Raw genomic sequence first — 144179 nt, forward strand, 5'->3', positions numbered from 1 at the left:
TTCCGTATATATGTGTTAGCATACAGGATTTGTTTTTCTCTTTCTGACTTACTTCACTCTGTATGACAGTCTCTAGGTCCATCCACCTCACTACAAATAACTCAGTTTCGTTCCTTTTTATGGCTGAGTAATATTCCATTGTATATATGTGCCACATCTTCTTTATCCATTCCTCTGTTGATGGACACTTAGGTGGTTTCCATGTCCTGGCTATTGTAAATGGAGCTGCAATGAACATTTTGGTACATGACTCTTTTTGAATTATGGTTTTCTCAGAGTATATGCCCAGTAGTGGGATTGCTGGGTCGTATGGTAGTTCTATTTTTAGTTTTTTAAGGAACCTCCATACTGTTCTCCATAGTGGCTGTATCAATTTACATTCCCACCAACAGTGCAAGAGGGTTCCCTTTTCTCCACACCCTCTCCAGCATTTATTGTTTGTAGATTTTTGGATGATGGCCATTCTGACCTGTGTGAGATGACATCTCATTGTAGTTTTGATTTGCATTTCTCTAATGATTAATGATGTTGAGCATTCTTTCATGTGTTTGTTGGCCATCTGTATATCTTCTTTGGAGAAATGTCTATTAAGGTCTTCTGACCATTTTTGGATTCAGTTGTTTGTTTTTTTGATATTGAGCTGCATGAGTTGCTTGTATGTTTTGGAGATTAATCCTTTGTCAGTTGCTTGGTTTGCAAATATTTTCTCCCATTCTGAGGGTTGGCTTTTCGCCTTGTTTATGGTTTCCTTTGCTGTGCAAAAGCTTTGAAGTTTCATTAGGTCCCATTTGTTTATTTTTGTTTTTATTCCCATTTCTCTAGGAGCTGGGTCAAAAAGGATCTTGCTGTGATTTATGTCATAGAGTGTTCTGCCTATGTTTTCCTCTAACAGTTTTATACTATCTAGCCTTACATTTAGGTCTTTAATCCATTTTGACTTTATCTTTGTGTGTGGTGTTAGGGAGTGTTCTAATTTCATTCTTTTACATGTGGCTGTCCAGTCTTCCCAGCACCACTTATTGAAGAGGCTGTCTTTTCTCCACTGTATATTCTTGCCTTCTTTATCAAAAATAAGGTGACCATATGTGCGTGGGTGTATCTCTGAGCTTTCTATCCTGTTCCATTGATATATATTTCTGTTTGTGTGCCAGTACCATACTGTCTTGATTACTGTAGCTTTGTAGTATAGTCTGAAGTCCGGGAGCCTGATTCCTCCAGCTCCATTTTCCTTTCTCAAGATTGCTTTGGCTATTCGGGGTCTTTTGTGTTTCCATACACATTGTGAATTTTTTTTGTTGTAGTTCTGTGAAAAATGCCATTGGTAGTTTGATAGGGATTACACTGAATCTGTAGATTGCTTTGGGTAGTATAGTCATTTTCACAATATTGATTCTTCCAGTCCAGGAACGTGGTATATCTCTCCATCTATTTTATCATTTTTAATTTCTTTCATCAGTGTCTTACAGTTTTCTGCATACAGGTCTTTAGTCTCCTTAGGTAGGTTTATGCCTAGGTATATTATTCTTTTTGTTGCAATGGTAAATGGGAGTGTTTCCTTAATTTCTCTTTCAGATTTTTCATCATTGGTGCATAGGAATGCAAGAGATTTCTGTGCATTAATTTTGTATCCTGCTACTTTACCAAATTCATTGATTAGTGCTAGTAGTTTTCTGGTAGCATCTTTAGGATTCTCTATGTGTAGTGTCATGTTACCTGCAAACAATGGCAGCTTTACTTCTTCTTTTCCGATTTGGATTCCTTTTATTTCTTTTTCTTCTCTGATTGCTGTGGCTAAAACTTCCAAAACTATGTTGAATAATACTGGTGAGAGTGGGCAACCTTGTCTTGTTCCTGATCTTAGTGGAAGTGGTTTCAGTTTTTCACCATTGAGAACGATGCTGGCTGTGGGTGTGTCATATATGGCTTTTATTATGTTGAGGTAAGTTACCTCTATGCCTACTTTCGGCAGGGTTTTTATCAAAAATTCGTGTTGAATTTGTAGAAAGCTTTTTCTGCATCTATTGAGATGATCATATGGTTTTTCTCCTTCAATTTGTTAATATGGTGTATCACATTGATTGATTTGCATATACTGAAGAACCCTTGCATTCCTGGGATAAAGCCCACTTGATCATGGTGTATTATCCCTTTAATGTGCTGTTAGATTCTGTTTGCTGGTATTCTGTTGAGGATTTTTGCATCTATGTTCATCAGTGATATTGGCCTGTAGTTTTCTTTTTTTGTGACACCTTTGTCTGGTTTTGATATCAGGGTGATGGTGGCCTCGTAGAATGAGTTGGGGAGTGTTCCTCCCTCTGCTATATTTTGGAAGAGTTTGAGAAGGATAGGTGTTAGCGCTTCTGTAAATGTTTGATAGATTTCACCTGTGAAGCCATCTGGTGCTGGGCTTTTTTTTGTTGGAAGACTTTTAGCCACAGTCTCAATTTCAGTGCTTGTCATTGGTCTGTTTATATATCCTATTTCTTCCTGGTTCAGTCTCAGCAGGTTGTGCTTTTCTATGAATTTGTCCATTTTTTCCAGGTTGTCCATTGTAGTGGCATATAGTTGCTTGTAGTAATCGCTCATGATCCTTTGTATTTCTGCAGTGTCAGTTGTTACTTCTCCTTTTCCATTTCTAATTCTATTGATTTCAGTCTTCTCTCTTTTTTTCTTGATGAGTCTGGCTAATGGTTTATCAATTTTGTTTATCTTCTCAAAGAACCAGCTTTTAGTTTTATTGATCTTTGTTATTTTTTCCTTCATTTCTTTGTCATTTATTTCTGATCTGATCTTTATGATTTCTTTCTTTCTGCTAACTTTGGGGATTTTTTTGTTCTTCTTTCTCTAATTGCTTTAGGTGTAAGGTTAGGTTGTTTATTTGAGATGTTTCTTGTTTCTTAAGGTAGGAATGTATTGCTATAAACTTCCCTCTTAGAACTGCTTTTGCTGCATCCCATAGGTTTTGGGTCGTCGTGTCTCCGTTGTCATTTGTTTCTAGGTATTTTTTGATTTCCTCTTTGATTTCTTCTGTGATCTCTTGGTTATTAAGTAGTGTATTGTTTAGCCTCCATGTGTTTGTATTTTTTACAGATTTTTTTCCTGTGATTGATATCTAGTCTTATAACGTTGTGGTCGGAAAAGATACTTGATACGATTTCAATTTTCTTAAATTTACCAAGGCTTGATTTGTGACCCAAGGTGTGATCTATCCTGGAGAATGTTCCATGAGCACTTGAGAAGAAAGTGTATTCTGTTGTTTTTGGATGGAATGTCCTATAAATATCAATTAAGTCCGTCTTGTTTAATGTATCATTTAAAGCTTGTGTTTCCTTATTTATTTTCATTTTGGATGATCTGTCCATTGGTGAAAGTGGGGTGTTAAAGTCTCTTACTATGATTGTGTTACTGTCGATTTCCCATTTTATGGCTGTTAGTTTTTGCCTTATGTATTGAGGTGCTCCTATGTTGGGTGCATAAGTATCTACAGTTGTTATATCTTCTTCTTGAATTGATCCCTTGATCATTATGTAGTGTCCTTCTTTGTCTCTTGTAATAGTCTGTATTTTAAAGTCTATTTTTTCTGATATGAGAATTGCTACTCCAGCTTTCTTTTGATTTCCATTTGCATGGGATATCTCTTTCCATCCCCTCTCAGTCTGTATGTGTCCCTGGGTCTGAAGTGCGTCTCTTGTAGACAGCATATTATGGGTCTTATTTTTGTATCCATTCAGCCAGTCTATGTCTTTTGGCTGGAGTATTTAATCCATTCACATTTAAGGTAGTTTTCGATATGTATGTTTCTATTACCATTTTCTTAATTGTTTTTGGTTTGTTATTGTAGGTCTTTTCTTTCTCTTGTGTTTGCTGCCTAGAGAAGTTCCTTTAGCGTTTGTTGTAAAGCTGGTTTGGTGGTGCTGAATTCTCTAAGCTTTTGCTTGTCTGTAAAGTTTTCAGTTTCTCCGTCGAATCTGAATGAGATCCTTGTTGCTTTAAATGAGATCCCTTTCATCACTTTAAATATGTCCTGCCACTCCCTTCTGGCTTGCAGAGTTTATGCTTAAAGGGCAGCTGTTAACCTTATGGGGATTCCCTTGTATGTTATTTGTTGTTTTTCCCTTGTTGCTTTTAATATTTTTTCTTTGTATTTAATTTTTGACAGTTTGATTAATATGTGTCTTGGCATGTTTCTCCTTGGATTTATCCTGTACAGGACTCTCTGCACTTCCTGGACTTGACTGACTATTTCCTTTTCCATATTAGGGAAGTTTTCAACTATAATCTCTTCAAATATTTTCTCAGTCCCTTTCTTTTTCTCTTCTTCTTCTGGGACCCCTATAATTCGAATGTTGGTGTGCTTAATGTTGTCCCATAGGTCTCTGCAACTGTCCTCAATTCTTTTCATTCTTTTTTCTTTATTCTGCTCTGCGGTAGTTATTTCCACTATTTTATTTTCCAGGTCATTTATCCGTTCTTCTGCCTCAGTTATTCTGCTATTGATTCCTTCTAGAGAATTTTTAATTTCATTTATTGTGTTGTTCATCATTGTTTGTTTGCTCTTTAGTTCTTCTAGTTCCCTGTTAAATGTTTCTCGTATTTTCTCCATTCTATTTCCAAGATTTTGGATCATCTTCACTATCATTACTCTGAATTGTTTTTCAGGTAGACTGCCTATTTCCTCTCCATTTGCTTGGTCTGGTGGGTTTTTACCTTGCTCCTTCATCTGCTGTGTGTTTCTCTGTCTTCTCATTTTGTTTGACTTACTGTGTTTGGGGTCTCCTTTTTGCAGTCTGCAGGTTCATAGTTCCCGTTGTTTTTGCTGTCTGCCCCCAGCGGGTGAGGTTGGTTCAGTGGGTTGTGGAGGCTTCCTGGGATCTTGTCTTTCTGGTGGGCAGGTCCACGTCTGGTGGTGTATTTTGGGGTGTCTGTGGCCTTATTATGATTTTAGGCAGCCTCTCTGCTAATGGATGGGGTTGTGCTCCTGTCTTGCTAGTTGTTTGGCATAGGGTGTCCAGCACTGTAGCTTGCTGGTCGTTGAGTGGAGCTGGGTCTTGGCATTGAGATGGAGATCTCTGGGAGATTTTCGCCGTTTGATATTACGTGGAGCTGGGAAGTCTCTGGTTGACCATTGTCCTGAACTCGGCTCTCCCACCTCAGAGGCCTGACACCCTGCTGGAGCACAAAGACCCTGTCAGCCACGTGGCTCAGAAGAAAAGTGTGAACAAAGAAAGAAAGAAAGAAAAAAATAAAATAAAGTTATTAAAATAAAAAATATAAAAAATTGTTAAAAATTTAAAAATTAAAAATTAATAAAAAAAGAAAGAAAGAATGGAGAGAGCAACCAAACCAAAAAACAAATCCACCAATGGTAACAAGTGCTAAAAACTATACTTAAAAAAAAAAAATGGACAGACAGAACCCTAGGACAAATGGTAAAAGCAAAGCTATACAGACAAAATCACACAAAGAAGCAAACACATACACACTCACAAAAAGAGAAAAAGGAAAAAAAAAAAAAATATATATATATATATATAAAGGAAGAGAGCAACCAAATCAATGAACAAATCTACCAATGATAATAAGCTCTAAATACTAAACTAAAATAAACATAAAACCAGAAACAAAGTAGCTGCAGAAAGCAAGCCCCAAGTCTACAGTTGCTCCCACAGTCCACCGCCTCAATTTGGGGATGATTCGTTGTCTATTCAGGTATTCCACAGATGCAGGTCACATCAAGTTGATGTGGAGATTTAATCTGCTGCTCTTGAGGCTGCTGGGAGAGATTTCCCTTTCTCTTCTTTGTTCGCACAGCTCCCGGGGTTCAGCTTTGGATTTGGACCCACCTCTGCGTGTAGGTCGCCTGAGGGCGTCTGAAAGGACAGGGTTAAAAGAGTGGCTGATTCGGGGCCTCTGGCTCGCTCAGGCCCGGGGGAGGGAGGGGTACAGAATGTGGGGCAAGCCTGTGGCAGCAGAGGCCTGCATGACGTTGTAGCAGCCTGAGGCACGCCATGTGTTCTCCCAGGGAAGTTGTCCCTGGATCACAGGACCCTGGCAGTGGCGGGCTGCACAGGCTCCCAGGAGGGGAGGTGTGGAGAGTGACCTGTGCTCGCACACAGGCTTCTTGGTGGCGGCAGCAGCAGCCTTAGCGTCTCATGCCCGTCTCTGGGGTCCGCGCTGTTAGCTGCGGCTCACACCCATCTCTGGAGCTCCTTTAGGCAGTGCTCTGCATCCCATGTCCTCGTGCACCCTGAAACAATGGTCTCTTGCCTCTTAGGCAGGTCCAGACTTTTTCCCGGACTCCCTCCCGGCTAGCTGTGGTGCACTAGCCCCTTCAGGCTGTGTTCACACAGCCAACCCCAGTCCTCTCCCTGGGATCCGACCGAAGCCGGAGCCTCAGCTCCCACCCGCCCACCCCCGGCCCGGCAGGTGAGCAGACAAGCCTCTCAGGCTGGTGAGTGCTGGTCGGCACCGATCCTCTGTGCGGGAATCTCTCTGCTTTGCCCTCTGCACCCCTGTTGCTGCGCTCTCCTCCGTGGCTCTGAAGCTTCCCCCCTGCCACCCCCGTCTCCGCCAGTGAAGGAGCTTCCTAGTGTGTGGAAACTTTTCCTCCTTCAGAGCTCCCTCCCAGAGGGGCAGGTCCCGTCCCTATCCTTTTGTCTCTGTTTTTTCTTTTTTTTTTTGCCCTACCCAGGTACGTGGGGAGTTTCTCGCCTTTTGGGAGGTCTGAGGTCTTCTGCCGGCGTTCAGTGGGTGTTCTGTAGGAGTTGTTCCACGTGTAGATGTATTTCTGATGTATTTGTGGGGAGGAAGGTGATCTCCACGTCTTACTCCTCCATCATCTTGAAGGTCTCCTGCTGACTTTTACTTAGTACATTTCTCTTTGCACTACACAGTGCATCTCCAACTGGAATATCTACCCCTTGAAGATAAACGAAACCATGAGAACGAAATATGGTGCATCTCCACAACTCCACCATCTCCTAGCCTTACGATCTCAGACAAGTTGCTTAACCTCTCTGTGTCTCAGTCTGTCATTTGTAAAATAGGTTGTTACGAGTTAATAATCCAGGTGAAGTGCTTAAAACAATGCTAGGCATTATTTAAGCACTCATTAAGTATTCGATATTATTACTAGTAACCTCAAAGTATTTTCCTTATTATCATTACTATTAGTCCCAATTATACTTGAAGATTTGAAAGGAAAAAAACTTCAGAAATTTTAAAACAAATATGAGCATATTATTGACTAGGTTGCGAGATTTGTGTGAATTTAGAAGATAAAATATGAGATCTCAAAGCAATATATTATAGTCTGCCCTCTGTGGGGGAATTTGGCTGGGAAGGTTGGAGAAGCTCTGTGTGCTACCCTGCTGTCTCTCATTCCTGTCTGGCCACAAGTCCTCTGACTCCAGACACTGTGTGACTCCTGCTTCACTAGAGGGGCTTCGTGGCTCTGATAAATCTACATTTCCCTTTGGAGCTTCTTAGGGAAAAGCTCTCTGTAACTGTTAAAGTGAGCTGACTGAAAAATTATGACTGTGGTTTTCCAAGAAATTTGCCTAATGAAGGAACTCACATAGAATTTTGCACTTTAACTTAGGAGTGATGCAGAACTATCCCATTCTTCTTCTGGTGCTGGTTTCTTAATTATATACTGCAGGGGACACACAGGGTGAATAGGTAAGGCCCCTTGGGCCCATTATGCCAACACAATGTAGGGAATGAGCTGCCTTGTTACTGCTTGTTCCAAAAGTTCTCATTAATGTGATTAATATAGATAGAGCTGTCAGCTCTCATTTTCACTAAACAATAAAACAAGCCTAACCTTGTACCTAGGAGGCTAACAGCTGAGAGGCAGATGAGACAAATTTGGGATCTCACTAAAATTGAGTATATTATGATTTTCGAAATTAGAAACTCAAAATATATTGCATTAACATGACTAAGTTTGCCATTTGACTAAGTAAGTCACAAATTGATCAGTTTGGGGGAATGTCTAGACATAGCCTTTAAAGATTGGGGCAAATTATTTCCCCAAAATATTTTTTGATATTCTAGGAAGGATGTGAGGGTAGGAAAAATATTAATATTGCAGAAATCTCTAAATGTGAACACTTCCAGAAAACACTTGGATAAAGCAATTAGATAAATTCCTTGTGAGGGGGTGGGTATAAAAGCAAACCAAATGAATGTTTGGGGTTGTAAAAAAGGGCCTGTCACTTTCTGAGAACCCAGGATGCATTAGGTGAAGTGCTAGAAGCTGAGAATGTAGTGCTAAATAGGGAAAATCTTGGTCTTGACAGAGCTCCTATTTAAATGGAGGAGGAGAGAAGAAAGTAAGCAATTCTACAGTTCAGTCTAATAAGTAATAAGATAGAGGCATCCTATGGGAGCATACCAAGGAGGAGCACCTAATGAGGCTTGGGGATAGCAAGGGAAGTCTTCTTGGAGAAGGCATCCCTTGAACTAATTTTAAAGGGGAAATAGTGAGGGAAAGTATAGGCAGATTTACATTGGCGGCAAGAAGACTCCTGGCAAAGGAGGATGGACCTCAAAAATTTGAAAATAGAATATGATCCAGCAATTTCATTTCTGGGTATACATGAAAAGAATTGCAAGCAAGGATTCTAACAGATATTTGTATACCCAGGTTCATAGAAGCATTATTTACAATAGCAAAAATGTTGAAACAATCCAAATATCCATCAATGGATGAATGGATAAGTAAAATGTGGTATATACGTACAATGTAATATTATTCAGCCTTAAGAAGGAAGGAAATTCTGACACATGCTACAACGTGGATGAACCTTGAAGACATAATGCTAAGTGAAAGAAGCCAGACACAAAAAGGCAAATGTTGTTGTATGATTCCACTTGTATGAGGTACCTAGAATAGTCAAATTTATAGAGACGGAAAGTAGAATAGTGGTTACCAGGGTCTAGGAACAAAGGGAAATGGGGAATTGTTTTTTAATGGGTACAGATTTTCAGTTTGGGAAGATGAAAACGTTCTGGAGATGGATAGTAGTGATTGCACTACAGTTGCAGAACAGTGTGAATGTACTTAATGCCTCTGAACTGCACACTTAAAAGTGGTTAAAATGGTAAATATTGTGTTATGTATATTTACCACAAAAAAATAGAAGAAGGGACGGAAATACCAATGTCTTTCCCTTTTGAGATTAAATGCTGTTAGGACATTTTTGATGTTTGAGATGAAATGGTCCCAGCTGAGATCAGTGGGCAGGTACAAAGACCAACAGTCCCTTAAGGAATAATTCATCATGGGGGGAATATGGAGTTTGGACTGGCCATCCAGGCTCAGCATTTGAGCCTACACTCTCCTTTGAGGGAAGAGGCTGCTTGCAGCATAGTATGTTGGGAGGCTGGAAACTGCTCCTGGCCTTGCCTTCCATGTACTGTAAGTATGCTTTTGGATTAATGGCTATATGAGAGTGTATGAGTATAAAACAAAAAGCCCAGACCATGGGTGAAGGTGTTGAAAACCATAGCTGATCATAACTCCAGAGGAGAGAATTTCCTCTTTTATCTTCCTTCTCCCGACCATGGAAGGTTACGGCAGTAGTAGCAGTGAAGCCATCACAGTGATGAATAGGTAAAAAATCGGTGTGTGGGATGGTTTACTTTTAACAGTGTATCTATGTGAGCACATTTGCTGGTTCTGTAAGGTGCTTAAAAGAAGTGGGGTTGGCCTAATGGAAAACATGGTGGTAGTAATGCTGATATTTTGGTGGTCGTAGTGGTGTCAAGTCTCTTTGAAATTCCGGAGTATGGATTTATAGTCCTTTGCATGATGGCATAGTCCAGCAGGGCTTCCCAAAGCAAGAAAGTTCTGGTGTAAGTGGTAGCCTTCTCCAGTGTCAAGGGGGCTACCAGATTTCCAAGTTAAGAGGCCAAGTGGGAGCTACCAGAAATGAGGAGTGGGCTTATCCCAGTAGAGATGACCCTGTGGTGGAGAAAAAAGGGTTCTCATGGTGACAAAATGGGTGCTGAGTAATTAATTTCACTTTTAAAGACAAGTATGTGATCCTAGATTGGTAAAGTAGTGCATAGCTGTTACTAAGAGATGGACGGGGTAAAAAAAAGAAATTCTAAACCAAAAATGCAACATTTATAAAGTCATTTGGTCCTTCAAACAATCTCATGATGTCTGCATTATTATCCCTCATGTGCTGTTGAGGGAACTGAGATTCATCAAGGTTAAGTAACTTCTGAGGGCAAGCATCTAGTGAGTTGGTGGAACAGGAATTCCAGCTCAGATGTTGAATTCCAAGGTCTTTGCTCTCATCACCACAGTGTGTGACTTCCAGATACAATATCTGGCTGATGAACCCAATAAAAAATATATCAACATTTTAATCTTCATCCAGCAATTTTGACACTGTGTAGCCATAAACAAAGGCAAGTTTGCCAAGAATCTGACAGACTTACCGGGGCTGCTAACAAGCTTCCAAGTCCATCCAAATCGGGTGACACCCAGATAGCAAAATGAGTAAAATTTGAGAACCCTTACTTTTCATACAATCTGTAGAAGACACCTGGTAATTTGCAAGTCATCATTAACTATCTTTTTATGTATATAAGGCCTGTTTCAAAAAAAAAACTCCAGAACTCAGTGCCTGGCACGTAAGTGTTATTCAATAAATATTATAGTTAAATTGAATGAAAACAAATCCCTGCCTGCTCCCACTATGTCTATACAAAACAGTATTTTGAATATATTTGCATTTTTAAAAATCCCATATTTAATGAAAAACACCTGGTTCATTGGACTTCAATTTGATGATTTTTTTTCCTTCTTTAGTTGGTGCTTCTATCATTCTGTAAAAACTGCCAAAACTGGTAGGGGGCAGTGGCTAAGTAAATCAAAGAAAGGAGGCTACAGCCAGATGAAATCAAGTTTGCCTATGCAGTTGAGGAGAAAGCTTTCCGTATGCAGCTCGTGTAACGTTTCTAGGTACACTTTATCCAGGACAACTGTCTCTGAGGCTGTCAGGATTTGCCTTTTCCCTTGGACGTTCATCATGGCAAAAAAGATTTTCCTTCCTAAAAATAGAGGACTAAGGTGGCAGCGATGTAATTTAGTATTCTAGCCCAGTGCCAATACCACTTTTGATGAGAAACTGTTTCTACACAGCACTCCACAGACACTTTGGGAGAAATGCAGTGGTGCCTGGGGGGGCTCTGGCATTAACAGGTTCTACCCATCAAACATTCATCCAAATTGTACTTTCTCTATATGAGCACTGGAGGGAGATTTCTGTATACGAGCTTCTGATTGGCTACTTCAGAGTCTATTTTGAAGATTCAAATATCAAACAAATCAGAACCTTTTTCAACTGGAATGGCCAAAAAGAGGTGCTTACTTAGGCCCTGATTAGTTTCAGATCAGTCACTGTTTTCCTTCAGGCAGCCTCTTCTCTCTGGTATACTGGAATGATGTAGATCTGTTTCCGGCATCCTCTTCTAAGGAAGAGCAAAATTAGGTGATAAACTGGCTTAATTTTGAGAAACTTTTTCGGAAAATTCAAGCAAATGCTAAAGTAGAGAAAATAATATAACAAATCCCCATATATTCACTCTTCCCTCTACTGGATTATTTTAAGGCAAATCTTAGACACCAAACCATTTTATCCATAACTACTTTAGTATGTATCTCTAAAAGAAAAGGATTTCTTTTGTAAAACATAATCACAAGACCATTAGCATGCCTAAAAATGTAATGATAATTCTTTCATATCACCAACTAGCCAAGTAGTGTTTATATCTGGATGAATTTGATCAAGATTTTCCTTAACCATAGTTCTTTTTCAAAATTTTAGAATATTTTTTATTGAGGTAACATTGGTTTATAACATTATATAAGTTTCATGTGTACAAAATTATATTTCTGCTTTTGTATACACTACAGTGTGCTCACCACCAAATATTTAGTTTCCATTCGTCACCATACAATTGATGCCCTTTACCATTTCACCCTCTCCCCACCCCTTCCCCTCTGATAACCACTACTCTGTTCTCTGTGTATCAGTGTTTGTTTTTGTTTTAATCTCAGTTCTCTTCCAGGTCCCTCTGGGGATTTTCTCTTACTCCTCTGAGTTCAGTTCCAGTGATGTATATATATACAATATAATGAGGAGAACTTCATTCATCAGAAATTCTCCATGAGGAGAGAGCGAGAGAGGAATTATGCCTCCCAAGCGGCTTTTTGCCTTTGTCTCCACCGTGATCAAGAGCAAACCAGGGGACGTGGAGCCTCCAGGTTCTCTGGATTTCTGTTGGTACAGTGGGGCCAGTGGTGGGAGCACAGCACTGATAGCCATTCTGGGGTACAGGTTAGGGTTTCCATATTTAAAAGTAAAAACATGGGACACCTCATTAAATTTGAGTTTCAGGTAAACAGCAAATAATCTTTTAGTATACATTTGTCCCAAATGTTGCACGGGACATAGTATAACAATAAAAAAGTCATTGTTTATTTGAAATTCCAGTTTAACTCTGTCCTATGTTTTATCTTACAACCCTGAGACAGGTGGTAAAATGGATTTGGCACAGAGGAAAATAACTAGAAGTGCTCATGAGAACTTGGTTTCTTGTAGAGTTGAGAGTGCTTGTAGGAGCTGAAGGGCATAGGAGAAATGGAGGGGACAGGAGCTTTTAAAGGTGTTTTGGGGGTTAATTGTAGCATTTTAAATGTTTTTTGAATTATTTGAGTAAAACTCAGAATTATATTTTTAAATGTAGTTGATTGCTGAGTTATATTTCTTTGAATGTGACACCACTCTGAGACTGAATCACAATTCTGAGTGTGATTTTTTTTGTCTCTCCAGGTGGAATTGGGCTCCCTCACAGTGGTTTCTGGGATAACCTTCTATTTTTGCAGATCCATAATAGGGGGAACGAGAATATTTTGATATTTGCCTAGACACTTTTAAATGCTCTCATTCTTTTCAGTTTGCTCCACATTTCTAGCCCCTGCCACAAAGTTGGAATAGTGTGCATGGTCTATTTATTCAGTGGCAAAAGGAAAACTTTAATCTGATTTCCATTTCTCCTATTCTGAAACTTGAAAAGAGAAAGTAATTAGTATAAAAGCACCAGGCATGACACCTGTATAGTAACTCACTAGCAGAACCTATTACACTAAGTCCCCTACATACCAAAGAGTTCCATTCTGAGAGTGTGTTTGTAAGTCCAATTTGTTTGTAAGTCCAACAAAGCTAGCCCAGTTACCCAGCTAACACAATCGGCTACACTGTACCAGCTACATCACCTCTGCTCTTACACTTGCTTCCGGACATCCAGGGCTTGAAATAAAGATACTGTACTACTGTACTCTATACAGTACTATACAGTAAAGTACACAAAAGCACAACCACTTGTAGAGGATGCACGCACATGACAATGAACGCCAGACAGGTGAACTAACTTATGTGATTGGACATGCAAACCCACGTTCACATCTTTGAAAGTTCACAGCTTGAAGGTTCATATGTAGGGGACTTACTGTACAAGATGAGATCTAGAAGAGCCATTTGGCCAAGATCTGAAATTCACAAATGGCCTCAAATTTAGGCTTTTGACATAGTTTCAAAAGATACATACAGGTATATTGTGTGTATATTAAATTTTTAAAGCACCCCAATTCTTATAAATATGTTTTGGCACTTCTTAATTTTCAGTATACATGGAACCTCAAAAAATAGAAACAGTAAAAAAAAAATGTGTCTCAGGACTCCCTTCATTTCCAATTGGCTCTGCTCATTGGTAATGAAAAAAGATCATATGTGATTTCTAAGTCTTTGCATACACAGTACTCTACAGTTTGCAAAAGTCTTAGGTGTAACTCTTCATTCGTATATTATTCCACAGTTTACAAAGCCTTTTCATATTTGCTTCCATATCTGATTGGGTTCCACAATAGTTCAGTGGAGTAAGCATAACACAGATGTGTAGATTAAGAAGTTAAGCCATTTGCTCTTGGTTATATGGCTAATGGGTGGCAGATTCCATACAAAGACCCAGTCGTTTACTTCCTAGCTGATTTTCCCATTGTACCACACTCTCTTGGGTTCCAGCGTAAGAAAAATAACATATTTCATACACATATTCTGCCTGCTAGCTCTATTTGACAATAGTAGACTTAGATGTTGGATAATTGCATTTTAATTTTTCCCTTATTTTAAAGACTCCCTTTCCCAACAGAGGGCCATGAAAATGAAATACGTCACGAGTAAAGCATTTGCTAGCCATTTACTCTTTGGAATATTTTTAAGACCTTTGCTTCATTATGAAATACCAAGCCAATGCTGAATGCCATTCAAAATGAAAAGTTCATCATTTTTCTGGCCCTGCTATCTTCAGTATAATTGAAAGCAAGAATGATGCAGAAATTGAATAAACTTATCTAGGGAATGCACCTGTTTTTCATATTTTTATGTCACTTATCATGACTTTAGAAAGAGTGAAAGACTTCACCAATGGAATGGGTGTTTTTCTAAAGCAAACTTTTTAGTTTGGGTAAGAGAGGTTTAAGGAAATAAAATAATAAATTAACATAAAATGCTCTTGAAGAAATGATGGAATTTTTCCAAAGAGCTGATTGTGCCTTTAAAATTCTTTTCATATTTGCATTTCAATCTGAATGCCCATTGGAGTGTTAAAAGCTAGTGAGTGACGATTCCAGCTCATGGCAGTGAGTCTCCGGTTCACAGCATTGCAGAACATCATCTGTCACTGCCAGGGAAGAGACAGTTTCTTACACACTAGTACGCAAATACATGATTAGAGCCCTCTGAATCATTATCCACTGAATTAAGGCTTACCTCTCTGGAGAGAGAAAACGAACCCCACTAGTTATTTAGTCCCCAGCCAGTGGGAACAGGGATAGGATGATGAAGAGCTGCCATAGAATTAATAAACACTAATGGTAGTTGATTGGAGTGGGTGAACTGTAGCAGAGGGACACTGTGGAATGTGGGTTGATTATGTTGAGCATGGGACTAACCAACCACTTGATTCCAAATTTGAACTTTAAAATCATGGTGGAGAAGGAGGAAAGAACACTGTTAAATTCCTTTCCTAGCTGTATGGTCAACATCAGTCTTGACTGGTCCTGGTGGTGGATAAATAGGCCTCCATTTCTTAGGGAAGGCATATATGTACTTTAAATGCGTTCCTAGTTTTAAATTTGGCCTCGGTCCTCTATTGAAATATCCACTTAGTCATCAGGATGTTACCAAGGAAGGAAACAAAGTATAATGCTCTTTTCCTCATTACTGAAAGGATAATAGTGATGCCCAATATATCACGGATAGAGGAGGAAATTGGATTCTATTCCTAATCCATTGTTAATGACCTAACTTCACAAAAATACTTAGTCTTCATCATACCTACTTTTGTGTTAATTGTGGAAGCAATGAGGTAACTCTTCCTGTAAGAACCAGTTATCCTACATGACACCTTTGAATTCTGTAATTCATTGATCCTCCTGAAGTTGAGAATTCGAAACCAAGTTTGGCAGTGAGCAGTTAATTATAATGGTCTTAGCTTAATGGCTAGAGTGAAAGCTTGGAAATATTCAAGAATAGAATATGTAATCATCACAACTGGATATAAATGTTTATCTGACTTTAAGGACTAGGCCAACTGATACCTCTGGTTTATATTTCAAATATTTATTGAGCACCTATTATGTGCCTGACACTTGTCTGACTGTATATATACAAGTTTTGTAGTGGGGAGAGGAATGAAAAGCACCTGCTTGAATTGAATTAAATAAACCATGTGAAAGAAGAGCAAGAAGGTTGAATCTTGTCAAAAAGCAAGGTGATTTGCAAACCACCAGTAGTATTCAATCAATCAGTTGTTAACTGGTTATTTCAAAATAACTGAATGCAACCAGTTGACTTAAAATCACAAACACTGTGAAGGTCAACTGGTTGGTATAGAACTACCCTACTTCCATTCTAGTTCTTTATAGCATTCCTTTACATTCCAAATAAAGCAGGAAATGTCTTTTTGACCAGACTACAAGGTATAAAATCAGAGTTTCAAAGTTTCTGGTGATTTTTGGAAAACATATGCAATACATAAATATTCTATCTCAATGGGAAGTATACTTTAAGCTGAAATGCTTCATTACATTTGATTTTGCTTATTATTAAAGTATAATTTTCCTGTTGAAATACTGAAGTTAATGTATGGAAATAAAGATATTTCCCCAAGTGACCTAACAAACACTGATTTAGGGCCTACGATGAGCTCAGCACTCTACTAGGTGCTGCATACTGGAGAGGATAATTTCCCTTATTGGTATTTTACAGTAACCAGTTAAACGAAGTATCTGGGCTGGTATTTATTATTATGTTTTTCAGATAGATAATGGAGAGAGAAATCACCATTCTATTTAATAGAGAAAAGAAGTATAATAACTTTGAAAGTAGTTTTTCCTTTTAACAACTCCTAATTTCTTTCTGAGAAGGAAGAATTAATTTAAGACGCCACAGGTAATAATTCTAACAGATAGCTGTCACATATCTTACTAGGAAGAGCTCATTGGGCTGGACCTTGGAGTTGAGCATCAAAGAGGACCTAGGATATATCCATGCTAGAAAAGAGTACAAAACCTTAGGTCTTGGAAGGGCATTAAAAGCTCATTTTTCTAACATCGTTTCACAGTTCAGGGAAATTGAGGTCCAGGGAGAGGAAGAGACTTGTATGAGATAATGCAGCAAGTTAGTTCACAGGACAGTCGGACTGCAACCTGAACTTCTGCTCCCTAGTCCAGTACTCCTTTAGCCAACGCACAGCACCCACAGTGGTAAAACCCAGATAAATCTGACCAGTGTGCTAAGCTCTTCTGACTTGTTGAAGAAATGAGACCACACATCTGTGACCTATAACATCTGTATATTATTTATTCTTTAAGAACTCTTCAGATAGTCATTTTTACATTTAGAATAACTGGCTCAGTGTGTGCTAGGTCAGGAAGTCGCTGGAATGGGAAAATGCTAGAGAAGAAGGAAAAGGGTACGATCTCAATATTTGAAAGAGAAACCTCTTCTTTTCCTTTGGGTTATGGCATTGGGAATTTATCAACAGGGGAAATACAAACACTTAAGAAATTGTGTTCTCATTCTCTCCTGCCAGACTTGTTCACAAGGAAAATCCAATCTTAAATTTCTAGACATTCCTCTGGATTACCAAAGAACCAGAAACAGCCTTGGTGTTCTTTTCGGTGCCAGGAGAACAAGTCCTTCAACTTTCCAGCCAAAGGTTTCCAGCAATGAAGGGGAAATAAAATAACTCACTCTGATGAACATCAAGTAAGTGCTCCTTCTCTGGGTAATTGGCTTCCTGGAAGGTGAATCAGAGCTCATTTAGCAGTCCAAGGCCCAGTGAGTCCTGGCCAAGGGAAAATGAAATGCAACACATTTAGTGCTAAATTAGAGACAGGATCCACAAGCTGAGAGCCCACACAAATCAGAGACATGAGTCACAAAGTCTGTGTTGTTTAGGGCAAATTGGCCCTGAAGACAAATAAAAAATCAATCATTAATTTTCACGCCCTGCTCTTGATATACTTTTTCATTTGAAGGCAATTACTATTATAATAACAATGACACCTTATAATTTTACTTTGTAAAGTGCTTTCCTGTCTACTCCTCATAGCTTTAATTTCTTTAAGTTCAGAGGTAAAAAGTATGATTTTTCAAAATTGACGCAAAATGACAATTCAAAGAAAATCCAAAGAGATAATAAAGCTTCAATTCTATAGTGCCTAACCTAGAGTGATTATGTTTAAACCAGTATGAATGACATTTATCAGGTAGAATCCAGAAATTTTTATGAGTAATTTGTGGTGATACTGGCTGAGAAAACATAATATGTAGCCTTGTGAATTGTGGTATAAAGGTTAAAAGTAGCTTGTATGTTTGTCAAGGGTACCTCAGTTCAACAGTCAGCAGTAACTGAGTACCTCCTAGTCAGTTGTCACATGTGCTAGATTCTGAAGTTTCAAATTTGAATAAGACATTGCCCATGCCTTTGAGAGAGGAAGGGCATTCTCAGTAGAAAAAAATACCTGATACAGAGGCCCAGACATATGAAACAGCATCCTTTGTCTGATGAAACAAAATAGTGCACTATGGGCAGATCAAAAAAGGGTGGAGAGCATGAAGGAGTAACAAAAGATGAGTCTAGGGGCTTCCCTGGTGGCGCAGTGGTTGAGAATCTGCCTGCTAATGCAGGGGACACGGGTTCGAGCCCTGGTCTGGGAAGATCCCACATGCCACGGAGTAACTAGGCCCGTGAGCCACAACTAGTGAGCCTGCGCGTCTGGAGCCTGTGCTTCGCAACAAAAGAGGCCACAATAGTGAGAGGCCCACGCACCGCGATGAAGAGTGGCCCCCGCTTGCCGCAACTAGAGAAAGCCCTAGCACAGAAACGAAGACCCAACATAGCAACCAATCAATCAATCAATAAAAAAATAAATAAATCTTAAAAGCAGAAACCTACCACTTAAAAAAAAAAAGAAAAAAGAAAAAAAAAAAAAAAAGATGAGTCTAGGGCCAGATCTCGGAGACACTTACGGGTTAGGCTGAGGCATACAGACCTCAAGCCTGAAGGCAAATGGGCATCACTTAGGGGCTTTAAGATGGAGAGTGATATGAGCTGATTTTTCTTTTGCAGAAAGGCCTCTTAGGTGACCTGTGGATGAGGGAAAGGAGGGAGTCCAAGTTTGGACCTTGTGATAATAATCCGGTGGCAAGATGATGAGGACTTGGGCTATGACAGTAGCAAATGGAGATGAACAGGATGTGCTTGGTATGTAAAATCAGAAAATATTGATGATTGAATATAGCAGGGAGGGGTGAAGGAAAGGGAAGTATTGAAGCATTAAGTTAACCCAGTAAGTGCTACCATGTCCAAATATCAACTACCTTAACCCCCGAATCTACTCCCCACCTCAGTCTACCCTGTCTCAGTAAATGACGACTTCATCTTTCCAGTTACTCCACTTCAGACTATGAAATCATCCTGGACTTCTCTCTTCTCATTCCCCACATCCCATGTGGCAGTAAATTTTGTTGGTTCTACCTTCAAAACATACACAGAATGTGACCATTTCTCACCAGCTCCACTGCTTCCACCCTATCCCAAGCCCTCATTATCTCTCACCTGGAGTACTACTATAGCCTCCTGATTAGTTAGTTCCCTTGCCCCTACTCCCACTCCAAAGCATATTCTCCAATAAACCAACCAGAGTGATTAATTTAAATATAAGCCAATCTAATCAAGCCATTATTTCTAATTTCCAGTTTACAAAAATACAGAAGATGAAGGAATAAGTTAAATGGCTCAAAAAAACAATCAGACAAAGCTCTGCAGGATAACTGGCTCAGGCTCTTCAGTAAGTTAATGTGATGGGAAAAAAGTATGGGGGTGGGAGAGCTTTCTACATAAAACGGTATGTAAGAAGCTTAACAATCAAATGCAAATATATGAGCCTTGATTTAATTCTGGTTTAAACAAAACCACTATAATAAATTATGGGGACAATTAGGGAAATATAATTATCAGCTGGGGACTAGAATTGTTAGTTTTGGTAGATATGATAATGCATATAGTGGTTACACAGGAAAATGTTTTTTAAAGAGATTTATAATGAGCATTTTGGGATAAAATGTCATGATATCTATGCTTTAAAATACTTCAACAAATAAAGTATACCCGAAGCAAATATGGCATAATGTTAACATTTGTTAATTCTAGGTAATGGGTATATGAATACTTGTTGTGTTATTCCTTTTTCTTTTCTGTGTATGTATATATATATATTTTTTTCTCCTTCCAGTTTCATTGAAATATAATTGACATACGGCACTATATAAGTTTAAGGTGTACAGCATAATGATTTGACTAATGTACCTCATAAAATAATTACCACAATAAGTTAGGGGAACATTCATCATCTCATACAGATTAAAAAATAAAAGAAATAGAAAAACATATGTTTTCCTTGTGATGAGAACTCCTCTTAGGATTTACTCTCTTAACAACTTTCAGATATAACACACAGCAGTGTTAGTTCTATTTATCATGTTGTATATTGCATCCCTAGTACTTATTTATCTTATAACTGCAAGTTTGTACGTTTTAACTTTTGGCCCCTTTCATCCAATTCCCTCTCCCCTCACCCCCCACCCCCACCTCTGGTAACCACAAATCTGATCTCTTTTTCTACGAGTTTCTTTGTTTTTGAAGTATAATTGATCCACAACACCGTGTTAGTTCCTGGCACACAACATAGTCATTCGATATTTCTATACATTTCAATTATTTTTAATTTTTAATTTTTAAATTAAATGTATATTTAAAAATTTTTGTAAGTCAAGAAAAGTAGGTCATATCTGGTACTCCTTAAAAAGCCTCCAGTGGCTTCCCATCCCACTCAGAGTAAAATTCAACATTTTAACCATGATCTGACCTTTACTATCTCTCTGATCTCATCTTCTACCACTCTTTCCCTCACTGACTCTTTTCCAGGAACACATGTCTCTTTGCTAAGTACAGTCCTGTCTCCTGGCCTATGCATCTGTTTTTCTAGTTGCCTGGATCACTCTTCTCTCAGATGTCCACATGACTCAAAGCTTCTCTTTATTTGGGTTTCTATTTTCCTTAATAGTGAAAACTTCCCATACTACCCTTTAAAAACATCCCTTCCATCAATTTTCCCTGTGCCTGTACCCTGGTTTTATTTTTCTTCTTAATATTCATCACCACCTGACATATAATATGTTTTGTTTGTTTATTGTCTGCCTCTCTCCACTCCACCCTAGCACACACTAGGATGTAAGTTCAATATGAATAATAGTTTGCCTGGTTTTTTCTTATTGCGGTCCTCAATGAATGGACACAGATGGAATAAATATTTGTTGAATCAAATTACAGGTAGGAAAAGCTGGTTTGGTGGAAAGACTAAATTAACTAAGTTTAAGGTGTGTTGACTTTGAGGACCCGTAGCATATTTAAGTGAAAATGTCTTGTTCTCTATTTAGCTTGGAGAAGTTGTAGTTGAGATTTTAGGGTGAGAAGATAAATAATTTTGCATGTGGTAGTTTCCATTTGTTCATAAAAGAAGGAGGTATTGTTATCAATTGAAAACAACACATGGGTGAAAATTAAAATCTTGGAAATTGATGGTCTCTTATTTTGTGTACTTTTCTAAGTGAGGAGAAGTGACAGGAAGAGAGCCAAGTTTAAAGTCTTTGAGAACAGCAATATTTAAGGGGCAGACAGACCAAGAGGAGGCCATGAAAAAAGACCAAAAAGATATGAATAGAGATAAAGGAAAACAACAAGGAAAATCTGGTGTCATGTAAACTAAGGGAAATAAAAGAGTGTTTTTAAGCTTTTCTTTTTTTTAACTGAAGTATAGTTGATGTACAATATTACATAAGTAACAGATGTACAATATAGTGATTCACAATTTTTAATTTATAGTTATTATAGAATATTGGCTATATTCCTTGTGTCGTACAATATATCCTTGTAGCTTATTTTATACATAATAAAATATATTATCTTTATTGGTTTTCTTACTCCCCCTAATCCTATATTGCCCCTCCGCCTTCCCTCTTCCCATTGATAAGCACTAGTTTGTTCTCTATATCTGTGAGTCTGTTTCTGTGTTGTTATATTCACTAGTTTGTTGTATTTTTTAGATTCCATATATGTGATATCATACAGTGTTTGTCTTTCTCTGACTTATTTCGCTCAGCATAATACCCTCCAAGTCCATCCGTGTTGCTGCAAATGGGCACTCGGGTTATTTCCATATCTTGGCAATTGTAAATAATGCTGCTATGCAGCCTAAGTGTTCATCGACAGATGAATAGATAAAGAAGATAAGATAGATATATACATATATATATATATATGTATATATATACAATGGAATATTACTCAGCCATAAAAAGAATGAAATAATGCTATTTGCAGCAATATGGATGGATGTCGAGATTATTATATTAAGTGAAGTAAGTCAGACAAAGATAAATATCATATGATATCACTTATGTGTGGAACCTTAAAAAAATTATACAAGTGAGTTTATTAACAAGACAGAATCAGCCTCACAGACATAGAGAACAGACTTGTGTTTGCCAAGGAGGCGATAGGGGAGGGATGGATTGGGAGTTTGGGATTAGTAGATGCAAACTATTACATACAGAATGGATAAACAACAAGGACCTACTGTGTAGCACAGGGAACAATATTCAATATCCTGTAATAAACCGTAATGGAAAAGAAAAAAATTTGTTTAATTTAAATAGAAGAAGAACTACAACCTGCAGCGTGTGGAATGAAAACCACAATCACAGAAAGATAGACAAAATGAAAAGGCAGAGGACTATGTACCAGATGAAGGAACAAGATAGAACCCCAGAAAAACAACTGAATGAAGTGGAGATAGGCAACCTTCCAGAAAAAGAATTCAGAATAATGATAGTGAAGATGATCCAGGACCTCGGAAAAAGAATGGAGGCAAGGATTGAGAAGATGCAAGAAATGTTTAACAAAGACCTAGAAGAATTAAAGAACAAACAGACAGAGATGAACAATACAATAACTGAAATGAAAACTACACTAGAAGGAATCAATAGCAGAATAACTGAGGCAGAAGAACGGATAAGTGACCTGGAAGACAGAATGGTGGGATTCACTGCCGCAGAACACAATAAAGAAAAAGAATGAAAAGAAATGAAGACAGCCTAAGAGACCTCTGGGACAACATTAAACGCAACAACATTCACATTATAGGGGTCCCAAAAGGAGAAGAGAGAGAGAAAGGACCTGAGAAAATATTTGAAGAGATTACAGTTGAAAACTTCCCTAACATGGGAAAGGAAATAGCCACCCAAGTCCAGGAAGCGCAGAGAGTCCCAGGCAGGATAAATCCAAGGAGAAACATGCCAAGACACATAGTAATCAAATTGACAAAAATTAAAGACAAAGAAAAATTATTGAAAGCAGCAAGGGAAAAACGACAAATAACATACAAGGGAACTCCCATAAGGTTAACAGCTGATTTCTCAGCAGAAACTCTACAAGCCAGAAGCGAGTGGCACGATATATTTAAAGTGATGAAAGGGAAGAACCTACAACCAAGATATACTCTACCTGGCAAGGATTTCATTCAGATTTGACGGAGAAATCAAAAGCTTTACAGACAAGCAAAAGCTAAGAGAATCCAGCACCACCAAACCAGCTCTACAACAAATGCTAAAGGAACTTCTCTAAGTGGGAAACACAAGAGAAGAAAAAGACCTACAAAAACAAATCCATAACAATTGAGAAAATGGTAATAGGAACATACATATCAATAATTACCTTAAACGTAAATGGATTAAATGCTCCAAACAAAAGACACAGGCTCGCTGAATGGATACAAAAACAAGACCCGTATATATGCTGTCTATAAGAGATGCACATCAGACCTAGGGACACATACAGACTGAAAGTGAGGGGATGGAAAAAGATATTCCATGCAAATGGAAATCAAAAGAAAGCTGGAGTAGCAATACGCATACCAGATAAAATAGATTTTAAAATAAAGAATGTTAAAAGAGACAAGGAAGGACACTACATAATGATCAAGGGATAAATCCAAGAAGAAGATGTAACAATTGTAAATACATATGCACCCAACCCAGGAGCACCTCAGTACATAAGGTAAATGCTAACAGCCATAAAAGGGGAAATCGACAGTAACATAATCATAGCAGGGGACTTTAACACCCCACTTTCACCAATGGACATATCATCTAAAATGAAAATAAATAAGGAAACACAAGCTTTAAATGACAGAAGAGACCAGATAGATTTAAATGATATTTATAGGACATTCCATCCCAAAACAGCAGATTACACTTTCTTCTCAAGTACACACAGAACGTTCTCCAGGATAGATCACGTCTTGTATCACAAATCAAGCCTCAGTAAATTTAAGAAAATTGAAATCATATCAAGCATCTTTTCTGACCACAGTGCTATGAGATTAGAAATCAATTACAGGGAAAAAAATGTAAAAATCACAAAGACATGGAGGCTAAACAATACATTACTAAATAACCAAGAGATCACTGAAGAAATCAAAGAGGAAATCACAGAACACCTAGAGACAAATGACAATGAAAACACGACGATCCAAAACCTATGGGATGCAGCAAAAGCAGTTCTAAGAGGGAAGTTTATAGCAATACAATCCTACCTCAAGAAACAAGAAAAATCTCAAACAATCTAACCTTACACCTAGAGGAACTAGAGAAAGATGAACAAACAAAACCCAAAGTTAGTGGAAGGAAAGAAATCATAAAATCAGAGCATAAACAAATGAAATAGAAACAAAGAAGACAATAACAAAGATCAATAAAACTAAAAGCTGGTTCTTTGAGGAGATGATAAACAAAACTGATAAACATTTAGCCAGACTCATCAAGAAAAAGAGGAAGAGGATTCAAATCAATAAAATTAGAAATGAAAAAGGAGAAGTTACAACAGACACAGCAGAAACACAAAGCATCAGAAGAGACTACTACAAGCAACTCTGTGCCAATGAAGTGGACAACCTGGAAGAAATGGATGAATTCTTAGAAAGGTATAACCTTCCAAGACTGAGCCAGGAAGAAATAGAAAGTATGAACAGACCAATCACAAGTAATGAAATTGAAACTATGATTAAAAATCTTCCAACAAACAAAAGTCCAGGACCAGATGGCTTCACAGGTGAATTCTATCAAACATTTAGAGAAGAGCTAACACCCATCCTTCTCAAACTCTTCCAAAAAATTGCAGGGGAAGGAGAACTCCCAGACCCATTCTACAAGGCCACCATCACCCTGATACCAATACCAGACAGAGATACTACAAAAAAAAAAAAAATTACAGACCAATATCACTCATGAATATAGATGCAAAAGTCCTCAACAAAATACTAGCAAACAGAATCCAACAACACATTAAAAGGATCATACACCATGATCAAGTGGGATTTATCCCAGTGAGGCAAGGATTCTTCAATATATGCAAATCAATCAATGTGATACACCATATTAACAAACTGAAGAATAAAAACCATATGATCATCTCAATAGATGCAGAAAAAGCTTTTGACAAAATTCAACACCCATTTATGATAAAAACTCTCCAGAAAGTGAGCAGAGAGGGAACCTACCTCAACATAATAAAGGCCATATACGACAAACCCACAGCAAACACCATTCTCAATGGTGAAAAACTGAAAGCATTTCCACTAAGATCAGGAACAAGACAAGGATGTCCACTCTCACCACTATTATTCAACATAGTTTTGGAAGTCCTAGCCAAGGCAGTCAGAGAAGAAAAAGAAATAAAAGGGATACAAATTGGAAAAGAAGAAGTAAAACTGTCACTGTTTGCAGATAAGATGATACTATACATAGATAATCCTAAAGATGCCACCAGAAAACTACTAGAGCTAATCAATGAATTTGGTAAAGTTGCAGGATACAAAATTAATGCACAGAAATGTCTTGCATTCCTATACACTAACAACAAAAATCAGAAAGAAAAATTAAGGAAACAATCCCATTCACCATTGCAACAAAAAGAATAAAATACCTAGGAATAAACCTACCTAAGGAGGTAAAAGACCTATACTCAGAAAAGTATGAGACACTGATGAATAACATCAAAGTTGACACAAACAGATGGAGAGATATACCGTGTTCTCGGATTAGAAGAATCAACACTGTGAATGACTATACTACCCAAAGTACTCTATAGATTCAGTGCAATCCCTATCAAATTACCAGTGGCATTTTTTACAGAACTAGAACAAAAAATCTTAATATTTGTATGGAAACACAAAAGACCTCGAATAGCCAAAGCAATCTTGAGAAAGAAAAACAGAGCTGGAGCAATCAGACTCCCTGACTTCAGACTATACTACAAAGCTACAGTAATGAAGACAATATGGTACTGGCACAAAAACGGAGATATAGATCAATGGAACAGGATAGAAAGCCCAGAGATAATCCCACGCACCTATGGTCAACTAATCTATGAAAAAAAAGGAGGCAAGGGTATACAATGGAGAAAAGGCAGTCTCTTCAATAAGTGGTGCTGGGAAAACTGGACAGCTATATGTAAAAGAATGAAACTAGAACACTCCCTAACACCATACACAAAAATAAACTCAAAATGGATTAAAGACCTAAATGTAAGGCCAGACACTATAAAACTCTTAGAGGAAAACATAGGCAGAACAGTCTATGACATAAATCACAGCAAGATCTTTTTTTACCCAGCTCCTAGAGTAATGGAAATATAAACAAATGGGACCTAATGAAACTTAAAAGCTTTTGCACAGCAAAAATAAAGTATAAACAAGATGAAAAGGCAACCCTCAGAATGGGAGAAAATATTTGCAAACGAATCAACAAAGGATTAATCTTCAAAATATATAAACAGCTCATGCAGCTTAATATTAAAAAAACAAACAACCGAATCCAAAAATGGGCAGAAGACCTAAATAGACATCTCTCCAAAAAAGACATACAGTTGGCCAAGAGGCACATGAAAAGCTGCTCAACATTACTAAGTATTAGAGAAATGCAAATCAAAACTACAATGCGGTATCACCTCACACCAGTTAGAATGGGCATCATCAGAAAATCTGCAAACAGTAAATGCTGGAGAGGGTGTGCAGAAAAGGGAACCCTCCTGCACTGTTGGTGGGAATGTAGATTGATACAGCCACTATGGAGAACGGTATGGAGGTTCCTTAAAAAACTAAAAATAGAATTACCATATGATCCAGCAATCCCACTCCTGGGCATATACTGAGAGAAAACCATAATTCAAAAAGAGTCATGTACCACAATGTTCATTGCAGCACTATATACAATAGCCAGGTCATGGAAGCAACCTAAATGCCCATCGACAGATGAATGGGTAAAGAAGATGTGGTACATATATACAACGGAATGTTGCTCAGGTATAAAAAGGAACAAAACTGGGTCATTTGTAGAGACGTGGATGGATCTGCAGTCTGTCGTACAGAGTGAGGTAAGTCAGAAAGAGAAAAACAAATATCGTATGTTAACGCATGTATGTGGAACCTAGAAAAATGGTACAGATGAACTGGTTTGCAGGGCAGAAATAGAGACACAGATGTAGAGAACAAATGTATGGACACCAAGGGGGGAAAGCGGCGGGGGGTGGTAAAAAAAAAAATAGTGCTTCAAACAAAATGGCATACATAGAACAAGAGAAACTGCTTGGAACAATTTGACAATAAATTAAATCTCAAAAAATTTTTAAATAAATAAATAAAATAATGCTGCTATGAACATTGGGTGCATGTATCTTTTTGAATTAGTGTTTTTGGTTTTTTCAGATATATACCCAGGAGTGGAATTGCTTGGTCATATGGTAGTTCTATTTTTAGTTTTTTGTGAAACCTCCATACTTTTTCCACAATGGCTGCACCAATTTACATTCCCACAACAGTGTATAAGTGTAGAGAAATAATAATTTTTAACAGAGATAGAGACCAAATGACCTAGCATTGGCCAGGCAAAATAAAGATAGTCTCCTTAAGTATGACATTATGAAGGCAAGTGGAGAAAGGTTAAGTGGAGTGTCAGAGGCTTAATTTCAGGAAGGAATGAGAAATATAGAAATAAATATTGAAAATAGGTTATTCTTTAAAAAAGATTTGCTAAGTAGGGAACCAGTAACTTGGGCAGTGGGACGGGCTACAGCTCAAATTGAGTGACTTTTCTTTAGGATTAGAAGGCATTTAAACATATTTATATGCTGAGGGTGAGTGGATAATAGAGAGAAAGAAATTAAAACTCAAATACTGAGAGAAAACATATGAAGGAGCAAGTCTGAGGAAGAAACAACAGGTGGCACAAGAGGCAGACCTTCAGTAGAAGAGAGACACTCCTGCTCATACAGCAGGGAAGAAGAATGGATGGGTACAGAGAAATATCTGTATGTGGACAGTGGGGAGGATGAAGGATTTCATCCCAGTGGACTCAGTATTGATGATATACGAGTCTCTGAGTGTGAGGGAGTTGGGAATTGGGTAGAAAACTTGAGTAGAGAGGCAAAGAATTGGAATAGTCACTGTGAGAAATAGGAAAAAATTAATAATAGGTAAAGGGATTGATATGTGCTATGAAGGATTCAACTGAGGTGAAAAAGCAGGGATCTGTAGAGGCATTCGTCTGCACAGTTTTCTGAGATTTTCTTTACCAGCCCTCTGGTTCTAAAAATGAGGAAGGAAGATGGTGTAGGGCAGGTACAACAGCATCGGGGAGTATTGTGTTGTGGTTAAAAGTGAAGGTTTTAGTCACAGACATGGCTTTGAGTCCTGCTTCTGCTACTTACTAAGCGTGTGGGCTTGGGCAACCGACTTAATCCTCTCAAAAACTTAAGTTCCTCATCTTTAAAATGGAGGCAATAAAAGTAACTACCTGATAGGGTTGGTAAAATTAGATAGAAGAATCGATGTCAATTGCCTGATACTTAAAAGCCTTCTTTGAATATTAACTAAACACAAAAGGAAACTAAAACAGGAGTGAGAGGGAGTTGAGAGGGCTGATGAAACAGAAATTCATGGTATTGACCATGGGTTCCAGGCGGCATTGGGAAGAAAGTGAGACTCTGAGGGGCTGCTAAACTGGAAGCAAATAAAAGAATCAAGGGAACAGAGTCTTTTAGTAAGTGTGAAGAGCAGTAGTAAACAGAGTGAGAATATATGACAGGTAACTCTGAGACTGGTATTAACATTTGAGATGTAAGAGATGGAACATTTCTTGTTAATTACAAATCCAGGTCGTGGTCTTACACACTCAATATTGATGATATAGGAGTCTTTGAGAGTGAGGGAGTTGGGAATTGGGTAGATATTAAGGGATGCTACCCCTTTTGTGAAAGGTCACCAGGGTCTGATCATTCACCTTTGAGCCTTATTTTTCTGGAATGATGGTGATGATACTCTCATGAAGAAATTATCCAGCTCATGTTACCTAAACGTTCATTAGCCTTTTTGATAAATCACACCTTAAATCTGTTAATTTAGAATGATAAATAAAAGTTACTAGGAATCTGAAAAGTCCCTGTTAGCCAAATAAGCCCTGTCTCCTTCCAGAAGATCACAAGATCTAAAGGAAGCTTTGTGGATATTATCCTGGTTGAGGGAGGATGCAGGAAGGTCATAAGCTCTTCCTGACAAATGAGTGTTCGCTCCACTCCAACTGCCCCAAACCAGGTGCTAAGTGGTCAAGGCACTATCTTCCTGGACATAGCTGGTGACACTGACAAGGGCACCCTCCAATTATCCTTTTTCTGGACTCTGACATGATTGTTCTACAACTGGTACTTGCCATTACATCATCCTTCCCATTTTAATAGATTTGTAGAACCTCTTATCACTTTCAAGTTGATAACTTCTTTTACACTGATTGCATTTAAGGTTGGCTGCTTCCTAGGAAGACACTTTTTAGTCTTATTAGTAATATATCATCCTGCCGAATGGGTAACTTCGGGGAAGGTTTCCAATAGCCAGCTGCTTCCACTCACAGACAAGTTTCAAGAAGAAAAGATTCCTTTTCAGATCGTTTCCTATTTTGCCCCTTTTACTCTTTCACATCCACTTTGGTTCTACAACATCTTAACTATTTTCAACCTCCGGGAGACTGTTCATAAACCAGTCAAATAACTAGAGTGCGTACTGCTTATGATGTGTAGTTTTCCATAAAAGTCATTGTCTGAAAATTTGTTTCAAATGTCAAAACATAAAGCATCCAAGTTGTAAAATGTAAAATAAAGAAGTTTAAATTTTCAGATGAATCTTTACTACACAACTTTCATTGGGAAAGCCTTTCTGCAGATAATATATCAATTAACACCAAATCATCAAATTATTAGAGATAGCCTCAGACAATTTCTTCATTTTATACTTAATGAAACAAATCCACAAAAGTTAACCTCCTTTCTCAAGGTCATACAGCTAGATCAGTTGCAGTTCAGGACAAACAGGAGTGTTCCTATGGCTGTTAAAGTTATATGTGGGGGAACTTGTAACTCTCATCCCCTCCTTCAAATCAGTGCTATCTAACTTTATATGGAAAATCAGTCCTTGATCAATGTTATCTAGTGAACATCCATTTATTAGGAAAAAATCATGCCATTAGTCATCTTGAACATGGTAATTATTGATACCCTCAAACTCACTTTTAAAGGAGTCTAAGAGAAAAGCAGGTGAAAGGGGTAGATGCACTGACATATGTATCACACATGGTTTTGTTGATTTGGAAACACAAGTGTACACATCTCATTATGTCCAAACCAGAAGTCAAGAGAATCTTCACAGGCTACGTGAACTTTTGCACAGATCCAATATTTAGGAATAAAGAGTAAAGATAACACATTGCTCCAGGAGTATATGAAAGAAGCTTTGTTGACATGGATTTTGATTGAATTAGTCATTCAGGCTGTGCCTGATAAATGCCACAATTGCTGGTTTCATCAAAATGTATGAATCAAGACACCATTTAATTTTATCTAACTGAAGAGGAGAAAAGGTTGCCTTTTTAGTATGGTTATTTTCATCCTGTGTACTTCAGTTTAGGTTATCGACTTTAGAAGAGACCAACCCTGCAGCCTTCTTGGGGCCAGCAGAGGGAGCTCAAAGACAAGTTGTGAAGCTGTAGCAACGTGCAGGAAAATGGGGGCTTTGGGGAGGGGGGGGGTGGGAGGATGCTCAAGAATGTATATCACTTGAAAGAAAGACAGCAGCAAAAATAATTGCCAAAAAAGTGCAGAGATGACATAAATGAAGCCAAGTTTGGGAATCTATTAAAAGGGTCATTTTTCAACACCCACATTTACCCCTCCCACTTCCTTCCATCTGCTAATTAAAATGAATTCAACAAGGTAATATTAACATCGTTTTCCAGACATATGGGAGGAGTAGCTAAGCAGTTTTGGAAACTTTCTACTTGACTCTTTTTACCATTGCTCCAAAAAAATCTTAAAATATTTGCTCTGATAAGATCCAATTAATTAATTATAAATTATTTGAAGTTGGTTTTACCACATAGTGATTCTTCATCCATCTTTTAATGTTCACGTACCTTTATTTTAAGAATTTTTTCTTTTCCTGAACATACATTTACTCATAAGCTAGATCTAAATAAATTCTATGCCTATATATACATGGAGTGCTAACTTGAACCATTGTTTTGTAAACTTGATGACTCACATACATTCATGCATTAATTTATCCAACATATATTTATTGAGGACCTATGGTGTTCCAGATACGGTGCTAGGACCTAGGGACCTACCAGGGAATGTGACAGGGAAACTTACTCTCCAGTGGGGTTAACAGGTAATAACCAATCAAACAAGTAAGATAATTCAGAGCAGTTCTGTGAAGAAATTAAGAGGATAATGTGAAAGAGTGACTGGGGTGGGAGAGGGGACATGTCTCTCTGAGGGGGTGACATTAGCACCAAAACCTAAATAAGGAGACAGCCATGCAAAGATCCAGCTGGGTTTGGCAAACTTTTGTTTATAGGGCTTGTGGGTCATATATGATAGCTGTTTCAACTACTCAACTCTGTCATTGTAGCACAAAAGCAGCCGTAGTCAGTAGTAAACGAACAGGCATGGCTGTGTTCTAATAGAACTTTACTTACAGAAACAGACCCATGAAAGGGGAAGAGTCTTCCAGGCAAAGGGAACGGCAGACTCAAAAGTCCTAAATCAGGGATGAATCTGGTGTTTTCTAGGAACAAAATGTCCAGTGTGACTGTTGTATAATGAGCAAGGAAAAAGTGACACCAGCTTAAGTCAGAGAGGTGAACAGTGGTCAGATCACAGAGGGCCTTATAGGGCATAGTAAGACGTTTGAATTTGATTCTAAATATGGGGAGATACTATTGGAGAATTTTAAGCAGGTGAGTAACATAATCTGATGTGCATTAAAAAAAATGAACTCCAGCTTCTGTGTGAAAAGTGGATTGCATGGAGGAAGAGTAGAAGTGGAAGGCGAGTTACTAACTGGTCCAAATGAAAGCTGATGGCAGCTTTGATTAGGGAATAACAGTGGAGAAGGACATCAGTGGATGGATTCAGCGTGTGTTTTGGAGATAGAATCAATAGGAATTGCTGATGGACAAGAAAGAGAAAAGGGGGAATCCAGGGTTTTTAACTTGATCCACTGGGTAGGTGGTGATGTTTTTCACTGAGTTGGGAGAGATTAGGAGAGAAGCAGGATTTGGGGTAGGATAAAAATCATAAGTTTTGTCCTGGACATAAAGTTTTATCTGCCTATCAGACATGCAAAGAGGCAATTGGATATACAAGACTGGAACTAGGAGCACAGGTCAAGTTTTAAGATACAACCTATGGGAGTCATTAGACAATATCAAAGCCATATAGTTGATGAGCTCAGCTAAGGAGAATGTGTCAGATAGAGAAGAAGAGGACTAGTGCCAAGCCCTGAAGCCCTCAATATTTAGATGATGAACACAGGAAGATAAGCAGAAAAGGAAACTAAAAAGGAATGGCCAGTGGGATAAGAGGAAATCCAGGAGAATGGGCACTTCCTGGAAGTTAAATGGAAAAATGTTCCCAGTTGAGAGAGAAGGCAATAGTGGCCACTCAGTTCCAGTTACTGGTCAAGCAGGTAGCAAGCAGGGAAGCTGAAATCAGAGGACAAGGCCTGTTGTGCCTCTTAAGTGGGAAAACATGTATAGGGTATGTTAAGCACCAACTTATCACTGTACTTTTTTAAAAAAATTATCAATTTTAACACTTTGGAGGTTGTGCTGTACACTCAACCTATAATGTTCTATTTTAATCGTCTTAATTGTTTTCACATTTGCCCCCCAGTGACAAGGTAGTGTTCTTAATTAGAGAATGCCTACTGCTGTTTTTTCCTTAAGATTGACTCCATCTTATCCAGCTTCCTTCTCAGCTTTCTGTTACCATCTCTAACCTGGAATGAAATGACACAAAACCTTATTTCAAAACCTAAGTGCTGGAATATCTGAAGCCTCCATCTCTTGAATAAATGAGAAGAGGGGATAGGAGGCCACAGCAGGCGTCAGGGAAATGCCTGGCAGGAAAGCAGCATTATTCTGGGTGCATGAAGAGTATATTCCTTAATTTTAGAATATTTTCGTCACTCCAGTACCCAGAGAAGTCATTTTCAATTCCCCTCTCACCCCATCCCCTGGCTACTGCTATTTGATATGTCTGTGGATTTGCCTATTCTGGACATTTCATACAATGGAATCATATAATATGTCTGACTTCTTTCACTTAGTGTAATGTTTTCAAGGTTTTTCCATGTTGTGGCATGTATTAAAACATTCCTTTTATGATGAAATAATATTCCATTGTATGGATATAGCACATTTCGTTTATCCATTCATCAGTTAATAAACATTTGGCTTGTTTCCATTTGGGAGCTATTAAGAATAAGATTGTTATAAACACTCATGTAGAAGTTCTTGTGTGAACACATGTCTATAGCTCTCTTGGATATGATACTGGGAGTGGGATTGCTGAGTCATATGGTAACTGTACGTTGGACCTTTGAGGAACTGCCAAACTGTTTTGCACAGTGGCTCCACCATTTAACATTCCTACCAGCAATGTATGAGAGTTTTAATTTCTCCACATCTTCACTAACACTTGTTATTTTCCATTTTTAAAAAATTATTTTTATAGCCATCCTAGTGGATGTGAAATGGTATCTCCTTATAGTTTGGATTTGCATTTACATGATGACTAATAATGTTGAGCACCTCTTTATGTGCTTATTGGCCATTTGTCTATCTTCTTTTGAAAAACTATTCAAATCATTTGCATACTTTCATAGGGTTGTTTGTCTTTTTATTGTTGAGTCATAAGAGTTCTTTATGTATTCTGGATACTAGATCTTTGTCAAATGTATTGCAAATATTTTCTCCCACTCTGTGGGTTGACTTTTTACTTTCCTGATAGTATCCTTTGAAGCACTTTAAAGAAAAATTTTGACAAAGTCCAGTTTGCCTATTTTTTCTTTTGTCACTTGTCATTTTGGTGTTGTATCTAAGAAACTGTTGCCACATTTGAGGTCAAAAGATTGACCCATATGTTTCCTTGTAAGAGTTTTATAGTTTTAGCTCTTACATTTAGGTCTTTGGTCCATTTTGAGTTAACTTTGTATATGGTATAAGGTAGGGGTCCAAGTTCATTCTTTTGTATAAGGGGATATCCAGTCGTCCCAGCATCATTGTTGAAAAGACTATTCTTTCCACCATTAAATAGCCTTGGTATCCTTGTCAATAATCAATTGACCATAGATGAATGGGTTTATTTCTGGACTCTAAGTTCTATTCAGTTGATGTATATGTCTATTCTTATGCCAGAATCAGACTGTTTTGATTATTGTAGCTTTGTGGTAATTTTGAAATCAGGAAGATGAATCCTTCAACTTTATTCTTATTTTTTCAAGATTGTTTTATCAGCACCCCTTGTATTTTCACAGGAATTTTAGGACCAGCTTGTCCATTTCTGCAAAAAAAAAAAAAAAAAAAAAAGACACTTGGAATTTTGACAGATATTGTACTGAATACATAGATCAATTTGCAGAGTATTGCAAACTTAACAATACTAACTCTCCTAATCTATGAACATGGGATAGGTCTTCATTTATTTAAGTTTTCTTTAATTTCTTTCAATAATATTTTGTAGTTTTCAAAATATGTTTTGCAATTCTTCTGTAAAACGTATCCCTAAGTATTATATTCTATTTGAAATTAGACGGGAGTTTAGACTTAACTTGGTAAGCAATTAACAGATTATTGTAGGCTCAAATTGTAATATAATGAAAAATGGCATTTTTGGAAGTTATGGAGATATGCTACCTGGATCTCTCTTCAAGAAAGATTTTACCATTCAGCTGTAAGGAATGCATTTATCCAACAGCCTCCACCTATTAGCACATTTAGGTTCTGCCTCAGCCGTGCTCCTCATGGGCATCTCTCTGTCAATGACTGAGTATAGTAAGGGTATTAGGGCTTGGACATCTCTCCTCATTGTGAGATTCCTGTAATGGGAAATTTTTGCTTGAGAGTTCTCCACTGGGTTGGATGCGGCTTTGTGAGATCTGAACCTCAGTCTGAGACTCTCTCTATCTAATCCTACTTCCTGTCCCTTTTCTTTTCACAAGGATCACATCAGCATCACAGTCTGAAATTTTTCCCTACCCACTTCTGCTTAACCCTCCTTTTTCCTTTCACAGGCATTACCCCCAATAAACCTTTGCATTCCTAACTGTTTCAGTATCTGCTTCCCAGAGAGAGCCTAACTCGCACCCAGCTGAAGAAAAGGAAATAATAAAAGGATTTTCAGAAAAAAAAACCTCTTTTAAAAATCTATTCTCTTTGGGGTCTAATACAGTCCCAGTCAGGATGATACTGTTATAGATAATAAAAGTCAATTTAGTTATGCCATAGTTTGAAGAGTGACAGAATGTAAGTATAAACAGGCACTTATCAGTGCCAATTTACTGCCAAATATCAAATGTTGGTCAGATTCCCATATAAATAAATTGTCCAAATTGCTCTAAGAAATATTTCGTAAGCAAATACTTAGCCCTTCATTCAACTGATATTAGCCAATGTGGCTTAGATCCACAAATCCAACACCTACCTGGTACTTAAACATATGGATGAAAAATGGGGAAAAAACCATCCATCAAGATATTTGGTGTAAAGCAGCCAAGCGCAAAGTTAAGTGCAGAATTCAGATGACCATCTGGTTAATTTGGGCCGTAAATGCTATCACCTGAGATACGTAACTAATCGAGTTATTGGGCTTCATGTGGTAGAAAGAACCTAAAGATCATCAAGGAGGATGTCTACTCTCTCACAGAACAGAAGCAGAAACTGAGGCCCAAAGGGAGCAAATGACTTGCCCAAGGTCACACAGCAAGCTAGTAGTTGAGCTAGGATTAGAACCAAAATCCTTGTAATTTGACAGAGCTCCTTCCCTCTCATTTTTGTGGTCACCATACTTGAAGTGTCACTGATTCTGGCATATTCCTGTCACCAGGGAGCTGAATCCAACAAAGTATACTCATCCTCACTTTTTACCCTGCAACCCAACAGAAAATCTTCTTTTTACATCCTCAGGGATGATCTTTGATATGTGGCAAAATAGAAATCCACTAGAGGTTGCACAATTTAGATTATTCAACTCCAAAGCAAAAGAAGCCCTCAAGCAACGCCATCTGATTATACAACTTTGCTGTTATAGAGAATTAATCAAATTCACCCTAGAGGCTCATCTGCTGCATGACACACTTATTCCTTGATATCAAAACTCCCTAACAAATTTTAACATGAGAATTGCTCTTGACTTCTTTTCCTAGTAATTTCTGATTTTATTAAACCCCCTAAGCTCCAGGAGTTGAAAATGTGTTGGTTACTAATCTTCAGTTTTCCAAAATGTTTCATAGTCAGGCTTTCTGGCTCCAAGATGTCAAGAGATAGGTCAAGATAGGTCAGCTCCAGCAAGGACAGCAAATTTATTGTTACCTGTGTAGGAAAAAAAAAAAAAGTGGAGAGCAGGTACAATAGAATCAGATGCAACTGGATGTTTCTCCCAAAACACCAGGTTTGGTGATAATTGTACCTTCTGGTGATTCAGTAGCTGGCACTTTCTCTTAGTCATTATTTAACTCATGTTCCAACAAGATATCAGGGACTACAAGGCTCTATGAAGTACCAAGCTACTGGCCAAGCCTAGCTGCAGAAAATCCTATGACAAATGAAAGGATTTAGCTTGACTCCTCTGTGTCCTCTCTTTCTCACTTTTGATAGTTGTCTCTGAGGATGATCTTGTGGTTTGAGATTGGCACTGCCTTGAACTGGTGAAACTCAGGCAACTTGGCAGAGTGAGACAGGCAGAGGTTGGTAATGGCTACAGCTAATCAGGGCTATAAAAGGCCGTAAAGACCGTAGAGTTTATTTCTCTATCCACCTTGGATGAGTAAATGCCCTTCCTGGGTAGGTGTAGGTTGGTATATGCTTCTATGTCAAATTTTCCTATAGCAGAATCAGGTTTAAATGAATTTCAATGATAGTTTACAAGGCAAAACGGTGTATGTATGCTTGTGGTAGCAAGATATTACAAAGGCAACATTCATTCATTAATGTGTGTGTGTATCAGATACTGGGCCAGACAGTGGGATTATAATGCTAAATAAGACAGAAAAAGTATCTGACCCCAGACAACTTACGATTTAATGGGAAATAGAAACAGATAAATAGATGATTATAATACACTATACAGTGATGGGTCCTATGGGAGTGCCTAGAAAGGACTTGGGGGATAATGAAAGACTTCTTAGAGGAAGCAATATCTAAGTGAAGACCTAAGGAAGGTGAGAAGTGAGGCACAACAGAGTGTGTGCTCAGTAGGGAGAATGGCATGTACAAAGCAGATGAAGAGAGCGAGGAAACGTGGGAGAAAGGCTTGCTAGATGAAGGGACTGAAAGAAGTGATGTATAGATGGAGCGTGACATGTGAAGTAAGGAACGATAAGGCTCTGAGGACTGGTTAATATTCTGAAGAAGAAAGTTAGGACTTTAACATCATAATGTGTATATGTCTACTTCAAGGACACTATCTGTGAGTATTCACCTTATGTGGAACTCTGCATCGGGTGCTCTGGGAGCCAGAGCTCTTAGTAATTTTTATAGCAAAAACTTTTGATCATTTAACTCCATGAATAGGTGCTATAGTTATCCTACCCCCATGTTGCATATGAGAAAACTGTTGAATAAATGAGAGAAAAATATAGAGTTAGACAGTAAGTACCATGGACATTCATGAAAAGAAAATGTCACAGGACTTGAGCAATCAAAGAAGATAGAAGACCTTGAGATGAAAATACAGGACTGTAAGGGAGAGGTCACAGTTGGATTTGTAACGATAGCCTTAGCTAGACCACCTCCCCGAAAGGAGTAACTGTTTCTAGAAACAAGCAGAGGCTGATGATTGAATCTTAGAAGATTCATGGTTTACTAGAGAGTGAAAAAGAGGAACCATCAAATGAGAACAAGCAGGAAATTAACCTACAGTGTCCTGGAGTCTAAAGGTGGGAGGAATTTCAAGGAATGTGTGAATGGGTATGTCCGCTAAAACCAAAGAAGGAGGTTACTGTGTCCTCCAACAGTGCAGTTTTACTTTTTCTTTTCATTCCTCCCCGAAATGTACTATGTAATGAAGTAAATGTTGATAGTTTTCTTACAACATATGAAAACTGAGATGCAGAAACATGATGTGTTGACAGGTATTGAAGACAACTCTTTGATGTAGTCAGATCCTAGAGATGTGTCAGCATTTCCACAGCCAGAAAATTTTTGGGCTCATCACCAGATCATTTCTTTGCAAAAGTATTTGATGTTTCAAAAATAAAATTATTGATTTATTTCATGAGAAGAAAGAAGAATCTTCTGCTCTAATAATCTCTTCTTCCCCCTCCAACAAAAGCCACTTCTCTTTAGTAGAGAAATCTGGCTCAATGGCATAAGCTTAGGATTCACAAAGTGCTTCAGTTAAAGCCATATGTAACTGCTAGTTACGTGTTCCTGCCAGAATTAGAACCCAGGAATGTGAAGTTCTAAATTGTGTGCTTTTTCTTCTGGCGGGGCTCTTAATATAAATCAAATAAAGAAGAAATTAATCCTTAAAATAGCAGCTCTCTTAAATTCATTCCTTCCCAAACAGTTAACATACCATTTGGATTTTTAAGGGGCCATGACATTTTAGTGAACAATTCCTAACTTATCATGAACGAGGCTGCTTGGTCCAGTGATCTTTGACGCCACATACTAAACCACAGAAAAACAGGTTGAGAGTATTACAATCCAAGTTTGCTTCTTTCACTTGATAAGCTACAACTTGTAGCTTGAGAAGCAGTACCTTATGTAAAGACATTTGTAAAATATATGTCAAATTTTCCCCATAACTTTAATGGCTGTGCCCCTACACACGTGCCTATTTGAATCTAGCCAACACTTGCAAGGGTAAAAGGAATGTACACCATTTCAACTAACTAAACTAACGGAACTTTTGTTTTCAGATACTTTATCTTCATGTAGACATGGTCTGATAAACACATTTTCAGGGCAAAAACCAGTTAAAGATGTAGAATAGATAAGAACAAAGGAAGGCTAAAAGAATAAAAGAAAACCAAGAGAAGGTTGAGGCATTCTCTTAGTCTGCCTGACCTTCTACTTAGGTGGCTACCGGAAAAGGTCAAGTCTCTTTCTCTAGACAAAAGTGAATCTGATTTAAATGGAATTATTGGATTTTTCAGATCACTGCAGAATGGCAATCATGCTATTCAAATGATTCATTTCTTTTGTTGACTCCACTTTGTCTTCTAATCTTTATATAACTGAATAGCAAAAGAAAGCTCCTTAAATAATGAAAGGAACTTCAAACGCACAAAGAGGCTATTTGTTTTTCTCTGTCCACCAACTGTAAACTTCACGTTAACCCTAGCTAGCCAGCTCTCAGAAATGCTCTACCAGTTATAAGGATGATTTGTGGGGAAAGGAAGAAAGTCTAGGTCTGCTTTCTAGGTTCCTCTTTCTGTGAGAGTGATGCATAGGGAACATTGTCTACAGAGGGGGCACACAGGGAGGTTGTGTGTAAGAAGGTATAATAGATGCTCGGTGTGTCCTCAGATTCCCACATCAAGATGAGGCATCCTAACTGCAGAGTGTTAGCTGTCTCCAAGCTGAGTTTCTCTCTGAGAATCACCATCATCCAAAGAGAACTGTCTCACCCAAGGTGATTCTCACTCCCCAGAAACAGCCCACATCTGATGCCTGGCAATGTGGATGTACAAATCCAGAACCCCTTATGTTGGTTCAGGACAACTCAAAAGACCCATCCCAGCTCTAGAACTCCCCACAGGATCAGCTGAAGTCTCTGTTGCATCTCAGTAGACCCTCTCTCTGCCAAATCCTGCTTCCTCCACTCCTTTATAGTGCTGTTCTACCCAAAAAAGTGCCTGCACACAGATTTTCATCTCAAGGTCTGTTTATTGGAAAATTTGGCCTAAGAGAGAATGGGAAAGTAGCGATGTTGCTGGCTAGCAAAAGAAGAAGGCCTCTAAGGAGTTGGTGTTCTTCCTTTCTTCTGCCTTAGTGGTAAAATACCATATTCCTTGCCTACTAATTTCAGCCTAGGAGTTTCTGAGACTTTACCAGTACAGAGTGGATTCCTGATCTATTTATACTTTGCTATATCTAGTGTGACTCCATTTGGATGAATGAAATACCTTCTGATATTTCAACTGAATTAACTAATCAATTCAGTTAAGATGGTAGACCCACCCAACTGTGTAGATAACAGTCAAAGAAAAGTGAGTAAAATTGGACTGGGGAATTTAAGAATAATGACTAAAGACTTATGTGACTCATAAATTTGAAACTTCTTTTCTCAGTAGAGTGAGTGATTAAATAAAGGGCTGATGTACAGAGAAAAGGAATGTATTAGTGGAGGTGCTGAGACAGGCATTATTGATTAGTACATAAGCTATTACCCTTGCACTTTCAAGTGATCCAGGCTGACCAATAAGGGACAGGAATGTTTTGTGTCTCAGTTTGATCATCTTTAAAACAAGAGATTTTGACAAGTCCAGTGAGTTACAACTTTCTCACAACCAAAGACTCTTTTAAAAAATCCCTATCCCCACCCCCAATAATACCATGGACTCCATGATTTGAAACATTAAACCCACTACACAAACTGCTTTTTATTAAGTAATAATTTATTTTCTTATATTTAAGTGATTATATATACAGGGATCTTTCAGTAAGACCTTCTGATGAATGTGAGGTAACCACACATTAAACCACATTAAGCTCATAAATCTCCAGCCCAACACAAAGACACTTGATATTCTAGTTAACCTGTGCAGCTTTATTTTGAGAAGCTAGAGTTTCCAATGGAAAATAAACCCAGATATCCCATTATTGGCTTAGAAAACCTTTAGGAACCCCAGGACTTCAGATTGAAACATATTATTTTACCTTGAAAGTCCCTCTCAGGTCTAATGTTCTATGCTTTATGAAATTTCCAAATTATGTTTCATTTTAGCAATTTATTTTTACCCATTTTTGTTCAATAATGAAAAGTCACATCTGATTCTGAGCCTTTATAAATCCAAGAATTAATTGCCTTGTCAATTGATTATACAGAAAATTTTAGTATAATTTTTATAATTGTCTAATTCGAGGTGAGAATCAGAAGTTCATTATAACGACCTACAAGACAGCTGGTATCAACAAAGTCACAATGACCTTCACCTCCTTTTGTAATTCACCATGGTAAATCCATGGGCCCCAGAAATCTGGGATTCATTATTCTAGCAACATAGCCGATACCTTCCAGTGTATGAATCCTGCCCACAAAGCCAATTCTTTGCATATATAGTCACATCTATCATCTGAGTTCTATCTGCAATTCCACCTGATTTCATGGGTTTCTGTGTTTGTAAATGAAAAAGGAACGTCATCTATCATCCATCAGGGTCGACATACATTTTGTACAGACATGGAAAACATTTGGCCCTGGCCTCACGGGAAAGTAATAGGATAGATTATCTGTGCTTATTGGCAGGACTGGTGCAATTTACTGGCATGCCTAAGGAATTCCCAACCAATATGCAAAACCTCTCCATTTATGGACAAGATGGCTTTATCATGCAGTAGCAGGGAGGCTTGACTGAAAGGAAAGCCAAAGCCTCCCTTCGAGCTGCCTAGCTCCACACTACAAATATCAGCCTGAGTGTGAAAATTAAAATCTTATTTGATTCTAGGTAACATTCCACTTTGATGTGAGGAGAGTGGAAACATGTCACATGTTAAATAATGATGACATATTAATTACTCTCTCTTGAAAAAAAAAATGACTGAAGGCACAGAAGGACTACAGAAGAGCTTCTTGGGCTACTTTAAATATACTTCTACAGTGATTAAAAAAAAATATATATGACATTAATAGGGTGCATTTTGGGTTCCTCTGATTCTTGTTTACCTGAACTCATCACATGTTAATGGGCCAGGATTAATCAGTTTAGAAATGCATCCAAAGCCATGTTCAGAGACCAATGCAGTCAGATCACATATGCAGGTTTCTGCCATTTTGGAAGTTACTTGACATCAATGCCTTGATTAATGGTTTTGCTACAATGCAGAGGTGGTACAGAATGCTTTTTGTGACTTTATAAGATCCACCTCTGTTAAATTGCTTCCTGTCTAGGTGCATTAGCTTTCTGGGAGACTATCACTGTCACTTAGACTCTATGAATTTAGTAATCTGGGATTTAGGATGACTTACAGCTAACAGAACCGTGATTCTCTGTGCCTGAAAAACACCCAGGCTTCTTCTTTACTTGTTTATGTGATGCTTGGAGGGCAACCTTCTTTATTCTGTTCTTAGGATTCAGTCAGGTAGCATCTCCGAGGCACTGGGGAACAGGCACCTTTTTTATTCTATCACAGTTTCAGTAGAATGAGGGGTAACAACTGTGGTGTACTGAAAGGCACACTGGAGTGGAAATTGAGAAAGTTGCTTTAGCAGCAGTACTAACTTGCTCTCTGACTGAGGGCAATCACTTCACTCTCTAGGACGTGGTTCCCTGATCCATAAAGGGAGAGGCCCAGGGGCATGGGAAGAGAAGGAGGTTCCCTTTTATTGAGAGTTTTCTATGTATTAGACACTTTGCAAATGCTTCAGTATATTATCTCATCTTGTCTTCACAACTCCCCTAGGAGGTAGACACTAGCATTCTTCCCATTCCCAAAGGAGAAAGATAAGGCTCAGAGAAACTAGAGGTTTCAAATATTGCTCAACAGAACCCTAAGAGTTCATAAAGGTGCCTCTGGAACCCTCAAGTTAGTGAGAAGGTAGATACCTTGACCCTCAATTTCAATCAAATCTACTTTGTTTTCATAGGTTGTATATATTGAGCTTCCATGTAAATTTTTCTTTGTATTCCAGATTCTGCCACAGAAAGACAGTTGAAAATGTTGAGTAATCCCAGAGATGCAGTCTGTCTCCAACATTCTGTGCAATGTCCAGATACCACAAGAAAATACGAAAAGGTAGGCATCTGCTGGGTATTCTCATCAGAGAGCATCAATTTCTCACATGAGTTTGAAATAGTCCATGTTGTTGCTCTTACTACAGAAACAGACATTCCTGAGCTTCATGTGACTCATGGTGTTTTGACTGTACACAGAAAGCCAGGTTGGTCTGGACAGGGCCAGGGTGAAATGCACATGTGGAGTGGCTGAGTAAATTTATGCCTTCGATTCAGTTATCCTGGGCAAAACAAAGCAAAGGGTGATTTCAAAGGGTGAAATCAGGACTGTCCCCAATTTTCTAAGTTACTTGAGGCAGAGGTGAGCTATTAGGCCTGTCCCACTTAGATGAGGCCTGGACAATCTCCAATTCCCTGGCTAATTAGGCAGCCCCTACTGCCCTGTGGAAGTTTCCAATACTGCATACTGTCATAAATATGAGTAAAGCACCCCATCTTGGCTGTGAAATCACTCAAAATTACAGCTCGGTTTCACTTTAACACTCTTTACCATCCATCTCTGTCCAAGTTTATTGCTAACGACAATGTAAAAAAGAAAATCTCATATGAGAATGATATTTAAAGCCACCCAATCAACTTTAAAATGCTTTCCTGATCAATAAGGCATTTTTATTGAAAAGAATAAAAGAATTAGGCAAACAAAACTACCCAATGTTACAAATTAGAGTTTGTACCAAAGCTGGGAATGTGACCTGGAACCACATCAGTGTATTAATTCCTCCAAATAGGCAGTGGATTCTGCCATCAGGAGCGCCATTGTCTTTGTGACCCCCCAACCTGTCAAGGCCCTGGGTTCCTTGGCCTTCTCTCCCTCCCATGGCCCTACACCCTGGGTATAAGTGTAAGGAATAAGAGTCTACCCATCGGGCTTTAGTAATAATCTCTTGCTGTTGGTGTTTTATAGTCTCTAGAGCAGTATGGCAGTCATGTTTTTTCTCTTATTTCTCCAGCAAATATTTCTTTTCGAGAGGGATAGATATGTTCACTATATCTTGATTGTGGTGATGGTTTTGCAGGTGTATACATATCAAAACTATCAGATTGTATAACTGAAATATGGGCAGTTTACTGTATGTCAGTTATGCCTCAATAAATCTGTCAAAAATGTTTATTGGATGCTTCCTCTGTGCCAGGACAGTACTTGATACTGGAAAGACAGAGATAAATAAGACCTCACAATTTGCATCCTGTTTGGTTGAACCATATGAAATTGCTGTTTGTGTATGTGAAAAAATCAACAAATATTGGTAATGTTTCAACCTAAGTTAACAACTACAGTCACCATGAGATAGGCAATGTGGGTATTTTTTTTTCTGAGATATACATTCTAAAGTAATAACTAGAATTATGACTTATAACATTATACAATGTGGGCAATGTGGGTATTAATACCAATTTATAGATGAGGAAATTAGGGCTCACACAGAAAAGGTGACTTACTGGAGAATACTTCCCCTGGAATTTGCATGATTTAGCCACCCCTTGTCTGGGTTGTCTGGCCTGAGTATACTGAGAAGGCTAACCCATACAGGGCTGGACACATGGACGGACCGTTGATCAGAGTTATAGAAGAGTAAACTCTGGGCATGAGATTATTGTGGTTTCTGTGTTCCAAGTGGCCCTCATAAGTGCTACTCCTGAGATTCTGTTCTCTCTGTTGACACTGGGCTCTTTGCTGAGGTAGTCTCTTGTGCTTGGGACTTGCGTGTGGGTCTCAGGAGCTTGCGTCCATTTCTTGCCACCTCACATATTTTTTGGTGCTTTGGTTTCTACTCATCACCTGCTTTTTTACTCTATTTCCAAATGAACTGTCTTAGCCTCTGACTTTCATTTTTCAATGGCCCAACTATAGTTTTCCTGCCCAATAGTGAGTATTACCCTCTAGTTAGAAACAGTGCCTTCAAGATCAGGGGCTAGAGGGTCCTCAAGACATTGCAGTATAATAACTATTTGTTAAATATTTTTTGAGTTCATGAAATGATTCTTTCCATCAGTGGATATTTATTATCTATTCTTATTGAGTTACTTTCCATAAAATGGGGACAACGATAACCCCCTAATTCACGGAGCTGATACAAGCATTAAATAAGACAATCTACGCAGACAACTTAGAACAGTGCCTGGTACATAGTTAAGAGTCAATAACATTAGCTAATATTACTATACACACAGCATTTATATTAAATGGTCAGTCCATGGGTAGGGGTTGGGGTGGAATAGGATTAAGGGCACAACAGAGATGGATAACACAAAGCTACTGCCTGCAAGGAACTTGCAATCTTATCATCTAATTTTAGTATAAAGGTACAATATGATTATTAAAATTTTAAAAAATGTGTAGTAGAGGAAAGGTGAAATTCCGAGTTAGGAATAGGGGATTAGGGACAACCTCATGGAGAGTGTGGCATTTGAAGAGGGCCTGAAGGACAAGACAGCCTTTGACATGAGAGTTGGGTAGGAATGGAGAAGGTATGAAGGGCGAAGGGAACCACATGGGCAAAGGCACAGTGGTAGGAAAGTGTTCCTGGGCATTTGGAGGAAAGACAGAATAGGTATCATAGGAGGTGAAGCTATAGAGGCAAGCTAAGGCCATATTTCCAGTGGATTTTAGTGCGGAGGCACAACAAGTACCTGTCAAGGTCACTTTGTTCATTCTGGGTCCAGTGTTAAGTGCAGCTGGGTGTTTGTTGCAACTAGTGCTGAAACTGATTCAGAAGCTAACCATGATGAGTAGCCCTAAAATTTGCTTGTTTTTGAACCACGTGATAAGATGCTGTGAGAAGAACACAGCATCACTTGTGTGGTATTGCTGCCAAATATGTACAGCTCGAATCTAATAATGAGGAAACATCAGACAAACTCAAACGGAAGGGCACTCTATAAATATAATAACTAGCTGGAAATATTCAAAAGTGACAAGATCTCGAAAGTCAAAGAGATTGAGGGGCTGTATAGGAAGGAGACTAGAAAGGCATAACAACTAAATATAACACATGGTTGTGAACTGGATCCTTTTACTATAAAGGACATTATCGGGACAATTAGTGAAGCTTGGATGGGATCCAAGGATTAGACTATAGTTATGCATCAGTATTAATTTCCCATATTTCCAATATTAATTTTGATGGTCACATTGGAGTTATATAGGAGAATGCCCTTGTTTATAAGAAATAGTAAAGTATTTGATGGAAATGGGGCATCAGGATGGCAATTTGCTTTTAAATGATTCAGGGAAGAAAAACCTCTTGTACTATATTTACTGTATGTAAGACTTTTCTGTAAGTTTGAGATTGCTTCAAAAATATGTATAAAAGTACTAAAATAGATTCCCCAGGGGAAAAATAAGATTAAAATAAAGTTAGCAAGTTATCTTTTAAAAAAATGCTGTTGACTGGCTGCCATGGTTTCCTGAAGAAGGCCCCTTAGATTGCTAGCCATCTGTGTGTAGGATGTGGTCCAGGAGGCCAGCAAGGCGGAGACGGCCGTGCCTTTTGAGGGACCACACAGAGAGAAGCAGTATCTGGGAATGGTCTTCTGCTTTGGACCCTTCAGTCATATATTGTGAGCTTTGGCCCCCTCTCCTTGCTGTATGAAATAGAGGGCAGAGAAAAATTAAAATGTGGCCCAATAAGAATTTGCTAGTTGACACATGGGCTGCTCTTCTTTTTCTTGTAAGAAACATTAGCAGGTGTATTTATGCCCTACCTTATACATTTTGATAAGCCCTATGGGAACCTAGAAAATAATTTATCATGCCTCTCCTCGTTACCCCAGCATAATAAGAAACAAGCTCCGGATCAATAGTTGAAATGCGCAGGGGCCACCTACTTAAAGTGAGGTTTCAGCAGGCTAAATTCCTCTTTGAGCATGGTTAGGGATTGTCCGTGTCTTCAAAACCTGTCACAAAGGAAATAAAGTTTAGAACATTGTCAATCCCCACTTTATACCTCAATCACTACCATAGTCTCTGCCACCACCACTACTACCACAACTACAACCTGCCATCCAAACAGTGGTGGCATCTTTCTCAAAAGCCCAAAACGTGTGCTCCCTTGCCCAGTCCGCTGAAGCACCTCCTGATATCCAGTCTATGTAGTTCCAAGGGCCAATGAGTCAGTCCCTCAGCCAGTTGCCTGTTAAGCACTTTGAATAATTTATGCTAACATTTTTTTTTGTGCTTACTGTATGCCAGGCACCATGCTATGTGCCTTATGTGTATTAGTCCATTTGATTGTCATAAAATCTTATTAGGCGGGTGCTACTTTTATTCTTAATTTTATAGATGAGGATGCTGAGATTTGGAGAAGGAAAGTGACTTGCTCAGTGTCACATACATGCCTCTTAAGTTGTAGAGCTGGGATTTGATCCCAGATTGATTTGACCCCAAAGCCAATCTCTTGGTCACTTTGCTATATTGTCTCTCAGGCCACTTGATCATACCAACTAAATTATGTACAGATCTCAGCACCTCAGTCTAACTCAGATTTTAGAGCCAGACTGTCACCTGCGAGTGAGACCTTGGGCAAGATACTTTAAGTCTTTGTGCCTCAATGTCCTCACCTGAAAAATGGGGATAACATTACCTACCTCATAGGTGGTAGCGAGGATTAAATGAGTTAATGTAGGTAAAGCACATTTAGAACAACACCTGGCACATGGTAAGTACAGAATGGTTAGTATTATTATTTAAATCAGAATGTGCCATGGGGAATACTGTGTCCCCTGAAACAATATCCAGATGATGCTAGCCTAACAAACTATGGTAATCCCAGTAGGCAGAGATTATTTTTTACTCTAACATCAGCATAATATATTTAGGAGTTCTGCTCTAGTCACTGTCTGTCTCCTATAAATAGAGAAACTTTGTTTTTCCTTGTAAATCTTTTAATCCACAAGTATTACGGAGAAACTACTAGCTGTTTTAGCACTGTACTAAGCGTGAGACCATTACAAAAGAAATATGAGATAGGAGCCCTGTCTTCAAAGAACCAACAGTCCAGTGGAAGAGACCAGCGCAGGATAGATAACAATGAGGATGCTGGGCAGTACCAATTAAGTGCTCAATGATATGGTCCTTATTTGAAGAGACATAAGAGTTCAGCAGACAGGAAAGAGGTGAATTGGAATCAATATTCACATCTAAGCCAATTGATGAGAATATTCACTCCTAAAGCATGCCGCAGAGCTGTCTGTTTGCATGTTCACCAAAGCCAGAGTCAGTCTAGCCTAGTGGGCGTTGGGGCAAATGTCACCTAGTCGCCCAGCAATTCCCTATTTACTCTCCGAACTGTTTCCTACCCAGCTACCTTCACTATTTATCTCCTTACCCTGTGTTCTTTTTCTTTTTTAATAGCATTTATTACTATCTGACTGGACCATATATATTTACTCATTTTGTCCTTGTCCGTCTCTCCCACTGGGTTCTCTGCTCCTTGACAGCGGGAACTTTGTTGTCTTCACTGCTCAATCCCCAGGCCCCACGAGAGTGCCTAGCTCACAAAATATTCTTTGGGACAAAGGAATAAACCCTTACCAGACCTGCCGTCTCCAGCTTTCTCCTTTGTTCTAAAGCCAGGCTGTCCCCAGTGCTGCTGCAGATAATTATAGTAGTTACTGTTTATTAAGACTTCCTACGGGCCAGGCTATGTAATGTGTTCCACACAGCCACCCCAGTGAAATCAAGAGTGTTATTCTTTCCAGCTTACCAGTGCAGCAACAAAGGCCTAAAGACATTATGTACCTTGTCCCGGTTCACATACTTACGAAGTGACTGACTTCCAATAAGGGTTGACCTTATGCTCTCTGGCTTTAATCTAGCAGTATTGGGACATGGCCAAAATTTGACTCCTTTTTTTTTTTTTTGGCTGCCCCACGTGGCTTGTGGGATTTTAGTTCCCCAACCAGGGACTGAACCCACGCCCTTGGCAGTGAGAGAGTGGAGTCCTAACCACTGGACCACCAGGGAATTCCTGGACATGCCCAGAATTTGAAGCAGAGAAGTAGAACCCTAAAGAGGCAGGAGTGGTGGAAGGGTGGATGAGAGAGTCAGTGGGCAGGTGTGATGGGTTGAATTATGCCCTGCCCCCCTCCCAAATTCACATGATGACGTCCTAACCTCAGTACTTTAGAATGTGACCTATGTGTAAATAAGGTTGTTGGAAAAGTAATTGCTTCTGATGAGGTTATACTGAGGTGAGGTGGAGCCTAAATCAATATGACTGCTGTCCTGATGAAAAGGGGAAATGTGGACACGCACACTCAAGGAGAATGCCCTGTGAAGATGAAGGCAGAGACTGGAGCGATTGCCAGCAAGCCACCACAGACTAGGAGAGAGGTGTGGAATAGATGTCTTCCCCGCAGTTCTCAGAAAGTACCAACCCTGCCCATACCTTGATCTCAGACACCTAGCCTCCAGAGCTATGAAGCAATAAATCTCTGTTGTTTAAGCCACCCAGCTTGTGACATTTTGTTACGGCAGTCCTAACAAATTCATACAGTGGGAGTAGGCAAGGAGAAGACTGAGAGAGAGAGAGAGGAAAAAAAACTCTCACAGCTCCTGGTGGGCATTCTTGCTCGTATTCCATCCTTGCCTCTTCTACCTTCACCCACAACCCAGTCTGGCATTCTGAAGACATAGCTTCCTTCTGGCAAGACCCTGGCAAGCCTTCTGAAGGAACTAGTGATTTCCTAGGAGATGAAAGCGAGCTTCCTGATTGTCCTTGTTAACTCTGTTAACCAGGCCCACAAAGTGGATCATAGTGCACAGACAGCCACTTAGAAATTTCACTGCCCCTTGCAAAAAAAAGCTACAGAGACTTCACAGGCTCTGTGGCCTCTCCAAGGCCAATGTTGCCCTGAACTATCCCAGATCTTTGTATGAACATAAGCTTTAGAAAATCCCATGAAGATAGCTCCCTCATAATTCATATGTTGGTGGCCCTGCTTGATGGGAAAAGTTGGAAACAGGACACTCAGAAGGAAGATACATCCCTAATATCTGCAGCGTCTACTGCGGGATATTGATTCCATTGTCCTTTAACCCGCTGGCACTGGGTTGATAGTATATTACTGGTAATGAAGAGAGAATCCTGCCAGGAATTGTTAAATGTTTGCAAGTCACTATAATAGATCTTTTCACAGTAAAAATAATGAGGGCTCAAGACTGATTTCAAAAAGAATGGCAAGAAAAAATGTTTCTCTCCATCCCAGGCCCAATACCCATTCCCACAAACCTACTCAGGGAATTTCAGCAACGTGTAGTCTCCTTCCAAGCCCCAGAAATTTCTGTATTGGACAGAACTTCCCTGTCATGACAAAAGGAACCTTTCCTAATGAGTGGGGTAAGTGTTTGATTTCTATAACACAATGGTCAGCAAACTTTTTCTGCAAAGGGTCAGACAGTAAATAATTAAAGGCTTTGAGGGCCGTCACTGTTGCAACTGCTCAGTCGTGCTATTGTTGTGTGAAAGTGGCCATAGATCACACACAAATGAATGGCTCTGGTTATGTGCCAATAAAACTTTATTTAAAAAAATAGGCAGGGGCCAGATTTGGCCTATAGGCCATAGTTTGCTGACCCCTGGTGTATAGCACAAAAAGACTAGAACTTTGCTGCCAGTGGAAACAGTGCGCCTTTTTCCAAAGTTTTGGTGTCCAGCTCTTTCCTGGGAAGTGTCGTCTCAGGGCTCACATTCTTTTGCATCGCTGTCATGAAACAGAAGAGAGAAATGAATGAATCTATCTCATTACTCCTTTTAGGGCTCCATATTGCCAACACTGAACTAAAGTGATGCCAGCCTGTGACCCTTTAATTTCTTCCCCTAGAATTTATCAGCTCATAAATTTTGTGATAAAGGACAAAGAAGAAATTGCCTTGCAGAATGTCTCCTTCAGTGATGAAATGGCATTGATAGAAGAGGATGAGACTTTGTCTAGAGCCCTGGCTTTTTGTCCCTGTCTCTGCCCCTGACAAGCCCAGTGACCCCCTCACAAGTCATTTCATCTTTCTGGTGTGACAACTCCTTCCCTTCCTACTTTATGGGATTGTCACGAGAATAAACTAAAAAGACCACAATAACAGACATGAAAGCATTTTACAAAAACTTAAATTGTCACAGATCTATTTGTCCAAGGAAGCAGGAGGATGAGAGGGGTGCTTTTCTGCATAGATGGAAATGTTACAACTGAAATAGAACACTGGACCCTTGTGATGTAGAGGGACCAGGACAGGAGAGGGCAAAGGGCTGCACATGAAGCTGTGGCAGTTTCAAGCCTTCCCATTAGACTGGCTGGCTGTTGTGTCATTTATATCTAAATTGATTCCTTTCACTTTTGGTTGTTTCCCAGCAAGTCTATTGGAAAGAGTAGGTGCTCATTATTGAATTCCCTTGTTTATTTTCCCCCAAATCTATTAAATCAGTACCAAACACTTAGAATTCTCTGACACTAAAGCAAGTGATTTATTTATCTATAGCTATCTATTGCATCTGGCTTTGATAGGCTTTATTTCTATGTGCTAAAAACACAGAGCCCTTTAAAAGTTTGATTTTATTGCAAAAATGAAAACAGCCGTATAGGGGAACCTGGATGGGAGTAAAGGAGAGCAACTCTCTGACTGACAAGTCTAAATGTCGGTGCTTTTTTCAAGTGCATCAAAACATATAGAATCCAATTGTGGACCAAGAGGCCAGACTTTCATAAATCCTTATAGGGAACTTTGTTTGGGTTTAAGCCTAGGGTGGGAGATTAGGTGTAGAGGAAAGAGCGATGGGATCGGGAACCCTGATTTAAGTCCGGGTTCTGCCACTAACTTGCTGTGTGATTTTAGCTAAGTTACTCAGTCACTCTTGACCAGTGTCTTCTCATTTGTAAAGTGAAGAGATTTTTTTTTTCTAATTTATTTATTTTTGGCTGTGTTGGGTCTTCGTTTCTGTGCGAGGGCTTTTCTCTAGTTGCGGCGAGCAGGGGCCACTCTTCATCGCGGTGCGCGGGCCTCTCACTGTCGCGGCCTCTCTTGTTGCGGAGCACAGGCTCCAGACGCGCAGGCTCCGTAGTTGTGGCTCGCGGGCCCAGTTGCTCCGCGGCATGTGGGATCTTCCCAGACCAGGGCTCGAACCCGTGTCCCCCGCATCAGCAGGCAGATTCTCAACCACTGCGCCACCAGGGAAGCCCAAGTGAAGAGATTTTAATTTTAAGACTCCTTTTCCTACCCACTCTCTAGGAATTAAGGATTCAGTCACCATGATGCATAAACCAATAGTGCCTACTATGGATCTCATCATTCATTTGTTCAGGAAACATTTATTGAGATGCTACCATGAGCTAGGCACAGACAGACTCTGATCCATCCCCTCTTGTATCCCATGGAGTAGAGACGATCTCTCTCCTCCCTCCTTTGAATCAAAGAAGCAGAAGGGCTTTGATACGATCATTGTTCAATTGCTATTTTATTTTATTATCCTTCACATTATTTTATTTTTTAATTTTTATTGGAGTATAGTTGCTTTATAATGTTGTGTTAATTTCTGCTGTACAACAAAGTGAATCAGCTATGTGTATACATATATCAATTATTTTAGCCCATTCTTTTGAATAGCACAAATTTTACCCAAGTCTTAACACAATCTTGACCTGACCTAGAAACAGATTCTGATATGGTAGTGAACACATAGTTTGACTCTGCACGTGGAAGATATTTTTTGACCTAAGGCTTATTGGAGGCTGGTTTCCAGTTTGGGGCAAGAGTTGCCAAGCTTTTAGACCTTGTCTGTTCAGGGACTCTGGTTAGCCCTGTAACCTCACCAGAGGCCTTGAGCCCAAGTGGCTCTACCTGTGGACTGGGCCATGGGGGGCAGGACTGGATAGAGGAAAAAGCAGCTTGAGCAGGCTCTCCAGAGAAAAAGAGAAACCCAGAGCTCCCGAAAGCATAGGATGTGAAAGAAATGGGTAGGATAGCACAGAAGCGTTTAAAAGGGCTGGAATGACTAGGAGGAATAGGTAAGGGACAGGAAGAAGGAAAAGTTGGGCACAGTTTTCTGGGCTCCTAATAGACAAGCAGAGCCTGTCTGGCTGCTGGGGCTACTACATAGCTGTGAAAGTTAAATATTCACCCACTGACATTTATCTGCTGAGTGCCTAATAGGTACTTTGCTAGATTCTGGAGATGCAGAGGTAAATTAGACTTGATCCATGCTCTCAGAGAGCTCATGGTCCATTGAAGGAGGCAAATGAGCACGTGGCCAATTAGAATACAGACCTGAACTAGGTAAGGACAGTGTTCTAGTCTGCTTCATTCACTGCTGTTTCCTTAGCTTAGTATATAAGCTGGGACAAGACTTTGTTGTAGACCAGATGATGGCTCAGAGAAAGAGGGAAGTGGAAGAATCAAAGAGATATTAAGGAGAGAGACTAGACCACATTTGATGATGAATTGGAGTTAAGGGCAGAGGGAAGAATCACGGATGACCTTCAGCCCTCTGACTAGGACAATTAAGTAGACGGTGATGCCATTCCCTGAGAGGTGAACCCGGAAGTTTGAGGCAGGTACAGAGACTGCTGAATAAGGATTGGGAGGCTGGTAAGTCATGACTTACTGTGAAGCTCCAGAGGCAGCCAAAGGAGCTGACTGTGGTACTGACCTTTCTGTTTCTAACTTCGTTTCTGCCCCAGGATGTCTGTTTGTGTGGCATATACTGAGAAAAAACGAATTTGGATCTTTTTGAAGAGTGAGTAGAAAGTGAGCATGGTCTGCAGTCTGACATGATGAGAGTTAAACAGATGTGTGTTCAGTAAATAGTGTCTAGTCCCTCTGTCTTCAGGAATTCCAATGCTTGAGCAACATCCTGAGGTTTCTGAAGGGATAAAAGAGAAAATCTACTTGGGGATATTTCACCTGCTGTCGGTTATGTATCTCAGCTGATAGACGTGGGTATAGGGTTTGCCTTTCATCTACAAAGGACTACGACCTCATCTGTGAGTCCTTGAAACTTTGAGATTATCATTCTCATAAAGGCTCCTTTTTAGCACTAAGTTCAGGCAGAATGGAGCCGCAGCCCCAAATATTACGTGAAAAGCGAGCACGTTACCAGAGAAGAGTGCTTCTGTCTGGAACTTCTTCGTGATGGTTTCCTTGGGGACACAAGTTTGAGAGTTTATTAGTTGCAACTGGCCACAATACAATACTTGGTATGTATTTATGTGTCTGTGGGGCAGGGGACCTGTATTGGCATATTTGACCTAGAAGTTTTAGTAACAGAATTGATTGATTGAGTGATTGATTGAGTTAATTGAAGCATAGTTGATTTACAGCATTGTGTTAGCTTCAGGTGTACAGCAGAGTGATTCAGTCATATATATATATTTTCAGATTACTTTCCGTTATAGGTTATTACAAGATACTGAACATAGTTCCCTGTGTTATACAGTAAATCCTCGTTACTTATCTATTTTATATATAGTAGTTTGTATCTGTTAACTCCATACTCTTAATTTACCCTTCCCCCCTTTCCTTTCCCCTTTGGTAACCATAAGTTTGTTTCCTATGTCTCTGAGTCTGTTTCTGTTTTGTATATAGATTAATTTGCATTATGTTTTAGATTCCGCATATAAGTGATATCATATGATATCTGTCTTTCTCTGCCTGACTTACTTCACTTAGTATGATATGCTCTAGGCCCATCCATGTTGCTGCAAATGGCAATATTTCACTCTTTTTTTATGGCTGTGATATTCCTTTGTATCAAGATGTATATATATACCACATCTTCTCAAACCAGTCATCTGTTGGTGGGCACTTTGGTTGTTTCCACGTCTTGACTATTGTAAATAGTGCTGCTATGACCATTGGGGTGCATGTATCTTTTCAAATTTCATGTTTTCCAGATGTGTTTTCATCTTTTCCGGATATATGCCCAAGAGCGGGGTTGCTCAATCACATGATAGCTCTATTTTTAGTTTTTTGAGGAACCTCCAAACTGTTCTCCATAGTGGCTGCACCAATTTACATTCCCACCAACAGTGTAGGAGGGTTCCCTTTTCTCCACACCCTCACCAACGCTTGTTATTTGTTGTCTTTTTAGAAGTTTTAGCAACAGAATTTAAATTGGGGGTTTTGTACAAAGGCAACCTTCATGAGTGAGTTCAGTGTGGAAGGAGCATTGGACTGGGAGTCAGAAAACCTCTATTCCAGTCTTATCTCTGTTGTTAACTAGCTGCATGACCTTAAGCAAGTCCTTTCCCTTTGATACATCTGTTTCCTCAGCTACAGAGTAAGGGAGTTGGACTTAATGGGCTTAGTCTCTTTCAGCTCCACTGTTCTAGGAAAATGAACTGAGAATAAAACCACTATGACATAACTACTATAAACTACTACGAAATGAACTGAGAGTAAATAACTACTCTGCTCAACAGCTTTGCCGCAGAGTTCGTTGAAAAGGCAGTAACTGGTAGATGAAAAGACCATTAAAACAGCTTGTTATTTTCATTAATCATGCTTTTATCCTAGAGATTATTCTAATGCTTTTATCCCGAAGGAGCTGGCCTAAGGAGCCAAATTACGGTTCTGAGAAGTAAAGAGCTCTATGTTCCTTTGAGAGAACACCAGTTGGCCTTAGTTTAGCCCAAGCGTGCTGGCTTGGGAGGCTCTGCTAATACAGAAGGTGACTACAGACTCGGATAAAGGTAATCAGATGTTTCCATTCTGAGACTTAGGTGAGGGCTATGGAGCGCCCCCTCCACACACACACACACACACACACACACACACACACATGCTATCCCTGAGCGCTCTTCTCCCTCCCCCTGAGTGGAAAGGTGGAGTGCCCCCATAATGCACTGGGGAACTGGGACTGCTTCTCAAACAGCAAACAAACACAGCCTTTACAATTTCATAAAGAAAGAAGCTGAGCTAGCTGACACCTCTGCAGTTTGGCTAGGGAGTGAGGAACTAATCACCTCCACTAGAATTGTGGTGGGAATCCTCATCACCTCTGGACACTGAGTCTCTCTGTCACTGTCAACCCAGAGCCCACGGGATAAACATGACCAAGTCATGTTCTCTTTAAAGGCAGAGGGTGGAAGGTGTGAAGCCAACTGTGTGGGGTGGGAGATGTAAAGTGCTTGACGAGTCTGAACCACTTTGCTGTACAGCAGAAATTAACACAACATTGTAAATCAACTGTACTTCAATAAGATAAATTTAAAAGTTTTTAAAAATAAAAATAAATTAAAAAATAAATAACGTGCTTAACGAGTGGTGCCAGATGTTGGACTCAAGCCCCTGAAGTTTCCCCTTGTCGCTCTAGTTTGGGAATGGACCCATTTCATGACAGTGTTATTCACCGCCTCTGCTGACTATAGCAGTGCAAGAGAAAGAACATGAGTGTTCTCGCCCTGTGAGCCCCGCCAGTGCCTCACCACCCACAGTTCCTTCTCTCACACTTACACAGTCAGCTGAGAGGGTCCCAAGAGATCTTTCCGACCTCCTCCCCCAAATGTGTAGCTGAAGAACCAGGGGTGCAGAGCCTCAGCGGCTGGGCCAGAGACGTGCCTCAGGTCACAGTAAATTAATGGAAAATTAAAACTCAGAATCAAACTTCCTTTGATGAATAATGAACTATAGCTCATTTCCTTACCAGTGATTGTCAGCTGGAGGCAGCACTGGCTCCCGACTACCACCAAGGGACATTTGAAAATTGTGTGCAGACATTTTGGGTTGTCAGAATGATTCAGGGTAAGGGTGCTCCTGGCATTAATACTCAGGGGTCTGCAGTGCATTAGACAATCCCACGTTACAAAATGCCAGCATGTGCCGTTGAGAACCGTTGCAGGCCTACACCAGGCTGTATATCCACTTAGGAAAATACAGAAGAATACAGAGTCACGGCTTCACCTTGTCTCCTTCTTCTCCTCAGCAGAAAGCATGAGGAGGGTGAGACTGGAGACCTCGGTTCTACCTCTAGCTCTGGCATTACATCATTGTGATCATGGGAATCTGGCATTACATCATTCACACAAGCCTTCCTCTCTGGACCTCAGTTACCTCATTTGTAAAATAGTGGTTTTGCCAAGATGGCCCTCAAGAACTCTTCCGAGTCAACATTCTGGGCCTTCTTCTGTCAGAATACGGGCCAGGCAGTGCTTGGGCTGCAGCTTTTTAAGAACCTAGATTTCTGGACCCCGCCATAGGCATGCTAAATCAGAACTGATGAAGGTGGGGCGCTGGGATCTGTATTCACCTCCCCCCACAGTGATTCTGAAGTACAGTAAGTTTGAGAACCACGCTGCTGTGGCCCTGAATGGGAGGTGGGAATGATCTCTGTAAGTGCTCGCTGATCAAGTACAGCTCTGCCATTTAAAACACTAGAAGCCTGGTTCTCAGACTTACTGTGGGCTCCCTGCCGGACTGCTGAGGCCTGTGAGCAGGGGGAGGGAGTCAGCTCAGGGACTGGGGCTGGTGGAGGCAAAAGGTCTCAGAGGGTGCAGTCTGACTGTTTAAGACCGTAGGGTTTACTTCTCTGACAACTGAGAGGAGACAGCCTGCGCCTGTTACAGCTGCCCACCTGGCACCTGCCTTCTCAAGCAGCTACGCTGACGAGGCTGCAAGCTCAGGCTCCATGCTCCGATGGCTGCTAACTGCAGAACTTCTTTATTTGGTCTAAGTAGGGCCTCTGCAGCCTGTCTCCCTCATCCCAGCCCGGGGGGTGGAGCCTGCAGCGAGCATGTTGTGTACAGCCCGCCCAGAGGGAATTGATGGCTTCTTCCCGTTGGCTCTTCCATCCACCAGTCCAAACTTGAAGGCCTTCATCAGTGCTCAAAGCCAAAAGGCTAAGACACAGAGTTCACCTTTGGCTAGTTTGGTGGAAAAAAGGTTGGTTCTTTGAGCTTGGAAATAACGTGTCAAACACACTGCTTTTATTCATCATGCAAAAGATGCGAGAGTTGTGTCCCAAGGAAGCTTTGAAGATTTATTGCCTGGCATTCTCGATGACCTTCAGGCTGACAGGCCATCGGTAATCACCCTACTAAATAATGCAAAACATGTTGGCCACAGTTTCCTCAGGGAGTCTCAGGGATTTCGAGGCCTCTCAAGAGAATGGAGGAAGGGAAGAAGTTAATAGCCAAACATAAGCTAGTGTCCCAATTTAGGATGTACCCTCTCTCCTATAGACAGCAATCTCTCTCAGTTTATTTTGCCTAAAGTCATAAAATATAAGATGGGAGGTTATGAGTGAAAGTTAAAATAGCAAAATTCCAGCATACTTTTCTTATGTATTTCTCAGAAATAAACTGCCCCCCACCCCCAGAGGGAAAAAAAATCACCATTAAAGTAGTGTTTACAGTTCCTGAGCACCAGTTTCTGCTCAGAGAAAAGGCCAAAGAATGCATATGTCCATCATTCAATGGTTGGATGTAAAGATTTCACTACAAATAATTAATTGAGAGTAAAAAAATAAGTCAAAGCAAAGGCCAAAATACGATGCACTGTCAGTGAGGTAGGGCCCACTTTACACCTGTTGGACAGCTTGCTAGTTATTAATCTGCCCTGACAGGAAGAAAGCATTTTTGTACCTGACAGCATTGATAAATGTGGTGAACACTGGCCCTACATTTTAAAATCAATATGGAATGTTTTTCAGAGCAAACCTGGCTCAAGCCAGCATACCAAACATAAACGGCTAACAACCAGCGTGGAGACTAATTATTTAAATGAGTTCCAGGGGACAAACAAAAATCACAAGAGGGAAAGACAGAAGACAAGGCTGATAAAAGGAAAATGGGCTCAGCTTGGTTCAAGGAAACTTTTCTCTAATAAAAAGGATCTTTGGAATGTGAAAGGGACTTGTTATGGCAGAAAGCAGTAAAATGCAGGCAAGAAGTGAGCAGGCATTCATACAATACTTTACAGCTAGTATGCAATTTGGGGCTGAAAGTCTGAACTATGAATCAGAATCATACAAAGCTGTAGTGCAGAAGCCCTAACATAACCTCAGAATCTTCCAGGTTAGAAATATCCAACTGTAGCTTATAATTTGCCTGGATTCATTTATTTCTTCAACAACCATTTAGAAAGAATTCTGGAGAGTCGTTAGTGAATAGAACAGTGTCCCTGCCCTCAAGAGGGTCACAGGAGAGTAAGATAGAGATATAGAAGAAAATTTCCAGCACCATGCAATAGTGCTGTGATTGAAAGAGGCATGGGGACCTGTGAGAGCCCAGAGCAGGGGAACCGAGTCCAACCTGGCAGGAGGAGAATCCAGGCAAACCTTACTAGAGGGAGACTATGGGGTCAGACAGGCCTGAGTTCTTACCCAGGTTCTGCTGCCTTGTAGTTATGTGTGACTTTGAGCATTTACAGATGAAGAATAGGAGGCTCAGAGAGTCTGACTAACTTGTCATGATGGCTAATGTTATGTGTCAGCTTGACTGGGCCACAAAGTGGCCAGATATTTGGACAAATTTTGTCTGGATGTGTCTGCGAAGGTGTTTCTGGGTGAGATAAACGTTTGAATCAGCAGGCAGAGTAGAGCAGATTGCCCTCCCTAATGTGGGTGGGCCTCATCCAATCCATTGAAGGCCTGAAGAGAACAAGATGACTAAGGGACCGTCTCCTGCCAGACTGCCTTCTAGTAGAGATAGAGGGGTTTTTTTCCCCTGCCTTCAGATTCAGACTGAAACATTGGCTTTTGCTTATTGGCTTTTAAACTGGAATAACACCATCGGCTTTCCTGGCTCTCAGGCTTTCCTACTCAGACTGGAGCTACACCCGGGGCTGTCCAGGGTCTCCACCTTGCTGACTGCAGGTCTTGGGGCTTGTCAGCTTCCATAATCACATGAACCAATTCCTTATAATAAAACACACTCATTCCCCCTATTGATTCTGCTTCTCTGGAGAACCCTGACTAATATACTTGCTCAAGTTTACATTGCTGGAAAATGGCAGAGCTGAAATTTCGGATAGGGTCACTCTTACTGCAAAGCCCATGCTCGTGATCACTGCACTGCCAGGAGAGCGCATGCTACCTGAGAGCTACCATCCTACGCCGCCACCCCTTGGTAGGGCATTTCTGTAGGGAGTGCTCGGGGAAAACTTGCTTTCTAGACCCTTTTCTTCTCTGACAAGGAAAGGAAGCACTTGTGCCTGCTTCCGATTCCCGTTACCCATACCTCATTCTAGGGCTAATGTGTTTTTTACACCCAAGACGAATTTAGGATTCTTTCTGTTCTAGATATTTGAAATCATCTTTTTTGCATGAAGCTCTCAGTTGCCTACAGATCAAACAAGAAACACAGGAATCATATGTGTATGTATTCAAGTTGATCGAAATGATATTGGGAGCTTGAGTTATACATAATTTGCCTAAATTATTTTCTCATTAAACAGATAAGCCTTCTAGTTGCTTTAGCCGATTGGGACTATATCACTACTGTTTAAAGGCAAAGAAAAGTAAAACTATCATTTGTTGAACATCTATTATATGCCTGGCTCTGTCACTGTAATGGTTAATTTTATGTGTCAACCTGACGGGGCCACAGGGTACGCACATAATTGATCGAACATTATTCTGGGTGTTTTTGTGATGGTGTTTTCAGATGAAATTGACATTGAAATGTGTGGACTCTAAGTAAGGCAGATTGCCCTCCACCATATGGGTGGGCCTCATCCTTAGCTGAAGGCCTGAATAGGGCAAAAAGATTGCCCCTTCCCCGAGTGGAAGGGAATTCTCTAGCTGACAGCTTCGGACTTTGCACTATCAGCATTCCCGGGTCTCCAGCCGGCCGGCCCACAATGCAGATTTGGACTTGCCAGTCTCCGTAATTACACAAGCCAGTGCCTTATAATAAATCTCTTCAGCTAAATATACACATCCTATTGGTTCTCTTGCTCTGGAGAATCCTGACTAATACAGTGGCGTAGTTTATTTTATTCTTTAAAAAGTTCTGTGAGATTTAAATATTATTATGCACAGTTAACAGACGAAACAGTGAGGCACAGAGAGACTAAGTGCGTGCCTAAGACTACAGAGTTAACCCATGCTTTTCCCCTTCCCCAGGCTGATTCAAGACCCCTGTTTAAACTTGCCATTTGCACAGAGCAAAATGTTACCAGTGGCTTAGAAATGTTACCAGTGATACCAGTGGCACTAGTGGTTCCAGACTATAGTGCATCCAGCCCAAACCGTAATACCCATTGAAGGACATGGCACAGCACACACAGACACACAAATCTATTTGCTCTATGCAAATAGAGCTATCAAGGTGGGAGTGTACTTCAGTATTCACAAAAACTACTTCCTTATCCAATATGCATTTCTCCAATCTGAGAGCCTGCTCTGCACAGCAAAGACAGACCTCCAGCAAATTTAATTTTTCTCCAATGATGAGAATCTCCAAGTTTGGAAAACTCTTTCTCATTTCTTGTCAAGGTGCTGGATGTCCTGGGTTAAGTCCAGCCCCTTATGAAACTACTAAAGGAAAAGGGCATCACAGGACACTGGACAGCAAAGCGGAGTCAGGAAGAACTGGGGAGAGGATCAAGTGGTAGAAAGGGATAGATTTAGTTGAGGAGTGGGCTGGCCTCGGGTTTTCTGGTGAAAGGTTTTTTCATCCAACATTTATTAAGAACCTGTGCTGTGCCAGGCATGGGAAATCCAAACACAAGTTAGACACTGGCTCTGCCTTCAAGGAGTCCATAACCTAGCATATCTCACAAGGTGACAGGGAATTCATTCATCTGTAGAACAAATACTTTAACAACTGCCAACTATGTGCCAAGCCAATGCGCTAAGTGCTGGGCATAGAGTGGTGAGTAAATCATGTATTATATACAGCAGAAAGTAACACAACATTGTAAATCAACTATACTCCAATAAAAATTTTTTAAAAATAAAATAAAAAGGTATAGATGCATAAAAAAAAAAATCATGTATTACAGACTCCTAGCCATAATTAGGCTCAGTCTACTGGGCCATTACACCTGGCTTCAAAATCCCCAGAGTGGGGAGAGGACCCCATAGCTCCTCTCAAATCTCCTTTAGTTGGTCTCTTTTGAAACAATGTGCTGTGTCTCTCTTTGTAGATTCTGAATTCACTCCCTACCTCAGGAACATTACCCTGTGACTGGGGAGAGATTATTGTATTTTCAATCATACAAAGCCTAATGCTTTGGGGAAAAAATAAGACAGACAGACACTATATTCAGACATGCAATCTCCTCAGCCAGGAAGCAAGGCAGCCAGGGGGAGCAGTGACGGCCATCAGTCTTCCCTAGCCCAATCCAAGAACAAACAATCTTCTCTGAATATTAAAGGCCTGGGAACAATTTAGAGAGAAAGTCTGCACTTGCTTTCTCTCCCCTACCATATTCAATGAAATGCAATTCTGATGTTCAGAGAGGCTCCAACTGAGTAGATAATACAGCCACATTTTTCAAAGGGCCTGTCATGGCTTTTTATCCTCCACAGCATCTAATACCTGTCAAACATTTTAGATTAAAATGAGCATGAAAAACACAGCCTCCCTCAGCACTTCCTTTGCTCTGTAGACAAGGGACTGGGATGAAAATCAGCCTTGGGGTTTAAAGTCCATACTGGGATGCCCCCCACCCTGTGTATTAAGCATCTACTATATTCAGAAACAGTATATTAGAGATAGCATTGGCTTTGGAGTTGGGCATGCCACTGACCTGATGCTGACTTTGGGAAGTCACTTCAGCTCTGTGAATTTCAATTTCCTCACTTTGAGACCAGGAATAATAATCCTTATTCCCCTGACCATAGGATTATAATGAGAATCAAATGAGATCGCATACCTAAGAGCTCTGACACATCGTAGGCACTCAACTGATAGCCACCCGTCTCCTTCGTGTCCCTCATCTTGCCCTAAGATTAGCTGGAGAGCAGTCTCCTTCTCGGGGATTATACCCCGGTTTTTGCCTGGGCTTCCTTTCTACTTCTTTATTCCCTTCAAGTAACCAGGAAATACCAGAATTTCTCCTGACCTTCCTTCAGGTTTTTACCGCTTCATTCTGGTCTCCCTTTTGCTGCTAATTAGGAGGTAAGTCATCCACGCAGTATTTGTACAACCCAATCAAATGAGAACGTTCTGTCATCACTGAGAATCTGTATCATTTAGCTGATGCAAATCATCCAATAATGAGAAAGTTTCATGTTCTGTATGAAAACAAATCTCCGGTAATTAGCATCCTCTTGTCATCAGTGTGTTCCGGCAGGTTGGCTGAATGGCCTGGGCCAAGGGATTGGCAGCTCTCCAAAGCCTCAGTCTGTTGGGAGTTCAGGCCTCTCAATAGTCTGAAAGGAAATAACTTAAGAAAGAGGGAGAACGCTCAGCACTTTTCATTTCACACCATAGGAGTGGCCTAACACTCAGCACCCTCTGTGCAGAAAGCCCCCAAACACTCTCCTGTCATTGTCACTTTCCCATTCAACTTTCTTTGGTCTATTGCGAATTCAATGTTTGACTTGGGAAAGTCTCCTTCCTTCTCTTTGTCTCAACCTTTTCTGTTAATTGAGTAATCTAGGGGAGGGCCAGGAGGAACTCTGGATCTACTGGATTTGTATTCTTTGATTGTTTTCACCCCCACCACTACCACCAACACCGAAAAACTCCCCAGGTAACTAAAAGGGGTTCTACACTGAATTCCAATGTGATGAGGGGAGGTTCCCCACACCAGTGAGCATTTCTCAGACACCAGCTGGGCATTCTACGTTTCATCTCAATTCTGAAACTGTCTACCTGGAGACAGCATCAGATTCCACAGGTGAAGGGTTCAGCCCTACAAGGCTGCCCCACCCCCTTCAGACAGCAGTCACAAGCCCAGGTTATCACTTATGCTTCTGACCGACCAGCTATATATTAGAGGTTCCAATGGCTCCCTCCTTGGGTTTGATTAATGTGCTAGAGTGGCTCACAGAACTCAGAGAAGCATTTTATTCACCAGATCACCAGTTTATTATAAACGAATATAACTCAGGAACAGCCAGATGGAAGAGAAGCATAGGGCAAGGTATGTGGGAAGGGGGGCCACCCTCCCAGCACCTCCAAGTGTTCACCAACCTGGAAGCTCTCTAAACCCAGTCCTTTTGGATTTTTATGGAGGATTCATTACATGGGTATGATTGATCAGTTCCTTGGCCATAGATGATTGATTCAACCTCCAGCCCCTCTCTTATCCCCAGAAATCAGGGGGAGTTCCAACTCTCTATTCGTGGTTGGTTCCCCTGACAACGTCCCCCATCCCCAGCTGCTTTCCAAAAGTCACCTCATTAACATAAACCTAGTTATGGTGCAAAGGGGCTTGTTATAAATAAGAAGGCGCTCATTTCACCTTCATGGCTCTGAAGTGATTTCAGGAGCTGAGGACAAGAGACCAAATTTATGACAAAAGATGCTCGCATTGCTCTTATTGTTCATGAAATTCCAAGGGTTTGGGGAGCTATGAGCCAGGAACTGTGGACAAAGAACAAATTTATATGAGAAATACATTTTGGTCCTCTGAATGACCAAATATAAACTTCTTATAAATCACAATATTGCAGTAACTGAAACAACAGCAACAAAGGGCTTTATTGGCAGGATATTGGGAAGCTTGCAGATGCAATGGGAGGCTGGAGACAAGGCTAGGAAACAGAAAGGAACCAGGACAGAAACAATTTGAGCTTAGACTGCTGCTTGCATGGATGACTTTCAATCATGTGTATTTTGTGCTTACATCACTGCTTAAGATTGAAAGTGCTGGGATTTAGAATCTAGTTGTCTCTATTTAGGTCACCTGCTGGCCTCTTGGATTTGGAACAAGGGTAGGGCAGAAGGAGCCTCCAGGAACCCTTTTGACTTCCATTATGGGAAGGCAAGCTTCCTGATCACCTCTACAAATTCAAATAGCATGATCAAACTATTCCGTTTATTGACCCGTTGACAACAAACAAATATCTTAGCTTCCTACTTTTGTAGCCTGAGAAGCTGGAGTCACCCTTCCCTTTTCATCTCCTCACTACCTTCCTCCAGCTTTTACCTGCTTGTTCCTTTATTTTTCCTAGTGCCAAGGTTGATAAAGTGTATGCTTTATTTTGCAACCATGCTTAAGTTTTCCATGCTTTTTTCTATAGATTAATTTTTAAAATAAAGTTTTTTTTAACATCTTTATTGGAGTATAATTGCTTTACAATGGTGTGTTAGTTTCTGCTTTATAACAAAGTGAATCAGTTATACATATACATATGTTCCCATATCTCTTCCCTCTTGCATCTCCCTCCCTCCCACCCTCCCTATCCCACCCCTCTAGGTGGTCACAAAGCACCAAGCTGATCTCCCTGTGCTATGTGGCTGCTTCCCACTAGCTATCTGTTTTACGTTTGGTAGTGTATATATGTCCATGCCACTCTCTTACTTTGTCCCAGCTTACCCTTCCCCCTCCCCATAGCCTCAAGTCCATTGTCTAGTAGGTCTGCGTCTTTATTCCCGTCTTGCCACTAGGTTCTTCATGACCATTTTTTTTTTTTAGATTCCATATATATGGGTTAGTATACGGTATTTGTTTTTCTCTTTCTGACTTACTTCACTCTGTACGACAGACTCTAGGTCCATCCACCTCACTACAAATAACTCAATTTCGTTTCTTTTCATGGCTGAGTAATATTCCATTGTATATATGTGCCACATCTTCTTTATCCATTCATCTGATGATGGACACTTAGGTTGCTTCCATGTCCTGGCTATTGTAAATAGAGCTGCAATGAACATTTTGGTACATGACTCTTTTTGAATTATGGTTAACATTTATTATTTTTATTTATTAACTATTTTGTTTACACGCCAGTCCAGTTGATGTCTCTCTAGTTATTTTGGTTGTCTAAAGCTCATTTTCTAGTAGATTCCTCAGGAAGGACTCATGGGAATAATATCCCCTGATTTCTTACATGTTGACAACAATTTGTGGGCCTTTATTCTTGAAAGTCAGTTTTGCTGGATAAAGAGTCCTTGGCTCCCACTTTTCTTTCCTAGATGTCTTAAATGTAGTATTCCATTTTCTTCTGGCATAAGGTCTGATGATAATCTAATTTTCTTTCCTTTATAAGTAAAATGCTCTTTTTTTTTTCTATATGTCCAAGGGATTTTTCTTTCTCTTTAAAGTCCATTGGCTTTACTAGAATGTGCCTTGGTGTTGTTGGTTTGGGGTCAATATTCCAACACATGCAGTGTATACTTTCAATATGTAATTTCAAAAAATTTTTTTTAACCAAGAAAGGTTTTTCAATTGTATTTATGGCATTCTGTTCCTTTGGCCTTCTTCAGAAATTTTTATTATGTATATATTCACTATCCTTTGCCTATGATCAATATTTATCATTTTTGTCTCTCGAACTCATTTTATCTCCATTTCTAAGTTATTAAAAATATAGTTTTACCTTCTATTTTAAAAGGCTCTATTGTGTTTTTTCACTCCTTTATTCCTTCTAGTTAGTCTTTGTTTTTCAAATGATTCTTCTTTGTTTATAGTTCTTTCCTGAGTTCTGTCACCTACTTTCCGAGTGTTTTAAATTCTGATATATATTGTTCTTTCACATACTGTATCATTTTCATAATATCTTGTAACTTGTTTGAAATCATAAGTTTGACTTTTATCTGTTTTGTGAGCAGATCTTTCTGGCATACTTTCATCATCTGTGGGATGTTATGCTTCTTTCTTTTTTTCTTATAATAACTTTGTGGGAGATTTGGCCTTGATAAACTTTGGTTGTCCATTTTTAAGAGAAATTAATTTTATGTTCTTTGGTGTAGTGTTCACAAACATCGCGTCTGGCTTTCTGAGATTCCCTGGCTTTCTCTTCTCCCCTAATTTATTCTGGACCTTCTCTTTGCTTTGTCTCTGTTGTCCCTCTCCTGATCAATTCTGATTCCATTACCATTCATTTCTCCTCACTCTGGGGCTCAAAGGAAGCCATGGGCCAATCAGTTTTTAGTTTTGACAGTTCATAGGGGCTGGAGTGCTTCAGTCCCTTTAGCAGTTTTTTCAATTTTCAGTCATATGATTTCATCTATGGAGGCCTGAGTTTGTTTGTTTGTGTGTTTGTTTGTGGGGCCTCTTGAGAACACGCCATGTACCCACTCTAATTCAAACTTCAAACTGGTCATGTTTCACAGCCTACAGTGATATCTTAAGAATTTCCTTCAGTACTCTTCTAGGGTAGATCCAATAACTTCTTTTTTAATGATTTATTCTTATTTTGCTGGATTACATCTGTAGGGAATGCTTTAAGAAAAGGAGTTAGGAAGCTGAACTTTCTGAGTCCTTACATGTCTAAAAAAGTCTTTATTCTACTATGAGGTTTGACGAATAGTTTCGGTGAGATAAAATTGGAGTTTTCCTTATAACTTTGTATATACTTCCTGATTGTATTCTAGTTTCCAGTGTTGTTTATGGGAAGTCTGATAGCAGTCTGATTCTTATTCCTTTAGAGGTGACCAATTCTGAACCTCTGGAAATCTTTAGGACTTTCTCTTTCTCTTTGTTGTTCTGAAATTTCTCAGTAATGTATGTGTGTGACAGGGAGAAAACAAGTCATTCTTCATTACTTTTTTTTGAGGACTAGATGGGCCCTTTTCATCTGAAGACTTAGGTCCTTCCACTCTGGAAGAAATCGTCTTCTACTGTTTTCTGGGACAATTTCCTTCCTTCCATTTTATCTGTTCTTTTATTCCGGAATTCTTATCAGTTAGCTGTTGGACCTCTCTGTGTTAGTTTTAAAAAAATCAATCTTATTGAACTATTGTTCATTTACAACAATATGCACTTATTTTGAGTATGCATTTGCCCATGTGACCACCACCACAATCAGGATGTAGCATAGATTCATCATCACAAACATCACAAACAGCTGCAGTCAACTGCTCTGCTTTCTGTCTCTATAGATTACTTTGACCTGTTCTGCAACACCATATAAAAAGGATGATATCAATACCATGTGTATCTGGCTTGTTTGTACATGGCTTCTTTTGCTCAGCCTGATGGTTTTTTTTTTGAAATTTATCCATGTTGTTGTACTTACCGTCATTGTTTCTAAGTAGTATTCCACTGTATGAATGTACCAAATTTATTTACCTGGGTTGATATTTTATATCAGAGTTTAGCAGTTCAGAGTATATGCTCTGTAGTTCATGATCTTTGCCCTCTGGTGTCACACTTGTGGTTATGTTCTGTTACTTAGAAAAAGGGACTTTGAAGTATTACTAAACTGATCTTAAGATAAAAAGAATATTCTGCATTATTTGGTGGGCTCAATGTAATCACATGAGCCCTTAAAATCATCAGAGGGGCTAAGAGTGATGTAGGAGTGGGGAAGTCAGAGAGACTTGAAGCAAGAGAAGGACTACATGTGCCTTTGCTGGCTTTGAAGATGAAGGGGACCATGGGCCAAGGAATGTAGGCAGCCTCTGGAAGGTGAAAATGATCCCAGGCTGACAGTTAACAAGAAAATGGGAACTTCAGTCCTACAACCTCAAGAAACTGGATTCTCTCAATAACCGAATGATCTTGGAAATAAATTATTCCTAGAGCATCCCAGTAATAACCCAGCTGACCAACAACTTGATTTCAGCCTTCTGAGACCCTAAGCAGTGGACCCAGTTAAGCATGCCTGGACTTCTGACCTACAGAACTGTGAGATAATGCATGAGCATTGTGTAAAGCCACTGTCTGTGGTAATTCGTTACGGCATCAATAGAAGGCTAGCATAGAGCCAGACTGTCCGGATTCAAATCCTAACTCCACTGCCTTGTGACTGTGTGACCTCGCTCATGAATTTCAATTCAATACTTTGGATTATTGAGTATGGATGTCTTGCCAGCCCTCAAATTCAGTCAGTCTCAAAGTACACTTGCCTGTGCTTTCAAGTCTGTCTTTTCCCTTGACTTTTTCTTTTGGTGAAATATTCATTTTCCAAGTGCCACTGAGAGAAATTCTGGCATTGGTTTTGCCTCACCCTTTTCTCATTTCCCATATCTAATCATACACCAGACCCTGTTAAGTCTCCCTGCACAGTGATTTTTGAAAATAACCCATTCTTTTATTTTCACCCCTACTGCCTCTGCCTTAGTACAGCCTCTCATATTCTCTCACGTGGATCGTTGCTGCCTCTGCCTCTAATCTCAGCCTCTTTAATTCAACACTCCAGACAGCCATGGGTGCCTTCTTGACTAAATACCACTCTCATCATGCTACTGCCTTATTTAAAACCAACAAACCAACTAACCAACCAGACAACCAAACAAACAACCTAAAAACACCTTCTTTGGTTCCCAAAAGCTTCAGTACAAGTAAAAGTCAACTACTTATCCTGCCAGTCAGAGTCTTCCACAATCTTGTCCCTGTCTTCTTTTCAAACTTTGTATTGTGTTTCTCCCCAAAGGAGCCCTTTCATTCCAGCCATACGGTCCATTTGACATCCCGATACTCATGCTGCTTATATGACCTGCAGTGCAATTCTTTCACTTATTCTTACCTAATATTCTTTCCATCCATTAAAGCCCAACTTGACTCTCACTTGCTCCATCGACCCTTCTTCCACCCAGGAAGGATGCTGGGAATACAATACTAAAATCAATAAGCCTTTTCATTAACCTTTACCGAAAATCATCTATCTCATCTTATAGAATCTTCTAATGCCAACACTGAAAATTATCACTGTTCAGGAAAGTGAGGTCCAATGAGGAGAAATGTCCTGCAATGGTGACACAGTGAGTGGATGACTCAGAGGTGAGCCTAGAATCTAGATTTCTGGCATCTCAAGTCAAAGCATTGACCACTCCCCCTGCTCATTGCATTATAATTTATCCTATGATTCTTATACACTGCTGTCTTAGAATATAGATTTTTCAGTCGGTTCCCATATCCCTCATTAGTACTGAGTTCCAGGAGGGCAGGTGATATTTCTCCTACTTCTCTGAATTCGCCACAGCCCGTAATCCATTGTTCTGGACAGAACAGGCATTAAGCAAATATGTATTGATTGAACAAGATATGATACATCACAACCTGACGTAAAGAATCAATTTTCATTGTCTCATTACCATATTCTATCAATTAAAATTAGTAGTGACCTTGGGTCCCTGAGCAGTTACAATGACAAAGCATGACATTTCAAAATAGTCAGGTAAACTAGAGGGCCTAATGTATATTTCATAAAGTCTTTGAAGGGCAGAGCTGGAATTGCCCTAGAAGGTCATTTGACATAGCAGTCTCCTTTATTCCCCCCCATGTTATTGATGGGAAAATTGAGATTCACGGAAGAACAAACAGGACCTGCCCAATTGTGCACTTTAAATGAATGGCATAGTCAGGACCAGAAACGAAATCTCCAAATTACTGAGCCAAAATTTTCCATAACCCAAGAGAACAGGTTACATACTACAATGGTTGAACTGTTAAGTCCATAGAGTTTGGAGTCTGACTGACCTGGCTCAACCACTTGAGCAAGTCATCTCATCCCAGTGAACCTCAGTTTCTTCATTTTCAGTCATAAGCCTGCTTGGGGAGCTCTGAGGCCAGCCGAGGAGACGGTACTCTCCATAGGTTGTGACACTTCCTGCACTGGATGGAAAAGACCCAACCATCAGCTGAGGTCCAAGGCCATGCAGGCCCCTAAAGACACTAAAGGGAAGCCATGGATAGCCCAGTACATGCACAGATGTGCCCCAGATGTCGTCCATAAGCCTGAGATCAAGCAGTGTGGTCCTGTGCCTGCCTGGAGTGGAGACAAACGTGAGGAGCATTGGGGAGATTAACTAATTACATACTGTGAGGAACCAGGGAGTAGGCACTGAAGTAATAGGACAGCACCCTCAGGAGCTGTCATTCCTCCATGAAGGGCCCATTGTGAAACTGTCAACAATGGCAGTTGAAAGTCAATGAGTGGAGGAGGACATCTTGTCTCCAAGGCACTCAGTTGGAGCTGCTTAGTGCTAGGACAGCCAGAGGGACTTTGAGGTCTCACCAAAGGTTACCAACCAAAGAACCAGAAAATGTAGAGGAGAGTATTTCAAGTGTAAGTGGCACCAGCCCCTTGAGTAATTGTGGCTACAGGGACAGAGATACCAGGGGAGTGCTCTGACCTCCAGGTAGAGTTCATACAGGGCAAGGCTGGGTGTATGGACACCAGGGGCACTTAAGAAAAGTCATGGGAGATGAGGTCTGATCAGAAGCATGGGAGACAAGAGGAAGAAACCCATGACATGGAGTCCAGATTTAATAAGTGTAAAGTGCTCAGATATCCAAATAAGTGGTAGAAGGAAACTGTGGTTTATTGAACAGTTACTGTACATAATAAATTACCACAGACTTAGTGGCTTAAAAACAATATCCATTTATTATCTCACAGTTCTGTGAGTTGAGTATAGAATGGCTTAACTGGAACCTTTGCTCAGGGTCTCGCAGACTACCGTCAGAGTGTCACCAGGGCTGCACTCTCATCTGAGGCTTGGAGTCCTCTTCCAAGCATATAGGTAGTTGTTGGCAGAATTCATTACCTTGCAACTTGTTTCTTCAAGGCCAGCAGGAGAGAGACTTTTATATCTGATCTCCACTGTCTTCTATAAAAGGCTCACCTGAATATCTCAGACCCACCTAGAATAATCTTTCTCTTGATTAAGTCAAAGTCAAACTAAATAGGGATCTCATTACATCCGTAAAGTTCCTTCATCTTTACCATACAACATAATCTAATACAGATGTGACATCCATCATATTCACAGATTCTGCTCACATTCAAGGGAAAGGATTATACACCAGGAGACAGGAATATTGAAGACTATTTTAGAACTTTGCCAACCACTGTCTGTCCTCTGGCCTCCAATGACGCGCATCCCTTCTAAGTGCAAAATACATTCACAATGTTCTCAAGAGTCTCATCTCATTATAGCATCAGCTCAAAATCCAAAATCTCATTTAAATCTCATCAGCTAAAAGATCCAAATCTCATCATCTAAATTATCTCTATCAGGTACAGATGAGGCTTTCTCTCCATCTTTTAAGCTCTTTACATGTATTGTACTATTATACTTAATTCTGAGGACAATCCTGTGCATAAGTTTTCATCATCCCCATTTTAAAAATAAGGAAACTGAGGCATTTAGAAGTTAATTAACTTGCCTAGGGTCATTTAGAGATTAAGTTTCACAGTTAAAACTTAGCCCAGTTATGTGGAAATGTGTTAACTGCACTCAGTGTCTCTAGAGAAGCATGTTCTGAAGCCCTCTTGGCAAGTAGGGGATCTTAAATGATCATCCACATCCCCAGTAGCCACGCTTTGGGGACTGTTAAGATTCTCAGACTGGAGAGTTAAATGTCAGATAGCATCACTAACGTTTTAGTATGGATGAAATTCCCTGCTTATGTTTCCATGGTGGGGGTGAGAATTGGGTTGAGAGAAGAGTATGAATTAATGAGAAGAATAAAACAAATGTTAGTAGCTCCAATTACATGATCTAAGAACCAAGAAAAGGAGGGGGAAATACGTGAGTACTAGCTCCTATCCTGCCATAACTTGATACATGACTTTGGGCAGATAGCTTTTTTCCTCTTTGAGCCTCAGTTTCTTTCTTTGTAAGATGAACATGTTGAATGCCAGATGGTCTCTCTAGGCCATTTTCAAAGGCCTGCAGTGCTAACAAGAGGAGCAACCAACAATGCAGACAAATGTCATGATTTGGCATTTGGTAGAGAAAAGAGACCTGGTTATTTAAATTCCATGACATTGTTCTTAAACAGAAAATGCTTAAGCATATGGACATAGCCTTGACCTCAGAGCATGTGATGGAGCCTTACAAAATGTTGCCAGGGAAGAGCCCAGGACCTTTGAGAAACAAAGGTGATATTTAGGCCATTGATGACCATAATTTTTATAGTCTATAAAAATGTAGACTACTATATTTTTAAAAAGCAGGGTCCTGAGGAGCGTCAAAGTGAACAAAGCCACATTAGAAGTGGATATATCTTGAATGCCCTGGTTGGGGAGGGCCAGAGGACTTGAATGCCTGGATAGAGGAGAAGGAGCTGTGGGCATGGGGGTGCAAGGTTAAACGGGGAGTAAACACCTCCCTCTCATGACTCCACTGATTGACCCAAAGTAACCATTCACATCCTGCAGTTCCCTTCCCTCCATTCGTGAAGCCCTACCAGTTGGTTTCACTCATTCCACAAATGCTGATTGTACAACTACTATGTGCCAGACACTATGGGGGACTATGGCAATGATAAATGATGTATAGTCTAGGACCATCCTACTCACTCTTTATTCATGATGTCTATCCCTTGATCTTCCACAGAGTATCTGAGACAATTATTCATCCTTCAAGTCTCAGGTCCGTGTCTGCTTCTTGCATGAAACTTTCTCCGGTGAATGGTGCTCTTCTCTTTTCTCTTCCCTTCCCTTCCATTCTCAGCTCCTTCTGTGACCTCCTCACATAATACTTGCCACTACCAGTCTTATGCTTCACATACACACGCATAGCCGTGATCTCCCCTGGTAGTCTGCGAGGAACTTGAGAACAGGGAATGCTTTGTTTATCATACAGTAGGTGTTCAGTGCTGCCAATTCTTCCTGGGGCTGCCCTTAGTGGCATGTTTCAGAATCATAATCACTATTATCACTGTTCTAGGGACTGTACTGAACACTTCATATACACCATCTAATTTAATCCTCATTATTCTACGGAGTCAATTGGCTATTAAAATAGTACAGTTCCTACAAGAGCCCAGGTCTGCCTGATTCTCAAACCTGTTAAAATACTATGCTAATCCACCTCCCAGATAATGCACTGTCATCCTTTTATGGCTCCTATAAAGGTAGTTTTAGTTAGAAGCTAGCTCTTTTCAGCTTTGTTTAGTTCAGGTCAATTCTGAAGTGAATTTGCATTTGCCAAGCCCACCCAACTGCAGGTTTGGGTATGGAAGAAGGGGAGCGGAGGAAAGTAGGATGAAAGCAACCCCGAAGCTCACTGAGCCAGGGGAAATGATCCTCCAGGATCCCCAGTGTTACTGGATATGATGAAAAAGAATCTTGAGATAAGAGAAAGAGAGAAACCAGCCAGAGACAAAATGATGACAGGTGGCATAGCCACAGGTTTAGGTTTGCCAAGTGCTTACTTGGAGGTTGTTTTCAGGGAAGAGCAGAAGAGGGAAAAACCCCTACCCGATATATTCAGTTCCTTTGACCACAGAAGGGAACATCGGAGGTGCTCAGCTCCTTGAAGCCACCCCGCACATCCTGCTTACTTTTAGTAGGAGCCAGTGAAGGCCAGTATTGGCTGCTTCAGTGTCACCTTCGTGCCCTCGGCAGTGATAGACTCCACTTGACACTAGAGGCTTTTATCAGGTCCGTGACACATAGATGTATTTTTGGCTGAAAATGTAGAAAATATTAGAAAATAAACTGGCCATTGTTTGTTAACAAAAAGCAAAGAGCAGCTTTTTGAGCAAGCATCACAGTGACCCTTCCATCTGAGCGCTCCTTTTTACCTTTTTACACCAGAAGATGAACACTTCTTTATATATTTACAGTCAGTTGCAGTAAACTCTGGGCTTTACAAAATTCATTTATAAATTGAGTTTTTAATGCTGCATATCAGATACAAATTAGGTCCTCTCCCACTTTACTTAATAGTTTATATTCCAATCACCTTTCTTTGCTCATATTTTTTATTAACAATTTTAAATTTGTCTCTAGGGTGATTTTTAGTAAATCATTTGGTGGTGCTCAGCCTGCATATTCAGCATTCTCTGCGCACACACATTCAGCTGCCCAAGACAGTTGTTCACACCTAAGCACTTGGAAGACTCCAAGGAGCTCCTTCTTCAAATATATTTTATCAGCTGCAGATAGATAAGTCACCGTGTAACGCATTGTTAATATGTAAAAATGTATTTGCACAGACCTGTGCAAGAATATTTTTACATTTATATCTATGCATTTATATATATTTGCTTGCATTTGTCAGAGATGCTGAAAGATTGCAGGTGCTGATGGAGTTTTGCCTTTACCAAGGGCTTTAGAAGTTCACATTCTCCAGGGTGCAAACTAGAGCCCTAATAAGAGGACGAGGTACTGTCCCTTCCAAATGGGGCTGCTGGCTCCCCAGAAGTAAGAGCAAATGGCACTCCTGGAAGGGCAGGAGGAGATGGCATGACAGGAATGAGGATGTCCAGCTGCTACACACTCAAACTTCACTGTTCTGGAAGAAAGCAAGCTTCCTGGAGAAGTAGTCAGACTCACCCCCATTCCGAAGGGAAGCCAGGTACCCAGAAACCAGATACAGCCACTTCTTTGAAGCTGGAACAAAACAGCCCGAGCACATCAAACAGGTTTAGAGTTCAGGGCAGTGCAAGCAGAGGGAAAGCGCCCATCGTGGAAGGGCAGGATGAGGCAGAGATCCAGGGAGGCAGTAAGGTGGAGGTGTTTGTCAGCAGCTTCCAGGTCTCGTCTGAAGCTGGCTTCTCGAATGGGAGACCGTTAAGTGATTAAAAGCACACAGTCCTTGGAGTCATACAGACCTAGGTTTACATCCTGGCCTTGGGACTTAGAGTGCGACTTCGTGCAAGTTACTTGTTACAGCTCTGATTCTCAGTTACATCATCTGTTGAACAGGTGTAATTGCAGCAGTCACCTCCTAGGGTTATGGGGATGACTGGATTTGTTGGTACAAGTTGCTTAGAAAAGTGCATAACCCGGAGTGAGTGCTCATTATTAAAATTAGACTCAAATAAAATAAGACATTTAGACTTTAGAGGAAGGGTAGGTGAGGATGGACCCTTACCCTTACCTGGAGAACCTGGGTGACCAGATCCCAGGTGGACAAGTGTTTGACCATAAAGCTTTAGTTTAAGCTGTGTCGGGGGGCAAAGCCACAGGAAAAACTAAGTTCAGTTGCTAGAATTTTGTCATTGCATTAGAGGATTTTATGATGAGGTCCCTGAAATGTTTAACCAAGACTTCCTAAGTCCCCCTTATTGGTTAGGCATGATTCTCTGGTTCTGCAAGGGGTGGGGGGAGGGTCGGCCGGTCCAGCTATAGAGAAAGAAAGGCTGAAGGGACAGAGCACGAGATACTTCCCCATCTTGCAGCCATAGCCAAGATGTTGACAGGGGCACTCAAAGCCAACTCGTGCTCCTCTCGTTCTCAAAGCGCCTTAATCCAAGGCATCATCAGCTTTGGCCTAGATTATTACAGCAGCTTCCTAACTCCTGTTCCTGCTTCCACCCTTGCTCCCTCTGCCCAAAATCTGTTCTCAAAATGCAGACATAGTAATCCTGCTAAACAGTGATTCTCAGCCCATAATGCACATTAGAATCACCTGAGGAACTTTTGAAAATACCCTATTCCAAAAAGTTAAATCAGAACCTCTGATGTAACATTTTATTTCATTGCTCAAACCTTTTAGTGTCTTCTTTTCTCTCTCAGAGAAAAGACAACTTCTTACCATAGTTTATATGATTAGTTCATATGCCTGTTTTTCTGACTTGATCTCCTACCATTTTCCTCCTTGCTCACTATGTTCCAGACACACTGTTCTCTTTGCTCTTTTTTGAATGTGCCAGGCAAGCTTCTCCCTCACATACTTTTCACTTACTGTTACCTCTGCCCAGAGCACTCTCACCCAGACACATACATGACTCACTCCCTCACTTTCTTTAGGTCTCTGCTTAAATGTCATTTCATCAGAAAGGCCTTCCATGCTGAGTCTATCTGCAGTACCACTCCAGTCACACTCTGTCCCTCCGTCCTGCTTTCTTTTTTTCACACACTATCACTACCTGACTTTATATTTCAGATCAATTTATTTCTATTTTCCCCACTAGAATGTAACATCTATGAAGACAGGGATTTTTTTCTGTCTTGTTCATATCTGTATCCCCAGCTCTTAGAGCTGTGTCTGGCACATAACAAATATTTTGTGGTTCGTTGGCTGAATGAATGAATGAGTGAGTGAGTGAGTGAATCTCTGTTCCATCTTGCTAGGCTCTGAGTGTATGGGAAGAGCCAGAGGAAGCTCCCTGGCTGTAACAGTGCATATTCAGCACATGGGTAGGTAGAACCGGTGTGCAAAGTCTTAGCTCAAAACTACATTAATTAATTGAAAATCTATTAATAATCAATATGTCCAGATGGCTTTTGTTTCAATGGTCATAGGATGGATTTCTAGCCATCCTTAAAAGCTTGTTGGTACATAACTTGATAGGTATCACAACGCCTTGTTTAGAGTCTTGGAGTGGAAAGATTTCTGAGCTTAGCTCTAAAAATGTAGCAGATGGCTATGCAAATGTGGTAACTGATAGTAATACCACATTTGCATAAATACTGTATTTTCAAAGCGATTTATTGCTTTACAAAAAGCTGGACCAGAAATGGTACATTATGTGTTTCCCATTAGCCCTTGAATGTGATTCCAGTTCATATAATAGGCTGGGTGGCTCTGCAGTGCTCAGATGTACCCTGTAAAACCTTGTGAAGCCACCATGTGGATCCAAGCAGATCTCGAAATAGCATGAAGCTTCCCCAAAATGGTTATGCCCTATTTTTCATCACTGAGGGGTGACAGAATTGGCCCTCATTGCTGCCTTTTTGCTTTATTTCCACTTTACCCAGCCCAGCCCAGCTGGACAGTTCACTGTCACAGGAACAGTCCTGCCTTGAGCATTGCCACTTCTACAGCTGTGATTCTGGAATCTTCCCTGCCTAGAAAACTCTCTACTGTATTTTCAGCCTGTTTGAATTCTAGCCCCCCTCCAGGGACACATCAAGTACCCTCTGCCCAGTAAAGTCTTCTCTGACCATCCCAGATCAAACTGATGACCCCTCTGAACTCCGGGGGAAACCACTGCTCATGCCATCGACTGAGCCCTTCAGTAGCTTCATCTCTGGACGTCACACTGTAGTAGCAGAACTAAAATAGTCCTAGACTTAAAACTATTCTAGACCCCACTTAACAAAGTTTCTTACAAAGCCATAAAATGGTCAAGTTGATCCACAAGTAAAATAACTGCCTGCCAAAACAAGTTCTTCATTAAAGGAAGACAATAAAATGTAGACACTCAATAAAGTAATTTTCACAATACCCATCAACCAATCACAAATTAATAGGCCTACAAAGAATCAGGAAAATGTGATGTATAACCAGGGGAAATGTTAATTTAAAAAATAGACCCAGGGCTTCCCTGGTGGTGCAGTGGTTAAGAATCCACCTGCCAAGGCAGGGGACACGGGTTTGAGCCCTGGTCCGGGAAGATCCCACATGCCGCGGAGCAACTAAGCCCGTGTGCCACAACTACTGAGCCTGTGCTCTAGAGTCCGTGAGCCACAACTACTGAGCCCACGTGCCACAACTACCGAAGCCTACGTACCTAGAGCCCGTGCACCGCAACAAAGAGTAGTCCCCGCTCACTGCAACTAGAGAAAGCCCACGTGCAGCAACAAAGACCCAACGCAGCCAAAAATAAATAAAATAAATAAAAATTTATAATAAACAATAAAAAATAGACCCAGAAATAACATAAATGGAATTAGCATGCAAATATTTTAAAACAGCTATTATAAATATGTTAAATAATGTAAAGAAAAACATACATATAATGAGAAGAGATCAAATCTCTAAAAGTGAACTAAACAGAACTTCAAGAGCTGAAAAATACGATACCTGGAATGAAATGTTCACTGGATAGTTGTAGGAGCGTATTAACCACTGCAGAAGAAAATATCATTGAACTTGAAGATGTTGTTGTAGAAACTATATAAACCAAAGCACAGAATAAAATGATTGAAAAGAGCAGAACAGCAATGGTCTGTGGGACAATATCAAGAGATAAAGCAAATGTGTAGTCACATTGCCAGGAGGAGAAGAGAGTGCAGAAAATTATTTTAAGTAATAATGGCCAGGGACTTCCCTGGTGGCGCAGTGGTTAAGAATCTGCCTGCCAATGCAGGGGACACGGGTTTGAGCCCTGGTCCAGGAAGATTCCACATGCCGCGGAGCAACTAGGCCCGTGAGCCACAACTACTGAGCCTGTGCTCTAGAGCCCACGAGCCACAGCTACTGACCCCATGTGCCACAACTGCTGAAGCCCACACGCCTACAGCCCACGCTCCGCAACAAGAGGAGCCACCACAATGAGAAGCCCGCGCACCACAACAAGGAGTAGCTCCCACTCGCCGCAGCTAGAGAAAGCTCGCAGGTAGCAACAAAGACCCAATGCAGCCAAAAATTAAAAAATAATAATAATAAATAAATAAATAAGTAAATTAGAGTGGATTCAAAAAAAAAAAAGAGTGGAGACTATGTATGCCAATATTATCACTGATTCTAATGGGAAGAAAAGGCCTTTAGAAATTCATTATTTGGATCATCATTTGTGAAAATTATTAAAAGCTTTCATGAACCATTCTAAAGTAAAATGGGTTTTAAAAATTGAGGTATAATTTACACAAAATCCCCAGATATTAAGTGTACAGCTTGATGAGTTTTGACAATTGTATACAACCAAGTAACTACTAGCCAATCAAAATATAGAAAATTTCCTTGTACCCCTTCCAAGTCAATTCCCACCACCCAGAAGTAACCATTTTCTGATATCTATCACAACAGATTAGTTGTGTTTGTTATATAATTTCACATACATGGAAATCTACAGTGTTTACTCTTTTGTGTATGACTTCTTCCACTTTTCATAATGGTTTTGAGGGTCATCCACATTGTTGCGTATATTAGTAGTTCATTCCTTTTAATTGCTGAGTAGTGTGTTATTGGATGAATATAACACAAATTGTTTTTCAACCTCCTGCTAATGAATTTTTGAGTTACTGTTGTTTTTTCATATTATGAATAAGGCTCTTGCCCAAGTCTCTTTGTAGACATGTTTTTCATCTCTTGAATAAACACCTAAGAGTGGAATCTCTGGGTCATAGGGAAAATATAGGTCTAACTTTAAAAGAAATTGCCAGTTTTTCAAAGTAGTTGTCAATTTTGACACCTCTACCATTAATGTATGAACGTTCCAGTTGCTCCACATCCTTGCCTCTACCACGTGTGAGATGATATCTCTTTATGGTTTTGTCTCTTGATTATTGATGTTGAGCACCTTTTCGAGTGCTTATTGGCCATTCATGTATTCTTTTGTCAAGTGTCTGTTCAAGTCTTTTGCCCATTTTTTACTGGGTTATTTGTTTTCTTATTACTGAGTTATAGGAGTTCTTTATACATCCTTGGTACAAGTCCTTTATGAGATATATGTATTGCAAATACTTTCTCCATTTTGAGGCTTGTCATTTTCTTAACAGTATCTTTTGATGGGTAAAAATTTTAATTTTGATGAAGTCTACATTGTGAACTTTTTTTCTCTTAAAATGTCCACGTTTTGCATTCAACACTAACATACCATAGTATCCTCCCCCAGAAAAGGTGGTTCCCTCACCCGCCTAACAGCCTGGCTGGCTTACTCCTATGAAGGCATATTGACCCTTGTTACTCAGCATAGCATGAGAACATGTTAAAAATGCGTAATTTCGGGCTACACCCCAAATTGGCTGGATCAAAGTCTACTTTTTAACAAGAACCCAGGTGACTGGTATGCACATTAAAGTTTGAGGAGCACTAATCTGTATGAAAGTCCAACATCTCACAATTAGCCTAAAACCCCATTGTGAGTTTCCTCCATCAATGCCATAAAGAGATTCCACTAAATACACAGTGCTCAAATAAGTTTTTAACCTCTAACCTTTTTAACATTAGGGTAAAATAATTCATCAGCATGTGGACAGGTGGATTTTCATGTTCATTTGTTTTCAGTCATCAATATTTAGTTCAACTCCAGATACTCTACCGCAGCCAGGGAGTCTAAGTAGAACAGCTGGATTCGTTTATATATTTTAGAAAGCCTGTTTCTTGCCTCTCCTGAGAGACCACTGAGTCAAGCAATGCCTTTTTCCCACCATCCGGTTAGCTCCTGTGCTAATTCATTTTGTCGCTGCTCTGAAAAAGCTTCATTTGAAACTCATAATCTGGTTGAGCAATTGCTTTCTTTCCCTCTGTGTTCTTGGTTATTCTCAGAGGGACTTACTGAAAAATACACTTTTTTGCCCATGAATTTGCCCAACCGTCTTTAAGACACGTCAGTGTAGGTGAACAACTAATTTATGCAACGCCCCGTTCTGCATAGAAAAGGACTCTAATTGCGCCATATTAAACCACACTGACATCTGCACTTGAAGACATTCGAATGGATATAGTGCTATGTGAGGCAGTTATTCTACTAGAGCGTTTGTTGATCACTGCATGAGACCCACACTTGCATTCATTTATTCCATTGTGCTTCCCAAATGAAGGTTGATAGAGCCTGAATAACCCTTCAGATCTTGAACAAGGTTGCCATATTTTTTGTGGGCAGTGAAATCAATAACTATAAAGAATGTGCATAGTTGGTCAGGGAAACCTGGGCTGCCAGCCAAGTTCTTTTGCTCACTAACTGTGTGAACTTGGGCAAATTACTTAGACTCTCTGAGTCTCAGTTTCCCTCGGACATGACATGGTGATAAATGAAATGTGAGGCTCAAATTCAATAATGTTAAGAAAACATTTTGACAGTTTTCCTGGCCCATAGTATGCATTCAGTAAATGCACGCTCTAATCATTATTTCATAGAGCACAGCTAGCCTGGTCTGATGCTTCGAATCCTTACCTTTTTTCAGCCTGGGAGTGAGGGTTGCCTTTTGTGTAGTCTGTATGTGTGCATGTATGTATGTAAGCGTGCACGTGTGCACGCATACATGTGTGTACGTGTTTGAATTGGGGGCTACCAAAGAGAGACTTGAAAAGCTATGGATGACTGGTGCGGGTTAGAATAGGCAAATCAAAAGTTTTCAAACTTCTGTCAATCCTTTCTAAAATATCTTCACAAGTTATCTATTGTGTCATGCTTTGTTAGACCCTCATCGCATAGAGCAAGAGCGGCTATATACACTAAAAAACACAGAATTAAATAGATTATATAGGAATTATCATTTTGTAGCCTTACTTACTCATCACACGTTCAATTTTTGTTTTAAGTATTTGAACAGAAACTGTGGGCAGAAGTGCTCTGGGATAGGACAGTTGCTTCGAATGCCCCTGCTCGTTAGGCCAGCTGAGAGACTAAGGATGGATTCAGGACTCGCCATCTCTGCCTACTAAAAGAAAATGTCACATCATTTTTGAATTTGCTGTATCAGAAATCCTGGGAGATTTCTGGACATAGGCTAGAAAGGTGATAATTAAGCATGTGAAGAATTTTCTCCTTGCTGGGAAAAGATTAAAAAAAATGAGAGTGACTGCTGGGTTAGATAGTATTCCACATGAAGAATTGATTGGTAAAAGCGCAGAAAGAGTTTTCATTTTCTGATACCAGCTCTCGGAGCTGGGCTTATTTGTAAGGTTCCTTAAGTTCGGCTGACTCTTGGTAGGGACTGAAGGGCCTGTTGCAGACTGCTTCGTTTGGAATCACGGGCAAGCACATAAACGCAGAAACACAGAAAGGCAATGGACTTCTTACTGCTGTTTATTAGGACAGTGAAAAGTCAGAGACTGAAGTTCTGCATGGTGGGCTTCCTGAGTTAAGAAGGCCGCAGAGCCTCCCTGCCTGTATCCTCCTCCCTCACCCCTCAGCCGGGTTAGGGTGTGTTGAATGAGGTACCTGCCTATTGGGATTTTATGTGAGCATAAATCAGTGAGCTTCTACTGCAAAGGTAACAGCTTGATAGGCAATCAGCTTAATAGCTGAAGGTTACTCTTAAATATTACATTGCACATTTATTTTTATGTCCACCTTGCAAAAGTGCTTACCAAGGAGGTGTAGGCCAGAAAGCACTATTGATTCGAGAGCCCTTTGCTGCACTGTGGTATGTACTCTCATTAGGCCAGCATCTGCGATGTGAAGGACTCTCTTCCTGTGCCAGGAACTATGTGAAAACGGCCAGGAAAATAGTGTGTTGATGACATCACGCTCTCACTCCTGCTTTTCCACTGTTGAGTGCAAACACCCTTGGCCTTTGCTTGTGTTGTTCTTGGGAATTCTGAGGCCATTGGGCATTGCGGGGATGCTTATCAGCCTGAATTCTCTCAGCATTCCGCAGCTACCTTGCCTTCCTCATGCCACGCTCTCCTACTGTCCACAATTGTCTCTTGCTCTCTTACTGATCACTGGGACTCTGGATGGAGGTGCGCATGCTTCAGCGCATTTAAAGCCAGCTGATGCAGTGAAAGAAACTATAAAGGGAGACAGACTTGGGTTTCACTCTGGACTCCGACCCTCACTAGCTGTGTGCCCTTGGGCTAGTGACTTCATGTCTCTGAGCCTCACTTTTCTGATCTACGAAATCAAGACAATAAGAGCTCATTCATAGAGATGACAAGAGAATGAAATGAAAGAACGTGTCTAACAATTGGCACAGTGCCTGGTACACAGTAGCCACTTGGCAAATATTACTCTTTACCTTTCTCTTAGCATGAAGCAATCCCCATGGCCCTCCAGGATCCCCCAGAGGCCCCAGGTTCTCTCTGCTCCCCTGACCCACTCACGGACTGAAATGTGTACATGCCATCTGTCTTCTTCCCCTGACTCTGCTCAGGGCCTTCCTGCTAAGATCTCCCCTCTCGATCATGACCCCCTATTCCTCTTCTATCAGTATTCCAAGGGTTTACAGAAATTAAGAGCACCCCCTGTTCTCACAATGGTTGAGGACCCTTGGCCTGGCCTGTAGCATCCAGAGGTTAATCTTTTCCTTTACCTGGAGCCCTCTTTAATGGGACCGATGCCTTTGGTATCTTGACAACTGGTTTCAGCCTGGCTTTAACCAGCAGATCCTTGATTCTAGCTGAGCTGGTAATGGAAGGGGGAGGGACAGTAACTTACAGCTTCCACCAAACTCTGACCAAATGCCTCAAGGACTGGCCATAGCCAAGACCCAGCTTTAAGGCAGGCAGAGGCACTGGGCTTTATTTTCCTCACTCCACAACTCTATGAGCTTGAACTTGGCAAAGGCATGGCTAGTGACAACGTCAGCCTCATGAGACTTCATGGAGGGAAGAGTAGAACTTTTAGTAGCGGTTGTCAGTTTCCTGATGCCTAAGCTCATGGAGCCCTCGTGTTTACACTGCAGTCTGGGCTGCTTGTGCCTGAAAAACCTGAATGTCTCCAAGCTTCACAGAGCTTCACAGAGCTTCGCAGAGCTAGGAGGCAGCAAAAGCATCCTTGGAATTTACTGAATTTACTTGGCTGCGTCTACATAAGCATAAAGCAAGTGATAGAAGAACCAATCTAGTCAAATTAGCTCCTTGGAAGTCAGTCCAGATGGTTTAGGTCAGAACTAGAGGGACTTCCTCAGAGGTAGCTTTTTTGAAGCAACAGGCTAAAACATCATATATTCTTACAAAGCAGAGTGGTGCATTGGAAGACGGATGGGTGTGGAACTACCTACCCGATCATTCAATGTGGTGATGAGTTGACAAACCCCAAGTCACTTTGTTCTCCCATGTAGTATACTTACAGAATACTTTCCTGTAATAATTATCTGATCTCTTTGGCCTTTCTAACTACAGTCTGTGTTACCAATTTCAGGAGATAAGGAAAGAAGCTGCTTTACCCTTCTTATCCTCAATGACGTATTTTTGATATTCTGATTTCAGCAGAGAATGGAGCAAACAAGACAGGGTACTAGCTCTGTGCCCTCCAGCAAGTCTTTCCACCTCGCAGGCTCAGCTTCCTCATCACAGAACGTACGCAATCATATATGTTGACTAAATGGATGAATAAATGAATATAAATGGGGATAATAATAACACTCAGCTTATAGCAGTTCTGTGGAGAGCAAATGAGAAGCTCTGTGCATTTATGTTCCTGGCACATAGCAGCAAGAGATGCAGTAGGTGTCAGCTCCTCCTCTCTCCCCTACACACACATAGCCCCACCACCTTCCAGGCAGCCCTGTTCAGATTGCTGCAGCAAATATTTCATTTCAGGCTGTCTTCCTTCAGCGCCTCTCGAGACTGCCTTCCATGCAGCTGCTGTGCGCGTGCTGACGGCAGGTGACTCAGGGACAGTGTTAGCAGGGTGATGGAAACCGCCACCAAAGAAGAGGGTAGTCTGAAGGCAGAAATAACTACTGTGAGCCCAAGTGCCCATTGATCACTGTTCTCAGCAAGCTGAAAAGGTGCACTTTGGCTCATTGGAAGTTTGGCTGAAACTAAATTTCTTAGAATATTTCAAGATTCTTAGTCATTTAGATACTTTGCCAAAGCAGAGAAATCCCAGCAGGAAACAAACCTGATAGTTTACATGCAGTACCGGAGGGCATGAACTACGCTTCAGATTTCCTTGAGATCTGATGCGTGCTCAGTGGTGTACGAAGGAAATGGGGGATATCGGGGTAGCTGCTGTCGCCACTGAAGACCCTCGTGGCCCACCCCATGTCAATGAAATGTCGCTCTGTTTGTGGTCTCATCCCCCTGGCCTTAGCAGCTTTTTCTCGACATGCTTCTTTTTGACCCTTTCTATGTCGTAGCTGATAGTTTTATCCTCTTCTTCCCTTTCCCTTTTGTGAACTCACTTCTTACAGGTTGTTGATTTTCCCCCTCTATCACATTGTCCATTCTCCTGTGCCGGACGTGGCCTTCAATTTGATCTGCCAGATTATGCCAGATATCTCATCAAATTTCAAGTTTGCAGCTAGAAAGGATATCATTCAAGAAAATAAAACTGCCCAAGAATTAGAGTTGCATTAAAACAAATGGGCTTCCTAGATAGGTTGTGAGACCCCCTTCACAGGAGGTGTGTAAGCAGTGGCTCACTGGCGCACTGATGTAGACGTTGGAGGGAAGGGTTTAATATCTGATGGGTCTCAAGAATTCTGAGATTCTATAAACCGTAGCAAGACCAACCCTCTCATTTTACAAATGAAAAAATTAAAGTTAGAGGTTTAAGGAGATGCATTCAGTACATGAACAGGGATAAGAGCCCAGATTTCCTGACTTGCAGTCCAGGGCTTTTCTCACTATAACATACTGGTGTCCTAATCCCACATCTGATCTCACTTTCCCTGAAAAGCTCTCCTGGATTAGATGCATTTTGGCCTAAGTTGCACTCTACCTCAAGTATAACACCTTATCTTCCAAAAACATTTCACCACCACCATGACCCCCACTCACACACCCATAACGTGGGAGAGGGGCATTAAAATTTTTATTAAGAAATGTCTTTGCGCCAAGCTATTGGATGTACCATTGCCAATAAAAATAATCAAATTTGGAAGGAGGTACCTAGGAAGTTAGGTTAATACCCTTCCCTTTCAGATGCTGTCCATGCCTTCCTTCTTGGTTACTTCTGGCTACTTAGGCACAAAGACATAACTGAACCTTTACGTTGGCCCTGCTAAGTTCAGTATTACACGGGATGAAGAAAACTAGAGTCTTGCCTTTGGGGAGCTGAGATTCTTGTTGGGAAGATAGCACACATGTGAGAAAAATACTTGAGGACAATTACAAGTAACACGGCAGCAAGTATGCGATCATATGCTTCTAACTGAAACTGTAGGTAAGAGCTTAGGGTACATGAAGGGGAAAGATTAGGGCTATTTTTCCATCAATTTTTTTCACAATAATTGCTCTACCATCATCATCATCAACAAACAACACTGATGTGTGCCTGCTCTGCTGGAAGGGGAAAAGAGGAGGCATTCATGTCAGGGTGGAGGTCAAGGCCACGCACGTATCAGGCAGCAAGTGCTCAAGGCCAAGAATGTTCAGGTACATAGGTGGGCAGAGGAGGTGGGGAGAGCAGAGATCCCCAAGGGCCTGAAGAGAAAGAGAGGACTTTCCTGCAGAATGCTGGTCTCAAGCTGCTTCTTCAGGAATAGCTAGGAAACAGAGAAGTACAATGTATGTCAGGTGGGAGAAACGATCGAGAAAGGTTTAGTTTACTATGAGATTGTAGAAGATAACATTGAAGAAAGAGGCGCCCAACTGTGAAAGACCACAAAGGACACATTAAATAAGGAGTTTGTGCTTTATCCTAGAGCCACTAGAATACAACTGAGGATTTTGAAAGGAAGAGGAGAGGGGTAAACTTTACAAAAAGTCTTTTAGAAGTATTCATTTGACTTCCAGGGTTGTGCTGTTAGTTGCAGTGATAGTGGGGGAATGATCACTTAGATGTGCATATGGAGTCAAAGCCTAGAGCTATGGATTTCAAGAAGAAATGGGCAAAACCAGAGCCCTTCTTTTGGTGTGAATATTTATGGAAAACAATACACTACATTTGAAAAACAAAGATCAAAGGAAGTTGTTTACTTAAAATCAATAGGTAAGTCTTTAGTGATTTGGGGTATTTGACCTCTTCTTCCAGTTTCATGTTTTAAAGGGAATATAAGAACAAGGTGAATATTGATTTCTTCTTTTAATTATGCATGAGTAAAAGTATCTTATATTACTGTGAATCTTTTCTTTTTTAAACCTAAATATACCTAAAATGCTACTTACTGCTAAATTAACAATTCAACAACATTAAAGTGAATATTTAAAAATAAGCTCTTGTCCCTAATAGTACAACCCTTTTTCTTTCCCATATTCCCTTCCAGACTTAATCCTTATATATAATTTATTTCACATGATTGTCATTACAGTTATTTATGTAACTGTCATTAAAACCTACATATTAAATGAATGTGTTTTAATTGAACACTCACAAGAATAAACTAAAGTGTTATAGAGTTTAAAATAAAATGCTGTGTTGACACAATTTTGTTATGACTTCCCGACTTCTCTCTAAACTACACCTAAAGTCATGCAAGATGTTAAAAGGCCCACTCATATTTAAAAACCTGAGATTTGGCATCCCAAGAACATACAGTGTTGATATTTTTAGGATCATTATACTTTTCATAAAGATATAAAATGGGCTTTAAGATCTGGAGCTAATAGTGGCAGTACTTATTTAACTTTTCCAATAATAACAGAAGTTGCATCTTTTGTATGTCTTATCAATTGCCAGGCACAGGTGCTAAGCAATTTACGTACTTTAATGAGCTCACTAATTCCTTACAGCGTCCTAATGGGGTAGGTATTATCCTCATTTTACATGAAAGGAAACCGATGCTAGAAAGATCAGTGACTTAGACAAGATCACAAAGTTCAAAGTAGCAAAGGGGGATTTCAGATTTAAGTTGGCCTCATTCCTGTGTCTGAACTCTTAACTGGCTCTCAAGATAATGTTTTCAATTTTAACAGGAAAGGAGCTATTTTTGTTCCTCTTATTTAGTGCCTCAGTCCCAGCTCCCATGTAACTTTTTGTTTCAGCAGTAGCAACCCTACAGAATCCTTGATCAGAGCCATAAGCGGAGTGTGACCAACCCTGTGGCTGACACTAAAGGCATGAATCCCAGGGGAAGTGGGCACATTGAGAAACTGCCCTGACCAAGCCTTTGGAGGATTCTACCTAGTAGGAAATTGCTTCTTCCTCCAATGATATGGAGCCCAGGTTCTGAGCTGCTGGGAATCACTTACATAATCCATGTGTTCTCATATTTCCATATTACAATACCTGTACGAGTTAGGAGATGGGGTAGGTATGTGACTAAGCACAAATCCATCCCATTAGTCTTTTGACAAATATTCTTTGAGTACCTACTCTATGTCTGCCATCATATTTGATCAACTCTTGTCACTCTCATTTGTGTTTGCACAAATGTCTTCTGTTTCTTTTATTGGAGCTTCAGTTAATCCTTTCATCTTACTTTTTGCTTATTTTTCTCTACTGTGTATTTGAGGAAACAGAAGCTTCCGTGGCAGTTTCTCAGAGGCAGCCTGGGCTAGCCATGCCAGGCACTCTCTGGTCACTTTCCTGATGGAGTACTGCCTGAGGAAAAGTCTTCCGAACACTCACTGTTAGCACTTTGGGCGGGGCAGGGGCCAGGGCCAGCCTCCTGGGCATGCAACCCATGTAGTCATAGAGGGCTGTGCTTAGAAGGGCCCCAGACTTGGTTGAATGCTCTGCTGTTGCTGTCTTGAAATGCTTAATGATTTTTGAACAAGGAGCCCTGCATTTTCATTTTGCACTTGGCCTCACAAATTATGCAGCTGGTCCTGGATGGGGCCATGGCGCACTGAAGCCAAAGGGAGCTGTGCTCGCATACACAGTCCTTCCCAGCCTCGCCTAGATCCCCTTATTGGATTGCAGGTGGATGTGAAGATGAATGGCCAATTCACCTCACTAAACCCTTATTGGATTGCAGGTGGATGTGAAGATGAATGGCCAATTCACCTCACTAAATGGTAGTCTGCTCTCCAATAACCAGGGTTAAACATCTTTCAGTTATATTTTGAAAATTGCTCTGCAGTCAGACATCCTCTAGGTATAGAATGGTAGAGTCAGAAAAGTGGCTTACATTTAGCTCTACCACTTGCAAGATGATCTTAGTAAGTCACTTAATGTCTTGGGGCCTCAATTTTCTATCTGTAAAATGGAAATAACAGTGTCTGCCTTACAGACAGGGTGTTTGTGAGACAAATAAGATAATGTATTTGAATATCATTGAGTGCTATTCAAGCTTTGGGATCAGTATAATTGTTTATTCTTTCCAAGGTATATGTACAATAACTTAGAAGTTTTTCTGCTTAACAGAATAAACAGAAGTGATTATTTTAAGAAACAACTGTAGGAGGTAGGAAATCCACAAAGAAATAGATCAAAGGAAACATAAAACTTTGCAGAGAATACATGACATTTCTGGTGTTGGAAACTATCAAAGTGATTAAATAACCACCATGATATTTTTAAGTTCTTGTTGCAGTTCTCATTATTTTAAATAACAATTAAGATCTCAGGAGCATCATTTCTCAGCTACAAGTCTATTGTCTTTCTGCACATTAGCCTAATACTTCAAAAAGTAGAACTGGAAATATTTGGGAAGAATTTGCGACTATGTGTCTAACTTCCAAATCCCTGTACTCATCTTTCTCCTGTCCTTCTATTTGTTGACAGCTGATATTAAATTCTTGTTGTTGTTGTTTTTAAAAAAAGAAAGAAAAATGTTTAAAAAAGTATTTCTCTTGGTAGTGTATATATGTCCATGCCACTCTCTCACTTCGTTCCTTCCCCCTCCCCGTGTCCTCAAGTCCATTCTCTACGTCTGCGTCTTTATTTCTGTCCTGCCCCTAGGTTCTTCAGAAACTTTTTTTTTTTTTAGATTCTATATATATGTGTTAGCATACAGTATTTGTTTTTCTCTTCCTGACTTACTTCACTCTGTATGACAGGCTCTAGGTCCATCCACCTCACTACAAACAACTCAATTTCGTTTCTTTTTATGGCTAATATTCCGTTGTATATATGTGCCACATCTTCTTTATCCATTCATCTGTCGATGGACACTTAGGTTGCTTCCATGTCCTGTATTGTAAATACAGCTGCAATGAATATTGTGGCACATGACTCTTTTTGAATTATACAGGGTATATGCCCAGTAGTGGGATTGCTGGCTCGTATGGTAGTTCTATTTTTAGTTTGTTAAGGAACCTCCATACTGTTCTCCATAGTGGCTGTATCAATTTCCATTCCCACCAACAGTGCAAGAGGGTTCCCTTTTCTCCACACCCTCTCCAGCATTTATTGTTTGTAGATTTTTTGATGATGGCCATTCTGAGTGGTGTGAGGTGATAACCTTACTGTAGTTTTGATTTGCATTTCTCTAATGATTAGTGATGTTGAGCATCCTTTCATGTGTTTGTTGGCAATCTGTATATCTTCTTTGGAGAAATGTCTATTTAGGTTTTCATACACTACCAAATGTAAAATAGATAGCTAGTAGGAAGCAACCACATAGCACAGAGAGATCAGCTTGGTGCTTTGTGACCACCTAGAGGGGTGGGATAGGGAGGGTGGGAGGGAGACGCAAGAGGGAGGAGATATGGGGATATATGTATATGTATAGCTGATTCACTTTGTTATACAGCAGAAACTATCACACCATTGTAAAGCAATTATACTCCAATAAAGATGTTAAAAAATACATAAATAAAATAAAATAAAATAGTATTTCTCCTGTGTGTCAGAAGATGCTGTTAATTTATTACCTCCCCTCCATTTCCACCCAGCTATAGGCAGTTAGCCTGGTATAACTTTTATTAAAAGTTTTTTTTTAAACCAGAGGGAACTATACCCACCAGAACTGCTAGTCTTCTGTCTTGTTAGCTAGTATGAGGTGAAGGGCCTAGCCATTTTTGAAGGTTGTGCTCTTTTTTTTTGATTTATTTTTTCTAAAGTTTAGTTGTTTTATTGACACAGTGTTGTTAGTTTCTGTTGTACAGCAGAGTGATTCAGTTATATATATGTGTGTGTGTGTTTATATACATATATTTATATACATATACATATATTTATACGTATATACATATATATGTGTGTATATGTATTCTTTTTCATATTCTTTTCCATTATGGTTTATCACAGGTACTGAATACAGTTCCCTGTGCTATGCAGTAGGACCTTGTTGTTTATCCATAAACAGTAGGACCTTGTTGTTTATCCATTCTGTATATAATAGCTTCCATCTGCTAACCCCAACCTCCCACACCGTCCCTCACCCACCTCCCTCCCCCTTGGCAACCACAAGTCTGTTCTCTATGACTTGTGAGTCTGTTTCTGTTTCATAGTTTAGTTCGTTTGTGTCATATTTTAGATTCCACATATAAGTGATATCATATGGTATTTGTCTTTCTGTTTATGACTTAGTATGATCATCTCTAGGTTCATCCATGTTGCTGCAAATGGCAATTCATTCTTTTTTATGGCTGAGTAGTATTCCATTGTGTGTGTGTGTGTGTGTGTGTGTGTGTGTGTGTGTGTGTGTATACCACATTTGAAGGACGTGCTCTTAAATAAGCTTTCTCTTATCCTCCATGGCTGTTCTGACAGTTTTCTGGAAAGTTGGCTCATCCACTGATTTATCTAGTGAGTTCATTTGCTACATCTCCAGAGTAAAATGCATAATGTGCATTTCTGATTTACAAGCTGTGCTTTGTACCTATTTCTTCCAATCTAGAATTTGCTTCTTGGTTAAAAATATCATATTTCCAAGTTAGTAGAGAAATAGATGGAGCATAGGCTGCTCCAAAAATTTAGGGAGGGGCTATCTCACAACCACTGCTAGGGCTGTTTCATCCCCAATCAGCTCATTCTAGAGGTGGTCAGCCTTGCCTAATTTGTGCATAAATGATCCCAGCACCCAAGCAGTACATACCATTTGGCCATTAAGATGGTCAAAAGCATCGATGAACCATTTGTGGTTCTGTTTTGCTTATCATATACACATGGCTTCACAGCGTAAAATTTAAAGTTAAAAAGTAATTTTACAGTTCCTTATATTTCATTTCATTTTGTCACATCACCAAGAGCCATTCATAAAAGAATCTTCATATTCCTATGGCTTAGCCTCTGGTCTTACACAGATCCTGCCTTAGCACTTTGGCTATTTATAAAAAAAAAAGGCAATAACCCTCCTGGATTAGTGTCCCCTGAGGTGTTTCACTAGATTTGTCAAACTCGCCTTCCCCGTAATACTCCGAGGCTGATAGGTTGGAGGACTTTGGACGGTGCATATGTGCACAGCCTTAAGCAAAATATACCCTCATTCACAATATTAATGACAAAAGGGAAACAAAATGGAATGATTCCATTTGCCTTCAAACCAGCAAAGGGACTTTGTTTCTGACCGGCTAGGCTCAAGCCCTTGAAATCAAGGCTGCTAATGACAGCGGGGCCGGAATTGTGTAAGGTGCTCACAGAGAAGATGCCGCCCGCCCAGCCCAGGAGGCTGGCTGCCCAAGGTCAAGGACAGAGCAGGGTGTGGCTGAAGTACGGGCTCTACCAGTGGCCACTTGGGCCCAAGGCAAGCTGCTTCTCCTCTCCAGGCTCCCGTTTCCGCAGCTGTAAAAGGAGAGTGTTGGGGTCCTCAGAATAAGTGGGTTTTGATAGGGAGATGACAGATACGAGACTGTAGAGCATGGTGACAAAGAGCATGGGCTGTGTAGCCAGGCTGCCTGGCTCTGCCATTTAGGAGCCGAGTGGCCTGAGGGAAGCTGCTTAAACACTCTGTGCTTTCAGTTTCTTCCTCCAGAGTAAACAGGAAGTTACAGTGCCTACTGCACAGCACTGTTAGAAGAGTAAAATGAACTCATACAGGGAAAGACCTTAGCACCCAGGACCTGGCACACGGTAAATGCTCAATAAATTGTAGCTATTATTATTGGTGGTGGTCGGCAAGCTAAGAAAGATCCAGAATTTCTGATAATGTCTGGTTCCAGCGTCCCAGAAAGCCCAAAATATCAGGCACCCCCCTCCCAGTGCCCCTCAGCCACCCCACTGCTGAATACTAAGTCACTCTCCTCTTCACCCAGCTGAGCCATGGGTGACTAGAAGATTCCCCCTCCCCGCCCCCATCAGCACACACACCACATACACCCTAACGCCCCCATCCCTTCACAGTGCGTACCCAAACTGAAAGGACATCCACAGGCACCCAGCACACGCAGGTCCACAATAGCACACTTCCACACGCACACATCATTCAGAGCATGCTCTCACATACACACACATACACAAAGTCTCTCTCTCTCGCTTGTTCCAGGACCATTAAATGCAATCGTGACATTTACAACATGTAGGCTTAGGATAGTGGCCCAAGCCTACGGTGTGTCCCAAGAGGCCGCCTCCCTCACAGCACCCTGCACCTCGCCTCTGTTAACAGAAGCGGTGCGCTCTGGCTGGGCTTGCACTGCCCCTGTGCAGCTGGCTGCCGAGCGCACGACCGTGCCTCACATTCACTGACCGACTGACACCGTCGTTACCTGAAGTTCAAAGTCCTTCTCTTTCCAACTCTGTATGGGCCCCAAATAACAGAGAGAGTCCCTTCCTGCATCACAATCACTGCCATAATTGCTGATTCAGAGGTCAGTGCAAAATTACAGCAAGAAACGCCAGTGACCTATGCTCTTTCCTGAGCCTCTCCGCTGCTTCTGTGACCTGTGTAAACTGTAAGTTGTTCTAACAAACAAATCACGTTCTTCCATAGTTTGAGGTCCGGGTACTAATTATTGGGCCTGAAGAACATAGCACGTTTGGAGCTCTAACTTATTTGGTTAGCTTGAATTCTCCGCAACACTGGTTCGGGGGTCAGGTCAGTCACTGAGAACAGTGGGAAGCAGGAAAAGCTGCTAGTGATGGAAATTCAATTTAAGCAAATGAGTTCCCCTATTCCAGCTGCCACCTTACACAGTGACCATCCCTTCAAGGTTATTGAGCCTCTTTGGAGCACCCTCTAGCCTCAGATTTTCTTTCACTCTGTAAAAACGCTTTCTCTCCACTGCCCTGTCAGTTGATGCACTAGAGCAGCAATGCAGGTGTCAACGTGCTACAGGAAAAGCACCAGCCTCCACTAGACCACAGTCCTGCTGGGAGACCTTGTGCCAGACATGTCTCCACTTCTCCCTGGGTAGCAGTTTCTCCGTTGGCTACGTAAAGGTTATAGGCCATGTTCTTGAACTTCCTCTTTGGTGAACTGAGATTATCATTTGAGCTGTGCTCACTTATTTCTAAGACCATACAAGGTTATGTCCTAGATTTGAAAAATACCCCTGACCTAGGAGCTGCCCCTGTATCTGTAATCATTCCCTGAACTCAACAGCGTTCACTGAGGGAGTGTGGCTTAAAAGCCTTTACCACTTAGAATTGTAAAGCCACTCTGAAGAAATCAGATCTCAACTTCCACAACTGAAGACACCTGAAGGCAGAAGCCAGGACTAAAAAGCCCAAGAGCCAGCACGGTGGGGAGGAAGGGGATTGTTCTTGCGGCCGGAGGACCCAGCTTCTGGTCCTGCTTTGCCACCCATCTGCTGGGTGACCCATTTATGTCTCCTCTCAGGACCCTTATTTTTCCTTTTTAAAGAGAGTTGGACTAAATGGTCTCTAAGGTCTCTTCCAATTTTGAGATCTGTTTTTTCTCCTAATGCTTTTACATAGAATGTAACCCATTCTAGAGTTACGCACTCTGTCCCCAGTCCTGGGCCAATGTTTGGTTGCTAGGGGAAACAGGAAAGCAGACGTGTATGACAATCCTTACTGCCCTCACCAGTCACCAAGGGCACATCCGTCCTCTTGACAGTGTCAGCAGGGTCACCTTTGTGTCTGGACAACAGCATATTCACATTATTTCTTGATTGAATAAGAGCACCGTTGACTACCTGACAGACAAAAAGGCAGTGGGTCCTTCATGACTGCATTATGCGCTCCCACTGTCAAGGAAACTATTTGATCATGTGAGCTGATAGATGTGGAGGGGCTGTGTAAAATATAAAGTATGGTGGAAATGAGAGCTGTTATGAAAATAGTAAAACACTTATCCAGTGTTCCACTGTGGCTAGTTCTTGCCATTTTTGTTGAAATAGGTAATTGATCTCAGCATCTCTCTAACCACAGGAAGATTACCCAGCATGTTGTTTTTATAAGCTCCTTCTTACCTAAGTGAAAGAAAAAAAAATTATCTAGCCTTTTTATTCCTGGGGCACTGAATTCAATTTTAGTCAAGGTTTTAGACCTTCCTTAATAAGAAAATGCCAGCTTTTCTAGCCTGTAATCTGGTTATCTAATATCTTGCTAAAGTGATTAAAACTGATTAAAATGAGGAGGGAACGCTCTTTTAAAAAAAGAAAGAAAAAAGACAATGATTGGATTTCTATGCCTTAGGTTACACTTAAGGAAAGATTGAATTAACTTGATCTTGATTGAATAAAGGACACTCTAAACAATTCTAAATTTATTCCAAGTCTGAACATTGTTTTCTGGAATGCTTCAGCACAAAATGTCACTGTCACTTTTATTTCATAAGCACAGACATCTTTTAATACATAGATAATGTACTTTATAGAGGCTCTTTAAGAGCATTCACACATGCATAGATATTTATTTACAACTGTTTTTGCCAAACCAAAATAGAAAAGGCTTAGTTGACTTTCAAGCACTTGCATTTTCCAATTTGAAGACAGAGAATTATGACTGCAGAGTACCTCATTTACATAACCAAGAGGTGGCAGTGTTACATCCATTATGTATTCACTGCACCAAGTATCATTTAACAGTAAAAAAGTGCAATGTGTAAATAAAAATATGTAACAAATATTTCTGTCCTTTTTAAATGGCTGCTTCAGTGATAGCCACTAAAAACATTCATTCAAGTGTGATGTTTCCTTGTAAACAGCAATCCCCCCTCTCCCCCCCAAAAAATCAAAGCTAGGAACCACAATTTATTACCACCAGTGAGTTTACTGCAGCTCTGGGAATCCATACACATCCCCTTCGGTAATCACTTGTTTTCTGGTAAAACATTCACCTCCTTCCCAAATATAGATAAATATCAACGTAAAAAAAGAATCACAAGATTCCTCAGAGTAAGAACTTCTATGTAAAAAGCAATTTAGAAAAAAAAGTCAAAGAGTTGAATACAAACAGCATCCTACACACTGATTATTATCACAGAAAAATAACTATTTGAAATCAGACCCTTTTGGTGACCTCCCAGGACTGTTTTGAGCATCTGCTAAATTATGCCTTGTGACTTGTGACTTGGGTAACAGTCCAATTAAATTTTACCTAAGCTGCCTGGATCTGTTCTGTCTTATTTTGGCTTTTCTATTTCCAACCAGTCTAGGAGATTGAAAAACAACAACAGCAGAAGCATTTAAAAACTGGAACTGTTGGGTCACCAGTTTCCTATAAAACTACTCTTGGTAAAAATCAATACCATAAATGTATCTGAGCAGTCAGGAATGGATATTTGGAATAGAAGTTCTTAGAAAAGTAGTTTAAATAGAAACTGAGTACTTTACATCTGGCCTTATAGAAAGTTAGGCAGCTCAAACTTTCTGTCGCTCATAGGAAATAACGCTCTGTCGTTATTTATTTATTTATTGGCCGCACCTAGCGGTAGGCATGTGGGATCTTAGTTCCCTGACCGGGAATTGAACCCGTGCCCTGTGCATTGGAAGCGTGGAGTCTCAACCACTGGACCGCCAGGGAAGTCCCCGAAAATATGTTATTTTAAACCATGAACTACATAATGCAGCATCTCTAAATGAACACCATCCCCTAGAACTAAACCATTTGAATATTTGGAAATATTTTTATGTTATTTAGATACTTCCACTACCTATTAGCCCACATCCGGAGTGTTTGTTGTACGGGTTCTAAAAGTTACCTAAAAACAAGTAAAGGGCATTTAGAACATTAGTATCTGACACATACCAAAATATTACGAGCTTTCAATCTCTAAAAGAAATATTCTATGGAAGAGTCATGAGATTGGCAGTTCTGACTGATTGTGGGCATTTGAATATTTTAGATCTGTCCTTTTTATTTCTTCTTCTGTATTTCATTTTAAGTCAGAAATTGTGGTTGCGATGGAGAGCACTGAATATTTTTTTTACATATGGCACAAACAGCAAACATTCAATGTATAGACTGAGAACCGAGTCTGGGAAAATTCGATCTATGGACAGGATTCAAAGAGCACACGTGAGGATTATGTAGCAGGATGATTGATAGAGAGGAGTAGTATTGTGCCAGTGGCCACATGAGTAGGTCAGATACTCCCTTCCAATAACTTCAGAGTGGGCAAGGGTTTCAATTTCTGAAAAGGGCTGGGGGAGTTAATTTAATTCTTTTTTTTTTTTTTTCACACACACACACACTGTATTTTATTTTTACAAGAGATAAATAGACTGACACCAAGCATTGTACATGGATGACCACAACAAAAGCAACAATGATTGCAATTACCAAACATGAAACACACTCATACTATGTCATAATATTGACATTCAGTCCAGTAATCCTCCACTGTAACAGCTCCTTTACTTTGCAGTGAAAATTGATTTGTATATTCTTTGCCTCTGAGTCCTTGTGGGATTTTTTTTTTTTTTTTAAATTCAGACAGAAAGTCACAAAAATTATACTCATCCTCATCAGTTCACTCAGTCCCATGTAATTAATTTTTTTTTCAGCTTGATCTTTTGTTAGCACTTTTATGAGTTCATCAGTTTTTCATTAGAGTTCTGAAAACGCTTATTCATTCAGTTCAGCAGTACAGTCGGTTATCAGAAACCTGTACTTGTCAGAGTCTTTTCCATGAATTTCTTGAAGATGAAACCCTTTTATAGGAACATATTTGCAAAATCATCAGAGTACACCCAGAACTGTCTGTAAATGACAAAAGACTTTAAAAATGACCACGGTTAAAGATTTGATGGAAGTTCATAATAATGCAGTTGACAAGAAAATTAGTTATTTCTGACATATACATTTTAAAGTAATAACTAGGATTATTACTTATAACATTATACCAGAACATATAAGATTTCTAGAAATTTCATGTAATGTCTGAAACATTTCCATACATATTTCCATACAAATACAAATATAAGATTTTTAGAAATTTCATATAATGTCTGAAACATTTATATTAACATATTTCCATACATATTTCCATACAAATACAAATATAAGATTTTTAGAAATTTCATGCAATGTCTGAAACATTTATATTAACATATTTCCATACAAATAACCCAATGAAAGTTTAGTATTAGTTGTTTTGTTTGTTTTTTTATACTGCAGGTTCTTATTAGGCATCAATTTTATACACATCAGTGTATACATGTCAATCCCAATCGCCCAATTCAGCACACCACCATCCCCACCTCACCGCAGTTTTCCCCCCTTGGTGTCCATATGTCCATTCTCTACATCTGTGTCTCAACTTCTGCCCTGCAAACCGGCTCATCTGTACCATTTTTCTAGGTTCCACATACATGCATTAATATACGATATTTGTTTTTCTCTTTCTGACTTACTTCACTCTGTATGACAGTCTCTAGATCCATCCACGTCTCAACAAATGACTCAATTTCGTTCCTTTTTATGGCTGAGTAATATTCCATTGTATATATGTACCACAACTTCCTTATCCATTCGTCTGTCGATGGGCATTTAGGTTGCTTCCATGACCTGGCTATTGTAAATAGTGCTGCAATGAACATTCGGGTGCATGTGTCTTTTTGAATTACGGTTTTCTCTGGGTATATGCCCAGTAGTGGGATTGCTGGGTCATACGGTAATTCTATTTTTAGTTTTTTAAGGAACCTCCATATTGTTCTCCATAGTGGCTGTATCAATTTACATTCCCACCAACAGTGCAAGAGGTTTCCCTTTTCTCCACACCCTCTCCAGCATTTGTTGTTTGTAGATTTTCTGATGATGCCCATTCTAACAGGAGTGAGGTGATACCTCATTGTAGTTTTGATTTGCATTTCTCTAATGATTAGTGATGTTGAGCATCCTTGCATGTGTTTGTTGGCAATCTGTATATCTTCTTTGGAGAAATGTCTATTTAGGTCTTCTGCCCATTTTTGGATTAGGTTGTTTGTTTTTTTGATATTGAGCTGCTTGTAAATCTTGGAGATTAATCCTTTGTCAGTTGATTCATTTGCAAATATTTTCTCCCATTCTGAGGGTTGTCTTTTCGTCTTGTTTATGGTTTCCTTTGCTGTGCAAAAGCTTTGAAGTTTCATTAGGTCCCACTTGTTTATTTTTGTTTTTATTTCCATTACTCTAGGAGGTGGATCAAAAAAGATCTTGCTGTGATTTATGTCAAAGAGTGTTCTTCCTATGTTTTCCTCTAAGAGTTTTATAGTGTCCAGTCTTATATTTAGGTCTCTAATCCATTTTGAGTTTATTTTTGTGTATGGTGTTAGGGAGTATTCTAATTTCATTCTTTTACATGTAGCTGTCCAGTTTTCCCAGCACCACTTATTGAAGAGACTGTCTTTTCTCCATTGCATATCTTTGCCTCCTTTGTCATAGATTAGTTGACCATAGGTGCGTGGGTTAATCTCTGGGCTTTCTATCTTGTTCCATTGATCTATGTTTCTGTTTTTGTGCCAGTACCATATTGTCTTGATTACTGTAGCTTTGTAATATAGTCTGAAGTCAGGGAGTCTGATTCCTCCAGCTCCATTTTTTTGCCTCAAGACTGCTTTGGCTATTCGGGGTCTTTTGTGTCTCCATACAAATTTTAAGATGATTTGTTCTAGCTCCGTAAAAAATGCCATTGGTAATTTGATAGGGATTGCATTGAATCTGTAGATTGCTTTGGGTAGTATACTCATTTTCACAATGTTGATTCTTCCAATCCAAGAACATGGTATATCTCTCCATCTGTTGGTATCATCTTTAATTTCTTTCATCAGTGTCTTATAGTTTTCTGCATACAGGTCTTTTGTCTCCCTAGGTAGGTTTATTCCTAGGTATTTTATTCTTTTTGTTGCAATGGTAAATGGGAGTGTTTCCATAATTTCTCTTTCAGATTTTTCATCATTAGTGTATAGGAATGCAAGAGATTTCTGTGCATTAATTTTGTATCCTGCAACTTTACCATATTCATTAATCAGCTCTAGCAGTTTTCTGGTGGCAGTTTTAGGATTCTCCATGTATAGTATCATGTCATCCGCAAACAGTGACAGTTTTACTTCTTCTTTTCCAATTTGTATTCCTTTTATTTCTTTTTCTTCACTGATTGCCGTGGCTAGGACTTCCAGAACTATGTTGAATAATAGTGGTGAGAGTGGACATCCTTGTCTCGTTCCTGATCTTAGAGGAAATGCTTTCAGTTTTTCACCATTGAGAATGATGTTTGCTGTGGGTTTGTCATATATGGCCTTTATTATGTTGAGGTAGGTTCCCTCTATGCCCACTTTCTGGAGAGTTTTTATCAGAAATGGGTGTTGAATTTTGTCAAAAGCTTTTTCTGCATCTATTGAGATGATCATATGGTTTCTATTCTTCAATTTGTTAATATGGTGTATCACATTGATTGATTTGCGTATATTGAAGAATCCTTGCATCCCTGGGATAAATCCCACTTGATCGTGGTGTATGATCCTTTTAATGTGTTGTTAGGTTCTGTTTGCTAGTATTTTGTTGAGGATTTTTGCATCTATATTCATCAGTGATATTGGTCTGTAATTTTCTTTTTTTGTAGTGTCTTTGTCTGGTTCTGGTATCAGGGTGATGGTGGCCTCATAGAATGAGTTTGGGAGTGTTCCTTCCTCTGCAATTTTTTGGAAGAGTTTGAGAAGGATGGGTGTTAGCTCTTCTCTAAATGTTTGATAGAATTCACCTGTGAAGCCATCTGGTCCTGGACTTTTGTTTGTTGGAAGATTTTTAATCACAGTTTCAATTTCATTACTCGTGATTGGTCTGTTCATATTTTCTGTTTCTTCCTGGTTCAGTCTTGGAAGGTTATACCTTTCTAAGAATTTGTCCATTTCTTCCAGGTTGTCCATTTTATTGGCATAAAGTTGCTTGTAGTAGTCTCTTAGGATGCTTTGTATTTCTGCGGTGTCTGTTGTAACTTCTCCTTTTTCATTTCTGATTTTATTGATTTGAGTCCTCTCCCTCTTTTTCTTGATGAGTCTGGCTAATGGCTTATCAATTTTGTTTATCTTCTCAAAGAACCAACTTTTCGTTTTATTGATCTTTGCTATTGTTTTCTTTGTTTCTATTTCATTTATTTCTGCTCTGATCTTTATGATTTCTTTCCTTCTGCTAACTTTGGGTTTTGTTTGTTCTTCTTTCTCTAGTTTCTTTAGGTGTAAGGTTAGATTGTTTACTTGAGATTTTTCTTGTTTCTTTAGGTAGGCTTGTATAGCTATAAACTTCCCTCTTAGAACCGCTTTTGCTGCATCCCATAGGTTTTGGGTTGTCGTGTTTTCATTGTCATTTGTCTCTAGGTATTTTTTTATTTCCTCTTTGATTTCTTCAGTGATCTCTTGGTTATTTAGTAACGTATTGTTTAGCCTCCATGTGTTTGTCTTTTTTACGTTTTTTTCCCTGTAATTCATTTCTAATCTCATAGCGTTGTGGTCAGAAAAGATGCTTGATATGATTTCAATTTTCTTAAGTTTACTGAGGCTTGATTTGTGACCCAAGATGTGATCTATCCTGGAGAATGTTCCGTGCGCACTTGAGAAGAACGTGTAATCTGCTGTTTTTGGATGGAATGTCCTATATATATCAATTAAATCTATCTGGTCTATTGTGTCATTTAAAGCTTCTGTTTCCTTATTTATTTTCATTTTGGATGATCTGTCCATTGGTGTAAGTGAGGTGTTAAAGTCCCCCACTATTATTGTGTTACTGTCGATTTCCTCTTTTAGAGCTGTTAGCAGTTGCCTTATGTATTGAGGTGCTCCTATGTTGGGTGCATATATATTTATAATTGTTATATCTTCTTCTTGGATTGATCCCTGGATCATTATGTAGTGGCCTTCCTTGTCTCTTGTAACATTGTTTATTTTAAAGTCTATTTTATCTGATATGAGTATAGCTACTCCAGCTTTCTTTTGATTTCCATTTGCATGGAATATCTTTTTCCATCCCCTCACTTTCAGTCTGTATGTGTCCCTAGGTCTAAAGTGGGTCTCTTGTAGACAGCATATATATGGGTCTTGTTTTTGTATCCATTCAGCCAGTCTATGTCTTTTGGTTGGGGCATTTAATCCATTCACGTTTAAGGTAATTATCGATATGTATGTTCCTATGACCATTTTCTTAATTGTTTTGGGTTTGTTTTTGTAGGTCCTTTTCTTCTCTTGTGTTTCCCACTTAGAGAAGTTCCTGTAGCATTTGTTGTAGAGCTGGTTTGGTGGTGCGGAATTCTCTTAGCTTTTGCTTGTCTGTAAAGCTTTTGATTTCTCCATCAAATCTAAATGAGATCCTTGCCGAGTAGAGTAATCTTGGTTGTAGGTTCTTCCCTTTCATCACTTTAAGTATCTGATGCCACTCCCTTCTGGCTTGCAGAGTTTCTGCTGAGAAATCAGCTGTTAACCTTATGGGAGTTCCCTTGTATGGTATTTGTCGTTTTTCCCTTGCTGCTTTCAATAATTTTTCTTTGTCTTTCATTTTTGCCACTTTGATTACTATGTGTCTCGGCGTGTTTCTCCTTGGGTTTATCCTGTATGGGACTCTCTGCGCTTCCTGGACTTGGGTGGCTATTTCCTTTCCCATGTTAGGGAAGTTTTCGACTATAATCTCTTCAAATATTTTCTCTGGTCCTTTCTCTCTCTCTCTTCTCCGTCTGGGACCCCTATAATGCGAATGTTGTTGCGTTTAATGTTGTCCCAGAGGTCTCTTAGGCTGTCTTCATTTCTTTTCATTCTTTTTTCTTTAGTCTGTTCCGCAGCAGTGAATTCCACCATTCTGTCTTCCAGGTCACTTATCCGTTCTTCTGCCTCAGTTATTCTGCTATTGATTCCTTCTAGTGTAGTTTTCATTTCAGTTATTGTATTGGTCATCTCTGTTTGTTTGTTCTTTAATTCTTCTAGGTCTTTGTTAATCATTTCTTGCATCTTCTCGATCTTTGCCTCCATTCTTATTCCGAGGTCCTGGATCATCTTCACTATCATTATTCTGAATTCTTTTTCTGGAAGGTTGCCTATCTCCACTTCATTTAGTTGTTTTTCTGGGGTTTTTTCTTGTTCCTTCATCTGGTACATAGCCCTCTGCCTTTTCATCTTGTCTATCTTTCTGTAACTGTGGTTTTTGGTCCACAGGCTGCAGGATTGTAGTTCTAATTTAATTCTTACAGTCGCCCCTAAGAAATCTTCCAGTTTCATCACTTTGTGGAATAATTTCTAGTCTCAATTTCATTCTTAATCAAATTTGATGCATTATGTTATTTCCTCCAACATGAAAATAACAGTGTATTTTAATGTTTTAATTGAATTTATATTCTCTTCCTGTGTATGAATTCTGTGGTTGTGTCATGATACTTGATGGCTCATCAATCAGGGACGGATGAGACTTATCACCTTCCTCTGTATACAGATACTCCTGTCATGCACTGAGATTCTCCCCACCTACCCACCATGCCTCTATTTTTCCTCCGCACTGAGAGATTTCTTATTCTGAGGAAAGATATAGGTTGGTCAAGAAAAGGAGGAATAAACAAGAATAATATCAACATTTATTCATTTGTTTACAGCATGTCAGGTACTCTGCTAAGAGCTTTACACTGATTATCCTACATAATCCTCACAAGGCCATTTCAGGTAGATACTGTTATTATCCCTATTTGAAGAATGAGAACACTGAGACTCAGAGATGCGAACTGACTTGCCTAAAGTCACACAGCTGGCAAATGCCAAAGATACAACACAGTGCTACTTAAAGGAGGCACCACCACCACCAATAACTTCCATTTACTGAATTGCATTATGTGTCGGGCACCATGCTAAGCATTTTACAAGCATCAGTTCATTTAATCCTCACAAACTTTATGAAGCAGGGGCTAACATCATCTCTACTTTATAGATAAGCAAATGGAGACACAAAAGTTATGTAACCTGCATAAGGGCAAATATCCTGTAACCTGGGATTCAAGCCCAGCTCTCTCTTGACTCCAAAACTCTTTTTTTTTTTTTAAAGATTACTGGCAATCTTTTGGGTTTTTTTTTTTTCTTTTTAATTTTATTTATTTATTTATTTATGGCTGTGTTGGGTCTTCGTTTCTGTGCGAGGGCTTTCTCTAGTTGCGGCAAGTGGGGGCCACTCTTCATGGCGGTGTGCAGGCCTCTCACTATCGCAGCCTCTCTTGTTGCGGAGCACAGGCTCCAGACGCGCAGGCTCAGTAATTGTGGCTCACGGGCCCAGCTGCTCCACGGCATGTGGGATCTTCCCCGACCAGGGCTCGAACCCGTGTCTCCTGCATTGGCAGGCAGATTCTTAACCACTGCGCCACCAGGGAAGCCCCTCCAAAACTCTTTAATGTCCTGCTCTAAAATAGACAGAACTGAAGGTGAAGGTGGGCTCCAAGGATGACTCACCTTATGAAAGCACATTCAAATAATCCTGGAGCTGTCCAAAGATGTGAAATTTGACTTTATGCTTCTGGTTGGTAGCTCCCCTTCAAAAGTAGAGCCAGGGGCTCTCTCTGCACACAAACTCACATTTCCCTTTCACTCAATACAGTGTTTGGTTCTGTCCTGTAAGTAGGAGTCAATCCAGAAAGAAACATGCTAATGTCAACCTTCTGACTCAGAAAAAAATCTTTTTTTTTTTTAATTAAAAAAAATTTTTGTTGGGCTGCATTGTGTCTTCCTTGCTGCGCGCAGGCTTTCTCTAGTTGCAGCGAGCAGGGGCTACTCTTCGTTGCGGTGCACAGGCTTCTCATTGCGGTGGCTTCTCTTGTCGCGGAGCACAGGCTCTAGGCGCTCAGGCTTCAGTAGTTGCAGCATGCAGGCTCAGTAGTTGTGGCTCACAGGCTCTAGAATGCAGACTCAGTAGTTGTGGCGCACAGGCTCAGTAGTTGTGGCTCGCGGGCTCTAGAGCACAGCCTTAGTAGTTGTGGCCCGTGGGCTTAGTTGCTCTGAGGCATGTGGAATCTTCCCAGACCAGGGCTTGAACCTGTGTCCCCTGCATTGGCAGGCAGATTCTTAACCACTGCGCCACCACAGAAGTCCCCAGAAAAAAATCTTAATTGACCAGCTTCATCAAAAGAGTTGAAGATCTTGCCCATATAGATACCACTAACAGATGCAAGTGATTCCTTGCCAACACTTATACCACCAAAGCATCATGGATGGAACAGATCCCTTTGGATTTCACAGATCCTTTAAAGAGTGGTGCTGGTTGAAGAGGAAGGGGACTCTGGCCCTGAATATTTGCATTTGAAGGGACAAATCATTGAACAGTAAGGTATGAGAGAGCCAAAGAAATGAATTAGAAATGGTAGAATTTCATACACATTTTATGGACTACAGTGCAGACCTAGGACTACAGGGCATTCTTATTCTCAGAAAAAAAGCTTCTTGGCACTAATGCACCAGGAAGCAGGGCTATCTACAAAAGACCACAATTTTTTAAAAAAACTTTCTTTTACTTTGTACCAAAGAAATGATTTCTATCTTAGTCTCCAAAGATTAAAAAAGCTCATGTGCAAAGATAGAGACATCTATGTCTTGAATTATTAAAGTTGTCAGTCCCTATTTTTAAAAAGTTATATTAATGTGCAGTCCTGGATGTCTGAGCCTCACTTCCATTTGCAGGAGGCAGCAGGAAGGATGCTGGATCCCTCTCTCCATTTCTTTGTTAAGTAATGAACAATCTGAAAAGATGAGTTATTTGTAATCAACCCATCCACTTAAAAAAAAAGGGTATGTCTAAGAGAAATCCAGTCATCATCAGTTGAAGTTTGGGTTCAGTGGCAGGCTTGTCTTTGGAAAGCTAAGTATTAAATCTTATCTGTTGGTTTGTGCATCAGAAATTTATTGCAGGCTAGTCTGCTGGGCTTTGCCTTGTGCGATGCAGTATGTTGCTGGTATATATAATGAAAGAGCTTGGTGGTACTCTCTTACACCAGAGGTTTTCTGTTTAAGCATTGTGCATAAATATGGGTAATTTCAACCAGAATAAATACCATGAAGATATGAGTTCAAGTCAAAGCTCTGTCTCTCTGACCTTGGACAAATTACTTAACCTTTCATGCTTTAGTTTTCTCTTGTGTAAAATATGATGTTTGATGCATTCATCCCACAGGTGTTTTGGGTATCTATTGTATGCTCAGCACTAAGGTTGTCATGGTAAACAAGACAAACCCCTTGCCTTCACATTGGTTGTAGGTCTAAGTGGAGAGACATCCACTAAATATATAAACAAATAATATAATGTATAACTTCACAGAGTAGTATGTTCTATGAGAAATAAAGCAGCATAAAGCAATGGAAGGGGATGGGTAGGATGGATGGACTGTCTTTTTGGTAGAATATTTCACAAAGGCTTCTTTGAAGTAGAGACTTCTGAGCAGAGACCTGAATGAAAGAAAGAATCCAGCCATGCAAAAATTTAGAAGAGCTTTCCAGGCAGAAAGAGACAGCACAAAAACTCTAAGGCAAGTTGCTTAATATGTCGGAGGTACCGGCTGGAACACGGGAAAGAAAATTGAGAGCAGTAGGCGATATGGCAAGATCATAGAGAACTTTCTAGGCCATCGTGACTTTGGGTTTTATTCGAAGTGTGATGGGCAGTTACTGGGAGTTTAAGCAAGGAAGTGACTTGATCTGACTTACATTTTTAAAAAGAGAATTCTGTCTGCTCTGCAGAGAATAGACTATAAGGGGACAAGGGTGGAAACACAGAGCATTTGGGAAACTATTAGAATAATCCAGGCAAGAAATGATACTGGCTTAGATCCTGATTGTCTTCAGCAGAGGTGGTGAGAAATGGTCAGATGTGGGGCATTATTTTGGAGGCAGAGCCAACAGAATTTCTTCATAGATTAGGTTTGATCTATGAGGGCAAGAGAGGTGCCAAGGATGATTCTGAAGTTTTAGGCCTGATCAACTGAGAAGTTCAAATTGATATCAGCTGGGATAGGGAAGACTGAGGGGACGGTTTGGGGCCTTCATAAGTTCTTATGGACGTGTGAAGTCTGACATTCCTATGAGATACTTAAGTGGAGATGTCGAGTCAGCTATTGAATATATGTGTCTGGAACTTAGAGAGTGCTTAGATATGGAGAGAAAGACTTGGGAATTTCGATGGTTTTTGAAGCCATGAAAATGGAAAATCACCCCCTAAAGAAGAAAGTGTACATGAAAAAGAGAAGAGGTCCAACGGCTGAACCTGGGTCACCCGTACATTAAGAGATCAAGTAGATCAAGTGGAATCAACAAAGGAAACTGAGAAGGAACAGCTAGCGAGGTAGGAGGAGAAATAAGAGAGTAGTACTTCAGAAGGAAATGTTTCAAGGCAGGAGGAAAGTGATAAGTCGTATCAAATTTTGCTGAGAAATAAGTAAAATGATAACTGAGAATTGACCACCAAATCTAGCCACATGGAGGTTACTGAGAAATATAATAGTGGTGGTTGCTGAAGAATGTTTTGTGAAAGCCTGTTGGAGTTGGTTGAGGAGACAATGGAAGGCGAAGGAGAGACAATGAGTATAGACAACTATGTGTTTTTAGGAATTTTACCATGAATAGGAGCAGAGAAATGATGTACTGACAATGCTATCTTACCTGATTATAATGAAGGTGCTTTGCAAACTTAAAATTTATATACAAATAATTAGGCTATGATAAAAGGGAATTACTTCCTAATATCCATAACTAGCAAATTCACTTTATGTGTTTCTATGTATTCATGCTTTGTAAAGGTTTATTAATTATTTTTTTAATGTTTTGTCAGATGTTTGTTTTTAAAATTTTTTTAAATAAATTTATTTATTTATTTTATTTATTTATTTTTGGCTGGGTTGGGCCTTCGTTACTGCGTGCTGGCTTTCTCTAGTTGCAGTGAGCGGGGGCTACTCTTCGTTGCGGCACGCAGGCTTCTCATTGCAGTGGCTTCTTTTGTTGCAGAGCACGGGCTCTAGGCGCGCGGGCTTCAGTAGTTTCGGCACGCAGGCTCAGTAGTTGTGGCTCGCAGGCTCTAGAGTGCAGGCTCAGTAGTTGTGGCACACGGGCTTAGATGCTCCACGGCATGTGGGATCTTCCCAGACCAGGGCTCGAACCCGTGTCCCCTGCATTGGCAGGCGGATTCTTAACCACTGCGCCACCAGGGAAGTCCAAAGGCTTATAAATATTTTTAATTGGCCACCTCCATGTTTATTTTAAGCACATGACAGTTTTGACTGAGTCAGGCACCCCCTGATATGAAACACAAACCTTTTGCCGCATGCTCATTGGCATTGTGGATGCCTTTGTTCACTGAGAGACAGAACATAAGAGAATGTCTATAATTTTCGCATCAGCCTATATCCCCTGACACATATACTACCCAGAGGGATTACACTTTCTCTTCAGTCTTCAATAGAAGCATAAGATCTGTGAGGAAAATAAAACCAGATGAGTCGAAGTCCTGGAGAATGGCTTGAGGTCAGTGTCACAGCTATGGAAAGAGATGCATCAGATTAAAGAATGAAACATATCTTGATTTCTTTTTTTTTTTCAATAAGACAATCATGGAAAGGAAAGGGAAATAAAACTTGTATTGGAATGAAACTTTCAAAAAGACCTTGAGGGATAGACATGTGATTGTCATTTTTTTTCATTCCAAGTTATCTAAGGAGTTCTTTAGAACCTGATCCCATTCAGTTAAAAAATGGAGATGGAGGAGGAGTTTACGCCAATAAGTGGCTGACAGTATTAATTAGTTCTGGAAGTTCTGGCTATCGCCAAGATTCTCTGTATTCTCAAATGATATTTAGAGTAAAAGAGAAACAGAATTTGACCTAAGGCAAAGTAAATATTGACTGCCATCTCAAGGGTTTATCTGGCAGGCATGGTAAAAGCAAATGATGGCCGGTGTGCCAAAGAGAGAAAGGGCTCCAGTCACCAGGTACAGAGTCTATAATCATCACCCACAGACATTTAGGTCAGGAAAGGGAGCTGTCAGCTTGGAAAACAACCTACAGTGTGGATTTTAGCCTACATACACTCACATGCGTGCACACACACACACATGCACACAACTTTTATGCAGCCTAATAGCTAAAGACCAACTCCAGATAATGTTCTTCATGGAGAGAGCAGTCAGCAGATGCATAAACTCTGTTTGTTGACATGTTTATTCCCAGGGCTGATTGTGTTAATGTCCCAAAACTCTTGCCTTGATGAGAGCTAGTGGGGAGGAAACAAACTCTGTGGCATTGTATAATTATATCCACAGTTAAAATTTTCTTTTTGTTTCTCATCAAGATGCAAGGCTTACCCTATATCACTGTGCACTGACAGCTCTAATAGAAGAAAAAATAAAGCAAACAATTAGCCTTGGGGAAAAGATAAACTAATGCACAATTCATGAATTTGCTACTCGTTCATACCTGCTGTGATTCTAACAGAGTTGATTAAATATAACAGTGAGTGATTTTGAACAATTTTGATTTACTCTTCTGAAAAAACACTTGGTGTTGGGATTATTTAAAATGTGACTTCTTCTTATGGATTATATGCAGAATACTCTTTCTCTGAGAGAGATTGTTTCATAATATAATTTGGTACAACCTTCCTAAGTAAGCCTGGGATGAGAATCAGGGCAGCTTCATTACTGACCGCAAAGCACCCTTTGATGGCATACGGTTTCACAGACACAGGCTCCATCTGCAGTAGTCAGAACTCTAGGTAGATTCCAACTCAAGCCAGCTTATGCAAAATGAGAAGTTACTGGTTTAGGTTACCAAGTATAGAAGAAGGAGGGGTATAGCTGGTTGTTAACAATAACTGGAGCCAGGAACTTCCCTACCCACTAACAAAGCTCTTTTCCTCCATTGTCAGTCAGTTTCTATATCAGTTTTATTCTCTCAGGTTAGCTTTTAAAATACTAGGGAAGAGAGACCTTCAAGATGGTGGAGGAGTAAGACGTGGAGATCACCTTCCTCCCCACAAATACATCAGAACTACATCTACATGTGGAACAACTCCTACTGAACACCTACTGAACGCTGGCAGAAGACCTCAGACCTCCCAAAAGGCAAGAAACTCCCCACGTACCTGGGTAGGGCAAAAGAAAAAAGAAAAAACAGAGACAAAAGAATAGGGATGGGACCTGCACCAGTGGGAGGGAGCTGTGAAGGAGGAAGTGTTTCCACACACTAGGAAGCCCCTTCGCGGGCGGAGACTGCCGGTGGCGGAGGGGGAAAGCTTCGGAGCCACAGAGGAGAGCGCAGCCACAGGGGTGCGGAGGGCAAAGCGGAGAGATTCCTGCACAGAGGATCGGTGCCGACCAGCACTCACCAGCCCGAGAGGCTTGTCTGCTCACCCGCCGGGGCGGGCGGGGGCTGGGAGCTGAGGCTCGGGCTTCGGTCGGATCCCAGAGAGAGGACTGGGGTTGGCGGCGTAAACACAGCCTGAAGGGGCTAGTGCGCCATGGCTAGCCGGGAGGGAGTCCGGGAAAAGTCTGGAGCTGCCGAAGGGGCAAGAGACTATTTCTTGCCTCTTTGTCTCCTGGGGCGTGAGGAGAGGGGATTCAGAGCGCCGCCTAAACGAGCTCCAGAGACGGGTGAGAGCTGCGGCTATCAGCGTGGACCCCAGAGACGGGCATGAGAGGCTAAGGCTGCTGCTGCTGCCCCCAAGAAGCCTGTGAGCAAGCACAGGTCACTCTCCACACCGCCCCTCCCGGGAGCCTGTGCAGCCCACCACTGCCAGGGTCCCGTGATCCAGGGACAACTTCGCCGGGAGAACGCATGACGCGCCGCAGGCTGGTGCAACGTCACACTGGCCTCTGCTGCCGCAGGCTCGCCCCGCGTCCTGTACCCCTCCCTCCCCCCGGCCTGAGTGAGCCAGAGCCCCCGAAGCAGCTGCTCCTTTAACCCCGTCCTGTCTGAGCGTGAACAGACGCCCTCAGGCGACCTACACGCAGAGGCGGGGCCAAATCCAAAGCTGAACCCCGGGAGCTGTGTGAACAAAGAAGAGAAAGGGAAATCTCTCCCAGCAGCCTCAGGAGCAGCGGATTAAATCTCCACAATCAACTTGATGTACCCTGCAACTGTGCAACACCTGAATAGACAAGGAATCATCCCAAATTGAGGTGGTGGACTTTGGGAGCAACTGTAGATTTGGGGTTTGCTTTCTGCATCTAATTTGTTTCTGGTTTTATGTTTATCTTAGTTTAGTATTCAGAGTTTATTGTCATTGGTAGATTAGTTTATTGATTTGGTTGCTCACTTCCTTTTTTTAAAAAAATATAGATTATATATATTTTTTGCTTTTTCTCTTTTTGTGAGTGTGTATGTGTATGCTTCTTGTGTGATTGTGATTTTGTCTGTATAGCTTTGCTTTTACCATTTGTCCAAGGGTTCTGTCTGTCCCTTTTCTTTTTCTTTTTTTCTTTTTAGTGTAGTTTTTAGCGCTTGTTATCATTTGGTGGATTTGTGTTTTGGTTTGGTTGCTCTCTTCTTTCTTTCTTTCTTTTTTTTTCTTTTTGTATTACCTTTAAATTTTTTTAATTTTTTAATAACTTTATTTTATTTTTCTTTCTTTCTTTTTTTCTCCCCTTCTTCTGGGCCACGTGGCTGACAGTGTCTTGGAGCTCCAGGCGAGTGTCAGGCCTGAGCCTCTGTGGTGGGACAGCTGAGTTCAGGACATTGGTCCACCAGATACCTCCCAGCTCCATGTAATATCAAATGGCAAAAGCTCTCCCAGAGATCTCCATTACAACGCTAAGACCCAGCTCCACTCAACGACCAGCAAGCTACAGTGCTGGACACCCTATGCCAAAAAACTAGCAAGACAGGAACACAAACCCCCCATTAGCAGAGAGGCTGCCTAAAATCATAATAAGGTCACAGAGACCCCAAAACACACCACCAGACGTGGACCTGCCCACCAGAAAGACAAGATCCAGCCTCATCCACCAGAACACAGGCACCAGTCCCCTCCACCAGGAAACCTACACAACCCACTGAACCAACCTTAGCCACTGGGGGCAGACACCAAAAACAATGGGAACTATGAACCTGCAGCCTGCGAAAAACAGACTCCAAACACAGTAAGTTAAGCAAAATGAGAAGACAGAGAAACACACAGCAGATGAAAGAGCAAGGCAAAAACCCACCAGACCAAACAAATGAACAGGAAATAGGCAGTCTACGTGAAAAAGAATTCAGAGTAATGAGAGTAAAGATGATGCAAAATCTTGGAAATAGACTGGAGAAAATACAAGAAACGTTTAACAAGGACCTAGAAGAACTAAAGAGCAAACAAACAATAATGAACAACACAATAAATGAAGTTAAAAATTCTCTAGAAGGAATCAATAGCAGAATAACGGAGACAGAAGAACGGATAAGTGACCTGAAAGGTAAAACAGTGGAAATAACTACCGCAGAGCAGAATAAAGAAAAAGGAATGAAAAGAATTGAGGACAGTCTCAGAGACCTCTGGGACAACATTAAATGCACCGACATTCGAATTATAGGTGTCCCAGAAGAAGAAGAGAAAAAGAAAGGGACTGAGAAAATATTTTAGGGGATTATAGTTGAAAGCTTCCCTAATATTGGAAAGGAAATAGTCAATCAAGTCCAGGAAGCACAGAGAGTCCCATATAGGATAAATCCAAAGGGAAACACGCGAAGACACATATTAAGCAGACTATCAAAAATTAAATACGAAGAAAAAATATTAAAAGCAACAAGGGAAAAACAACAAATAATATACAAGGGAATCCCCATGAGGTTAACAGCTCATCTTTCAGCAGAAACTCTGCAAGCCAGAAAGGAGTGACAGGACATATTTAAAGTGATGAAAGGGAAAAACCTACAACCAAGATTACTGTACCTCTCAAGCATCTCATTCAGATTCAATGGAGAAATTAAAACCTTTACAGACAAGCAAAAGCTAACACAATTCAGCACCACCAAACCAGCTTTACAACAAATGCTAAAGGAACTTCTCTAGGCAGGAAACACAGGATAGGGAAAAGACCTAAATAACAAACCAAAAACAATTAAGAAAATGGTAATATGAACACACATATTGATAATTACCTTAAAGGTAAATGGATTAAATGCTCCAACCAAAAGACATCGACTGGCTGAATAGGTACAAAAACAAGACCTGTATATATGCTGTCTACAAGAGACCCACTTCAGACCTAAGGACACATACAGACTGAAAGTGAGGGGATGGAAAAAAGATGTTCTATGCAAATGGAAATCAAAGGAAAGCTGGAGTAGCAATTCACATATCAGACAAAATAGACTTTAAAATAAAGACTATTACAAGAGACAAAGAAGGACACTACATAATGATCAAGGGATCAATCCAAGAAGAAGATATAACAATTGTAAATATTTATGCACCCAACATAGAAGCACCTCAATACATAAGGCAAATGCTAACAGCCATAAAAGGGGAAATTGACAGTAACACAATAACAGGGGACTTTACCACCCCACTTTCACCAATGGACAGATCAACCAAAATGAAAATAAATAAGGAAACACAAGCTTTAAATGATACATTAAACAAGGGGGACTTAATTGATATTTATAGGACATTCCATCCAAAAACAACAGAATACACATTCTTCTCAAGTGCTCATGGAACATTCTCCAGGATAGACCATAGCTTGGGTCACAAATCAAGCCTTGGTAAATTTAACAAAATTGAAATCGTTATCAAGTATCGTTTCTGACCACAACACTATGAGACTAGATATCAATTACAGGAAAAATACTGTAAACAGTAGAAACACATGGAGGCTAAACACTACTAAATAACCAAGAGATCACTGAAGAAATCAAAGAGGAAAGCAAAAAATACGTAGAAACAAATGACAATGAAAACACGACGACCCAAAACCTATGGGATGCAGCAAAAGCAGTTCTAAGAGCGAAGTTTATAGCAATACAATCCTACCTCAAGAAACAAGAAAAATCTCAAATTAACAACCTAGCCTTACACCTAAAGCAATTAGAGAGAGAAGAACAAAAGACCCCCAAGTTAGCAGAAGGAAAGAAATAATAAAGATCAGATTAGAAATAAATGTAAAAGAGATGAAGGAAACAGTAGCAGAGACCAGTAAAACTAAAAGCTGGTTCTTTGAGAAGATAAACAAAATTGATAAACCATTGCCAGACTCATCAAGAAAAAAAGGGTGAAGGCTCAAATCAACAGAATTAGAAATGAAAAAGAAGTAACAGCTGACACTGCAGAAATACAAAGGATCATCAGAGATTACTACAAGCAACTATATGCCAATAAAATGGACAACCTGGAGAAATGGACACATTCTTAGAAAAGCACAACCTTCTGAGACTGAACCAGGAAGAAATAGAAAATATAAACAGACCAATCACAAGCACTGAAATTGAAACTGTGATTTAAAATCTTCCAACAAACAAAAGCCCAGGACCAGCTGGCTTCACAGGGGAATTCTATCAAACATTTAGAGAAGAGCTAACACCCATCCTTCTCAAACTCTTCCGAAATATAGCAGAGAGAGGAACACTCCCAAACTCATTCTATGAGGCCACCGTCACCCTGATACCAAAACCAGACAAAGCTGTCACAAAAAAACAGAAAACTGCAGGCCAATACCTCTGATGAACATAGATGCAAAAATCCTCAACAAAATACTGGACAACTACATGTAGAAGAATGAAATTAGAACACTTCCTAACACCATACACAAAAATAAACTCAAAATGGATTAAGGACCTAAATGTAAGGCCAGACAATATAAAACTCTTAGAGGAAAACATAGGCAGAACACTCTATGACATAAATCACAGCAAGATCCTTTTTGACCCACCTCCTAGAGAAATGGAAATAAAAATAAACAAGTGGGACCTAATGAAACTTAAAAGCTTTTGCACAGCAAAGGAAACCATACACAAGGCAGAAAGTCAACCCTCAGAATGGGAGAAAATATTTGCAAATGAAGCCACTGACAAAGGATTAATCTCCAAAATTTACAAGCAGCTCATGCAGCTCAATATCAAAAAAACAAACAACCCAATCCAAAAGTGGGCAGAAGACCTAAAAAGACATTTCTCCAAAGATATACAGATGGCCAAGAAACACATGAAAGGATGCTCAACATCACTAATCATTAGAGAAATGAAAATCAAAACTACAATGAGGTATCACGTCACACCACTCAGAATGGCCATCATCAAAAAATCTACAAACAATAAATGCTGGAGAGGGTGTGGAGAAAAGGGAACCCTCTTGCACTGTTGGTGGGAATGTGAATTGATACAACCACTATGGAGAACAATATGGAGGTTCCTTAAAAAACTAAAAATAGAACTACCATACGACCCAGCAATCCCACTACTGGGCATATACCCTGAGAAAACCGTAATTCAAAAAGAGTCATGTGCCACAATGTTCATTGCAGCTCTATTTACAATAGCCAGGACATGGAAGCAACCTCAGTGTCCATCGACAGAGGAATGGATAAAGAAGTTGAGGCACATATATACAATGGAATATTAGTCAGCCATAAAAAGAAACGAAATTGAGTTATTTGTAGTGAGGTGGACGGACCTAGAGTCTGTCATACAGAGTGAAGTAAGTCAGAAAGAGAAAAACAAATACTGTATGCTAACACATATATATGGAATCTAAAAAAAAAAAAGGTTCTGGAGAACCTAGGGGCAGGACAGGAATAAAGACGCAGACGTAGAGAATGGACTTGAGGACACTGGGAGGGGGAAGGGTAAGCTGGGATGAAGTGAGAGAGTGGCAAGTACTTATATATACTACCAATTGTAAAATAGATAGCTAGTGGGAAGCCGCCACATAGCACAGGGAGATCAGCTCGGTGCTTTGTGACCACCTAGAGGGGTGGGATAGGGAGGGTGGGAGGGAGACGCAAGAGGGAGGGGATATGGGGATATATGTATATGTATAGCTGATCCACTTTGTTATAAAGCAGAAACTAACACACCATTGTAAAGCAGTTATAATTCAATAAAGATGTTTTAAAAAATAAGGATAAAGACAAAAACAAATAATACTAGGGAAGAGATCTTATTGATCCAGTTTGTGTTAGGTTCCCATTCTTATACCAGTGAATAGTCCCTTGAGAGCTACCTCTGGGAAATACAAAACTATCCATGCCCCCACAAAGCTTTCCAAAGCCCTTTTCTAAAGTGGTTTCTGGGTGTATGCCAGCCACATAGCATTACCTGGACTAAGACCTGGAGAAGTAGTTACTACCTGCCTAGAGTTTGGACCTACTCATATCTCAGACAAGATCAATGGAAAATCAAATGAAAGAAAGGGAGAGAATTCACAACCGTATTTTATGTCCCCAGTAAATCAAATGGATTTAATTTTGCTGGACTCCCTTCTAGGGCATGAGCACCCAAGTTGGGGTTGAGGGGAGTTCATTTGTCAGCCTTTTTTTTTTTCTTCTTTCTGAAAGCAGTCGAGAACTAGACACAGGAACCAGGTGAAACTTATATCTTTGTAGTTGGTAAAGGTGGATTGGAAGAAGCGTCTTGGACTGGTTGCCAAAGTGGATGTTCCATTTTACTCGCTCTCGAGTCTATATCATGGGATTTACATATGGGGAGAGTTGGGTGTGCAGACCAGGCATTTCCCCAGTTACCCACACGGAAGGTCCTGCCCTGGATGAGCAGGGGGCAGAGGGACGATGAGGAGGGTGACTTCCAGTCTCGCCTGTGGAAGCTAGGTCCTGAGCCCTGATCCAGCTCTCTTTACCATCTATGGGAGCAGGGTTAGGGAGTAGAGCAAGTGCCCCCAAAGAGAGCAAGCAATAAACATATGTTTGCATGTATCCAGTGACACCGTCCCTATCTCGTTAATCAGATAAATCATTTTTCTTCCCTAAGAGAGGAAAATGTGACACATAAAGAGAAGGCCTTAAAATGTCACTTTGATACTACTTCCTCCTGGGGAGTGGAGCAAAACTTCTCTCATGGGAATATGAGGACAGGGGAATTGGGTCCCTGCCAACAAAATATTACAACCATGATTATACTGTAGTTATATTCTTTATACTTTTTTCAGTTTTTATGTCTTAAGCTTTTTCTGTGTTATCTACATTATCTTCCAAATCATAATTATAATGACTGCATAATGTCTCATCGTTTAGATCGGGGTCCCCAGACCCCGGGGTGGGACCGGTACTGTTAGGAACCGGGCCGCACAGCAGGAGGGGAGCAGCGGGCGAGCCAGCGAAGCTTCATCTGCCGCTCCCCAGCGCTCCCCAGCGCTCGCATTATCGCCTGAACCATCCCACCCCCGCCCCCCCGCCTCAGTCCGTGGAAAAACTGTCTTCCACGAAACCGGTCCCTGGTGCCATAAAGGTTGGGGACTGCTGATTTAGATGATTACTGCCTCACCAGATAATTTACCTTTATTAAATATTTAGGTGGTTTCCTATTTTTCTACCCTAGGTACTACTTAAATGGACATTTTTATGACTATAGTTTATTCTCTCCTTTTGGATTCTTTCCTGAGGTTGAATTCTCAGAAGTAAGATTCCTATGCCAAAGGCTATGCATATCCAAATACAAAATGTTCATCCTAACCTACACTGCCACCAGCAGTATAGGCATGTGCCAATTTTACCACAACATCATGGATAGCCAATAGCATTTTGGTTTTGACTAGTTTACTGGCTATAAAAAACACTTCATTAATGTTCTCTTTTGTATTTCTTTACTTGCTAGAGGGTTTAAATATTTTCCCATATGCTTGTTTACTAATAACACTTCCTTTTATAAATTGTTCATCTCCATCGCCCACTTATCTATTGAGCTTCTTAATGTTTTTCTTAACAATTTGTATGAGCGTCTTAGATTATATACATCCTAGCCTTTTGTCATGTTTACTGGTAATTTTTTTCTCATCTGTTGTTTGCCTTATTATTTTAACCATTTTTATGTGTATGTAGAGGTTTAGAAATTATGGAGTCTACATCATCCATTTCTCCCTTGTAAATTCTTCAGTGGCTTCGAAGCTAATAATGTTATCAATCTCTTGTTCTGATCTCTCTTGGGGGATAGAGTTATAAAAAAAAAAAACATGTCACACTTCGAAAATAGTTTCATAAGGATCAAAGCAACCTTGAACTCAACCACAGTTTGTAAAGGAATTAGTTAAGCTGCGAGTTGATTTTTCCTTATTCATGCTGAAAAAGACTTTTTCTCTTTAAGCAACCAAATATGGATCACAGCGGGAAGTATTAACTTCTAACACTTTCCGAAGAGCACAAACTTTCTGTTATTCCATTCACATAAAATACCAGTTGACAGATGGTATTTGCCAGAAAATAGGGGAGAAAAGCATTCAAACAGAGATTTATAAATTGAAAATTCTCTCAAGAAAAGTACCTGTCTATTTGGTTGGATATTAAAGAGATAATAAGTCTGGGGTCAGTGTAGGAAAATGAAAAGATAGGATGAAAGGAATTTCGATCCTAAGCCTGGTTCAATTCTTAACTAGCTATGTGACTTTCATCAGCTATTTACCCTCTCTGGGACTAAGTTTTCTCATAGATTTAATAAGGAAATTGGACTGGAAAATTTATTTAATTCCTTTTGGTGCCTGCATTCTATTATTCTTCATTCATTCTTTCATTCATTCAACAAATACATCTTGAGCCCATAATATGTAGCAGGCACTCTGCTGGTTGCTAGGAATGCAACGTTAAATAAGAAACAGTCCCTATATTCATTGACCTCTAGTAGGGAAGAGAGAAAACATTGACATGTCTTGTGGTCAGTTCTAGAATGGTGGTGGAAAGCTAAGGGAGCAGAGCAGAGGAGCACCCCATCCTCATGCCTTTCTCAGCACAAGCTGGGCTGTCAAGGGGAAGATTTCTGGGGGAGGTGACACAAAACTGAACCTTAAAGATGAATAGGATTTCATTAAGGAGAGAAGAGGTGTGGGCCTATGAGACAGTCTATGCAGAGGAATCAGTAGGAGCAAAGACTGAAAAGCATAAAATGGCAGGAAGCAGGCAGAGAACTACAAGTTCTGATGTTACAGGAGCTTGGAGTTTGAGGCACAGAGACAAAGCCAAAAGATAGGGCTCAGCTCATGGAGGACCCCTTGTATTAGGCTAAGAAATCTGGAATTTATTCTCGAAGAAATGGAGAGCCATCATAGGACTTCAGGCATGAGAATACCATGGTCAGATTTGTATTCTGTCGGAAGCAGGCAGGGTGTGCGAGAGGGGGCAGGATCAGGTAATCTACTGAAAAGCTATTGTCATAATCTAGGTATGATCCTATGGCTTAAATGAGAAGAGTAAGGGTGGCTGCATATGGTTGTTCAGGTTTTTCACTGCACAAGGGTGCTTGGCTGAGGGGGCAAATGGGAGCTGAAATCTAGTCTGTGTTCCAATTGCCTAGTACCTCGGTGAGAGGTTTTACCTCCTGGAGAAAGAGACACTGTGTTCTAATTCACACAAAGAAGTCATAAGAGCTAGCATTGACCCTGAGGGTAGTAGTCATAGATATGGAATAGATTTGAGAAACATTTAGGATGGATGTAGGCAGGACTTTTAAAAATTACTATTAATATTAAAGAATCTAATTTGGTATTTTTTAAAATATCCTATTAGGTGGCGTTGATCTTTCCCCTCATTAAATTTGCAAACATAAGTTCTGAACTGTATCAAAATTAAGCTTATCTAAGAAAAACTACTAGAGTTAACAGAAATTATCAGTCCAAATATTACCCCCACCTTGTGTGGCATACAAGTGCTGTCACATGGGGTGGGCTATGAAAGATGGAGAATAAGACCTCTTATGACCATAGTGCTTCATGGTCTCTTGGTATATTTATTTATTATATTGCTTTTGATTTTCACACAAATCTTCTAAGGAAGGCAGAGCAAATGGCCTTATTCCATTTTTGTAAATGAATAAACTTAAGATCAGAAAAGCTAAGGGGCTTGGCTGTGGTCACACACATAGACTCAGATACAAGATGAGAACCCAGGTTCCCAGGCTATGAGGCCAGTGCTGGTCATTCCTTCACACCAAATGGCCTCCATGACTACCCTACCTATTATAATCTCACTGCTAAACTAGTCTGAGAGACACCATGGCTGAAAATTCCTATGTTAATTTTCAGTAATCGTCATGCAGAAATTATACTGATACTTAGAGTTCATTAGTTAAGACTGTTTATTCAACTAGAAAAAAATACTCAGTGTCATTCCCATTAGAGTAATGAAGCTGACAGAATTGGAGGAGCCACCCTTTCTCTGGCATTCTTTCCAGCATCTGGGCCTTTGGTTCCCATATTAATTATTGGGTGCTGCATAACAAATTACCCCAGGCCTTAGTGACTTAAAACAACAAAGAATTGTTTATTATCTCTCATGGTTCCTGTGGATCAAGAACTTAGACAGACCACTGTGCAAATAACTCATCTCTGCTCCACAGTACCTGGGGCCTCAGCTGGAAGAAAGGAAGACTGGTGACTGGAATTATCTGAAGCCTGCTCGCTCACCCACATGTGCAGTGGTTGATGGCTGGCTGTAAGTTGATGGCTAAGCTGGGATGCTCAGCCAGAACATACCATGTAGCCTGGGCTTACAAAGTGGTGGCTGAGTTCCAGAGAGCTAGAGAGAAAGGGGGGGTGCTGAAGGAGAGGGATTGAGAGAGATGGATTTATTGTAAGAAATTGGCTTACACAGTTATGGAGGCTGACAAGTCCCATGATATTCAGTCAGCAAGCTGGAAACCCAGGAGAGCCAGCGATGCAATTCTAGTCCAAGTCTGAAAGCCTGAGAATCAGGACAGACAATGAGGTAAGTTTCAGTCCAAAAACCAGTGGCTTAAGACCCAAGAAGAATTAATGTTTCAGTTCAAGTCTGAAGGCAGGAAAATACTGATGTCCCAGCTCAGCGGTCAGGCAAGAGGAATTCCCTTTTACTCATAGAAGAGTCAGCTTTTTTGTTTTATTCAGGCTTTTCAACTAATAAAATGAGGCTCACCCACATCATGGAGGGCAATCTACTTCACTCAGTTTACTGATTCAAACATCAATCTCACCTATAAATACCCTTGCAGACATGCCTAGAATAATGTTTGACCAAATATCTGGGCACCTTGTGGCCCGCTCAAGTTGACACATAAAATTAACCATCACAGTAGGTATGTCATAAATATTTATGAAATGGATAAATGGATTCAACAAACAGTCCTCAGTATCTACTCTGTGCCAAGCTCTGTAGTAGGTGTTGGGGATACTGTAAGACACAGTCCCTGCCCTCACAGGTCTCACAATTTAGTGGGAAGTGCAAACATGCCAGAGAAACGGACTCTGATGAGGGCTTTGGTCGCGGTAAGCCGCAGGTGCTCTGGAAGCACAAAGAATGTAAGCTCCTCTCTCAAATTCTGTGATGAGGGGAGAATAAAGAAGGTTGTCACAGAGGAGTTAGCATATGATCATAATCCTGAAGTAGAAGTAAGTAAGCCAATGGGAACAGGAGCAAGGGGGAGGAAATAGTATTCCTGGAAGCCAGAAAAGAAGGTGCAACGGTCTAATGAAGTAATTTTGGGTGGCTCTATTAGTGAGGTTTCTCCAGAGAAACAGAATCAATAGGGTGTTTGTGTATTTCTCCCTCCCCCACCCCCTCTCTAATAGAGAGACAGAGACAGAGAAAGAGAGACAGAAAGACAGAGAGAGAGAGAGAGATTAAGGAATTGGCTCACACAATTGTGGAGGCTGGCAAGTCCAAATCTGCAGGGTAGGCCAGCAGGCTGGAGACCCAGGGGAGAGTTGGTGTTGCAGTTCGAGTCTGAAGGGTGTCTGCTGGCAGAATTCCTTCTTGCTCAGGGGAGGTCAGTCTTTTCTATTCAGGCCTTCAAGTGATTGGATGAGCCCCCCCATGCTATGGAGGGTAATCTGCTTTTCTCAAAATCTACTCATTTAAATGTTAATCTCGTCTTTAAGAACTTTCAAAGAAACATCTGGAAAAATGTTTTACCAAATATCTGTGTACCACAGCCTAGCCAAGTTGACATACAAAATTAACCTTTACAGCTGTTAAACATGGTTGAGTATGCCGAGAGCAGAACTCATGTGGAAAGAGATGAAACTAAAGAGGCAAATAAGGTCCAAATCCTTAAGGATCTGATAAGTCAAGCAAGGAACTGAAGATTTTACCCTGAGGGCAATGAAGAGCTATGGAAGGGACAGATTTTCATTTTAGACTAATTTTTCTGATGGTAGAATTTTAATTGGAGAGTGTAGAGCATGGAGAACTAGCAACAGGAAGACCAAAGAGGAGAAAATTACCACAGTTCCAACAAGAGACGATGGTAGCCAGGACCAGGGAGGTGATGGAGATGGAGATAAATGATTGTAATCTGGAGATAATTTGGAGGTAAAAGTCCTAGGAATTGGTCAGGGATCTGATGGATTAGGGAGGGAGAAAGAGCCTAGGATGGCACTCAGTTTGCTGGTTGGGGCCCTGGGTAGGTAGAGATTTCAATTCCTAACATGAAGAAAAGAACAGGAGGAAGGGGTGTGAGTGAAATGAGGAAGGTTTCATTTTGGTACACGTTGAGTTTGAGATACTGTGAGATCCCGGGTAGGGTCATGATGGAATGGAGATAGGCAGGTATATCCCCCTATCCTTTCTAAAGCGGTGAAAGGTGTCTTGAATCTACCATGATTCATCTGCCCTTTTCTCTTCAATAGGCAAATACATTCATCGTAAATTCCTTATAATGTTTCTATGATCTAATGATTATCACCCTCCTCTCTGGATTCACTATGGATGCCATCTAGAATGACACAATGGAGCTGCACACACCAGCAACAGCAACAAAAATTCCTGAATCTCCTTGAGGTTTTTAGATTAAAACAATAGAGTGTGTGTGTGTGTGTGTGTGTGTGTGTGTGTGTGTGTGTGTTTTGGCACTAGATTCCAAGCCATTCCTATTGTCTCCAGAGTCCTGGCAACTTATTTGACTTAGATGATGTCAAGTAAACTCCTGCAGTACCTCCTAAGTTGTCCTTCTACATTTTTATCCATACAGAAGCCAGTGGATCCTTTTTAAATGTAAGGTCACGTTACTCCTCTGCTCAGAGCCCTCCCATGGCTCCCCATTTCATTCTGAGTAAAAACCAAAACCCTAATAATGACCCAGAAAGTCCTACAGGATCTGTCCCCTGGCGATTTCTCTGATCTTCTTCCATCCTTATTCTCAGCACCTCTGCTCTAGCCACAGTGATTTCCCCACTGCTTCACAAGTGCACCAGTACACTTCTATCTTCGGCCTGGAATGTGTCTGCCAAATACCGACATAAACCCTTTCAGTCTGTACTCCAACATCACCTCCTCTATGAGGCCCTCCTTGATCATCCTAAATAAATCTTGCGTAAGTATGCCAAATGCAACACCTGCCCCTCTCCCCCACCCCACACGCATGCAGATTCAGACATTTCTCTATGTAAGGAGAGTTGCCTGGCAAAAATGAATGTCATTTTACAAAAGGTCTCCTGGGATAAGGCAGTGTGGTGTGCTGGAAATAGGGTAATCCATGGAAGGAGGATGAAGTCAGCCTCCTTTGGGGGCACAGGTGGCCTGGTCCTGCCTAGACCTTACACCCACTTCTAACGGCTTTTTCCTCTTTTCCTAATGCTTCACTGTACTTCCCTAACATTGCCTTCTCCCATTAAAATGGCATGTCTTCAGTTTTGCCCCCAACTCCAGGTGCTCTGTGTTGACCTTCAGAAGAAAGGAGCCCTGGCCCAGCTATGTGAGTCAACGGCAGTGTCCTAGAAGTAGTCAGGCCCACGGGGCCACCAGTGCCTTTTCTTTCTCCCTGAGCCTTAGAGTCTTACATCTCTCCTCTGTACTGAAATCATCATGTTTTGTACATTTATAGTTCTTCTTCAAACAGAAGGACATAAGCTATCCTTCAAGAGAGGGGCTTAAAATCTCCCTGAAATGATGAATGGTCGTCTTGGCTCAGAAGCCATGTGAGGGCTGTAACGGCAGAGGGCGCCATCTCGGATCTAGCTCTCACTCACCATCTCAGGAGTCTATGTCTTATTTCCCATTTGAGCCTCTGGAAGTAAACGTTCTATTCTCAAGTCGTAGAGAATATGATTATGCTCTTTACTGGACATTTATGTTCCCAGCCAACAACTTATTAGATACGCTAGGGGCAAAAAAGGGGGCCGGGGGGCTGCTGTGAGGAGTAGGCCAAAGGGACAGGATGTCCTGAAACACTGCATTTGCTTTAGGCTCTACTCCTGTCATGCCTCCCCCATCACTGTATCCCCAACCCCATTACGGTCCTCACACCAGTCTAACAAACACAGCGTTATAACTGAGGAGCATTTTACTATTGTCTGAAGGCATTAGGAGTTGGCTTAACAACCTGACTATTATATTCAACAGAGACTATTCAGATTATAAATAATGCTTCATCACTAGCTCTTTTCATTTTAATTTTTCGCCCATGTACGGTACCTCTGCTTGCCAGAATGACAGCTCACTATCAGTGAGCCAACACGGGTAGAGAAAGAAAATACCCAAAAGAGAAAATGAAACTAGCTGAGAAGTTCAACATCCATCCTTCTATGCTGAGTCTGATCTTGGAATAGAGGAGAACACTTTCAGTTAGAGTTGGAAATCTAGGACAATGTGTCTCTAAGAAATGGAAATTGCAAATCCTGTAGCTAGTTTGTTTCTCCAAACTGGGAAGCTATTTTATGCCTCTGCAGCTTTCCCAGGGGACTCACTGTACCTAGAGTGTCCTCTCTGGAGTGGCCTCCCTTTCCTTGTCTACCTAGCAAGCATCTACTTTTCTTTCAAGACTCAACTCAAGCCCCACTTCCTCTGGAAAACCCTCTAGTAATAGTCAAAGATTGGCTTTATTTTCATGTACCTGTAACAATTTTACACTTTTCATTTGGAAATACGTTTATATTTACAAAAGAGTTGCAAAGATAGTACAGTTTCCATAAACCATTCGCTTAGCTTCCTCTAATGTTAAGATTTAACATCTCACAGAATCATTACACATTAATCAAAACTAAGCAATTAACATTGCTACAGTACTACTAACTCAACTATAGAGCTTATTTGAATTTTACCAGTTTTTCCACCGATATCCTTTTTCTCTTCCAGGATCCCACATTGCATTTAGCTGTCAATGTCTCCTTAGTTCTCTACAATCTATGACAGTTTCTCACTCTTTCCTTATTTTTAACCTTGACACTTCTGAAGAGTACTGGTCAGATATTTTTCAAAATGTCGTGTTTCTCCACTGTAAAGTTATTATCTTTCCTATTCATTAGAAGTGAGTCACTAAGTCCAACCCGCACAGAAGAAGAGAGAAATGAAGTTACACCTCCTGGAAGAAAAAACGTCAAATAATTTGTGGATGTTTGTTAAAACCACCACAGTAACTAATAAATATTTGGAGGAATACTTTGAGGCTGTACAATTATCCCATTTTGCCTTAAAGTTTCACCTACTAACTTTAGCATTCATCATATCTTGCCTGCAGTACTTATCACTATAGCGTTCTAAGAGTGATTTTATATTTCTCTCATTCCTTCCGCATTTTAATTGGAATTCTTCTGTAAGGAAGATTCGTCCCTTCTCCCCACTAATTTATTCATTTATTTATATCCATGTGGACTTATGGGAGTTGCTTTACACTTCGGGTTATAATTCAATGCTATAACAATTTATTTTGTTGCTCAGATTTTCAAGTGTTAGATATAGGAGCAATTTTAGTTGGGTTCTTGTGTCATTTTAACATCACCTGTAATATTGTATTACGACTTGTCTGGGTATGTGTCCATCTCACCCAATTAGACTGTAAGTCCTTGAAGACAGAAATGTTGTCTTATTTATCTTTGTGTTCCTAGTGTTGAACACAGTGCCAGACACATAGTAGGTCCTTGATGAAAGCCTGTTGAATGAATTAGCAGAGTCAATAAATGGGAGTGGGAGAATTTTCTCACTTTATAAAAGAATCTATCACTTCAGTCCCACACAAGCCCGTATGAGGCCAAAGGAAACTTGGATCCGAGTTGTTTGCAAAGAGTTCATCATTTTTATTTGGATGTCATCTAACACAGTTGTAGACCAATTTGTGGACAGCACTGCTGCAGCCAAAGAAGAAGGGGTGTTGTTGAATGGGTGAGCAGAGATAAAGTGTCTGAAATAGTGAGAGTGCACCCAGAATCCTGGCCTCCCAGGTTGGAAATGCGCTTTGTAAAAGCACTTGGAAGCGGTCTGGTCCCTGACACCCCAGGCAGGAGCAGGAGAGCAGTATATAGGTTTTAAAGTAAGGCTGTTCAGGCAATCAGAATGTTTGGCCGAGCAATGTAATGCTTTAAGATAACATCTTCTATATCTCAGCGTCTTTGACATTTATTTTCATTTTTGGTTTATGTTATTGTGGGAGAAAAAGCCAGCAAGTGGCAGAATTTTAGAAAATCTCTGACTTTCACCCATTTTTGTCTTTGGTGGGGACCATCAATCCAAGATTCTTGACGGAAAGCCCAAAGCTCCTGCAGGCAAAGCTGTATGAAACTGTGCCTGGATATTCTTGCTCTCTGCCCAGGTGTCAGAGAGCTAGAAAAGGCTGCCCTTAGGCCAACCATAGCAACTCTGGTCTTTCAATGTCCAGAAGAGGAAGATAACCAATGATCTTCGGGGCAGGGTGAAAACCTTTCTAGTAGCAGAGTTGGCTAAGGCGTCCATCAGACTTGAGTTGGAATCTTTTCAACCTCTTTCTTGCTATATTAACTTGAACAAGTTACTTAGCTCTCCAAACCTCAGTTTCTTCATCTGTAAAACGGTGATGATAATAGTGCCAACCGGATAGGTGGGCATAATGATATCGTGGATGTAAAGCCCCTAATGGAGTGATTGACTCATAGAAGGTGCTCCAGAATGACACCTGTCATGAATGTGTTCCCAAGGCTCCAAACACTAACACTCCCCGAGCACTTCCTCTTGCGCTTCCAGAGTTCTTACCTCGTCTGCGGTAAGTAAATACCTGGTGCTGCTCTGCGCTGTCGCAAATGTGAAAACAATTACCAAGACTTCCTCATGCAGCCCCCAGGCCCCCAGCCTGTAACCTTACCTTCTAAGCCTTTGATCATGTTTCTAGCTCTCCTCAAAATGGCTCCAAAAAAGTTTTAAATGGTTACCAGCTTCCAAAGCCTCCAAAGTCAACCTCCTGCTTGTATTTATTGCCGTCTCTTCAGACCATCCTGTGGCTCTCTTGACGATACACCGTGTTCCCATGGTTTGTTCTAGTAAAAAGAGATGAAGTCTCTTGTGTTTGTCCCTAGGTAGCCATGTTGCTTCCTGATCAAGTGTTACAAGCTTTTTTTGTTTTGCAGTTAAGACTAGAGATGGGGAAAAATTCACTCCTTGTCAGCCAGAATCCCAAGAAAAATCCTCCTGCATGAGAACTGATCATCACCTGGAAGCCCTGATTAGAATGCAGTGATTAGTTTGGATTGTTGCCTGACTTCTGAGTAGCACGCATCTAAAAACACAGAGCTCTAGCATGCATCTCAGCTTCGTCTGCAGCCAGGCTTCCCATCAGGCTGATGGAGATGAATCTTTGAGAACAAGCCTTTAGGTCAGACTCTGGCCAGCACAGCACTGAACATTCTATAAGCTGACAATAAATAGTAGAAACATGTCATAAGCACCTATAAAAATTACATGGCCTGGCCTCATGCAGTGCAAGATATAACTCCTGTAATCAGGAGCTAATTGGCCATTTTTAGGACACTGGTTCCCTGCCATCAATCTCCTGCCTCCAAGACTGTGATTTGATCTGTGCAGTTGAGAAGAAAGTTGGTAACTGGGCAGGATATTTGTCTCTAAATATCTGAGGAGAAACCATAAAAGGAAGAGCTGAAAATTATTCACTGTGGTCAGTGGGGCAAGAAAGAGATTACGAAGCTTAAATTGTGTTTTTCAAAGCATCAGGCTAGCTGCATCATTAATGAAAACAGCATGTAACCAAAGGTGAAACAGAGGGCATTCTTGAGACTCATCATTAAAATAATTTTACTGCCTTATATTTGTAGGCAAGTTAGTCAGGGATAGAAGGCTACGAGCCTCCTTATGAGCCTCCAGAACTGGGGGACAAGGTCAGACAGTGTCATTCTGATTGGGGTAATAAGAATTGAAAACGAAATAGATGGGGTTAGCCATCTGTGGAAATCTTTTCAGAAGCAACCAACCCTAAGAGATAACTTGAAAATGTGTTGCTAATGAAATGAAGGCAAGTCCCTAAAATTTCCTCAGGAAGCTGCCAATCAAAATGTCACGCATTTAGGATCTGCTGTGATCTCAGAATTGTTAATTAGATTGGGAGTCAGTAACAGCTGGCATCTTACACTTACTTGCTGAGTGACCTTGGGAGAGCTCTTTGACCTCTCTGAGACTCGGTTTCTTCATCTGCAACATGGTAAAGGCTAATACCTACCTGACAGAATTGCTGTATTATATGAAAACATTCATTAGAAAGTGTTTTGTAAATGATACGAGCCCTAAAATATTAGTTTGATGATGATGATGATGAAAGTGACAAAAATGCAAATGGGTGTGGGATATAGAAAAAGGACCACTGCCTTGTATATTTCTTTTAACTGATTGTGACTAAGACTTTCTGTCTGGTTTAGTAATATCTTAGGATGGAACTGTCCCCTGCCCATCTCCTTTAACCCTCAAATCGCTACAATTACCAGGACTTGTCCTCCAAAGCCCCCACTCATCTCAGAGTCATTCTTCCCACCTGGAGGCATGTATCTGCCCTTACTTTGCTGAGCATCCCCCTTTCCTTCTTTCCTTTTTCCTACCACTTTTCTTTTGCTTATTACTCTCTCAAATACACACACATATATATATATATATATATATATATATATATATATATATATATATATATATATATATATATATATATATATATATATATAAAATAAGTCAAGTCAAAAGTATGTGCCTTTGATTAGGTCAATAACCTTAGCCTTTGATCTAAAGTCCCCTTATCCCCCAGTGGGGTAGGGACCATATTGGTTGATTTATTTTGTTTGGAATCTAGCCCAGAACTCCCCAAGTATTCCAAAATATTTTGGGGTTAATGGTGCTACAGTCCCAAGAGATCACCAAGTCTCTATACAATGTGATATTTTATCATGTCATTCTGCTGTTGATTTCAACTATATACATATCTTCTACCCACGCCTCCATCTCCACCAGTTTTTTTGTAAGTTCTGCTCTACTGTTGACATGTCAACATTGTGTTCTACATTGGCTATTCATTGTCAATACACATAATATCATTTGATTGTTTAGGAAAGCATTGGAGATAGACTTCTGCAGTGGAAGGAACATTACAGCAAAGAATCAGGAAAACTGGGTTCAAGTTCTCAGGCTACCATTAACTAGCTATGTGACCTTGGACAAGTCACTTTGTTTGTTGAACCTCAGTTTCCTCATCGGTAAAACTGAGATGATCACTGCTTGGTGTGTTTGTTTTACAAGCCATTGTAAGGATTTCACACTTATGCTTCTCATAACATCTATTACATTGTGCTTTAACTCTTTGTTTACTTTTCTATGTCCTTCATCAGAGTAACAGTTTCCTGAGAGCAGGACCATCTGTATCCCCAGAATTTGGCAGAAAGCCAGGCACATAGTAGGTTCTCAGTGATATTTGTGGAAAGAATGAGCACATGAATAAATAAGGTCATGATTGTGAAAGTGCTCTGCAAATATGAAAACGTGCAAAATTATTTCAAAATGTTCTAGTGAGGCAAGTATTTTAGTGTTTGCATACCCATTTTACAGATAGAGAATACTCATAGGGATAAAGTGCACTGTCCAAGGTGATACAATGAGGTGGTCAAGGGGAAAAGAAGAGCTCCCTGTCTCTTGACACCTTGACCAGCTCATTTCCCACCATAGTACACTGTCTCTAATTTTGTTATCAGTACTGTTATTCTTACTGGTTGGAGTTTTCAGGTATTCTACCTTGGTCTGTGTGGGATGAAGTTGTGGTAGTGCCCAGTTTGGCTTGGACCTTTCAGAGATATTACAGGGTGCAAAAAGTAGTTGGTTGTATATAAATCCCATCTGCAGCTTTTTTTTTATCAGTTTGGTTGTAAGGTAATCACTTAGGCCAGTAAAGTCAGTGCAAAAGTACACAACTTTTGAGCAGAGTCCAGCTCAGTAAGAAACTGGTACCGAAGAAATGGAGTTAAAAATATTCCCAGGAGTGATTATTTGCAGATTATCAGACAATTGACAGGAAGCCAGGCTCTCCTAAAGCTCTTTAAACCACTTTTTTTTCCTCAGGAAACCAAGTAACTTGCTTTTACTTTATTAAGAAATTGTTACCCTAGGATTTTTCCAGCTAGAATGGATGCTAAAGGAGTAGCAATCACCTTTGTGAAACAAGTGTAGGACAGCTTTCAGGAGCCCTGCAATTGCTGTGTGGTGTCTCAATCAATTACACTGAAATAGCAGCAGCTGCAGAGGCGTTGTCACCATAGAAACACAATAAGCATAGCTTATAGAAGTGGACAACTGGACCTAAGCACCCCACACACTTCTATGTGAAGACGGTTCAGACCGTAATTATGTCAACTCATGCCACACACAAATACCCATTTTAATATGTAGAGCACAGTCCCTGGAATCTTCCCTAAATTTCCCTTTTGGGATTGTATTACAGCAAATATACTGAGTAACCAAACCTAGATGCACTCCAAGAAAACCCTGTGTTTTGATTCAGTTCCACGCTACAATAGTCATCCTTTCTGCTGCACTGTCATCCTCCTGCCCCAAGCAGGCCCTTAACTTTTCCCATCTGGGCTCTTGCAATTACCCCTTAGATGGTCCCCCTGCCCTATTTTTGGATCACCTACAACTCTTCCTTTACATTGTTCCTGGAGTGGTCTCTCTAAATTTCAAATATTTGATTGTGTTACTATCCCGTGAAAATCCTTTCCAGTGGTTTCCCATAACCTCAGCTGTGTTTCCAAAAATGTATTCTGGGGTTCCATTGTCAAATAAGTTTGAGAAGTGCTTCTGAAAATATCCCTGCTTCTGGGCATTCACTGTGCATTCTGGTGTATTGAGAGCTCTGAGAAGAGTATTATAGGAAAACTCATTTGTTTAATCCCACTGCTTCCATACTTATTTGCCCACAGAATCCTTTTTTTGTACCACCTTTATCAATGTGTCCAGAGCACTGATTTACCAATTTATCAGTCTCTTCAGCGTCAAAGCAATGTACCACTTTCCAAAAAATGGTTTGGTAAGATGTGTTCTCTTTTAGTTACAAGCTACCCAGAAGACCTTGAGTTTTTTTTTTTTTTTAAAGCTCATTGACTTGGATATTTTATTAATTCATAAACTTTATTTTATAGAGGAGTTTTAGATTCACAGCAAAATTGACTGGTAAGTACAGAGAGTTCCCACATACTCCTGCCCCAACACAGGCACAGCCTCCTCCACTACTGACATCCTGCACCTCAGTGATATATTTGTTACAATCAATGAACATTATCACCCAAAGTCCATCTTTTACATTAAGGTTCACTCTTGGTGTATACCTTAAACGTTCACTATAAATTAAGTTCCTTATCAATTTCTAACTTCCATTGGGGTGGCTCTTTTTTTTTAAATGGGAGCACCAAGCAATCTATTTTTACGAATGAAGTTTTCCAGCATGGAGGTTCCTCAAAAAACTAAAAATGGAACTACATATGATCCAGCAATTCCACTCCTATGTACATATCTGGGAAAAAAAATGAAAACACTAATTCAAAAAGATACATGCACCCCAATGTTTACAGCAGCACTATGTACAATAGCCAAGATGTGGAAGCAACACAAGCTATATATTTTTTTTTAATTTTTAAAATTTATATGCATATATATAATGGAATATTACTTATATATATAAAATAAAATATTACTTAGCCATTAAAAGAATGGGATTCTGCCATTTGCAGCAATGTGGATAAACCTAGAGAATACTATGCTTACTGAAATGTAAGAGAAAGACAAATACTGTATGATATCATTTATATGTGGAACCTAAAAAATAATACAAATGAATGTATTTTAGCCATTATCTTGTAATAACTTGTAATGGACTAAATATCTGCAAAAATACTGAATCACTATACACTGTACACCTGACACTAATACTATATTGTATTATAAATCAACTATACTTCAATTTCAAAAAAGAATCAGGTTTTCAAGATTCAATAAAGGTCCTTTATAAAGAACTATACTATACCATGAACTTGTTTATACATTAACACTTTAGGAAATCAGTTGTTTTCATTAGCAAGTTTTCCCATAGAGCTAAAGGCTAATCCTTGGAGATTGGTTCAAGATGGCGGAGTAGAAGGACATGCTCTCACTTCCTCTTTTGAGAACACCGGAATCACAACTAACTGCTGAACAATCATCGACAGGAAGACACTGGAACTCACTGAAAAGATACCCCACATGCAAAGACAAAGGAGAAGCCACAATGAGATGGTAAGAGGGGCACTATCACAATAAAATCAAATCCCATAACTGCTGGGTGGGTGACTCACAAACCGGAGAACACTTATACCAGAGAAGTCCACCCACTGGAGTGAAGGTTCTGAGCCCCACATCAGGCTTCCCAACCTGGAGGTCCGGCAACGGGAGGAGGAATTCCTGGAGAATCAGACTTTGAAGGCTAGTGGGATCTGATTGCAGGACTTCGACAGGACTGGGGGAAACAGAGACTCCACTCTTGGAGGGCACACACAAAGTAGTGTGTGCATCGGGACCCAGGGGAAGGAGCAGTGACCCCAGGGGAGACTGAACCAGACCTATGTGCTACTGTTGGAGGGTCTCCTGCAGAGGCTGGGGGCGGCTGTGTCTCACTGTGAGGACAAGGACACTGGCAGCAGAAGTTCTGGGAAGTACTCCTTGGCGTGAGCCCTCCCAGAGTCCGCAATTAGCCCCACCAAAGAGCCTGGGTAGGCTCCAGTGTTGGGTTGCCTCAGGCCAAGCAACCAACAGGGAGGGAACCCAGCCCCACCCATCAGCAGACAGGCGGATTAAAGTTTTACTGAGCTCTGCCCACCAAAGCAACAGCCAGCTCTACCCACCACCAGTCCCTCCCGTCAGGAAACTTGCACAAGCCTCTTAGGTAGCCTCATCCACCAGAGGGCAGAGAGCAGAAGCAAGAAGAACTACAATCTTGCAGCTTGTGGAACAAAAACCACATTCACAGAAAGACAGACAAGATGAAAAGGCAGAGGGATATGTACAAGATGAAGGAACAAGATAAAACCCCAGAAAAACGACTAAATGAAGTGGAGATAGGCAACCTTCCAGAAAAAGAATTCAGAATAATGATAGTGAAGATGATCCAGGACCTCGGAAAAAGAATGGAGGCAAAGATCAAGAAGATGCAAGAAATGTATAACAAAGACCTAGAAGAATTAAAGAACAGACAAACAGAGATGAACAATACAATAACTGAAATGAAGAATACACTAGAAGGAATCAATAGCAGAATAGCTGAGGCAGAAGAATGGATAAGTGACCTGGAAGACAGAATGGTGGAATTCACTGCTGCGGAACAGAATAAAGAGAAAAGAATGAAAAGAAATGAAGACAGCCTAAGAGACCTCTGGGACAACATTAAACGCAACAACATTCGCATTATAGGGGTCCCAGAAGGAGAAGAGAGAGAGAAAGGACCAGAGAAAATATTTGAAGAGATTATAGTCAAAAACTTCCCTAACATGGGAAAGGAAATAGCCACCCAAGTGCAGGAAGCGCAGAGTCCCATACAGGATAAACCCAAGGAGAAACACGCCGAGACACATAGTAATCAACTTGGCAAAAATTAAAGACAAAGAAAAATTATTGAAAGCAGCAAGGGAAAAACGACAAATACCATACAAGAGAACTCCCATAAGGTTAACAGCTGATTTCTCAGCAGAAACTTTACAAGCCAGAAGGGACTGGCATGATATACTTAAAGTGATGAAAGGGAAGAACCTACAACCAAGATTACTCTACCCGGCAAGGATCTCATTCAGATTTGATGGAGAAATCAAAAGCTTTACAGACAAGCAAAAGCTAAGAGAATTCCGCACCACCAAACCAGCTCTACAACAAATGCTAAAGGAATTTCTCTAAGTGGGAAACACAAGAGAAGAAAAGGACCTACAAAAACAAACCCAAAACCATTAAGAAAATGGTAATAGGAACATATATATCAATAATTACCTTAAACGTGAACGGATTAAATGCTCCAACCAAAAGACACAGGCTTGCTGAATGGATACAAAAACAAGACCCATGGGCTTCCCTGGTGGTGCAGTGGTTGAGAATCTGCCTGCCACTGCAGGGGACACGGGTTCGAGCCCTGGTCTGGGAAGATCCCACATGCCGCAGAGCAACTAAGCCCGTGAGCCACAATTACTGAGCCTGCGCGTCTGGAGCCTGTGCTCTGCAACAAGAGATGCCGCGATAATGAGAGGCCCGCGCACCACGATGAAGAGTGGCCCCCACTTTCCGCAACTAGAGGAAGCCCTCACACAGAAACGAAGACCCAACACAGCCATAAATAAATAAATAAATAAATAAACAAACAAACAAACAAACAAACAAACCCAAAGTTTAAAAAAAAAAACAAGGCCCATATATATGCTGTCTAAAAGAGACCCACTTCAGACCTAGGGACACATACAGACTGAAAGTGAGGGGATGGAAAAAGATATTCCATGCAAATGGAAATCAAAAGAAAGCTGGAGTAGCTATACTCATATCAGATAAAATGGACTTTAAAATAAAGAATGTTACAAGAGACAAGGAAGGCCACTACATAATGATCCAGGGATCAATCCAAGAAGAAGATATAACAATTATAAATATATATGCACCCAACATAGGAGCACCTCAGTACATAAGGCAACTGCTAACAGCTCTAAAAGAGGAAATCGACAGCAGCACAATAATAGTGGGGGACTTTAACACCTCACTTACACCCATGGACAGATCATCCAAACAGAAAATTAATAAGGAAACACAAGCTTGAAATTTCACAATAGACCAGATAGATTTAATTGATATTTATAGGCCATTCCATCCAAAAACAGCAGATTACACTTTCTTCTCAAGTGCGCATGGAACATTCTCCAGGATAGATCACATCTTGGGTCACAAATCAAGCCTCAGTAAATTTAAGAAAATTGAAATCATATCAAGCATCTCTTCTGACCACGACGCTATGAGATTAGAAATGCATTACAGGGAAAAAAATGTAACAAACACATGGAGGCTAAACAATACGTTACTAAATAACCAATCAAAGAGGAAATCAAAAAATACCTAGAGACAAATGACAATGAAAACACGATGATCCAAAACCTATGGGATGCAGCAAAAGCAGTTCTAAAAGGGAAGTTTATAGCTGTACAAGCCTACCTCAATAAACAAGAAAAATCTCAAATACACAATCTAACCTTACACCTGAAGGAACTAGAGAAAGAAGAACAAACAAAACCCACAGTTAGCAGAAGGAAAGAAATCATAAAGATCAGAGCAGAAATAAATGAAATAGAAACAAAGAAAACAATAGCAAAGATCAATATAACTAAAAGCTGGTTCTTTGAGAAGATAAACAAAATTGATAAACCATTAGCCAGACTCATCAAGAAAAAGAGGGAGAGGACTCAAATCAATAAAATTAGAAATGAAAAAGGAGAAGTTACAACAGACACGGCAGAAACACAAAGCATCCTAAGAGACTACTACAAGCAACTCTATGCCAATAAAATGGACAACCTGGAAGAAATGGACAAATTCTTAGAAAGGTATAACCTTCCAAGACTGAACCAGGAAGAAATAGAAAATATGAACAGACCAATCACAAGTAATGAAATTGAAACTGATTAAACATCTTCCAACAAACAAAAGTCCAGGACCAGATGGCTTCAAAGGTGAATTCTATCAAACATTTAGAGAAGAGCTAACACATATCCTTCTCAAACTCTTCCAAAAAACTGCAGAGGAAGGAAACTCCCAAACTCATTCTGTGAGGCCAGCATCACCCTGATACCAAAACCGGACAAAGATACTACAAAAAAAAGAAAATTACAGACCAGTATCACTGATGAATATAGGTGCAAAAATCCTCAACACAATACTAGCAGACAGAATCCAACAACACGTTAAAAGGATCATACACCATGATCAAGTGGGATTTATCCCAGGGATGCAAGGATTCTTCAATATACGCAAATCAATCAATGTGATACACTATATTAACAAATTGAAGAATAAAAACCATATGATCATCTCAATAGATGCAGAAAAAGCTTTTGACAAAATTCAACACCCATTTATGATAAAAACTCTCCAGAAAGTAGGCATAGAGGGAACCTACTTCAACATAATAATGGCCATATATGACAAACCAACAGCAAACATCATTCTCAATGGTGAAAAACTGAAAGCATTTCCTCTAAGATCAGGAACGAGACAAGGATGTCCACTCTCACCAGTATTATTCAACATAGTTTCGGAAGTCCTAGCCATGGCAATCAGAGAAGAAAAAGAAATAAAAGGAATCCAAATTGGAAAAGAAGAAGTAAAACTGTCACTGTTTGCGGATGACATGATACAATACATAGAGAATCCTAAAGATGCCACCAGAAAACTACTAGAGCTAATCAACGAATTTGGTAAAGTTGCAGGATACAAAATTAATGCACAGAAACCTCTTGCATTCCTATACACTAATGATGAAAAATCTGAAAGAGAAATTAAGGAAACACTCCCATTTACCATTGCAACAAAAAGAATAAATACCTAGGAATAAACCTACCTAGGGAGACAAAAGACCTGTATGCAGAAAACTATAAGACACTGATGAAAGAAATTAATGATACCAACAGATGGCGAGATATATACCATGATCTTGGATTGGAAGAATCAATGTTGTGAAAATGACTATACTACCGAAAGCAATCTACAGATTCAATGCAACCCCTATCAAATTACCAATGGCATTTTTTACAGAACTAGAACAAAAAATCTTAAAATTTGTGTGGAAACACAAAAGACCCCAAATAGCCAAAGCAGTCCTGAGGGAAAAAAACGGAGCTGGAGGAATCAGGCTCCCTGACTTCAGACTATACTACAAAGCTACAGTAATCAAGACAATATGGTACTGGCACAAAAACAGAAATATAGATCAATGGAACAGGATAGAAAGCCCAGAGATAAACCCACGCACCTATGGTCAACTAATCTATGACAAAGGAGGCAAGGATATAAAGTGGAGAGAAGACAGTCTCTTCAATAAGTGGTGCTGGGGAAACTGGAGAGCTACATGTAAAAGAATGAAATAAGAACACTCCCTAACACCATACACAAAAATAAACTCAAAATGGATTAGAGACCTAAATGTAAGACCGAGCACTATAAAACTCTTAGAGGAAAACATAGGAAGAACACTCTTTGACATAAATCACACCAAGATATTTTCTGATCCATCTCCTAGAGTAATGGAAATAAAAACAAAAATAAACAAATGGGACCCAATGAAACTTAAAAGCTTTTGCACAGCAAAGGAAACCATAAACAAGACGAAAAGACAACCCTCAGAATGGGAGAAAATATTTGCAAATGAAGCAACTGACAAAGGATTAATCTTCAAAACATACAAGCAACTCATGCAGCTCAATATCAAAAAAAAAAACCCAATCCAAAAATGGGCAGAAGACCTAAATAGACATTTCTCCAAAGAAGATATACAGATTGCCAACAGACACATGAAAGAATGCTCAACATCATTAATCATTAGAGAAATGCAAATCAAAACTACAATGAGATATCCTCTCACACCGGTCAGAATGGCCATCAGCAAAAAATCTAGAAACAATAAATGCTGGAGAGGGTGTGGAGAAAAGGGAACCCTCTTGCACTGTTGGTGGGAATGTAAATTGATACAGCCACCATGGGGAACATTATGGAGGTTCCTTAAAAAACTAAAAATAGAACTAACATATGACCCAGCAATCCCACTACTGGGCATATACCCAGAGAAAACCATAATTCAAAAAGACACATGCACCCCAATGTTCATTGCAGCACTATTTACAATAGCCAGGTCATGGAAGCAACCTAAATGCCCATCAATAGGTGAATGGTTAAAGAAGATGTGGCACATATATACTATGGAATATTACTCAGCCATAAAAAGGAATGAACTTGAGTCTTTTGTAGAGACGTGGATGCATCTAGAGACTGTCATACAGAGTGAAGTAAGTCAGAAAGAGAAAAATATCGTATATTAACGCATATATGTGGAACCTAGAAGATGGTACAGATGAACCAGTTTGCAGAGCAGAACTTGTGACACAGAAGTAGAGAAAAAAACGTATGGACACCAAGGGGGGAAGCGGCGGGGGTGTGGGGGTGGTGGTGGGATGAATTGGGAGATTGGGATTGACATGTATACACTGATGTGTATAAAATGGATGACTAATAAGGAAATAAATAAACATTTTAAAAAAAGGCTAATCCTTTCCTATCATCAAGGGTATGACACCAATAACAGTATACAAACAGAAGAGATGTGTGCTGAATTTTGAAGGGGGGATAGAAGTTTGCCAGTTGAGAAGTGAAGGATTAGCATTTGCTATGGACTAAATTGTGTCCTCCCCAAATTCATATGTTGAAGCCCTAACTCCCCCTGCCCAGTGTGACTATATTGAAGAGAGGGTCTTTAAGGAGGTGATTAAGGTTAAATAAGGTCAAAAGTATGAAGCCCTAACCCAACAGAACTGGTACCTTAATAAGAAGAGGAAGAGTCACCAGCACTCTCTCCCACAGAGAGAAGGAAGAGATTCCTCACCAGAACCCAACCATGCTGGTACTTTGATCTCAAACTTCCAGCTTCCAGCACTGTGAGAAATAAATTTCTGTTGTTTAAGCTGCCCTGTCTGTGATATTGTATAGTCTGTGGCAGCTCCGCCAGACTAAGGCAGCATCCAAGCAGGGAGAACAGCGTCATAAGAAAAGAGTTTGCATAGAGTAGTAGGGAATGAAGCCAGATTGTGAAAGCCCTTTATATCATGCTCAGAGTTTTCAGAAGCACTAGGCTATAGGATTGAGTCCAATGTGTGTTCTTTTCAGCAGTAGTTATGGTGTTTTAGGGAAAATGTACAAGAAAAGTGAAACCAGTCCGGAAATAGGGCTGGAAACACTGAAAGTTCTGGGAACTGATTTTTTTAAAAAAGCAAGATTGATAAAGGATGATCTGATTTTCAGGAGTGGAATCTTCAGCACCCACATCATTTCTGAACTGAATTATCATAATAACTTCTTAACCATTCTCCCCACGTCCAGTCTTGTCCCCTCCCACCTCCGACAACCCATTTTTTCTATTGCAGCTAGAGTCATAGATCAGTGGTTCTCAAAATTGAGCGTGCATCAGAATGGCCGGGAGGGCTTGTTAAAACAGATTGCTGGGCCCACTCCCAGAGGCTCTGCATCAGCAGGTCCAGGTTAGGGCCCGAGAATTTGCACTTCTGAACGCTCCCAGGTGATAACTTTTGCTGCAAAATCTTGGACCATACTTGGAAGGCCCCTGATAGACAAATCTGATCAGTCTCTTGCTAAAACTCCTCAATATCTCCTTAGTGCCTCAGGATAAAGTCCTTAATCTGGCTAACAAAGTTCTAGATTGTCTGGCCTTCGTTGTTGTCTTCTGCCTCATATCTCATCCCTTCCCTTGTTGAACTGTGTGATGCTCCCTATTCTTGCTTTCTGTTTAATCTTCTATGACTGAGCATGTATTTCTCCATCTGTCTGGAACTCACAATAGAACCCTTCCTCCATCCAACTACTTCCTATTTATCTTTAAAAACTTAATATAACTATAACCTACAGGAATCCTCAATTCAACAACTAATCTGAAGGAGATGCCCTTTATCTGTGCTGCTAAAGAATCCTGTACCAACACCCATTGTTGTACTTACCACGTGGTATTGTAAGAATCTATTTGCGTGTTTGTTTTTCTCCTTTAGAACATAGCATGTTGAAGGACAAGATCTTGTATTTCATTCATTTATCTGTTTTCCACTTGCCTAGCACAGTGTCTCCACATACAGTAAGTTCAATTAGTGTAGGATAAATAAGAAAATAAATGAGTGCACAGGCTCTGGCTTCGGTAAAGACCACAAGTCACTGCTGCAATTTATCTCTTTAACAACCTCGGAGGTAGGTATTAATAGAACAGCCATTGTACAGATGAGGAAACTGAGTCTCAGAAGTCAAGTAGTCTGCCCACAGTCACACAACTAGTGAGTGATGAACCATGAGAGGAACCCACATATGTCTGACTCCAAAGTTTGCTCTTTTAACCACTCTCCTATTCCATCCAAATGACTGGCTGTATAGAAATCAAACATCCTGTAAGCTGCATCTACTTGCAAACATGTAGGAAGTAGAATGTGCCATTCTGGAAGCCATATGAGAAGTCATGTTACTGCTAATAGGCCCTTGCAACAGGTCTGAGAGATGCTCCTTTCCATCATCCTTTAATATAGTGTTTGAGGAATATGTGTCCATCCATGAGACTCCACAGCAAATCAAGGGGAAGAGACTCAGCTTACCCTTGTAGGACATCAAAATCTAACGTACACACACACACACACACACACACACACACACACAGCTCTACAGAAGCATACTATGAGACAGTATCTATTGCGAGTGATGTCTAGGCTTAGCACTTTTGGAAGGAAAGGGGAGAAAGTGGGATTGTGCAGAGGAAGAAGTTGAACAGCAGGTCCAGCAAAGCCCCAGCCAACCCGATGAGGAGCTCTGGAGTGAAAATTCCCTGACAGGGGTATCTCTGGTTGGTCTGGAATGCCCAGGCTCTTCTCCTCTCACCTTGTTCAGTCATTGAATGTGTGCCACCAAAGAAATGCCTCATCGTGGGTGAGGTGGCTCAGCTGAAGCAGGCCCAGAAGGAGCTGGGCAGCAAGTCCTTCCTTGAAGGGGGATTTAGGCTGAGCATCTCTGTGTTCACCATCGTCCACTCGCTTCATATGAGTGAGGAGCTCCCTCAACCACGTGGTGGGTTTTTCCTTCCTGAGGAGAAACTTAGAAAAAGGAAGTCAGTGGAGCCAACCACAGCACCTGCCACTGCAGTTAGTTTCAGAGTTGCAATTGATACTCACTTTTTTTTTCTCCACTGTCTAATCTAAATAGATTCCTCTTATCTCCAGCTACCGCACGTGCTGGTCTTGGTGGCTTTCCTGATGGTGTAATCTTGACCCTCATGGTATAACCTAAGCCCCTGATCACCATATCTTTCTCAGGCTGGGGTTGCTGCTCTTGCACATTGAGAGTTACAATGGGCAAACAGGGGAATCGAGAGATGCCCAAGTTGATCACCTGTGTCCCATAAGTGTTCACCCTGTTTCCATTGCCTAGCAACAGCCCTACCTCTTCCTGCTGATTAGAGTGAATGACTCCTGCCAAGATGGTAACTTCTTTTCTCGCTTGTGGTCCCAGAACACAAGGAGCCCCAGGTGCTCTACTGGTAGTTGTAGCTTATAATTCAGTGTTACCTCCACTGTGTGCCCTGGTAAAAGCAGGCTTCCTCTGGTGACAAGGACTTCTACTCTAACTCTGTTGAGCTCGTAGTTCCAGGGACAAGAAACACAAGGTCTCCCATTAGGTGACAGGGAGGAATAGTAAGTGGGGGCACTCCTGCTTTTGTATCCATTGTTTCCCAGACCACGTCTTCATCCTAGTATGTCACAGAACCATATATGTCTTTGATTTTATTCATACACTGCATCCTAAGAAAGGGAATCCCATGCTTTCAGAGTATCGCCTTCAAGGTAGCACTACAGCTGGGACTTCAGCAGGCCTACTGACATACTATCAGGCTGGCAATTTCTGTGTGATACCATATGTGAAACAACCAGTGGAACTCGTGGTTTGGAGCCTACTCCCATACTCCTTTTCCTGCAAATTGGGCTCTCTTTTCTGATGATATGTTATGTGGGATCCTATTTCGGTGGATCCTTTTATAAGCCTTCAGATAGTGGTGCTGGCTGAAGCCCTGCAGACAAGAAAGCTAATCTCATACCTGGGATACCTACCTGTTTCTGAGAACAAACCACTGCCCTTCTAGGATACAAAGGGACCGATTGGCCACACTCATGGCCAATTGATATCCTCAAGGAAGGATAGCATATTGGAAGGGCAGTGCTGGCCTCTATTGCTGGCCAGTTGGGCATTTGACACCCGAAGCTACATCAGCCTTGATGAATGGAAGTCCATGATGCTGGGCTCATGTATAGCCTCAATTTCTGCCTCCGTGTGTCTGGCATGCAGTTTTGGGGTAGCTGGTGCCAAAGGTTAGCTAACATCAACTGATCAAGACATCTTAACAATTTGGTTGCTCAGTCCCTCTCCCATAGTAGGTGCTCTCTGGTTAGCATTAAAGTATGAAACAAAGACCTTCACAGGTTGTGCCCACTCTGATGTCTATCCACGTGGCTTTACTCCAGAGTTCCTTCTCCCAGACCTTTCGATCCTTTTTCTTTTCAGGCCCCTACCAGCCAGACAAACCATTTGCCACTGCTCATGAGCCTGTACATATATTCCAACCCCTAAACACTTCTCCTTCCGCAAAGGGTGGACAGTAAGGTGTACCGCCTGAAACTCCACCCATTGGGAGAATTTTCCCTCATTGTTGTCTTTCCTGGCCTCCCTTGAATGAGGTTATTATGCAATTGCCATCCATTTTTGGTTTCATGTTCATCTAGCAAGCTGACCCATCTTTAAACCAAGCTTGGGATTTCTCAAAAGTCCAGCATCAGTTGATCACATGGGACTCCCAATATGGCCATAGGCATGGCTGAGGGAGAGGAGATGGTGCAAATGTGGTAGATGACACTGGGATCTGGGCTACTATTTCATTCAGCTTGCTGGTACCCTCTGGTTTTCCTTGCATTCAGTCTCAGATGTAGCACTTCCATCTTATGATGAGTTATTTCTGGGCTCACCAGACCTTACAACTGATTGATCTGACAGAACCCAACTCATAGTGGGGAATTCCAGATGCATGGTCACTTGGTGTCCTACAGTTAGATAATCTCTCACTCTACCAGTCTCCAGTACCATAACAAGAGTTGTTTTTCAAAAGGTTTTAATTCTCTAACGCGTATGGCGTGGTCT

Source organism: Eschrichtius robustus, chromosome X (genome assembly GCF_028021215.1).
Source record: "Eschrichtius robustus isolate mEscRob2 chromosome X, mEscRob2.pri, whole genome shotgun sequence".
In the NCBI taxonomy this organism is placed as follows: domain Eukaryota; kingdom Metazoa; phylum Chordata; class Mammalia; order Artiodactyla; family Eschrichtiidae; genus Eschrichtius; species Eschrichtius robustus.